This window comes from Harpia harpyja, chromosome 12, assembly GCF_026419915.1.
Source record: "Harpia harpyja isolate bHarHar1 chromosome 12, bHarHar1 primary haplotype, whole genome shotgun sequence".
In the NCBI taxonomy this organism is placed as follows: Eukaryota; Metazoa; Chordata; class Aves; order Accipitriformes; family Accipitridae; genus Harpia; species Harpia harpyja.
This window is the reverse complement of record NC_068951.1, coordinates 38580394-38686136: the sequence shown is the minus strand read 5'-3', so window position 1 is coordinate 38686136 and position 105743 is coordinate 38580394. Positions and strand designations below refer to the sequence as shown.

The 105743-nt window shown below is 41.3% G+C and overlaps 1 protein-coding gene across 1 annotated transcript; it reads right to left on the bottom strand.

Moving 5' to 3' along the window:
• Window positions 1-6692: 6692 nt before the first annotated feature.
• Window positions 6693-105092, bottom strand: SPATA16 (spermatogenesis associated 16). The gene is given in 12 exon segments (XM_052803984.1): window positions 6693-7343; window positions 20618-20698; window positions 25177-25341; window positions 32424-32536; window positions 32777-32923; window positions 36127-36274; window positions 49418-49502; window positions 61133-61222; window positions 72907-73052; window positions 87109-87747; window positions 104869-104948; window positions 104951-105092. Coding segments are annotated over 12 exon segments (1953 nt in total). The 3' UTR covers window positions 6693-7226.
• Window positions 105093-105743: the final 651 nt, after the last annotated feature.

The window sequence follows — 105743 nt, the reverse complement described above, 5'->3', positions numbered from 1 at the left end:
TTTATTTTTACCCAACGTAGGGAGCCCTAGTGCGGGTACTTTACAGTAGTGGAATTAAGCAACTGAAGTTCTGATATTTCTATGAATATTGGTAGAAAGAGGAGAACCTTTACACCTCTCATTCCCCCTCTCCCTCCAGCACCTCAATTTCTTCGAGGGCTGAGGAAGAGGGTTTTGGCCTGATGCTGGAGAGCTCAGCTTTGCTGCTCAGCTTACCAGGAGCACTGTAGAGCCTGTCCTATTTTGGGGCAAGTAAAATCTTGTGCCCACCGAAGCCCAGAAGCAGGCTGCGTTCTGCCTCGCCAGCTCAGGTTTCCCTGGCACCTGTGAAGATTTGGTAAAGGATGACTTTTTGCATTTCTTTTCCACCACCTCTTTCTCCATCCAGAGATCAAGGAAAGCACAACAGCCTGGTAAGCACGCTATCAATTTATTAATGGATTCTTTAAAATAGGATTGACTGGAATATAAATTGTATTACCTGAGCTCTTGGAGATTTTGGTTTGTGTATGGTTAAAAACGGCGATGTTTATTTGTCAGTGTTTGGAGATACTAACTACCTCTCATAAATACTCAACTTCTGTCTCTACCCAAACAGTCAGCAGTTTATTGGCTGTGTGGGATTGTAAGCTCCTACTTGCTTTCTGCTGCTCCGTGATGGCGAAGATGATATTTCAGTAATTTCTCCAATGTTTCAGCCTGGAAGGGATGTAAATATAAGCATAAGTGATTTTGAAAATGTGCCTTTTTTCTGTGTTTCAATGGCTTGTGCATTAGAGTTGGTATGGCTGACAAATCAGCACTGATTGCTAATTAAAAAGCTGAATATATTAAGGAGTTTCATACTTCCATTTCTTCCTCAGATTGAAACCCTAGCTGTATGAGTGAGTGCTAGTGAAGCTCTAATGGATACAGTCTAATTACTTGCCATTTTTGCTTTGACTTAACAGTTCATGAATTACAGTAACTCTGACTGACAGATCATTGCTGATTACTAATTAAATGGCAGAATTTGGTTTTATGTACCTCCAGCTTTTAGCCCCACAAAAAGTGGCAATCCATCTCTTAACAAAAACCCCTTGCTCTCTGCTTGTTTGTTGAGATGTAAAAGCTGATGGTCTCATCCGTCTGGAAAATAAAAATTCTTAGGGCACGTTTAACAGTAGTGGTGGATAAATATATTTCAAAAATAAAGTTACTGCTGCGTTGCTTATAAAGGAGGCTTTGGAAAGAAACTGTTCAAGGCAGTATAACAGCTCAGCATGTTTCCTGGCACTCTTATTCTCTTATGGATCGCCTCAACCCTCGTTTAGTGAGTACAAAGACCAAGATGATTTTTAGTCCTTTGTCTGCGGGAGGGGACAATTCATTCACTGCCATAGGTACTCCCTAGGTCACTCAGACACTAGTACAAATGCAGCAATGGATTGTCTTTCTTTTTCTTTCTCTTCATTTGCCTTTTGTATTCAACGTACCCAGAATTTAATCTGGTTCTTGACAGGATTACTACTCTCCTAATCCGTGATATGTTTTAATTTGTGATAGTGATCTGTAGAAATGAGCTGTTGAGGTTGGGAGTCCTTCCCGTGATGATGACGTCCCTCTAGTCCTGAAAGGCGGTGGGTAGAGTTAGGGACAGCTGGTAAATGGTATAACTGCTATAACTTTTCTCACTAAATGCCCAGAAATATTCGGTTCTATTCCAGACTTTAAATCGAGGTCTGGGGCTCATTAAAATTGCTACAGATCTTTTCAAATCAACACGTTACAGATGTTGCAGCCTGATAAACTTTTCGTTGTGCTGATTTCACTGAAATTGTTACAAAAACACAGCAAAACTTTTATCCTAAAAAGAATGACTGCTCCTCTGAAAGGAAATTACGCTTCTCTAATCTCTTTGAGTTTGTGAGCATGCCCCTAAGTGTGTGAATATTTCAATACATAGTTTGTAAAAATCCATCAGAGATAATGCTCAAGAGCAAGGGTCAAAAGAAATGGTATGTTACTTGAGAACTCATATATCAAAAAGCACAATGTAAAAATCCTTGGCATATAGGTGATCTTAATGGTCCCTTCTGGACTTAAAATGTATTACAGACAGAAACCATGAAGTCATTTTTATAATTTAAAGCTTTATCTTTTCTTTGTTAGTAATTCTTCCTGCCTGAATATCACTGTTCACCTTAAGCAAAATAGAGATTATATTATTACTGTGAGATAATAAAAAAGACTCTGCATTACTGCGGTCAATACCCTAATAAATGTAAAATCTGGCGTTCTAATGGGTAGCGGAAAGGTCCCTTTCTCTTTGCCACTGCTTCTTCCATCTAAAGTAAGTATTTCATATCATTGCTATTAACAGCAACTCAGAGTAACACGTTTGTACAAAGACAAGAATACGGCAGTGTCTGAAAAACAAACTATCCCAGGTCATCGTAACTGAACCAGCAGAGTAACGTTCAGAAAATCTTTACGAGCAAAAGAAGCTCATGTGAAGTCTTGAGATGAGGTCTTTTGACTACAATTCTTCAGAAAACATTTTCTGATGCTTGCTTGTATAACTCTGTGTCATTCGTGACAGTGTGATCTTTCAAAAAAGAAATTGGAAGATTTTACAAAGACGTGTGGAAACCCAGGGAAAAGGCCAGTTGCTTTCACCAGGCACTTCTGAAATTCCGCTGAGACCTACTGTGCCTCATTTTCTACATGTGCCAGAGACATGTGAGATGTGCCTCCCTGGTAGTCTTGACGAATACCGAGATAAAGCTTTCTGCAGCTGACGGCCCACAGGATGTGAAAATTCCATCATTTCCTCTCTTTGACTAGGAAATGACTGGAATGACTCAGCCGGTGTAGTTAGCGTAGCGTGTGTGACCTTTTTAAAGATGACTGCCGTATGGAGCTTTTTCGCCTCTACTTTCTCCAATTTTCCTTTACTCAAGAATGACCAGCTTCAAAGAAAAAGTTCACCGCTCTAATTGAATACTCTCCATATTGAGAGGGGTAAAAATAAACATTCTTCTCCGTTTATTCACGCATAAACTAGAATCATCCAAGTGTGACATCTGAAAGGAACTACATGATTATAATCTGAAATGAGAACAAAGTTCATCTTGTGCGATTTCTTATTTTTTTCCCTGCAGACTTTGAAAGAGGTTGCAGAATCTTAATACCCATTAAAGCTCAAGAAAGCCAGGGCTGTGCGTTCCTGTGTTAACCTTTTTAGTATTCTGCTGGCTAATTGTCTGTCCGTTCCACCTTCTCCTCCCAGGTTAATGGGGTGGTTAACAGGGGAGGACAGGAATGGTTGGCCAATCACACTACAAAGCAAACTGAAAAGGTCAAAGTAATGCGCTGTATTATTCATGGACTATGCCTTGCCGAGGTATCTTAGATCTCATGTCTTCTCGTGATGAATTGCAACAAGGACAAGAAACAGCCCAACGTGAAATTGGCTCTTGTGACAATGATTGTAGTTCAAATGGGGAAATGTAAAACTGTGGCTTGCTGTTGCTCTGTTTTTTGAGATTAAAGATGTGTGATCACATCTAGCCACTGAATAAGCAACAGGTTACATTTGTACGACTTCTCAGCTGGGTTGTTAGTATAATACAGTGTATATGTATATAGATCTTTCTAATTTTAGCCACGGACTTTGTTTTGGAAGTACTGTCTGGTGCCTAATATCCCTCCGAAGTCTTCTGTGTCAGTAAACTCACGATTATTTTATGGATTTCTTAATATGAGAGTCCTTTTGAAGTCGCATTTTGTTTAGAAGTATTAATACGCTAATTCCTAAGATGCCACCTAGAGAGGACCTTAAGACAGTTCTTGTTCTCAGGAGTTTGCAATCTGTATAGTCAAAGTCGAAGGAAAGCTTGATGTAACTATTCTTTTCTGCTTCACCTTTGATGTGAAACAGAGGTAGAGGGAGATACTTGCAGAGGCAGGAGTGTGACTGAGGTGCTCCAAATTATTTTCTGAGTACTGTCCTTCTCATTGACTACAGAGGGAGATCACCAATAGCAGACTACTGATTTAATCCCTAGCAGTGGATGCCATTAGTGCGTGTCCTCATTTAGTCCCTACCACTGGATGTCACAACTGCATCTCATCTTCTTCTTCTGGTGATGTGTTTAATTTGGTACTTTAGCTGTAGACCCATTCTCTATATCAGTTTGACTCAACCTTGTATTTTTCAAGTGTTTGTTACCATACCCCTTTGACAGAAGAGCCTTCACAAATAGTGAAAGTGAAAAATGTTTTTTTAAGACCAACCACTGTCTGGTCTGCCTTCTCTGAGCTGTAATTAGTGTTGTAACCCAACAGTAAACATATACCTAACACCTGAAGGAGCTGACTCTGCTTGTGCTCATTGTCCCTTCCAGGGATTAGTGCAGACGTTCTGGCATTTTCAAGGAAGCAAGGATTGCAACAGCAAGCAGAAGAGTTACGAGGCAGTCTTAGGGGAGAGGGTATTTATATCTTCCCCCCCCCCCCCCCCCCTTTAAATTGGTGTAGTGTTCTTTGCTTTTCATTGAGTTGTTTCAACTGACATCAGTTGCCTGGGGCCAGTGAACCTAGCTGTCAACAGATAGATCATTTTTGTGACAAAAAACTTCTGTAATGGAGAGAAACAAACCCCCATCATTCATTTGGAAACAAGTCTTTGAAGGAGAAGTGACCTGAAAGTGGAACTCTTGGGGAGTGGTCTCAGATGTGTCCTTGTGTACGGGACTAAAATAGCCACAGCGACCATGGGCCAGACTGTTTTTAATGTGCCCTTAACAAAAAGGAGGATGAGGAATGACGTCCAACTTGTAATAATATTTCCTGAATGAGAAGAGCCATGGTATATGTCATCACCCTACAGAAATCGCCAGCTACAAGGCCAGAGAATCATTATAACACAGCCTGCAATTTCTTCAAAAGGCAAGTTAATTATTAGTATGTGTTTTAATTTTTGTAGGTGATCCTAGTGAATCTCATGCTTTAGAAACTATACTGCATGCAGCAAGCATCGGAAATCCCCCCCCGCCACTTCTTCCACCTTGTCGAGCCAAAATGTGGTATATTCATGGAGTAAAGTTGACTCTCAAAGAGTCCTGAATAAAATACTATGCAGATCTGGGCCTGGGAGTCTGTGCATTACAGATGGGTATTTTTGGAAAATAGCAATGCCCTTCTCCATGACAGAAGCTCCTTTCATGTTTGCTTTGTGTTGTTTCATGGCTGACTTCATCTCCTGACAACTGCTTTAGTCTGGGGCTTTCTGGAGGCTAAAGGGCACCGTAGCCAGGTGTTGGCCTAGATGTTTCCGACACCTTACAGATTGATTTGGGCTATGGCCCCTCTCTTTCTCTCTCTGTGATGTATTGATCTGCAGCGTAACACAGGTTTTCCGCCCTACCTGATTTCTGAAAAGTGAAATGTCACATCTTATCTCGGATCTGGGTCTCTCGCAAAGCTCCGCGATGAGACTGGTACATCTTTCTCAGTGCGCTCGGCTCAACTTGTTCATGTTGCACAGACAACTGTTTTTCACTGGCAGTGTTGCTTTTTTGTTCCCAAAGATCACCCGGTTTCAGTGCACTTTATTCTTTTTCATCATTCTGGGTAAAAATACCCAATTTTGCATTAAATATTGCAGAATTGTAAGCCACCTTGCATCAAATCAAGAGTATTTGCTTAAGAGCCTCATGATTTACCAAACTGTGTGTTGTCTGGGACTTGATGATCCGTGGGGAGCAGTCTTTCTGATTTAGTGTGTGTCTGCTCATCAAAGATGGATGATTGCCACTATGTGTCATAAAACTTCATCTGACAAAACCAACTCCATAGCAAAATAATGCCATCTCCGAAGGGCAATAATTCTTCGTTTCTCTGTCCCACATGTTTAAGGAGCTCAGGCTAGCTTAGATTTTCTCAAAAAGATTTCTTTATACTTACTCTGTTAACAATGAACAAAGGACCATCAAAGCTTTTGCCAGTTCTTTCTTAGTTTTCAAAAATCTTTTATGAGAGCCTAGGAAGATGGTCTCTAGAAGCTAAAAATCTGTAGGATTTAGGCTTCTATCTGTGATAAATAGATGATGGGAATTAAGTGGCTAAATACCTTTGAGGTCCTGGATTTTTAATTAAATCTTAGGGCTGGGGAGTGGATTTTTCCTTTCTTTCGATCTTTTTGTTTTCAAGTCACCCTTGAATGAGAAAACATCATGAACTGAATGCTGTTTTCATAGGGTGAGGTTATTTTCTTATAAAGAAAACACAGCGAACAAAAAGGAAATGCCAGCCTTAGAAGAGACTGTGCACGTCAGCTGGGGATGCCTGTCAAACATCATCTGATAAGGTGATCTCTATTGAAAAGTAGGTGCGTTGCTTTGCTCACTGATGACAGCTTTCTGGGGATTTGGGAACCCGTGCTCCCTTGAAGACCAAAGCGACGTAAGATGCGCCTACACGACAGACTGCTGCCGTGGGAGTGCAAGACGTGTCACTGATCCTTAACCAAGGGATTTGCACTGGGGAAGGCAGGTGCAGTTATCCTCTTCCCTGGAGTGTCTGTGCATTTTTAAAAAAACAATTACCATCCAATGGGGGGGAAAAAAATCATCCTTAGGGCACAGACAAGAGTGAAGGACTTCACATTCTTAACCACAGGGCAACAGCTGGGCTCGCTCTCTTTTTTTTTTTTTTTTTTTTTTTTCCCTTCTCTTTTCACAGTGTTGTGTTTCTTGCACTTGTAGTTGTCGCAGCCATAAGGTGCATGATGCCACTTTGCACCTATAGATCGTACCAATATCTGTACTGTAAGGCATTAATCTGGAAAGAAGGCAATGTGAGGCTGAATTCTTCTGAGGATGGAGGGATCCTTGTTTTCAGTGCTTCTTGGGTGATAATCAAGCCAGCAGGATTTTATAGGCTTTGGATGCAGAATATTCTCAGAGCAGAAGATACAGGCCCCTTTTTGGCGGGATGTTACTATTTAAATAAACAAGACAATTTAAAATAAGCCTTTCACAAGGCATTTATTCCATCCGGTTAAGACTAATGAAGTGCAGGAGTGTCTTGCTAAAGTCAACCCATAGTGAGGGGAAGGCTCGTTAAGTGGAAAGGTGGCTTTTGTTGACCTATCTATCAAATATCTACAGTGTTAATTTTCTTGTTTGCTGTGTGGCCATGTCTTTAGGGCTGGTAAGGGACAGTTTTGTATCTCCTGGTCTCTAATGTTGCTGTGTACTTTGAGTCCTCTTCATTTTTTCCCTCCTAGCTGTTCTCAGCCTTTTGTTCTTTAAGTAATTGTCTTCTACTTGGTATAAGTAGTCTTCAATTAGTCCAATCTGCAATTATAAAGAAGTGGTGTCAGAAGCATGTCCCTTACCCTCTATAAAAACTTCAAAAGCTTTTGTAGTTAGTTTATTTCAAAACTAATTGTCATCAGAAAGAAAAATACATGAAGGCACCTCTCATACAATTGGCTGGAGTAGCAGTACCTGATTGCATAATTTTTTTTTTTTTTTGTCCTTTTCTATTTGGATTCAGTTACTTTACTGCCGTGCGATAGACTCTTTCATTGAAATCTGTACATTGAAAATGGGAATTTATCACAACTCTGTCTTTAAATGGCATTGAGAAACAGCCACTTTAAAAGGAAGGGATGATGAGGAAATTAATCTCAGGCAAGTTTTTCTTGATAAGGAAAGAGAACAGAGGCTCCTGGCATTTATATGCCGAAAATCAACACATGGAGAAAAATGAGTATTCCACACTGCTGTGGCAAGAACCATTTTTCTATTAAATCAAAATGAAGTTCTGAATAAATATGTTTTCCCATGAATATAATACACTAGAGAATACAGTAAAAGAATAGATGACCTCAGTGTCCCCCTAGAATAAAAACGTAATTATTCTAATAAAGAGTACATTCAGATAGACACATCTTCCTTGAAGGGGTGATGTCAAAGCAACCAAAAATATAAATTAATAGTGCTGTGTGCAGGTATTCTGTAAATACCAGGCATTCATAATTTTATGGCTATCTCTCCCCATACCTTACCTTTATTCATACCCTTTGTCAGCTTTTGCGATACGCAGCGTTTCTGTAAGGTGAAGAAGAGAATCATCTCCCTTCGCAATGAGTTATACTCAGGACCTAGACCCTATATAATGCGAGGATCTAAAGAATCAATCTTCCAATTGCATTTTAAGCCGAAATATTTAGAAAAAAAAAAAAAAAAAAAGGTCTGAATCTATCATCCTGACACGCATTCAGTGGAGCGTTGCTTCTTTAGGCACAACACAGAACAACTGACTGTGAATTAATCTGAGCGTGGCTTCCTATTGTATTTATTCATCTATTGAGCTGTTACTAAAGTGCTCCTCAGCCCTGAGCTTGAAGCTGGGCCGTGCGCTCTGGCCATGGTTTGTGTTGGTAGGGGTGTGCGTGTGTGTGAGAGAGGGAAAGAGGCAAGCAGAAAAGTTTACGGGCAATTACATCTGCCTCTCTGCGGTGCCGAGGGCTCAAGAACGTTTTTGGGAGAGGAGCTCTGCCTCCTCCTCCCCCGCGAAGCTTGCAGGGGTGACGTTTTCAGCGGATCGGCTTTGCGTAGCACCGTGCACGATGCCACGGGAAAGAGTTTTCTACCGCGCTGGTGAACGTTGATGGGCGCCTGCTCTTGGCTTTTGCCGAGAGATCCATCGCAAGAGGAGCGCGGGGAGGTTGGGGGTCTTTGAAGGCAGCCTCGCAGGCTGGCTCCGCTGTGACGTGCTCACCATATAAACATGCGGAGGATTAGAGAAAGGAATCGTTATGCTAGCCTCATTTTTAAGAAGCTGAAATAAAAGCTTAGGAAATCATTGATCTGGCCAAAAGCACACGGGAAGTCTCAGAAAGACTAATCACCTAGTGCCAAGCTCCAGTCCAGGGGCTTAGCCATATTAAAAACCATCACCAAACCCGCAAGACTCTTCTGCAACAGACCAAATTAAAATGTCTACGTAAGTTTCTTCTGCAGATAAAAGGAATCTTTTCTATTTTGGGGGTAGTGCTTGGATTTGAGTGAGTACAAAGGGTGGTAAGAGGAAGGGAAACGGGTCCCGGGAGATGGGTAGGGTGTGGGGTGAGGGCAAAGGGCGCACCAGAAAAGCCACAATTTTTACAGCGGCTCCTTTCGGACCATCCAGCGGTGCCCGCACTGCTGGTGATGCCACCAGAAGGCCCCAGTGGAATGATGTTCCTATCTCAAACCATGGCTCGGCTGCTGTTGTGTGCTTTTCATATTTATGGAATACCTGTCAGCTCCAGCCCCCAAAATAAGTTCTAATATGGCATATCAGGGGTGGAAATAATAGTTGCTTACATAATTGCAATGTTACTGACACAGCTGATGAGTTGATGAAGTTATTTGTGCAGCAGTGATGGCATTCAAACCCTAGCCGACTTACAATTACACTGTATGCTCTGAGCCCTAGCATGATTTAAATTACCATACGAACACAATGAAAATACAGTCTCTTGACAAGATAAAGGAGTGGGAGGGGGGGAATGGCTTAAAAATCTCTTTTTCGTGGCTGCAGTGTTCAGTAGTGCTTATTCATGGCTTTTTAGCTTGAACATTTCATTTTAAGAAAGTAAATTGGAAGCGTTATGTTCTGCCTTTTGGACTTGATTTAAAACCTCCCTGTGCCCGCTCTTCTGCTGTCAGACTGCGGTAAGCCACCTTTGGGGCTCTCATTGGGAAATGCAAATTTTTTAAATCAATAGCTTCATTTTTTTTCTCCCCCCAATAACATTAAATAAGAATCCGTGTGGATGGGAGTAGGTAGAAGGATGTCGTTTGTAGCCAGCCCAAACGTGATTAGTGCTACAGCAACAGCTGTTGTAGGAAAACGGATTTTGGAAAAGACTTGTGACTTATTCCCAAGCAGAGCTATAGCTGGCTACAGACTGATGCTGAGACCGAATCCCAGGGTTATATAGCTGAACTCTGCAGCGACTATATAGGCTAAAGCAGCCCTGAAGCCCAAGCGAAGAGCTCTGCAGGACTTGGCTCACAGCAGACCATTTGCTACTGGTGTTGCCCGTGATTCACGTGAGGCTCATTTTGGGCCCGATCCCAACCCACGCAGCGACCGACAACGTTGGGTCAGTCCTTCGCGCTAGTTGGACGTGGGTTATGTTTCCCCACCTCTGATTCCCTGGCGCACTGATGTCCACGCGTGCCACGGTCTGCGCTTGGGAGCTGTTCGGCAGCGTCGCGTCCCATCTGCAGGGGCTGTGCTCAGCTCTCGGTAGCTGAACTTGCTGCTTGACATCCTTGGAGTGAAGTCCCTTAAATGCTCTCCTGAGCATATGAAACCACTCTTCTTCCATCTACCCAGCTCTACAGTGTCTTTAAGGTCTTTTTCTCAAGTGCCTGGTGACCTGAGAACTTACGAAGACAAATTGGGCTTCAACCTATTTTTAATCCTCTGCTGCTATGACATCTTACTTTCAAGATATCCTGAGTATTTGCCCCCACAGTTACTCCCAGCAGTGCAGTGGCAGCATTTCTACTTTGAATCAATGTCTACAGCCCTGGCCCAGCTAGAGGCTCCTCGGTGCACGACTGCCCATCTCTTCAAGTTCCTCCTGTTTCTTCCTCATTAGCTCCCAATTTCAGGCTGCTCCTGACCCTATTTCTTTCGCTGGATTTTTGTCTCCGTCTTTAGTCTGGCCCCTGTGATCAGCTGGAGGGAGCAGGAAAAAAAGGGAATGGACAGAATGAAGACCAAATGGAAAGAGGGAAGAAATAGAAACAAAAGATACCTTTAAAGCAAATTACACGCTTAGTCCACAGCACATACGAGTGGTACCTATAGGTGCTTTGGGAACAAGCTAAGCGGAGAAGTGTAGGGGTCTGAGGACAAAAATTTGAAAATGAACCAGGTACTCAGTAGAGTTTATTCTGTGCTCTTTACGTTCATATTGCATTTATTTTGCATTGCCCCAAAATTCTCCTTTGTGCTTCAAATTCTTGAATCGATAATATGTTGTGGCAGGTATCAATGGTGGAAATTGTTGATTTGGGGAGGGGCAGAACAAAAAGCAAGGGAATTAATACCAAGAAAACACCTGGGCTTCTGCAAGAGTACAGATATATAGTGTTGGCGTTTCAACTGTCCGCCTTCAGTTTCATACCCATGAGCCCACGAAGGTACCTGGGGAATCAAAGCAATGGGCTGATGCTGGGTCTGCATGCCTAATGCTTAGGGGAAATAAGTTAGGACAGAGAGCTCTCTAGGCTGGTGGCTGAAAGAAAACGAGAAACAGGATAAGAAGAATAAACTTGTTTGGCCCACCTGAAGGAAATGACGCTATTTTTTAAGCCAGGGGAATGAATAGGAAGGACAAAACCTCCGTGTGTGTCCTCGGAACAAGAAGCTGCTGGCCTCGATGGCACAGCCTTTTTTGTGTTGCTGAGACATCAGCACAGAGCTGCAGCACTGACAGGCCATGTCTCAAAAGTATTTCCATTCTTTTATTCCTGGGGAAAATCAGCGGAATGAGCGAGGTTGTGTCTGCCTTTCCTCAGTGCCACACATCAAGGCATATTTATTCTGACGTGGAGTGAGAAGGTGAAAAGCATAATTAGTGCACCAGAAGTACCTGGATGGACTATACGTCAATTAGTCTGCTCTGAATTCCAGTTCTGAGTTTGCTGCGAGAAGAAAACAATCTGTGGTCCATGCGAATACTGAGGTCATCAGCCGTTCTTAACTGAAATGGTTTTACATCGTTCTCTACGGTTGGGCAGAATCTGTAAATACTTATGGTTTTGGTACGCTTATCTAATGCAGTTTGTCTGCAATGAAAACACAGAGCTCTTTGCATAACTGGCAACGCAACAGGATTAGCTGGAGGGATGAACTGCGGAGGGTCTAATCAGGTAAGGCAATATATGGTTTCCCTTTGGCTTAGGATTTGATTTGGACCTACGGGAGTTTTTGAAAATGACATTATATGGATCCACACAAAGATGAGCAACAATACAGGTCTTGTTTGGAGCATATAAAAATATTTCTAATCCTGCCCTTTTGTACATGTTGTCCGGTGATGGATAAAGGGGAGAGACTTGCTGCTGTGAGCATTCTGCCCTGCTCTCTGGATGCCATCCTGATTGATTTGCTCGCGGTGTGGAGGGATATGTAAGCAGCACTTGCTGGCTGCAGCTGAATTACAATCATCGAAAGATTTCAGTGTAAGGGGCCTCTGGGGGTCATCCAGACCAACCTCCTTTTCAAAGCAGGGCTTTATGGGAAGTTCATATCTCCTTTTCTGAAAAATTTACTGCGTTTCTGGTAATGCCCTATCAGTCGCTTCTGAACTTGCCTGGATGTGTCTGGTTTTGCCCTGAAACACCACAAGGCAAGTATATTCTTTGCCCTTCCTATGCACTCATTGGGATAAGAATTCCCACATACGGTTCCTAATTCCACGATATGTACCAACTACGATGAGGGAACACTGCGGTACTATCCATCATTCAGCACGGTTTTGTCCAAGTCCTGATGGGCCACAGATGCCACGAAACTTGTCAACCTTTGCTGCAAGGGGGCCGTTCCAAGGAACAGATGTCCGCGTTTGATGGCTTACTGACTGTCCAAAGGAAGCTTCGTGGCTTATCCAACAATGGGGGAGCTATTCCCGTCACAAGCTAACTTGAAAGCACACATGTCTTTTAAAAGATCGGCATGAATTTGAATACAAATGTAAAATATCAGCTATAGTACCTGCTAAAGAGTTTAGAATCAAAAGAGAAAGAGCCAGGATCCTACAAGGACAAACTCCTGTAGGAAAATAACTTTGTTTAGAAAAAAATATAGATGGCTAAGCAGCAGACTCTGTAAACTGTAAAATGGTAAAAGTATGTCTCGCATGGATGCGCGTGTATGCATTCTTTATATGCCTAAATGTCTGAACTTCCTAAATCTCAGTACAAATTGGGGGAGTCACTCTCAAATAAGAAACAGGGTCTTTTGAAAATATAGGCAGGAGCTATAAATAACAAGTAATGGCAAAAAGGATCTTCTGGCATACACAATCTATTTTTATTACTTGGGAGCTAGTAGTAAAAGAAGGCAAATGAGCGGCCTTTAAACACGAAGTACCTCTCAACATTTTCCTTTTTCTCCCAGAGCTACTGGCTAAAGCAGACTTTGGAGTGAATATGACCAAAGAAACAGTACTTGAAGGGCCTGCGAGTAAGTAGGGATGGCTGTATACAGTGTGGAGGAAAAGCTGAGCGTATGCTTGAAAAAACTACCGGTATTTTAATAAGAATGAAACCTCAGTCTGTACCTTCCATTAAGGTCAGTTAGAACAAAGGTTGCTCAGTATCTGGCAAAAAAAATAATCATGATTCTACTGTTTGTGTGTTAAGTGAAGTGCATTTGAGCTTCTATGGTTGCTTTTGGAAGGGAGTGGGTTTGCACAGTAGCAAATGATCTGAACTGCCACGGGCAGGCCAAAGTCACTTCCCTACATTTGTTTGGCAATGTAACCCGACTGACTGCGCAACTCTTGCCTTGGACCTGCTTCTAGAAACGTTCATAGCTTCAGATGCCGATGCCAGAGATAAATATGTTGTCCCTCATGCTCCATTTCTGTATTTTCACATGCCTCGTTTGTATGCATTGCCTTTCTTTAAAGAAAGAAGTCTGACAGACAGCTCTGTTGCACATTTCTATCGTAAAGGAATGAGTTCAGTGAAACACTGAAAAACGGTGTTTGCCAGTAGGTTCTTAGCACACTAGCGAAGCTCCAATGCTAAAAGCAGATGGAGGAAAGAGTGACTCATGCTATTTTTCACAGCAGTAACAATACCTGGTAGCAAGTGTTTATAGGGCTGGAGACCCTCTCTGGTAGAGGGCAGCAGGTAAGCAGACTGCTCATTTATAACTGACAGCATGATTAGCAAGGGCTGGGAAAATGTTGATCTAAATCCTTACGTGGGGATTCTTAATGCCCGGAATTGCCTGCGATTTAACTGTCAGGCAGCTACAACCAGCTATGTTATTCCAATGTTTAGGACACTTACTGCTCAATTGCTAGATTTGCTGCTATTTAAAATTATTCCAGTGACTTATCGCACCCTATAGCTTGGTAGAATAGATCAAAGCCTTTTTCATCACAAAACACTCCTTCCCAATAGCATTAGCAGTGTTTTGTTGTAGCTGATGGCCTAAGCATTACGGGTATAGATGATACTTGTTATTAGACCAACCGATTTAGCTGTGAAAAACCATGCTTTTAAGTACAGAAACTTTCCTTCTGTACATAGAAGGAAACAGCAAACTTAAAACTTCCTGCATCTGCTTCAGGCTTGAGTAAAACCTTGTATGCCCGAAAGCTCGCTGTTTCTTAGTAGTCATAGCCTCTGTTTTTATATTGCAATGCTGGTCTAGCTGTGATCAGGAGGTATAGCTGTTTAGTGTGTGGTCACTAAATAGCTCAGCTTTATATTACATACTGGTGTCTGGAGCGTGAGTAATAGGCAGGATACAGTTGCTTCTTCCAGTGAGGCTGAGGGCCAGGTAGGCATCTTGCTGGGGCATTTTTTTCTTTTGTATGCAAGACACAAAGAACCAGAGACTCACAAGGGCAGGAGTTGATTTTAGGGACCAGGAGTATTGATAACTGCCAAAATCCCATTGTCGCCTCTCTCTTACACAAAGAGCTCTGCGAATGCTGTCACACTTTTATTGTCCCTGCAGCGGGGCTGAATTTATTAATGGGACTTTTTGCTTGCCTATGTTTCTTTTATATCACCTCAGATTCAATGGGGCAGATCTCATTTTCTGCTCACACACTCTCCTAACTTCCTCTGCCTGGTCTGAAAACTTCGCTCAGTGCCGGGTTAGAAACCTCTGCCACAGTTACTTCTTGTCCCTCTCGAGGCTATCGCCGATTCAGAGTTAGTCCTTTCCAGAATGTCTTAATACGTTTTCTCTAATCTTAGCACGAAGCCAATCTTTGGTCAACTCTAACAAAAATTTTTGCATTTCTATCTGGTTGCTCTGCTTTTAGTTTCCTTCACCCTCAGTCTACCTGAATCAGTGCCACTGACATTATTTTGCTTTTGCATTTGCCCTTTTCTGACTTCATTACACATAAGGCATTACACATTAGACTTCCACTCCTGTTCCAGAAAATGCACTTTTCCTCAACTTTCCCATCCTTTGTTTTCCCTTTTCACAACGGGTCCATGCGTTCATGAAACACGCGGCTGCATCGCAGCCCCGAGAAGCGAACAAACCAGGAACGAATTTCCTTCTATTAATTCAGGAATAGCCAAGTTTGAGTGGAGAGAGCGCACCAAACCGCAACAACTTTTGAAGCCCGCGTGCTCTGAGAACAAGCGCAGTTCCCAGTGGCTGTGGCATGGGCTTGGATGACTTTACAAGACGTTACAAAGTCATATACATCAAATAACTGTTGTAGTAGCCAGCACAACACTATTCAGCAACACGTCCCCTTTCCATCAGCATACTATGAATCTCCCTCGTTGCTCCTCTGGCTGACCGAAAGCCTAGCAAGTCTATGGCCCTTTTCCATGGCTTGATTTTCAATTAAGAGATAATGTCAGTGGAAGAGCACAGTTCATCAGATAGTGTTCCCCTGCTGTTGCAGAAGGCAGAGATGTAGTAAGCAGAGGTCAACTACTGAAAATCTGTGTGCCTGGCTAAAAGATTATATAATATGTCAGGCTAATTTTACTTCATTTCATATTCACATATATTAGTGCAGCTTTTGTTATATACTTATCCTTATGTAAGTTACATCTGTTCTTTTATTCACTCATCCATGTTTGCTCTGCTTTCAGATTTATGAAACAGGCATTCCACTGAGCTCAGCAAATGATGGGCATAATAACTTATCTAAATTGCAAAGTATGTGATGCCCTTGAGGTAAACTCAGATGTGAAGGTTTTATGAAGTGTCTCACATGTGGAAGTGTAGGAAAGTGTTTATTTGCCAACTCCTGTCTCTCCTTTGGCTGTTCAGATGATGTTAAGAGGATCCTATGAAACTGCTATGAAAGCCTAGGGGCTAAATGGAGGAGAAAAGTAGAACTACATTATTAACTTCATAGGAGAAGCAGAGCCATACTGGCACTTGCACTTATATGGCTCTTCCTCTCTTTGGATGTCAAAAGTTTCTGGTTGATAGGCTCTAAAGTATCTATTTATTTAATGAAATGCCTCTCACTGTAACAATATTGTGAGGCTTTATTAATGAAGTTACTCTTATGAGGTAGGAAAGTAATCTCTTTTTATTTCTTTATTTTTTCTCTTACGAGACTGCGGGGAAGCAAAGGCCCTAGAGAGGAAATGGGGAGCCTTCCTGCCGTTTTCTGTATCTGAGATACTCTAAACCCCTCTGCCTGTCTGTAGCTGCTATGAAGTCCTGCAACGGCCACGCAGAGACCTGGTTCCTTGAGTTACTCAAGACCAAGCTCTACCACTAGTCCCAGCATTCGTGTTCACGTCAGCCGTCGCTTCCATTGTATGGGACTCTGTCGGCAAAGCACCTAGTCGATAATGGCCAGACCTGGCTGTCCCCATCTGCTTAAGACCCAGTGGTTAGACCGAGCTTTGTGGGGCCGAGCTGAATTACCAGATTAGTTCTCCTCAATCTCTCTTGGAAGTTTCCTGTTCGTCGCTGCTGACCCTTGTGCATCAGAGGTCATTGCTTAAACAACTGGGCTAAATCAGTCTTGTTAAAATAATAAATTCAAATGTAATTTGAATTAAGGGGAGAATTTGCACTTTAAAATCCAGTAAGCAAAAATACATTTCTACCTCTGTTCACTGGTGAAGACTTAAGCCTCTTTGAAAGAGAGGGTTTGATGCTCTTTCCCATAACATTTCCTATAGACTACTTTAGGTGGGCTTCCCATTCATAAGGCTGGCTTCAGAGAAATCCATTCTCATGTAATGCTGACGGTGTGATATTTAAGTACCTTTGCAACTCAACCTATAACACAATTTGGACAGAGCCAGTAACTAAAAAAAAAAAAGGAAGGTGGTAAAAAATTTTTTTAGGAATGCCCGTGATCCTGAAGTAGACTGGGACTCAGTCCCTCCGTTACTTGCTTGAAAGGTCTTAGACCCAGGTGTCTGTTTCCCCAAATCGCTAATACAAAGTTCACATTTCAGCCAGGGGACTGCAAGGAAAAGTGTCGGTAAAATCCTGGAGAATAGGGATTTTGGGAGACTGACCCAGCCCGTTTTTCCTGCCTCCAAGGCATTCTCCAGGGATATCTAGTACGTGGGTAAAGCCTCTGTATGAGGACGGTTCTTAATCTCCCAACATAATCTAGGATCCCCTTGTGGCTGGAATGTCCATAGCCCGGTAATACCGAGAAAGGCATCTTCTGTGCAGTAATGTTCCCTTTTCTCCAGCTAATTACAAGGTCATTTTTCACTTCTTTGTATTTAAAGTTTCCCAAAATAATTAGCCCATTTGATAAATTAGATCGCTTAAAAACATAAATTTGTCAGTGAATTGGATGAGCAGCACAGCACCCAAACCACTTGAAGCTAAACATATATTACTACTTTGTCAGTCCTGTAAATTCAAAATTGCCTAGATTAATTTCAAACTAATTTGATAAGCCCTCCACTGTGACAAAAGGAAAAGTGTTTGGGTGTCAGGCTTTGTACCCTTCTGTGTCAGATTTCAGCCTGAATGAATTTTTTACGGCTGACTCTAGAATATAAAACTCTGAAAACAGTGGTTTGTAATGGCAATTCTGACAGACCCTTTAACCATTTGGAAAATAGGCACTGCTATAATTCTGCTGCATTAGAGAAAAATTTTGAGTGCTTTCATTAGGTGCAACAGCTGTTTCTATTGCAAGAGCCAAACTTCATTGGTGGTAGCGTAGCTGTTCAGCCTTCCAGAGTTTTGCATTTATAGCTGATTGTATAAACTCTTTTATGTTCTTTTTCACTTTCCAATATATGTAAATGAATTCAATAGCAAAAATACAAATAACTACCTTGTAACTAGATCAGTGTGAAGGTTCTTTGTAGGCTCCTACAATCAGCATCATGTGATGAGCGAACTGAGAAATACTGAGTTTTCTGAAATGGTTCTAGCACAAGTGACATGCGGTAATCCACACCACATCAATTTTTAATCATCAGATTTAATCCTCCTTCCTAGTAATGTGTTAGAGTTCTTTAATCTAGCGTAACATTCTTAATTAGAGCTGATTTAAAAAAACACAACCCAAACCAACAAAAAAACCCCAAGCTCCCTGAGTGTTTTCCTGTCTCCTCTATTTAAAGAGAATTTTTTCCTACGAACATGCTGAATATGCTGAAATGAAATTTTGAAAAAAAGTAAAGTAGAAAAATATTTGATGAAGCTTTTCATTTCTTTGTTCTGATATAATATAGAAAAATATTTTTGTATTATGAAACAAACAGTGGGTTCTGCTTGGAACAAGATGCCTCAAATCGGTTATCTGAGTTGTCAAAAATGAAATGCAAGACTATGTTTAGAATGCAAACAAATTTTGAAGCACAAAAATTTTAAAATTGCAGAGAGCAGATTTTCATGGATTCAGTAAATTTTATTCCCGAATATTGAATTATGCACAGACTCGTGTGGCATAATGTGGGACACCAGTCCAATTTTAAATGTTAGCTTGGTTTCCGTTAAGATTATACTGAAAGTAAAAGTATCCAGAGAAATATAAAGGGTATACATACATATATATGAATACACCGAAAGAATATACTTTGTTTTACAATGAAATATTAGCCACTGTATGTTGAAATATGTGGGAATCTTTTTGGTACCACCAACAAACTTTTAATGAGCCTTTAATAAATATTTAGATACCTGTGTACTTGGTCTAACTTACAGCCGCGATCCTTTCTCAACAGCCTCTGAACTGTGGTTGTTCAGAGTTGTGAAAATCGGGCTGGCTATTCAAACACCTAATTGTGGATTAAAATCCTGACTTTGGGAAAAACTTTGGAAAACTGTTTTTTATATTGAAGCCTATTGTCTGAAAATGGGAAGGATAAGTGCTTGAGAAGTACAGGGACTAGGCTATTTGTAAATATGTCATTGACTCTTTGCATTCATCTAGTAATCAATGTTTATTATGTATGGCAGGAAATACATATGTAATTGTATAAATATATATAATTCATATCATATGTAGTGTTTGTGTTGCAAAAGATTCTCATATGATCTGTAGGCAGGTGTGAGAGTTTTAGAGACTATCCTGGCGCAATGTAAAAGCGGTATGAATATTTATCCTTTGTTTTGCCTCACGAGCGTTTGAAAGAGATGAAACCCAGCCTGTCTATAATTTTGGGCATCTAGGGTTTGGTTCCTTTCTGAAAACATTCTGTACTTGGAAAACTTTATTAAGAGCGCTGATCTGACAGCTAACCGAGGCAATACACCTACTCGGATTTTCTCTCGGAGGAGATGCCTTCTGAAATTTTAATTCAAATCACTTGGAAATACGGACTCTGGAAATACGGACTCTGAAAATACCTTGACCCGCCACCCCTGTGATTTCTGTCAGACATCTCTGTCTTACTTCCTTATCCTGGTTACGCTGACTCAGTGCAGCCAGGGTTTGGGTTTTCAGTATCTTCCCTGGGATCTGTCTGTAAACCCTAAATCCCAAAGAGGGAGAATTTCAAGTCCCGCCAGTGCAGAATTTCAACCCCTCTGTTCTCCTGCCTCCCACCGCAGCCACAACCCAGCGCGAGCGTGCGTCCGTCTGGGATCTGGCGGAGCCGTAAGACACGGGATAAGACCAATGCTTTGAACCGTTAGTACCATTTTCCCTTCCTGGTGATGCGTTGCTATCCTATTGCTCCGAAGTGGCTGAATGTCGATGGTGTTGAATGCCCAGAGCTGTGATTTGCTCTGGTTGGAAAGACTTTGTAAAAATGTAAGATACTCCTATTACATCCCAGCCTGACCGATTAGTCATTACATTGGGTCAGATTCATCTGTACAGAGAACCAACACAAGACTCTCTGCATTTCACAAATCCTTCAAGAATTAAATTGTCCGGTTGCTGTGCAGAGACTCCAGAAAGGCATTTACATGTCTTTTACCTCTCACATCACCAAAGCCTTATTTGAGCTCCACTAAGGGACCTAATTTGTTGGGCTAAATTTTATTCCCTAACAGCTCCCCTCCACACCCAATTAGCACAGCATCTCATATGACAAAGATGGAAAAGAAGTAAAATTATCAGCCAAAAATAAGCTATTTGTTTTGTTGGTTTTTTTTTTTTTGGGGGGGGGGTGGTGGTGTTGGTTTTGGGTTTTTTTTGTTTTTTTGGTTTTTTTTTTTGTATTAGATAACCACATGAGACTATTAACATGGACAAAGATCAACCATAGGGGCTAAAGCAAATAATAAATACGTATTTGTGGTTAGTGCCTAAGCACTAACGGAGTTCAAGGCATGCAGTCAGATTTCAGATGGCACCTACTTTCTTTTCTACCTTTTGAACAGACATGACTCAGGTGGACATTTACTCCCCAAGGAACAGTATACTCTCTTGCCCTTTGCTGCAGGTTTTTACCTTCTGAATTTTATTCCACACACGTCCTTTATCACTTCTTCCTTCAAGGGTGTCCATGGCATCTGCCATTAGCGACTGCAGCTGTGGCACCAAGATAAAAATTATCAGTGTGGAATTCACACAGAAATAACTTCTCTAAATACACAGATTAAAACCTAATTAAAAAATCATTTGTACGCTGATGATTTTATTACTCATCTTTCACACAATGAACACTGCCACCTCATCTTTGCTTCAGCCATTACACTGTATTATTGTGGGTATAAAATACTTAACAATGGGAAAAAATCCACTGGAAAATTTGTATTTAAGCCTATACGTTTTAATGCAGTAAATGTTTATACTTAGTAAAGGAAGACTTGGGTTGTAAAGAATAAAGGCTCCATATTTCATTCTTTAGTTGTCTGGGATATTCTGTGTTGTACATGAATGCTTTTTAGTAGTTTCTCCCAAGGCTAATGTATCATAATTTAAAGCAGCATGTAAAACCTCACAAGAGGACAACACTAAAGCTGAGATGCTTTTACTGTAGCTGGAAGTATCTAGCTCATTTTCCCTGCTTTTACTATCCTTTTTCTTTGGCAAACCCTCCCTTCTCCCCATCATTCAGCATAACAGAGCATAAAAACAAGGCTGACAATTTCTAGTGTAAACTATAAAAAGAAGCTGTAAGAAAATACTTGCTAATCAGTCCTTACTGTTAGAGGGAAGGCTAAAATTCAGGTCAGTTGTAGTATTGCCTCGCTCCAGACCCTTCCAGGTTACTCATAGCTTTGCCTCGCTGTGGGCCCTTCCCAAACACTTGAAAATGTTTCAGTTGCTCTTAATTCAGTAACAGAGAGACAAGGGTCGGATCCAGGGTGTCCTTCCATGAGCAGCCGTTGGCAGTGGCATTTAGGAACAAACTGGGAGAAACTTGTATTTAATATCTGTGATATTGCTGTGCTCTATTAGGTCTATTCCAGGATGTTTAGTTGGTGAAAGTGAATGCAAACAATAGGTTTTGATGCCTCTTCCCAAATTTGTTACTCATTACGAGTAATTGGACAGTATAAGAGTAAGCATTCATATTGTGTCTTCTTTCTGTACCTAGATGGGCAGCAGTTTCATCATCTTATGTACTTATATTAAACTTAAAACATCAGTGTTTAGGCTCATCTGCGCAAGACATAAAAATGCTGCCTTGAGATTCAAGGAGCAGATCTGTATTTCCTCAAGTTTACCTTTGCATTCAGGTTTTTGAAGTTAAAATTCTTTGTCTGTGTCCCAACACTGGATAAAGGATGCAGGAATCTTCTTTTGAATCTCTAAATAAATTTGCTGTGGTCGGTTCCAGCCTGCTTTCTCTGTGCTTGTGCAGCCATTAAGTTGAATCTTATTGGGCCAAACATTTGATGAAAAGCTTTTTCTTTTTTTTTTTTTTTTTTTTTGGTCATGCATCAGTATTCATGAAAAACAAAACTGCAAATTTCTGCCTCTGACTTTAATGCAAAAGGAGTCAAGAACCTGTCAGAAATTTTCCATCACAATACTTCTATGACAGATAATCTCCTTCTATGAATCCGGAATAGACACAGCCCAGAGATTAAGGGTATTAAGGGCAGAATGGGCAAAGCACAGATCCTGTGTCAAACCAGGCAGAGGAGGAACCGGTCAGGGGAAGGGAAGGATTTCTCCATCGCTTTTCTTGGAGTGATTCTGTCTGAAGAACTGGTCGAAGAGCACCCAGCGGGGCAGGGACCAGGACATCAGTCTGTCACCCCTAAGGGGCCGCTTCAACAGCCCAACCAGGCTGGAGATTTCACTGCTTTGGGCAAGAAGTGAAAACAAGAAACCTTTCCAATTAAAATTTCATTGATATTGATACACACCAGTGAAAAGTGCCCAGCATATGTGCTCTGGTGTTAATTTTTATCACCCAAAGTTTTTCACCAGCTCTATTGGCAGACAAAATGTGCATGCTACAAGAGTGGGCAGTTGGCAAACCACAGTAATTCTCCCAAAGCTGATCTTTTTTGGAAAATCCCCTCCAAGGAAAAATGCTGCATTTTTAAAAATATCTTGTCCTCATTTGATTTTAAATTGAAAGAGATTTCTGCCTTTTTAACAAGCTTTCATCTTGATTTATGATGTACAAATATGGTGACATTGAAATCATAAACCTTGAAAAGATTTTCTTCAGAGTTTTTCCCCACTTATATTCAACTCTTCAAGCTAACGGAAATCTTTATTTTCCCAGGGTCTATGAATAAATACTGATCTAAAAAGGCCTCAGCTGAAGTTCTCTGTGCCATAGATTAGGACTCCATCTATTTAGTTACAGGAAGACATTTACACAGAAGAGTTTATAACTGAAATGCCTTTGGGATCCTTGCTGTATCAGTGCAAATTGCCCTATTATGAATTCAGTGTGTTTTAAACTTTATACAACTTCTACTGTATGTGATAATAAACATTTGGCATCTTTAGCATTTTCTAACTCACACAATTTAACTGCCTTGCTCGGTCATAAAGTCTTATCTCAGTTTTACCAATGTAAAGTCAGAATGACCTCAGAGGAATTACTTTAAATTTTTATTAGTACGTGTGAGATTAGAATTTGGCCAGCTCAGTTTTCTTCGCGGAAAAATTTAGATATCTCTTAGAAATGTTGCTGAAGAGTGAGAAGCACGTGGAGTCAGCATGGGTGCTGCGGTTCTGACCCCATGGACGTGGTGGGGCTGCCTCTGTAGCATCCATTGAGAGCCACTGAATCACACCAGTTACAGCCCAGTCCTGCAAATGTGTCATCCCGCCTGGACCCCGGTGAAATGAGGAGGGTGACAGGTAGGCTGAGTAAGCGAGGATCTTTCGCTCGCTCCCTGGATGGTTTGGGCGTGCAGACCCAACGACGGGCAGCAATGTTCTGTGCTTGATGCAGTTGTGATGTGGTAGGGAAATGGTCCCTACTGGCATAAAAGGAGCCTGTGCCATGTGGGCTGGTGCCATCGGGAAAGGTAAATCCCATTAATCAGTCCCCCTGCAAGTTCTTGCTTGCAGTCCTGTGCCTTAACACCGTGGTGCCTGAAGTTTACTAAAATATTCTAGCTACAAAGCATCTGAGCCTCCATTTGCACACACAGGCTAAAGATATATTTTACAGCAGGATGACAGGACAAAGAAAAAGAAATGAATGCTGAATTAATACATTTTAATGCTCTGGACAGGGTAGCTGGTAGAGATTTTCTGCCTTTATTCTTTTAAAAAACATTTTCATCTTGGGCTCAGTAAACAAATCGTATGTGTTTCGTTGAAAGATTTACAATCTGTCACTTAAATCTCCCAGCACAGACCCTTGTTCTGCCCAGTCCTACCCCTAAGAGACTGAAGACCTTTGCCTTGGGTGGCCTAGAGCCTCCCCCAAAAAGCTTTCCAGGGAGGTCAGGCTTATGATTACTACATGACAAGATCCAGGCAACAGTGTAATAGCCTGTGCCTAATGTGTGATGTACTGAAAATATTGTACCCGAGAGAAAAACCTATCACTGAAACGCATACCAATAACTCAAGACCCTTTAGTCAGCCTTGAAATGTGGTCCTGCTGAAGTTTAATACTAGAAAACTTGCATCAAAAGGAGAATGTCTTTTAATAACACAGTTTCTTTGCAATGTCGTTTCCCTTATCTCGAGCCCAGACTTCAAAGTCTGGCAACCACCTCCTGCAGTTGCAGGCCGCTGCTCGTCTTCCCTAAAGCAAGCTGCTGTGAAGTTTTAATTCTACAGAGCTTAGGAGCTTTGCAGGACTGCAAACAAATGTCAACGGGACTGGCTTTGGGAAAACCAGGAGCTTTTACTGAACCAAAGTTGGATCATCAAAATTGGACTGCATTTAAATGCAGGGACTGGGGAGGGACTTTTTTTTTTTTTTCCTAGAATGAAATACTTGAAATTTGCACGTACGTGAGCTTCCTCCCCCATCAGAGAACCTGACAGCCTCGTGGAAGAATAGCCATACGGTACTTTCTGATTGCAGCTTATTGATATGTTATCAAGCTATTAATGACTCTGGTCTTGCAACAGCCCTGCTAACATCACTGCCCTCATTTTACAAAGGGAAAACAAAAGCATAGCAGGTAGACGGGTTTATTCAGAGGCAGGGAGCGAGTTGTAGATGGAGCCAGGAAAGAAAATCCTTTCTCTCCTTTCCCCCCTCTCCTCAGCTTTAACTAGATTCGGCCTGTTTTGCTGCAGGTGGCTTCTGGTGTTAGATATCTTAAAGTAGCACGATCTGAATAATTGCAATCATTTTCCCAGACTGATTTGGGGAGGTTTGGGGGAAAAGAAGAGGTTTTAAAAATATGCCTACAGATGAGTCATGCTGGTTCTATAAAAGTCATCCTTGCAGGTGATTAGCACCTCCTCTGACAAGGCACTGCAGTAGGATTTTAAAACTACTTCAGGTCCACACACACGAAAAATGACTTCCAGAGCAAATTGCAGCACAGTGCTCTGCCCCAGCCCTTCCCTCCCTGGCTCCCTGCCTCTAAAGGCCAAAACAAGTATTAGAAATAAATACTTACCAGTTCGGCATCCTGCTGACTGATGTCCTGCAGGTAGGGAATGGTTGCTAGCTCAGCCATCGCTTGATTAATCACTTGGGACTGTTCCTCGACTCTCTGCAAACGGCCGAGGAAGCTGGCGTAATGCAACTTCTCTATCCCACGTGAACACGCGCAGAGATTGTCCTGTTTTCTCAGCAAAAGCAAGTAGGTTAGAGGAGAGTTGCAGAAAACACACTTATCCTTTGAGTCCTGTGCCTTGAGGCTTATCATCATACATATTTGTGCTGGTAATACTATAAGCACTACGGCATTCAGCACCTTTAAGATAATGCTGCTGACAATCTTTATAGAAGGGAAAAAAGAAGACTTTGTTGCCACAATCTCTCTAGTAGTACTAGAAAAATAAATATGCAGTCGTAATATATGTGAAGGGGAGACAGCAGATAACAAACATGAATGCAATTTTCTCATTTGGAAGTGGCTTTTCCATAATCCCCTCTGTTAAATATTACCTGACTTTTATGGATTGCTTTTAAATTTTCAGTGAAGTGGTTGAGGAAACCGTGCAGTGTGTCAGCTTATGGCTTGTTTGCAGACTAGGCAAATCCATAGTTTCCAAATATATAACCTTGAGGGACTAAAACCTGCAGAGGTGGTCTCTGATCCTCCAGGCAGCTAGGCACGTGGTAAATTTTAAGCGTGTGAATACAGAAACTCAGCCAAGTGCTTGCATAAAATCTCAGCACCTGCTGAAGTACTTGATGGATGCCAGCCTTACCACCATATTTTCAAAAGTATTCTGGTGCCAAAAATGCAAATAAGCACCCTACTGAGATTTTCAAAAGCAATTTGGCCTAGATTCCTGACGAGATGTAGCCATTGCATATCTGAATGCTCAGCCCTTCCGAGTGAAATTTCCATTCATCTAATCAGGGTTTTGAATGTATTTAAGTGCCTGAAATTCCAAGAATTGGCATCAATTTTCAAAACCACTTCCAGTATTTTTAGCAGACCTTTGTTCTAGCAGTTACATATGGTGGCACACTGACGCTGCCATTTACATACGCTTCCAGGTAGGTGATTCTAGGTCCAATCGTATACTGAACGGGGTAAAAGGAAAGTTTTGAATGACATTTATTTTTCAATAAATGGTGTCCTGTTTTTAAAATGAACTTCTCTTGGCAAAGAATCTCGATCACTTGTTTTGATCTTGATCTTGGTTTTGCAGAAATTTGCACTAGGCAAGCACCAAGTGTTATCAAAATGACTATCAACATAGTTCTTGTACCAAGTCTAAGAATTTAATAACAATGCTGTTCTTGCTTTCTATACATCTTACAAGAATAACAATGGAAAAAAGCTTAGTTTTCTTTTAACTCCAGAAAAATACAACTAATCCTGGCATAGTTAATTTCACCCCTTTTAATATAAAACCTAATATAGTTGTAAAGTAGTATGAAGTGAAAAACCATGCACTGGAGACCAATGGCAGGAATGCAGCTATAACCTGGGAGCTCCAGATATGAAAACAACTGAAAGAGAAAGAGCTGAGCCAATGAACTGGTATTTCCATTAGCTGAAGGAGAGAATCAGGCACTGCACAGGGAAAAGGAGCTCTGGTCAGCAGTTCTCTGGAGTATTGCAGATAGCTCCACTCAGCTGTGTTTGGAGAGGTTAATTTAAACGCAAGCATCATGGAGCAGAGAAGCCAGCATGGTAGGAGATACCTCTTTTGAGAGAAGTATGGTTTGATTAGTCTATTAATGAAAATGCCAAGAGCTTATTATTCTTCTCAATAAACGTAATGCAGGGCTAAATTCCAAAGAGAGCAAACAACAGAAAAGGGAAGGAGAGATAAAAGACAATGATAACAGAAGGACCATTGTGTATAAATAGGTACAAATAAGACTGGGATGGCAATCTAGCTGCTTATAATTCAGGTTGAAGGTCTGCAGTGTGTTTCACCAAGAGCAGATAAGGCGGAAAACCTAACTAGTTCTTAGATGGATTTTACTCAATTTATGAATAAGATATTAGGTGACACAAAGGTGTATAATAGCAGGTGATTTGACTTGAGGAGCCAGGAGAGCCCTTCCAGGCCTACCTTCTCATGAACTCCTGTTGACCCACCTCTAAGAAGGGAGAGCAGGACAACTTTCTTAAAAACTGTTTTTATCATTTGATCAGTCCTTTTCTGAGGACCTGACCTAGTATTGGTAGGAGACATCAGCAGGAAAAAAGATTTCCGTGATCTATAATATGTGACACAGTCTAGTCAGCACGGCACTAAAGCAAGGAACAAGATGGAGCCTCGTCTCCACCTGATTGTGGGTGTTTGAAAGCCAGATAGCTGTGTCCCCAGGTAGAGCTGTGTGCATTAAAATAAGGAGAAGCAATCAGTTAATGAGAGAGAAAGAGAGCTCTTATCAACATGAAATAGTCTCACAACATTTTAGATGCAGCAAAAGGTTTTTCCCTGCTATTCTTGAAATCCGCCCAAAACCTTTTTGTGTAAGCACTAAGAAATGAGTATATTGAGTCATCAGCTAAGAAAGCAGGTAAAAAAATCCCCCCTCATCATGCTGTGTCTGTTGGGGGCTTCTTCAATGATTAAGAAAGTAAAGGCAAAAAGAAAACAATTTTTTCTCTGCTTGACTTTCCAGAAAAATAAGAGAGCATGCCACGTAGCGATGGGAAACAAATTGGGCATTTGTGCCAACATGCACTCTGTGGACATAGCAATGCTATTTAAGTTTATAGGAGGTTGGAAGTAAATAAATAAATAACCGACAGTGGGGTTTTTTTTGAAGGGATTAGAGGAGGTTGAACATTGTCAGAGGTGGCGTTTCAGTGACAATGAAAAATGCTGAAAGAGAAAGTAAATAACTGCTGCTGGCAGGAGAAAAAATTCCACGGGGAGCTGAACCACATGATGAGAATTACATGAACTATAGCAGAATTCAAGGGGCTACTAGGCTGCAGTAAAAGACATAATAAAGTGGCCAAGCAATCAGATGAAGATGAAACCAGCTCAGGTAGGCACAGTGAAGGTTAAGTAAAGAGCAAACTTAAATGGAGACTTCAGTGGAAAAGAGTTGGCTCCTTTAACAAAGAGAAGAGATACACATTTGAGGAATCGGGTAGCAAAGGAACCAACAAATGCAGTATAAGGAGTCGCAGTTGCATCCCGGTTAGAAATGCAGTAACATATTAAGACAATAAATGATTAAATTATGATGCTGTTACTTTCTGGATGGGCCTCACCCCTATTGTCTAGTATTCCAAGGAGAATTTAAAGAAAAAAGTATAAAACGAGCAATTGATGGACTTTCTCTTGATGCCTTTATTTATAATGGGCAATCTCACCTGAGGGGGGGATCCTCCCAAAAGAGAGCTTTCCCCAGAAAACTTTTTGCTGCACAAATTCCCTTTGAACTAAAAAAAAAAAAAACAAAACCAAAAAGGTGTTTACCCCCAGAGGCATCTTTGAAAACCTTCCTTCTAGGAGAGAAATAAGGTCTTGATGCCCAAGGATCAGCCCTGTCACATCCTCATTCCTCTGACCTTGGGATGAAAAAGCACCTACAAAGAGCAGATCAGCCTGTCCTGGGTGGAGCTTACTTGCTACTGCTAAATACCCAGAACTATCAACCAGAGCAAAGATAGGACAGGCTTTCATTGCAAAAAGCAGCTGGAGAGCATGTGAGAGGAGTGAATCATGTGTCCTTTCAGTATTGAGAATTTTGGGATCATACCCCCACTTTTTGCTTTTCTATATACTCAGGAAAGGAGTCATCCCTTATGCCACTTCTATTTATAAATAAAGTTTAATTGCTGAGTGCTAAAGAAAAAGAAAAGTGAAGTGGCTGGTCAGCCTGGATTTAAAGCAGGATCTGTCATATCCAATACTGTGGCACGTTTAACTGTCAGCTTTAAGAGCACCACTTTGCAAAAGTCTAGAATGCTCCCCAGTAGTTCTTCTTTTCTATTGTAGACTCTTTACCACTATTTTCCAGCTCAAAATCTGAATGAAGTTGTGCCTTGCAAGCAGCTCTGTAGTGTATTGCAACAACAAGCGGAAAAAAATCCATCATAATGTTTCTTTAATGCCCTTGGTATCCTCCAGAAAAATGTGTATGCTGAAATCCGTATGTAGTAAACACTTTCCCTCTACTTAAAAAATAGACAACAAAACAGCGAGATCTGTAAATGTAAGCATCGTGCTGTGAATCATAGGGTAGGTTTTGTTCACCTTTATAAGATGAGCAGTCTAATAAGACCCTCTGGCCACTGTTTCTCCTGTTAAGTATCATCATGTGCCAATGACATGGGACTCTGGCAGGAGAAAGGCAAACTTGCTGTGTACAAAGCAGCAGAAATTACCCCAGTGAAACCACTTGATAGAATAACCACTTGTCAGCGCTGGTAATCTTGACCGGAATACGAGTAGCTAAAGGTCTGACCGATATGTATTTTTTAAGGCAAATAAAATAAACTTTGTGTCATGGCATGTGTTTCTGGGTAGATGAGGTTTATGGCGTTTCCCTACCAGCAGCAGATGATGCCGCGCGGGGACCAGACTGCGACGTTCTTTCTCAAATGCTGCTTGCTTTACAATACGCAAATGTCCCCTTGATTTAAATGGGACTGGCTGTTCTTTCTGAAGAAGGGGGGCCAATAGAAAATGCTCAGCTTTTTTAACTTTAACTTCATGTCTTACCAACAGTGGTGTGTGTATAAATCACATTATTAACTCTAGGTTGTATAGCTGCAAAGCTGAGGTGGCAGAATTGACTAAGTGTTGCCATAGCTTATTAAGCTCCGCTTCAGCACTGAGATGTTTTTGTCAAAAAAATTCTGATTAGGACAAGCATTTTGGATTGTATGTTTTCATCTGCAAATGGAGAAGAGGGCGGAAAGGAATGTTTGTTCTGTTAAAAAACAGATATATTCTTTTATCTTCTTAAAGGAAGTTGTAAAGCTAGAGTCTTTGTATCTCTGTATCTGAAGTTTGTCTTGCAAAAGTTTTTAATTTAGTTTGTGTGTGACAGAAATACAATGAAATCGTATTTCTAGCTTGAAGAAAATTTTGGAATACTTTCAAGGAAGCAAAAGTGGCCAAATCTCTGCCAGGCCTATAAAGAGATTTTAATCACCAGTAGCAGAGCAGTTCTGACTCTGTGCTTATCTGTATTATCAGGTATAATTGGCTTTGTCATTTGCGCTTTGGGTCAGAGGTTCTGTCTTGCCTGGATCATGCGACGCTATGAAAACTGAAGGGAAAGTGAATGTGTTTCCACCGATAATGGATGTGGAACGGGCAGCTGTTTGTTCTAACTCAGTGATAATTTCTTCTGCCTCGGGGCTTTCCTCCTCTCCATTAAAGCTCCCATACTGCCCCCCCGGTGGCTGGTTATAAATCTATAGGCCCATGGTTCAGACCTGTTAGCCCATTCTTGTTGCTGCTGGAGGTGGCACTGGGGTAGACCTTGCCTGAACCACGGGGATGCTATGCTGACCTCGCTGAAAAAAAAGGCAAGTTTGCTGCTGCCTTCAGTGGTGCTGGGATTTCACCCTGTATTTTTGGGAGCCCTCCTCTCTTTCAGCAAGAATATTTAAATGTATGAGGTGAGGTCTAGAGCTGGTAGAAAATAATACTGTGTAGGAGCAGTGTAAATTCATACAGCTAGTGGGGACTGGCTTGAGCAATCCTAACACACCGCTCTGCTCTCGTCTCTTACACGAGGAGTTTGTTTTCTTTTCCCTATACCATGGATACCAGATACCACATATCCCTGCTTGGACCACGTGGTCCTGTTCCTCCAAATTCATTTACAGAATAGGGTAGTTATGGAGAATCCAAAAGATAGCTGATTTCAAAACTTTTCTCTTCCTGATACTCTTTAGAGACTGAATAACTGCAATAGAAGACTCCTACCTCTAAAAGCTCTATGTTATACCCAAAGAGAGAATTGTGGGGTCAAAGAAATTTTTTAAAAACTGGAGTGTTACTGGGGCTTTTAGAAAGACCCAGGGTTTTATTCTGTATCCAGTTCCCAAGCCACTGTCTGTTCATACTTCTAGCTTCTTAAATGTTCGAGGTGCAATGCACCCAGCAGTAACAGATACTTCACTTTCCCAAAGATGCCACTTCTGTTAGTCTGCACATCAATAACTTGGGCTTTTGGTCATCCAAAGCCAATAGCACATGGCTTCAGGAAAGAACTGGAAAGAAGGGGCTGTGTGTTTCCTTGGGGATGTCTGCCCTCAGCCTGCTCCACCTGCCTCCCACCGATGCAGATGCTTTATGAGCGCCCATTTTGGCGAAGCGCTAAGCACCTTTACCTCCCACTAAGCATGCGAGTTCAAGCACTTACTGTTGTTTCAGCAGCTGCTCTCTGAGAATAAAGGAGATATAGCTTCCCCAAATATCTAGCTAATGTTTCTTCCTTGCTAGGGGTTGCTAAGTAGCAGTTTTTGTCAACCTTCTCTCTGGTATCAAAACCTAAGAATATAAATCCTGTGATTTGCTAAGACACCCCTGACGAGGGAATGGCTCTGATTCCTTCAACATACAGAAAACTGAAAAACTGTTATTGCTAGGGAAAAAGCGTTAACATTAGCATTTACAATCTGGGGAGGAGAGGCTTCTTCCACTTATTTTCAGGAGAATAATTTAAGAATTGCATTAAAACAGTCTAGTCTACATGCAAATTTGATTTTTGACCTTTTGTGCTAATCAAAAGCCATGGTGCTAAAAAGCTGTGTACATTACTGCAGAAAGTATGGAGTAGAATTAACTAATATACCTTCAATATGGTTGTAACAGATTTGAAGGTTATTTCACATACTTCACTACATAGGGATCAGGATCTAAATCACTAGAAATGCTTCAAGTACCAATTATTAACTCTTGATGGAGATCCTGGTGATATGTGTAGTATACTACGGGTATTAAATGTAGCAAGTAGTTTTGGTGGTTATGTGAAGTAGGGACATAATATAATAGGCCATAAAGATTTGAGAAAATTGCATGCAAAGTGATTTTAAATAAACTGGGTACGCTGTTAAATAATTAGGGCTACTTTTTAAAAGTACCTAAACCCCATCTGAACTCTGTCCCTAATGCAATTCACCGAGCATTTCTGGACACAGGGGGAGCATGTGCAGAATGAATTACCCACCAAAAAGCACACGTCATTCACAGACACGCAGACTTCTGCCGCCATACATGCTACACACCAGAAAGTGAATTTTATACTCACAGTTAATTTGGTGCTTCTTATAAAATCCATTACTGGCACGATCTTTTTCCCAGTGTTATCCCAATATCTTTTTGTTTCTTCTTTCGTGAGAGGACTGAAAGGTGCTTTCTGGTCTAGAAAATGAAATTAAAAAAACCATATAATGTGTTTATTCATATACATTTTCCACAGAGGATCTAGCAAGATGACAGGTAAACTGGAGGAGGAGAGAGGAGGATGAGGAGAGCTGTTTGGACTGTCAGGGCTGCCAGTACAGAGAAATGGGTCCCGAGAAGCTCCCCAACCCCCCTCCTTTAGCAAGGATCATGGAGGTCACCCCTGAACTATCCCAGCTGTTTAGCAAGTTGGCGTACCTGAAAAGATTGGCAGTTTTTTACTTGACCACCTTTCCAAGATTTTTCCAATACGTTTGTTTCTGAAACCCAGAGTCAGTAAGTACCGCTGGGGAGGCAGAGACGGCCACTCAGCCGTCTGTGGCAAGAAGTGAAATCCATGAGGATCTAGAATAGGGAAATGAAAATAATTTCCACTGTCACATTTCTTCTCAGTTGTAAGATAAGTTACTTTTTTTGGAGGAAAAAAACACAAAGTCTAAGAGGGAGTGACAAGTAGTCCAGGAAGCTTGCCCAAACAAAGGCGGCCAAACCAACCCATCCAGCTATAACTGGGTGTTGAAATTCCAGACACTGCAAACTTTTGCATCAACAGCTTAAATTTTGCTGATGTGTAAGATGAAGCACGTTCTTTTCATTTATGTACTTTTTGATGCTGCTCCTCCAAAGCATTAATAACTCAGCACTTCGGTAACATAACATCCTGATCTTTTAACTGCAAAAGGAGCTGTTTTGTTGTTCCCTGAATTTGTGAGGTTTGATTTCCTGCAGATTTGTGCTTTCACCAGCACCACCACCATAATCCCAGGCTTCCTGCATGTTCTTGCTGATCCACCCAGCCGGCATGTGAGAGCCTGTGCTGTGGCTTGTCCAGAGTTTGTGACTGCCGCTGCCAAACTCCCAGTGTATCAGCTGGGTCGGTCTGCCCTGACCTCGGCCAGGACAGATGCTCAGAGCAATTGTATAAACCACCTTTGCTTAGGGAGCCAGACCAGCCCTTTCCTCCCTCCCCTTCCCCTGCAAAAAATAAACCTAGATTGAATGTCAGTGTCACTTTTCACAAAGGAGTGCTCTGTTTTCAGTGAGCTCTGCTTTTAAGATGCCAGGCTGTGCGATCACAGTGACAAATGGAGAACCCCACTCAGAGCTCTCCGGACTTACCCCTATATAAATCAAAGCGAGTGGACCTGATATTTCCCTTGCAGCATATTCTGCTTCTGAATGCATTCTCAATTTTGCAACAAACTGCATTGTACACTTGGATTTAAATGTGTATCTGCTCCTTTTCCTTGGCAATAAGGAAAACTTTGAAATTAATTCAGTCCTTACACTCTAGCAGAACTTGGGCTAAAATTGGACAGATGATTGTTACAGAATAGGAAGGTTATTTAAAATAACATGTTCATGAGACGTCTGGTATTTCACACCCACTGTTAAAATGGGGCTTAGATCATATTTTTAATTTCACCTATGATGTGAAATGTGAGATACAGACCCGCAGGTTGAATGCTCAGTGGTATCACACCGACAAAGAGCTAAACTTGTTGCTTGTGATGGTTTTTTTTGGTGGGCAGTGTGATTTTAGGCCAGATCTGAATAGTTGAGAAACCCCTGCTGCTTTGGCTGACTTCACCTAACGCTGTTGTGAGTTATCTCAGCATCAAGTCTAGGAAAAGGAGCTGCATCTGCTCTGTCCGAGAGGGTTTCCAGGACAGAAAGGAGGGAGGTCGGGAGACGTCCCGCCTGCGTGACACCTCTCACACCACTGCACTCTCAAAACCCCGATACCCATATTGTTTGTTCTTGGCTATCGATCCCATTTAATTCCTAGAAACTTCAGTGATCCCAGAACCTGCCCTCAGAGAACCTTGTGTAAAATTGAAGCAATTCTTTTAACCGATAGATTTTTTTCGTAGACAAACATATTTGAAGGCAGAACTGGCTCTATTCAATCTATTTTATAACTGGCTAAAGTACTGTAGGACTGGGATCTTTTACCTCTTCTTTTTTTTTTTTCTTTCCCCCTCCTTCTTCCTTTTCCTTATTGGGAGGAGTAAGAAAATGACTGGTGACACTTTCCGAGTCATTCAGTGATTTATGAACACAAACTGAGTTTCAGTGCAACACTTGCACACTTCTGCTGCTTATGTGCTCCTGAAAGTCTCATCCTTGCTGTAAATTGAGGGGGTTATGTGAAATATGAATTTATCTTTTTTAAAATCAGATTCAGGGAGTTTTATTTTATGCTCCTTTAAATGCCAATACTTTTGTCCCAGGAAATTCTCCACAAAGTCACATCAGCAAGTAAACGGTAGACAGGGATTTTAGAACCTCCGTGATAGGCAAGTCCTCATTCTCCCTCTGCGAACAACCCCAAAGCTACTGCCAGAAACCCAATACATGGGTAGTCTGCAACTTGCAAAACACAATCTAGTTTTGCACTGGTTTCCTAAAGCAAAACAAAAATGAAAAAACCAAGTTTACTTGCGTTAAATATTTGCACAGTTTTGTGGTAAACACTCGGTCTCCTAATTCCTATTTGTGCTTTTCAAATAGATTTTCTTTTCCTCCCCAAAGACGCAATGTGTAATCCTTTTGGAAGCCTTATTTATCTGCAGAGTGCTGGAGCTCAGTGGTGGTGGAAGGACTAAGCCATCATCTCTGACCTGGGTGTAACTCTTGCAGGGAGTGGGCAGCACCTCAGCCTTTCAGACCACCTTGCTGGAAGCAGCAGTGAGCGGTGAGCTACACATCTAGTTTGTGTGACGAAGATAAAGGCTTTCCAGAATTTGACCTGAGAAATGTATTTTTCCCTTTATGTGTCTCAATCATCAGCTCGAAGCCAAGCGTTATCAGGGTCGACTATGTTCCAAGTCACCAGGATAATGATAGTTAGAAATGCCTTTTGTCCCCCTGCCTCCCTTTTTGCCAAAATGTCATGACCACTCCTCTTGAAATAAGGCTGTGGTCATCAGAATTTAAACATCTGTTTACTCCAGGAGATGCTATTTGAGTTCACTCTGCCAGGAGATGACAACGGGCTCTGCAAAGCCCTTGTTCACTCTGGAACCTACTTGTCTTCAACAGGCTAAAGGAAACCTGGCTATCTATTCCCATCCCCGCAGTTAAGATGCTCTCAAAGGTGGTGATCAGTCCATTAGTGCTCATAAAAGGGAGGATGTTTTTGGAAAGCGAAGGCTCTGCTGTGGGGATGACCATCGGCGACCGATGGATATCCATGGAGATGGGAATGAACTTGGGTCTCGCTGTCACCACAATACATGGAAAATCTACCTTTGAACAAAAGATTAGTTGCAGTAATGAAATTCAACAATGGAAACATGGGGCTTCATGGGTAAAAATCATCTTTATGGGGATTTTCAGTGTAAAGTCTGTACTTCGCCTAAGTACTGATTTGATTACCTAAATCATGTATAATCATAGAGCAAACCTCAGAAGTTAATTTTCCCCCTGCAGAAGTGTAGAAATGTCTGGAGCTCAAGCTCCAGCCTCTCTCAAACACTTTTTGAGTCAGACACACACACGCAAACAGTATACAGTGCTTAAGAGCATGTGAAATCTGCTGTTACCTGTATATATGTGCTCCACGTAATCAGGGTGCTTTTTAGCAAACAAGTCCTTTATCTTGTTTATTTTGTCAGCCTTGACTTCTGTCACACATGGTGTGTACATAACTGAAAAGGATACTTCTCTAGCGATAGCTTCTTCAATCATAGCCTAAAAAAGGCAAAGAAATGATACATTTCATGTTGGTTAATGGCTAGTTAAAAAAAAAAAAAGAAAAATAATTACTTTCACAGATGATATTTTCCCTTTAATAATTGCACAGTCATGCAAAGATAACATATTTTAGTCTTGAATATTAATTAGAGGGGAATTTAAATTAGTTCCAGAAAACACTGCCTACTATACTCAGAAAATCAATTTAATGGAGAAAGAACATTTGTAAACAGTTTTCAGTGCAGCGAGCCTATGTCTTCAATGAGGAGAAAAGTATTAGATAAATTATCTTTTAGATGAAAAGAAAAAGTGATTCCATGCTCTCTGAAGGTCACATCTTTTATCTGAGGCTTTTATTCAGTCCTTGGGAGCTGGTTAAACAATACTAAGCATTTGTATTACCCCTTGGGTTGGCGTGAATCAGACACTGTGCCTATACGGAATATTAGTCTTAAAATATTGCGTTTAAACACCATTTGCATTAAGAGTAAAATTCACTCCTGTGCAGAGGGCAACACGAAGCTTATGAACCTTGTCATCCCTTAAAAATGACTCAGATGATGCATTGCGCTGATCTGACGCGGAGAGGTGGATTTCACACTCAGTGGACCCCAATGAACTGGTGCTGGAACTGCCAGGAGGAGCTACCAGCCTGGAAACAGCCTTGCTCGGTACTCTTATCGATCAGTGCGAGGGAGGTTGAGCTGCAGTCCCTCCTGGGTTGGGGTTTGGGTAAGATCACGTTCGGCGCTGCTTTGGCCGCATCTGTTGCTAACAAAGGTTTTTGTCTTCTTGACATGGGCCGTCCTTTCTGGAAACTGGGGGAACTGCAAGGCTTCATTAATGTATCTTGGCAAAAGCGTAAACAAGGTTAATAGTGACACTACTAACACAAAGTTAATAGAGATGGTCAGAAAAGCATGAGAAGAAAAGATGTATATTTTTTAACAGGGTGTATGAATCTCCCAGATCACCTTACACACTGCAGTGATTCACAGAAGGTATCATTGTGGGACTAGCTTGGTGTTTTATCGACAAGTCCTCACTTTTGTTCTCCAGTCTATCCTCCACCTATGTAAAATTATCCAAGACATAGTGTGCCTCTGTGAGTCATTTGTTTAGCTGATGACTGCTCCCACCAACCCAGAATGGAAGGCTGAGAGTGCCAACTAGTTAAGTATCCTTGTCCTTCTCTTTAATGGCTTTAGACAAGAGGTCCTCTGGTACAGTCTTATGCCAGTTTATTTCCATCCTGTTTATTGGTATGGGGTGTGCAGAAATACCATAGAAATGCTATAATTGTTTTGAGCAGATATTGGGATAGGCTGCAGTACGTGCACCCTGAGTGCTCTTACACTGAATACTCTGCCTGGATGTCAAGGGTATCACTGGGGATCTCTTTATGTTTTAGATTACTGTATTAGTCAACCCATTATCCTGCATTTACTGGAATGGAAGCAGTCTGGAGTGGCCTGTACTTAGGCCTGAAAAATTAAAAAGCTTCAAATGTGTGTAATAGTATCATGACCACCTGGGGCAGTAATAACGTTCCCCCCTGGTGAGGAGGAGTTCCAGCTTTCCACGGGCACAGCCGTGTTATCCGTGGTTAATGCCACAGATCTGGAGGTATCAGACCAGAAAATAGCAAGTGTGTCCTCCTGCCAAGAGCTCGGGGGCCCATGAATGGATCCGCACCCGTTCCTCCCTGCAGGAATACTTACCAGTCTGCACTGATTTATAGGAAAGTGATTTTAGGATTTCATATTTCTATGGACTTTAATTATCTTGTCATTCAGGGCCCTTAGAGGATCAGTAGCAAAACAATGGTACCAATCTAGCTTTCCAAGGTACATTTTTAAAAAGGCAGAGGCCTACTTGTTCAAGTTTTACTGAATTTCGTGTGTAAATATAGGCACAGAATTAGGTCGGCCTGATTTTGTGTGAGATGTTGGGTATTCTGTTTATTTTCTATAGTTTGGCAGCCATTTCCTAATGTGGATGAATATGAGCATGTGAATGTGGTTTTGGGTGTATCCATACGCTTCAGATTTAAAGTACATAGAGTGAGGCAGCGAGATGAAAATGTGAGCGGCTGGACCAGACGAGCTCTGTATTCTGCCTGCAAAGTTCACTTTTGGCTTTATCATCCTCAAGAACGGTTCAAAGTCAGGCCTATAATACCTCTGCATTGCCATGTACCCATGGCTACTCTGCACAGCACGCAGATAGTGACTAGCTCAGAGGGCAATAATGGTAAAATGTCAGCCAACGGGGAAAAGAATAGATCTGTAGTTTCTGGTCAATACTGCTACTGAAGGTATTATTATTACCCAAGAGCATTTTTTTTCCCCAAGCTACTGACCCTGGACATAGATGCTATTTGTTTTATTATCCTCTTGGATTTTTATGGGGTAAAGTCTTTAAGGATATAAAACTTCAGCCCATAAAAACTTTGGAGGAGAAAACTTTATACGATGAAATCCCTAAGGATTTTTCTGCTTAAGCCTTTATGCACTGAAGTCCGTACCCATAGATGAGTATCTGGCAATCTGTCCAGGAAACTGGGATGCTACAGAACATCATCTGTTGTGCCGTACACCGTGCAGCTACTCAAGATATAGTGACACTGTGGAGAGGATTGCAAGGGCTCCAATGGACTTTCTTGAAAGTCCTTGCAGAGAGGACAGGACAATTGTTTTTTCCCACTTGCATGCGTTTTGGTGTCTTTGCATCTAGAGGGTCCTTTCTGCAATGTCCTCTCAGATACACCAGGGAGGATGTTGCTGTTCTGGCCTCAGAGTGGAAGAAGCATCAGGCTCTTTCAGGAGTATGGGGGTAGCTGCTAAACTGATAAAGATGATAAAGAAAGATTTTTTTTTTTTTTTTTTTTTGCGTATGTTGCGAGCGAGGTCTGCAGTGATATCTCATCACATGGTGCTACGCTCCAGCCTTCAATTCCAGCAGAGTTAGAAAAAGTGAAGTCCTTGAGATGACCTTAAACTGTAAGAAAGAGCTCCTCTAGCAATGTAAAATAACGTAAGGACTATGATTGACAGGAGCCCACTGAATTTGGTGGTTTACCTCAGCAGTGGACAAAATCTATTGCTTCGGCAAAGATGCAAGAACTCGCTTGAGAAGAGGCTGCAGAGTAATCTGATTATGGGGAAGATTTCTTTTTGTAGTTATGGGACTGACTCATGCTCTGCTATGTGAGGAGGTTTATATCCCTGTTTTGGAAGTGTGGGGAATCAGAGAAAGTCTGCAGAGAAACCATCTGGAGACAAAGTGTCTCAAGGAGTATTTATATTGTCAGCACTTCTATTAAAATACCAATTAATTCCTTCATGAAACACAAGCGTTCCCAAGGTTTGAGGGATGTACTTTGCTATCATGACAATTAAAAAGCCAAAAGACATTCCTAAATAACAAACTTTGTCTTGATCGAGGGTTTAAACATGTATTTGACTCAACGCCACATACTCCTCTTCTCTGAGCACCTTGGCTCTGCAGCATCCTTACATTCTGCCCTATCTAGTAATGTTACATTTCACAGACCTTTTAATAAAACCTAAACTTTAGCCTAAACAATCTTATATTGTCCCTTCAACACCCACTAAAATTCTGTTAAGAGCTCATAAAATGAATAGGTAGATGCACAAGAAACAAAGCTTTCCTGTGCCAACTTTTGATGGCAAATGATAGAACTACTTCAATATTTTTATGAAGCTCTTGCCATTTTGCCTGCTTAGAGCAGACATAGAAGAAGAAAAATGGCACTGTAGCAAAAAATTCTTCATAACAGTGACAGTAGCTTTCCCTGCTACAGTCCCTAACCTTAATCCTCTTTAACTACAGAAAGGTTTAATTTGGAAAATCCAATTATCTTGACATCTAGAATTAGCCAAAAATTTAGATATCTTTCTAGTACCTTATCTTGCAGCTGCAGTGCACACTCAGCCACTGTCTCATTTACAGTACAGCAGGAATTGATGCTTTTATTGATGATTTTTATTAATGCAATGATATCAGTCAGAGTAAAGCCATTAGCCTCTTCTATGAACTGCTTCCGCTCTTAGGCTGGTAGTTAGAATTATGGGTGCACTGCGGTGCAACCTATGCGCTTTTCTCTATATCTTTCCAACCATAAAGAAGTATCTGGCAGTCTAAGTCTGCTGCTGTTGTGATATGAGTATCTTCTCACCAGCATGATCTTCTTACATCATTTTTATTTTTTTTTCTGCGGGAAAAATAAGTAGACAGAATGCCAGAGCATATCCTTTTCTCAATATGTTTGTGGTATGAATAAATCATGTATTATACAATAGATGAGAACTTTCTGCTTATCTGCCATGTAATGCCTCCCCATTAATGTAGGTCACACCAAATATCAGCTTATTTAGGTTCTTAAGTTATTAACGTATTTAAGTCTCTGCGAGTTATTTTGTACGCGGGGTATTTTGAAAGCGGATTTGCACAGCGCCACAGCAATAGAGCCGTGTGTTCTGCTGACTTCTGAAAGGCAGAGGTATTGCAGATGGGTTACCTTAGGCTTCAAGATCTGTTTGATACTCTAATAAGTATATTCTTATGTTTTAGGAGAAAAGAAATCCACGCTTTATATCCTTCCAAAGACATTGCTATTCATTAAAGAAAAACCCCAGAATACATAGAGAATGGAAAAGGCTGGAGGCTGCTCTTGAAGCTCCCTGTCCGTGATGCCGGCAGGTGGGAAAGCGGGGACTGAGCACAAAGGTGGAAAAGCAATTCTGGTTCAGGCAAGCTCTCTGCCCGCAAGCCCATCCTCCGGTCTCACAAACTCACGTGCACGGAGAGTGCCGCGGGAGTCCTCAGCTCTTATATCGCTTGCTACCGACCGAGGACCTTAGCCTTTCGTCTCAGCACAGGGAAAAATGTTGAGGATTTCAGTGTTTCTTTGCTATGGTGGAGCGACTCTGAGACCAAGGAAACAGAGGCTATATTTGCTTTGCAAGGTCGATTCTACGGTCCGGAGCATCGACAAGGCGAGCCCCTCTTACCGCTCAGATCACGGGTTGCTGCCATCGGTATCCGCCGTGCGTATCCGTACCAGGCGGCAGCTCCAGCTCCAAGCATCCCTGCGGAGGTGGCTCCTAGCCTGGGCCACCTACCCCTGCCCCGGCCGGGACCTTGCGACTCCCTGGGACGCTGCGACGGGAGCAGCGCCGGTCCAGCGGAGCGAGCCGAGCTCCCTCGGACGGTCAGCGTGACTGCCGTGCCGTGCTGGCAGGCTCTCGCCCACCCAGCTAGCTACGGGGCAGACACGCTCCCTTGGTGTGGTAACAGAGGCAGGCGTAAATCCGCAATGGGGCAGTGGGGTAGCGGGTCCAAGAACCGCTCCCCGTGAACGGGCCGGTTATCCTCTATGTGAGGCTATTGGCCAAACCCGCAGCTTTTAACCGGTTTTGTTAATATTGCCCCTTTCTTAAGGAGAAGGGAGTTTTCGTGGTGAGAAATATCCTAATTCAAGTAAGGCAATTCACCGTGACTGCTCCGAGCAGTGGGACTGCCCTTCCAGCGCTGGGAGAAGCCTTTCTCCATCACAAGTCCTCGGCAGGTGTTGGGTCAGCTCTGCACGGCTCCTGCTATGTCGGGAATGGGTCACAGTTTAAACGGCAGGGTTTTTTTGTGAAAGGGGATTATAAACTGTGCTGAGTTGAACAGCTTTGGTAGCCTGGGCTCAGAGAGACATCTTAACTCAGACAGGCAGAGCTAAAGGTTGAGCATCGCTGAGTGCTTTATGTGGATGTAGTCGGAGCCACCGGCCAACGCATGGATGCTGCATCCATCTGGCGATTCAGGCAAGTGCTTGCGAGACAGGGAGTGACCCTGGCTAGGAAATGCTCCTGGCAGAAGTGTGGGATACTTGCTGTAGGGGGGTTTCAGGGCTTTTAGCCCAAAAAGAGAAAAAAAAAGGAAAAAAAAAAAAGGAAAGAAAACTAAAATGCAGAAACTAACTGAAGGAGATGTCAGTCCTTCCTAGCACTGAGCTCAACATCTTTTGGGAACTTGACTTAAATGTGAAGAGATGAATCAGACAGCCAGAGATGGTGACTGATGTGGTTAGCCTGCAAAATGGACAGCACTGTTCAAAGGGGCAGCGAAAAATCATGCCGGAGTCATTCCGATAGCAAACTACTTTATGTGGCTGAATGGCTGCTAATTTAGTAGAAGACAAGTTGACTGTATATAGAGATGTTTCTGAAAAGTGACTTTATCTCTTTTTGTGTGATGTCCTCTGTAGTTCTTCAAGAGCAGATGTGCAGATGGAAAGCCACATAACCAGTAATGATCCTGGGAACAGCACAAACTCCTGCCGGTAGCTTCATCTCCCCTAAGAAAGGAGATGGTATACAAAGAAAGGGAAGACGATAATGAATGTTTAACTTCTTAAGTACCTTTGCAACTCGAGGGAACAATAAGGGCCTGAGAACAGTGCAAAGTGGCTGGTTTTCTATGCTGATTTCTCAGGTTGCTTTTGTAAATCTTAAAGCTCTGTTTTGAGACCCAGTAAAAGCCAGAATGAATTGAAAATTCCACCTGTGAAATATGCACATTACTTTTGAGCTGCCCTGTAGGGTTTTTTAAATGGTCTGGAGCTTTGTTGGCCAGGTTATTCCTGTAGAACATCTTTGAGACATGATTTATGGGCCTCTGTTAACAGTTAAAACCCTAATTGGGTTGGTATTTTGCTTCATATCGGGATTTCAACAGCTACCAACTACGGTAAGGTATGTGTTCCCTATTACATTTAGCTGGTATTAAATAAATCCATCTTTCCTGAAATTAGAGACAATTAATTCATCTGTTTTAATAATTGTGACATTTAAACTAATAACTTCTCTTAGCATGTAAATATAAGTAGGATTCAAACAACAATTATTCTACCATGAATGATCTGGTACCAAAAAAATAGAAGTACGTAGAAAATATGTGGAGGTAGGTATTATTAAAGAAGAAAGAATACAAGAAAAATGTTAAATTCCTTGGTTTTGTACATGTAGAATTGTTTCTGGAATGGAAATACCAGCAATAACAACAGCAATAAACAGGTCCCAAATCAGTATAAACATGATAGAAACTCTCTGTTATGTTATTTTATTTGCCTTCTCAATCCAGTTTTCAATTACTCCATATTTTTACTAGTGTACCTGAGAGCGGAATGAAGCTGTTTTTTTGCAACTGAGAGTTATGTCTTACAAATAGTGTATTCCAAAGCCAGACAGGTCTGAATCCCTAAAATGGCATACACAGGGAGAGGCCCATTCTGCCCTGAAAAAATGTTAACAGTTTTAATTTTAACAAGTTGCTTCAGCCGTGATGCAATGAGAACATAGGAAACCCATGAACTGGTCAGAAGCTGCACTGGGATCATCTGGGTACCAGTGCAGTGTCTTAAGAATGAACTGATTTTCCTGCTTACGGGCCAAAATCTTTTTGTTCTTCTAATGTGCAGGATGAGGAAAATCATTACATCCCGATTTTCCACGAGAAAATGAAAAGTTCAGTGCTTCAAGGCAAGTGTTGTCCTTCAAAATGGCCATAGATACAGAAGAAGGAGGATTAGCTATTGGTTTTTATGAAGGGGGATAAGAGAAATGTTATCTCTTTTCTGCCATGAGAAAATTCCAAAGTAATTCTTAAAGCAGCAACAAGCTCCACAGACCTCTGAGACAATACCGACTTAGGCATATTAGGCACTTACTTCTGCCTCTACACCCAACAGTCATTGACCTCAATGGGATTTTCCCCCAGATTTGATTAAAGAAGGGACTTTTCTGCAGTGAAGTGTGGCACAGCATGATCTGCTAAAATAGCCTCAAGAATTAATGAGAAATACATTTTCTCAGTGATATGATGGCCAGGCTGCCCAGAGAGGCTGCCTGTCAGCTCCTATCAGTCATTCCATTAGGAGGATTGCAAAACATCCCTGCTGTTGCCAGCTTGGAAACCTCCGGCTCCATAGCAGGACACGGGTCAAGCGTGAGCACACAGGATTGGTGACGGGCCTCGTCACCGGCTGAGACCGCGGAACAGGTTTTGGCTACCAAGAGCTTTTTCCTTTTAACTTTCTTGCCTTGGATCGTCACCCCGCAAGGCGTGAGATAAAGCTGAGCTCTAAAGGAGTTGACAGTGTTCATCGCTGCACCGTAGGTGTTCAGCCACCTCGCAGGGCTGGGTTATCATTTGCTTTATTGTGTGATGTGCGTATTGCTCTGTGCTTGCAGCAGCCCAGATTTTTGAATTGGAAGCACCTGATGTTCATAACGGCAACGAGAGCGCAAAGCAAATGTCTGAATACCCAAACCTCCATGTCAGCCAATGCATGTGCTACTGGAAGCTTTCTCTGTGACGCTGAGTTTAGCTGACAGAAGTATTCTCAGGAACACAAGTTTGTGAGCTCCATGTGCCGCAGCCACAGAGCCAATATTTTCAATGTGCTGAGAGCAGCTCTGCGATGGCTGCAATCTTGGCCAAAACACTGGGGTTGAACTGGAACTAAAGCTAAAAGCCCAGTTGACTCCAGCGCAAATTAGAGGTCTTCATTTGAGCTGTAGCAAACACAAATTGGCTACGTTATGGAATCAAGGCTTTTAATATAGGCGGTTATGGAAGCATACAGATATGAACCTGCAAGCTTTGAAATGCCTTCCTGGGGTTCTGTTAGTTCCTGCAATGTAAGCGTTGCTGGTGCAATGGCACTTAGTGTAAGACTTTGCCTAGATGGGATTGACTTTGGAGATAAGTGCATGACGGATGCTAGAGCCGAACCTTTAGTATAAAATAGGCTACATGGTTTTCACAATGGAATAATAAAAGCAATTAAATTTGTAGTGTGCTAATGAGTTAAGCCTGAGATGTTTATAAATTAGGTAGTAAAGGCGCTTTATACTAAGATGTCTGTGCCAGGTATTGGTGAAATCAGGCTGTGACTTTCAAGATATTTGCAAAGTTCATGTTCAACAACGTTGGGCGTTTTTCACATTGTAGTATAGGTGTGATATATTTTTGCTCATGGAATGAAACATCCAGCTTATATTGCACAGTTTTTAGCCAGCGGATACAGTTTACAAAGGCGTGAGTAAAACTGGACAGTTTGGAGAGGGAGTCCTTTTATGGGTTGAAATGTCTCGGCTATTGTTTGTTTTGCTATTGCCAGCTGAGAAATTGCATTGCTGACAACAAATGCTAGGGAGCTTACCTGATTATAGTAACAAGTAAGTTTAAACTTTGTCTTGCTGCTACCACTCTGAAGATATCTACCATAATACATTTAATAACTTTCACATTATTATTTATTGTGATGAACTCTATTTAACTCGCCTATTTTTAATCTAACAGCCAATACACAAATCATCCAGTGCATATTCTATAGTGGGTTATGAAAAAAACCCCATCCATTTAATTATATGTTAACTTGGAATGTATATTTTCAGTCCGTGGCATAAAATATTTGAACAGAGAAAAAGGCCCCACTTACTGAATAGTATTATCCATTGCAAATTACTTTTTCACCTCTCATCAGCATTATACCTTTATCTCAGAGTGGAATGGAAGGTGGGTATTAATATTCAAAACCAACACAGGGCATTAGATATTACATAGCGCTGTACAGAAGATCCAGAAATAGATGATTTACTTTAAAGGGGATAATCAAAGAAAGCTAATCAAAAAGCTAATCAAAAAGAATATTTAAAGTTGCCTTGATCATGATCCATAGGTACATATACAGGGAGAAGATAACAAGTACTGAAGGATCTTTAAGCTTTCAGAGATGAATGCATAATATAAATTGCTGAAAGTTTGGACTGGACAAGTGAGATCCCAGTTTGTAAATTGGGGGAGAAACAGGGGACAACCACGCAATAAATCATCTATTAGATGGATTATGGTAAATATTCTATTATTAAACTATTTAAATGGGGATTGGGTAACTTTCTCAAAACCAGTCTCTGCTTTCCTCTTTTGGCACCAATGTAGGGAGGTAAAGGTGCAATTATGTGGTGTTTTTATGGAGGAATTCAGATAATTCATCAATATGAGCCCATCTGGCCTTAAAAACCTGGCAGTAGAAACCTTGCAGTGTGCCTAAGAGGAGGTACACAGTCACATGGAACAGATTACTGCTGAAGAAGAAGAAATATGTAAAAGTTAATAATGACGAGGGAGCGATTTGAAGATGTTTTAAGAAGAGTGTTGAAGAAAGAGGACTTCTGGCAGTTCATGTCAGGGATGGAAGAAGTTCAAAGGAAAGTATAAAACCAAAATCAGGAGAAGAAAACCGAAGGAGATACAAGATAAAGCCTGCTCTGAGCATGAGGAATAGATCAGGAGAGAAAAACCCCGTGATTTAGAAGTAGGATAAATAATAAAGAGCTTTGCAGATATGAATTAAGGGCCCGATTTTTTTACAGTAAAGACGTCAGCTGAAGGATTCGAGTGGTCTATACAATGTTTTGAAGCCATGAAAGAAGTAGAAGACAGGCTGTGAGGAGGAAAAGCCTTTTCCAGCGGTTAAAAGAACCATGAACAGAAGAAACAAAAGTAGTCAATGACACACCGGAAGATTATATACATGACCCGCTGATCAAAGCAAAGAGTGAGATATCTAATCTAAAAATCTTTCTTCACAGAAGTAAAAAAAAAAAAACCATCCTGTTCACCATCTATTCCCTTCCTCCTCACAAAATTTTGCTCACGGTTGTGAGCCAACGCTAGCGAGTTCTGGGGCAGAGGAGTTAGCAAGAAAAGCGTGCATCAATAGCTGTTGCTTTGGTTACAAAGGCACATGAGCATGTATAGTCGTGACAAGTTATTTTCAGCTTTACACCGTGAAATAGAGAGAATATTAATAAAAAAGATTATGCCACCTCGGCTTGGTCTCTCTGTGGTGGAAAGTCCCAGTGCAGTGTCACACGCTACATCATCCTGCATAATTGTTGCTGTGTGCTCTAATGACATTGAAGTCACCCCCGATGCTGAGTGCACAGAACTCATCAGCTCGGAAGGAAAAGGTTGTTATTGGTGCTGAGGATATATCTTCATGAACAGCGTTTCTTAAGTGCTAGCTATTAACTTGAGTGGGAGCGGTACTGGGCACCCAGCTGCCTCTACTGCGTGTGTGTCAGCATATAGATACCGCTGAATCCTTAGCCTAGCCCACGCTAAGGCATACGCACAAAAGGCACAAAATTGCAGAGCAATCGCTGTCTCCCAGTGAAAATCAAGCACGGTGGGGGATCAAACAAATGGTTAGATCTCTACTGACATTTCAAAGCTTCTGCAGACAAAGATGACAGCAACTCAGGTTCAGGAGAAAGGCAGAGAAGAAGTGGGAATGGGGCACAAGCAGCATGGTGGTGCCTCTTGGTACTACGGGGGTCCAAGGAGGCCCACGCGTGACCTTTCCTTCAGGAAGAGAAATGAGCTGTGAGCCCTGGAGCGAAGCAGAGGTGAACCAGAGTCCTACCACTGCCAAAATCTTTTGGCCCTTGCTATCTAGAAGGTGATGGTAATGGCTGGAAGCGATTCAGTAGCCCCACTTCTGTTCTGGTTCATTCCCACCGTAGCCCAAGCACAGCTCCTGGTTTAGACGCTATGAGGAGGCACCATGATGAATCTTGTCCTTCAGGCCACTTTTTCGGCCCTGTTACATAGCAGGGCAGTCTGAACCCCTGGGGGAGAGGACAGCTATGACAGCTCCTCCTTTAAAGGTTTATTCTTTGAAGCTTCCTGTCCATGACATCAAGAAAGGAAGTCAATGGATACCAGTGTTAAGAGACAAAAAAAGACATTCCATTCGAAGAAATGACCCCTTCATAAAACCTGTTTGTGAACTCAAGATTTTAAATGAATCTGACCCAGTGGGGAAAAAAAAAATCAAACTGTTCTGTACAGAAGAAATTCTCTGCTGGAAAGCATATAAGAAAGTTCACAGGCACTGCAAACACTAGCCCAGTGGGTAATTCTCTGAATGAGATGCACTTTGCACTCACAGCAGTACTGAAATTCAGCAGCTCCCAGGACTGAGATTTATTCCATTTTACCAATAAGAATGCAACTAATAATAGTTTTAAAAAGGAAGAATTTACCATGTGAGCGAAGATAAAAGACCAGATTCTGATCTTTATTACGCCGGCTTATGTCAGACATATTTTGCACCACTTCACATAAAGTACAGGCGTCACAGATGTTCTCACAGAATAATCCCAAAACAAATGGGATCAGAATCAGACCCTGAAATTTTATCGCAAGGGCCACGTGTTGTTCCTAGTATCATGAAATTCCTTGTACGGACAAGGAGGACCTGAGGGCCAGGTCTGTTCTGGGAGGCAGAAGGGTCTTCCAGCGCCGGAGGCCCAAATGCCGTACTCCCTCTGAAATGCACTTTGGTCGCATTGAAACCGAGGGGGTGAAGGCTGGGACACCACTGGCAGTGAGAAGCTCCTGTAGCAATAGGCCTCTGCCAGCAAAGGATGTAGCAAAGCATCCATTCACCTCCAAGTTTATGTGAGAGCTCTCCTCGGAGCAGAAGGGGGTACCCTTAAACTTAAATCTGTGCTGATGTGGCTGAACAGCCATCTCAAATAAGTATCACTCAAAGAGACGAGTCTCATTGAAGTCAACGGTCTACTCCCCACATAAGTAATCTTTGTAGACTGGGGTCTTACCTAGCCATCCTTCACAGAGCACTTTAGGTTCCTCTGAGACCATTCGTTACAGTCATTTTTTCCTCCCCTTCCGGTTGAAGAGTTTGGAACGGTGTCAGAGGATTAGTATCATGCAAATTGCAAAAGGGAAGTGTCACTAAGGTAGGAAGACTTCACAAAAAATAGCTTAGGGGACTATGCAGTATCCAGAATTAAATTTTACAGCAGTCCATAAAATTGAAGTATGAGCCAAGGGTTAACAACCTTGAATTTTGCCCTTAAAATTAGTCCAAGAAAATCTGCTTCATTATAAATACGGTAGTACTATATAGTGTCCTGTTGATTGATATGCCCAAGAGCTACCTTTGTCGGCAGTCTTTTAAGCTATAATCCTTCATTTTGGTCTTAATAGTGAGATAGGCACCTCCTTCCTCATTGGGCTATCAATTTTTACCTGCCAATACAGTTTGATGAGCTTGCTTGTATGCTGCTCAGTGCCTCCTGTCAGCCAGTACATATAGTCAGCAATCATGGTGCTCCTGATGACAAAAGCAAAATAAATGAGTGTACAGGGAGAGAAGGATGTATATAGCAATATTTAAAGGAGGTAATATTAAAAGAGTGCAACACGAAGTTTGTATCAAAAGATTACACATAAGTCTCAGTCTTTGCCCAACTTCAAGACAAGCATTAGTAAACATTTTTTTAGCCAGCTAAACTATCTGCAAGCAAACAAGCCTACATTTTCTTTTAGTAGCTTTTCCATATTTTACTCTGAGCAAATATTTAATGACTGCCATGCAATATTTTAGTCTGGCTTTTCTTTTTTGCTTTAAAGTATTTGTGGGTGAAATATGTGTAAGTACATTTCTTCTAGGACAGCGTCAACTTGTATAACAGCCTGTAGCTTGGCAGTCTGAGAATATCACTTGTCTATGGCAAATTCAGACGCAGTTCACCTTTGATTAACTGTATCTTAAAAAAACCAACCCCAAACTAAAAGTAATCAGCTATCTTGCTACCTAATTGAGTATGCTTTAGTACTCTCACTGTCTGGGACAATCATTGCATTACTCTTTCTAGAGTGAGGGATATTAAAAAACTATTGTGCAATGGATATTAATGCAGAGTCTTAACAGACTTTAGAAAATCAGTTTGCTTTTATGGCTGCCTCTCCACACTGCTCTCCGTTTCCTTTCCTCTAGAGATTCCAAATCCAATTAAATGTGACTAGATGTAATTCCAAATTGTCACTTTAGTCAATTAAACATATAATAATCTTGTGTACCTAATTACTAGCGCCAAAAGTTTATTTGTTGATGCACTGCTATCAATGTGTACTTCTGCATGTTCCCCTTATCGTTGCCTATATATTAATTGTGCTTTGACATTACTGTAAATTGAATTTGAAATTTCCCCCTAGTTAAAAGTGTCTCACAAACAGGAATCCCAATCCTGTTGTAATACCCTTTCAGAATGTACTTTCCAAGGATGTATTATGTTCTTAATGAGATATAACGAAAAATACAGGGATTTAACAATAAACATTTCAAAGCAGGCCCAGTATCAGGGGGTAACATATTGTTACAAACAGGAACTAAATCTTCCCTTAGATGTTCTCATACAGCTCCCATTAATTTCACTGGGAGAAAAGCAATTCAGTAGGATCCATGGATTTCTGCATAAGGACTGGATTTAGCCATAAGCTTTATCCAATGCTCATTCACATCATTGGCAAAAATCCTCTTGACTGCACTAGAACAAAGAGCAGTTTCTAATTGAACATCGTTAGCCCAGCCGGCACAGAATGAACAAAGGATGAAATCCTCATTGCCTTGAAAATCACTGGCAAAACTCTCATTGACTCCAAATGGTGCCAGGGTTTAATCCCAGGAATGACATATGGATCCTGTGGCTGAAGCGAAGAAGGAGAGCAAAGCATCCAGCTTTGCCTGCTTGACCTGCCGACGGTTTTGAGGAAAGACCTTCGCTGTGTTCTGAGGTGCAAAAGGGAAATAACCAGGCGGCACAAAATTGAGGGAAGACTTGGAATGAATCTGTCGTGTTATTCTGTACCTTTGGTCTACTGGAGGCGGTCTACAAAGCTTCCAGCCCCCGTGGCAATGGCAATAGCTAGTCCCTAGCAGCGTATGTGAGCGGTGGTGGCCTCCTGCGGCCACCTCGTCGGAAAGAAGGGGCTTTCCATCTGAATTTAGAGCACTTCTCAAGCACTCAAGCCTTGTCTTTTTTGGAGTCAAAGGACATTTGCAAGTGGTCATTTACAATTTGGGATCCTATAGATATTCGCCCCCCAACTGCTGTCATTTCAAGGATTAAAACCGGCAAATCCTTAACCCCGAGCGTCACCCTGTCGCTGCCTGCCGCTGCAGGAGCACTGCCATGGGTGGAATGCAATCAGTCGATGCAGAGACACCCGCAGTGCGCTTTGCCATCCCTACTGCAGGCTGCGGACTGGCGAAGCGAGGATCCATCCCACCGGCAGCACAACACGACATCCAATTTGTGACCTCCCGCTCCTCGGTGGTAGCCAACGCTTTCTTCTCCCAGCGTGGCACTGCTTTCAAAGGTGGAGATGTGCGCAGAGCCCTGAGCAAATCTGGAATCGGTTCTCGGACGAGTCGCTTCAATTTTCTCTGTTTCTCAAGCATCAGCTGTAAAACGCAGATGATTGTATTTGACTGATTGACTTATTTGGTGTGCGAATCCTCCTGGCGCAATCTTTTGCTAATTCTTTGCAGCGTGCTGAGCGCAATGTCGCGCTGAACGTGGCAGAGGTCTCCAGGCATCGCTGCGCTCCAGACAAACACTTTCCTCTTTATTCTTCCTTCTTTATTTGTTCTTATTTAAATAATCAGAAGCACACTTACACTTCCAGCATTTGTGTTCAGGTTTTCAATAGCTGCTTTTATCCCTGCTAGATTTCTCCCATGCTGCCGTGCATTACATCGGGAATAGCGAGGCACATACATAAAGCTCCTCCAAGCCTTTTGAGTGCCTCCATCCCAGTTTTACTCCTCAGGTCCTTGGCCATCAGGGAGCACACACAGGTCAGGACCGACGCTTGCTACTGTGACACCAGGGCTTACGAGGGACTTTTACTTACTTAAAAACTTCCACTTTCAGAAGAAACACGAGCATTAAGGCTCTATGTGTATGGTCTGTGTCCAACCCCAAATGTGCCCAAGTCAGGGAGTTTTCTTTGAAGGCCTCCGAGGCTCAATTCACAGATCCAGAGTGACACATGCAGTCGGGAACTATGAATTTCCAGACGCAGGGACACGGGTGAAATTACGCTGCCTGAATATGGTTACAGGGCTGGGCACTGAAAAATATTTGGGGACCTAAGCACTCAGAAACCAAAGGACCGACTGAGATATTTAGGCATGTTAAAAGCCTGGCTCCCTCTGAAATACATGAAGGCATAAAGCACTGAGCAGGGTTCCTCTCAGTGAGCACCTATCCCTGTGGCCCATAGAAATCCAGGTAACGAAGACTTTCAGTAGGAGACTGATGAGCCTGTGAGACACTCTGAAATGAGACTTAAGTAAAATATTATTTAAGGAAATACTATTTATGAAATTATTATTCAAGGTCCTCAGCCAGTGACCCAACTCATTAACATCTTTTTCTCCCTCCTTCATCAGAGTGAAAGCCTGTCGCATGCACGTATCTCAAGACACTATACTTGCTTCTGTTTCTTTTTTGATGGCTTCATGTCTAACAGTATTTCAGCGAAGCTGACCAACCTTCCTTCAATGATATGGCTAATCTGGAGGTTTTCTTCTTTATTTGGTGGGCCCTTCTTTATTTTAAAATAGACTCATTTGCGATAATTTTTTACACTGTACAATGCGATGCTTCCATTTCCTTCAATGCACTAATGAAGAAGAGAGACATTTGCTTTCCCCAAACCGAGACAAAAACATAAAAAAATGAGGGATGTAATTCAAACTGTCTGACTCTGAAGCTTCCCTTCTTATGTCTGATGAAATTGGCCAGGGAACAGGTAAAGAAGTTAGAAGGAATAGTCACTCTTACAGGTAACTCAGCAATTCAGATTATTCTTGCCATTTCTGTTTGTGTGTATGCATTAATCTCTTCTTGTTTGGGTTAGCCCAGTAGTACTCACCCTTTCACCTATACTAAATACACGCTGTTTGGAAAAAAGTTTGAAAATTAGTTACAGAACCAGCTGTAACCTTCTTTTCTACTTGCACATCGAAAACATTGGCCCAATCTGCAGACCGATAAATACCAAATACAGATCAACAAGGGAATCTGTAATGACTAAATTAGCCATCCGTTGGGAATTATAGTCAATTTTATACATAACATTATAAGTGGAATGAAGCATACAAAAGTCTAGGCCATACTGTAGGACTGCATTTTTATTAAAGGTTTATGGCGATAATATATATCTTGAGAATGAAGCTGAGTTGCTTTGTTGTTCACTGGAACTCCATAGATGAAAAGAAGCTTTCTGGTGAGTGCAGGAGGGATGGGTGGGATTAATTCCCCTCCCCAACAGGGATTTGGGAAGAGCAGAAAGCAGAAGTCCTTGAAAGAAGAGATTTCCTGATACTGATATTCCCAGAAACAGAATAAGGGACCACTCCCTGCCCTGCTACAATATCAATACTGTATATTAAATGCGATATGCAATATTATCAGTTGGGATCAGCTGTTACATCATGTGGAGATTTTGGACAAGTAATGCTGGCCAGCAACAGACCTCGCTCTGATTTGTACCTCTAGAGTGACTACGTAAGAGTTCAACTTTGAAACTTCCTGAGCACAAGGAATGTAAGGTACAAAAGAATGGGAAAATAGCTCCCATTTAGACCATGTAATGCATTTTTCTGGATGAGATGCCATCTTTTTTTTTTACAGTTTTTAAAGATAGTGGGATTAAACTCACTAAATGGTGAAGAACAAAGATACGTGCATTCTCTTTCTACTTCTGAGACAACCACTTCACTGATTTTCAGAAATATTGGCCTCACGTTTACAGAACCATCCACCAGTAATTTGAAATACTTAAAACATGCCCGAGTTTCAGGTGCGCAGCCCACCAAAGAGCTCTGTCTGATATGAGAACTGAAGTAGTTCTGACAATACACCTTCAGAAACACCTTAGGGCACAGGTGTCGGAGAAAAATGTGACACTTCCTTCTTTCAAAACATGAGGCTTTATATTCAAATGTTTTTTTTTCCTAGTTGCTAGTTTGGGCCAGTATGGACTTCCGTAACATAACCAAACCCACCTGGGTTAATGTAGTAAGCCTGGATCCAAAGGTGTCTCGCAATATCTGCTCAATCTGGCCACTTGGTGGTGCAGAATAATAAGATATATTTCTATACATGCAAGGGAAGAGCACGCCCCGGATCCTAAACTGTCTCCCTCAGCCCATCTCCAGACATGCACAGGACTTGTAATAAAAGAGTCAAAGGTAGCTTTTGCTGCATGACAGCTGCTGACACTAACAGCCAGTGTACAGCCAAATCCTTCGCGGCAGCCACGCAAGTCTGTGACAAGAAAATGGATGGTACAGGTATAAGAAATATGCAGAGTTTTCTGGAATGCACCAAAGTGTTACCTTTCCAAAGAAGACAAGAAATTAGCATGGTTGCTAAGTACTTATGTGTTCATTTACCACTGTAAATACTGGAAAATACAGGAGGGTGAGACTCAAGGTCAGCTCCTTAAGCCCTGGCTGCTCCCCTTGAGCTGCACAGAAAGGCAAGAAGCCCTGAAGGGGAGAGGAGGATTTCTCTGCAGATGGCAGAGCTTTAGGAATAATCACAGCCTATGCACATTAGAGTAACTTTCACTCTTCTGTGCTGTTCAGCCCCAATTGCTGCTAAGATCAGGAGGCTGATAAGTGGCAGAAGATTACCTTTGCTCCCCACTTCAAGTGGTCTCACCTGGATCTGCAGTAAGTGGTACTAATAGAAGGCCTCGGCCCCTGCCCTGTGATGTTAGTCCTGTGCAGACCTACGGTTTGGGAAGGGTGAGTATATTTCTATTTTTTCAGTTTAGCAGGAACTTTAATATTCTGATTTAGATCAGCTCTGATGCAGACACCTGGGTATTTGAGATCTCTAATGCAATAGTACTGAGATACAAGATGCAAAATAAACCACTGCTCTCTTCTGGATGACCTTTCTTATTTTCTTCTGAGGTTAGAAAAGGAAAGTGATGTTTGTAACTGGAATAAGTAGGAGGTAGTCATTTTCATGCAATTATCCTATTTGAAAAGTGAACAAAATAACGACAGTTAATTTTTAAACCTCTCCATATATACTAAATAAATGTAAACCCATTACTTTGTTATGGAGATCCTTGGAAACCATTAGATGATGAGAGAAAAACAGAACTCTGGCATATTGAGCAGAAATGAAATTACTAATGTCAGGATTTGCCTGTATATAGACTAGCCCTAAAATGGGGCAAAGAGTTAAATTATCTATGTATAACACTTTGATGTTGCTAATTCCTGCAGGGACTGGCTAAAACTTCCTTTTAAACATTTCAGCAGTGAACTGGGAAGCTGCTATGAAACTCTTCTGTCCTGCCAAACCCTTCCAGTTTGGTGATGGGGTACGCTTGCTGTCTTTGCTGAAGTCTCTGGGTCATTGGCCTATTGCTGGAAAGCAGAAATAAGTTTCCCGCAAGGAAAATGGCACCTGTGTTCAGAATACATTTATTATTATCTGTCCCATGGTTGCATGCAGGTAACAGCTTTCTGCGTTGTATTGAGATTGCTATGCAGTGATAACAAATGTTTCTCATTTAATGGCAACTGCCATGTAAGGACATAGAAATTGTTTTGCAAATGTGAGCTGAGCAATGCATGGGGAAATGGCAAGTCTTTTAAAACGATGGGGGATGTTCAAGAAAACAGGTCGCGAAGCCCAGCGAGATCTTGGGCTCTCCATGACCTGGTATGAAACAAGCAGTAGTCAAGATGGATGTGCCGTACAAATCCCAGGAGGCATGGAGCCCCAATGCCTCCGTTAGCTTCACAGTTGAGCGAGACGTTTGGAGAATGGATGGGATAGCCGGGATGAACTCTCTGTAGCAGTGATGCAACGAAACTTTCGGAGGTACGCGGCCCGTGCTTGTTCTGCACTCTAGCTGGTGCTCGCTCTGCTCTCTTGTACCTGGTTGTACGTCGTGCTCCCTGGGTTAGGGATGTGCCTTGTACTGTCAGTGTTTGGATTTACTTTTGGTGGGGGGGGAGAAAAAAAACTAGTATTGAAAGCTGCCTGCCTCTTGCCTCTGATGTGACCCTCTGAGGGAGCTCTTGTCTGACACCTGGACAATCTCAAGTGATAAAGAGTAAAGCGTGTGGCACAGAAATAACAGCACGTAATTTTAAATGCAGACTAACATCGTATGTTGGTGTCAAATTAAATATCGGGCTGGGTGGACTTCCCTTTGGTCTTTGACTGATCCCAGCCCTCGTCAGAGCTGCTTTCCTAGATCCAAGTTACAAATCGCCCCTTTGCCAGCATTACCCCAGGGCTCCCAAAACCAGCAGAAGCTCTGCGATTCCTTTGTGGGCGGGGGGAACCAGATCCAGATTTTTTCCTAGTCCTGGGCAGCGTGTTCTCCCCCTGCAAATGCACTTGCCCACGGGGCTCAGCAGTCACGCTGTGGGCCGGGGGGGCTGCACCCCGGGGCAGCCGCTGGGCTCTCACCCTCCCCTCAGCTCTCGAAGTCCCGGTATAAAAAGAACCCTCCGTGGCTGTGGTGAATCGCAGGGGACTCTCCGTGTTGATGGGTGTGGGGGGGCTCTGTTGCTATGGCAATGGAATTTTTTTTTTTTTCCTTTTTATAGAATTGGATTTTTTTTGTTGTTTATTTCGGTTTAGGAAAGCGGAAACAACTAGGACAGAGAAAGACTATAAACTTCCCTCTGTTTTTCCAAGAGAAAATTTTGGCAGGATGCAAAGGCAAGGTAGCACAGCTGCAGGTGCATGCAGGAGGACGCAGTCGGCTGGTGGCTCCTTGAGCAGATATTCCCAACCCCAATTATCTGTAGCTCTTTCCTTAGTACCAAACTAGCCCGAATTATTCACCTAGCTTTCTCGCGCTACGTTTTCAAGTCTGACTAAAAGGGGACGCTGACCTGAACTCTTGCTGAGGGCTGAGGTTTACCACTTGCAGACCTAGTTTGCTTTTCAGCTGGTGGGATTATCTAGATTAATTTTTTTTTTTAATAGGAATGTCAAAAAGCTGAGTCAGCCATACCAGAGCTATTAAGATCCTAAAACTTCTTCCTCCTTAAGGATTGCTTACCCCTACTCTATGCAGTCAGATGAATATGAGCTGTTTGTTCTGGCAGAGGGACAGACAGTCTGTTTTCCCCTACATGTATACAACTAATTTCAAGTCACTACTGTTCTAACTGGTGATAAAAGAGCTATCTTAAGCTTTTCACAGAACACAGTGACACTGTTAAATCAGCACAGCATTTGGATTAGCAGAAAGATGAGAGCTACACAGCTTAATGACAAAAAGGGGCAAAATCCCTTCTGTACTTGGAACTCCAGTTTCAAAGCAAATGGGTGGCCATTATTTTTCTTGAAGTTACAGATTTTCACCTTACTACTGATTCGAGGCTATTCAGTGTCAGCAATAGGCTGTTCTATTTGAGTAAAGAAGAAAAATTACTTTCATGCCTTATTGCTCATCTGGTTAGACCTTCTCCTGCGGATGCGTAACAGGCAGCTGTGGGGTCACAGCCCCTGGGCTTGGTGACTTGAAGGACGCGCAGGCTCTGATAACTCTTCTTTCAGGAGCTTTCAGGCTCACACTTAGATGCATGTTCCCTTTCTCGCACTCTTGTCCTTGAAAGCAGGGGCCGGTGGTTTGTCTGCTCTGTCCTTATAGTATGGACCTCTGTGGTTCTTTTGCAGCTTACGCATCCCCTTGTGCATACGTGTCCCTTATCTCACCCTTCCCTAAGGTAGCAGTCATTATATTGCCTGGCAGGTTGGGTTCTCCTAGGTCTTCTCCAAGACCGTTTTCTTAGTTTTGGGACAAAAGTGAGCCCAGGACCCTTTCCTGATCTTTCCATTCTGGTTATTAAGTGATCCTTCCTCAGCTGTGACCCTGTGTCCTTTGGCAGCATACTTCCAGTAGCTGCTATTGGAGGCTGATTCTAAGTCTAAATGCCTTCTAATGCCTAAAACTTCCCGGTAACGTCCAGACTAAATTTATATATAAATGCATTTGTGCCCACTTGTTCAAGGGCCAAGATGGTCTTTCAACTGAAATAGCTTTTCTCCCTTCTGAGGTTTAAATCTCTACTGTGTTTGTCAAGAGTGTTCTTCTAACATCAGAGATACCAATAGAGGAGAAATATATTTACTAGCTGACGTCCTAGTGAAAGTGGTTGCAGCACTTTGGAATTCATCATTTGCAGATGCTGTGACCCCACAGTGGTGTTTCTAGGATTGCTTTACAATGCCAGATGGCCTTAGGCTGCACTCTACGTGGTGGCATCCTACCGCAGTGCTATCCCGAAGGAATCGCTGTGCAGCTGACAGAATTCAGAAGTGATGCAGATATGGGCATATCAGACTTAATGCATTAATTCAGATGTCCTTGCATTTAGACTGCTTCGTACGCTTATTCTCCTGATACTGGGCTGCACTAGTGAAAACTGCACACAGAGGAACTTGAGAGATGTTTAAATTGCAGTTGACCCCACTCTAACCTATGACTTTCTCCGAACCAAAGAATTCGGTCTGGTACGTCCTCAGAGACAAGATCTTAGGGGATCTCAGCTTGATAGGTAGGCTGGGTTAAATGTGATTATCCGTGCTGCTTGTGCCAAGCAGAACTGTTCACAACCAGCCACTCCTGTTCACGTACCCATACAGTGTTCTGGGTGTATTTAATGGACTATGCAATAACTTAAAAATCACACGAGGGGGTGGGAAAGCGAGGGATACTTAAAAGCAGAAAAAGGAATAGAGTGACCTTGTTCTTGCGCAAAAAGCAAGCAGAAATAAATGACGGCTTATGCTAACAAACCCCAAGTTTGTATTTCCAGAAACTGCAACTGAATATCCGTATGCCATGGACTGTCTGTAACGAGCAGAGTACATTCTGTACCATTAGTGGGGTTCGACTAAGACCAGTGACTCCAGTGAGATGACGGAAGTAGTGCTAAGCTTAGTTTAACACAATCTGCAGAAGCAGCTCTGCACAGTTGCTATAACACTATGTTAAACTAGGCTAAACTCTGAATACTGCTATAGTCACTGCTTTTGGAACCACTCTGGATTCAGTCTGTCAGAATGTTCCTCTCCTTTACAAAATACATAATCTCATTTAAAATCATCTAGTTGCCTGAAAGCTACTCAATGTGGGGAAAAAAGGCTGACAGAGTTCCCTCCTGCCTGCTGATGTAGTAAACTTGCTGATTGCTTATCTGCAGTAACACCAACCACAGTTTTTTTTATTTTTGAAATCGTATTTATGAACACCTTCCTGGTTCATACTGTCTTCTAAAATATGGGCGTTTATATGTACTGCTTCTTAGGAAAGATCAGTTTCTGAAAGTGTATTTTTTTAAACTTTTATTATTGTTGATATTTTTAAAAATCTTCAACCTGACTTCAAGGGGAAAGCCCTCCTTTCCCTGTCCCCCCCAGCACCCCAAACAATTCCCCTTTTACCACTTCACCTGTTGGGATACCACTGAATTTTTGGGTTTGAAAATATCCCGGGCAGGATTGCCCACCTGTCACAAAGTAACGCACTCTCCTAACGCAGCTCTAAAATGTCTGGCTGATCAGTGGACCTCAACTGTTGATGATTCAGTAGATGACAATTTCTCTCTGAATCAACACCCCAACAAGATTTTAGGGAGAAGAGACTGTTATCAGTGAGATATAAAAGGAGATCTGGGAACTATCACAACACTTCATTGTTTTTCAGCAAAATGTTTCACTTCCTTAGTTTGAAACAGCTTTGTTTGAAAACTGAGCTGTGTTTTCAGGAAAAAAAAAAAAAAAAAAAGGGCGTGGGTGGGTTTATGGTCAAGTGAAATATTCCAGGTTTATCTGAAATGATATTTCTGAAGAAATTTGGAAAAAACTGTTTCCTTGCCTTGGGGAACCAATTTCTTCTCCCTGACCTGATGTGTGAAGGAAAAGTGCTCGTCCTGGAGTTTTTGGCTCAAGTCCAACACAGAAAATTGAATTTCATCTTCCCAAATCCTTTCTGCAACTCTGTTTGGATAAAGTCTTCTTCCACTCCCTGTACAAACTGTTTTGCTGCTATTTTAATAGCTTCAGAGCTCTGCCACTGGCATCCATCTTAAATGATGAGCAAAGTGACCCTTTCAGTCTCTTGCCTAATTCGCACTGACTGTTCTGCCATTAGTTAGCTAATGATTTGTGAAATATTTTGTGATATACCTTGTGGTCTTCAGCTGAACAGTCCTCTGTAAGTGTCTAATATTAGTAGTAATGGTGATACATACCAAGTCACCATTGCGTTTCCTCAAGCATTTCTTTCATTTAAGCAAGTTAAGTGGTTAAAAACTTCTGCCGCGTGTTGAAACTTTTAGGTTTTGGCAGTGTTAATGCAAGCATACAAGCAGAGCTTCCTCTTGCAGGCTTTCCTCCTGCCAGCAGTTCCCGTTCACACCAGCACACAGGCTAAATTTTGCAGCATACCACAATGTACCCTGAGATCTTGATGAATTTTTTTTTTCCTTTTTCTTTTTTTTTTTTTTTTCTTCCCCCCCCTCCATCCACTTGGAGCACACCTGAGCCTCTGCCCAGGGTTATGGGGAAACCAGGGAGTGGAAGATGTTTGTGTGCACGTAGCTTTTGCCCCAGCATGGCACTGGGACCTGATCAGGGCTCACCCCTGCAGCCAAGAATGAGTAAATGCTCCTACGCACATTAGTCTAACTGCAACTAGGGACGTAATTGGGATTATTCATGTTACGCCAACTGGGAGGATTGGAGCTCTGCTGCATGTGAGATCATATACACAAAGCCAACGCAAAGCTCCCACTGATTTTGGAAAAGCCTGGATATAAGATGATATCCTTACTACTGAGAGCTGGAATGAAAGCGCTATAGAGAAACCATTAGAAATCCATGAGCACCAGAGTACCTTGCAGCTTCAGAGTATCTCTCTAAACACCTAAACGCAGCAGCTTGGCGCAGGTGGTTCCGGAAATAAGCTGGATTCAGGATAATGCTCCTTAAAAAGATGAGAGATGCACAAGTTAAGATTTCTAGTTTTTAAATCATTAAAAGCTGCTAATAATCAAACCGTGACTGACGCATACTGTATACGCTTATTCTATAAAACTCAACGCTGTACGTCTCATGTAATATGAACCATCGCTTTCTCTCTTGACAGCTGTGATATATGAACAAGCATTATTAATGTTTTTATTGAGGCTATATCATAAATGCAGTTTGATTAGGGTTTTGTGTATTGTTCTAGAAAAAAAATTCCTGTGGTAATATTCTATATTGCCTTTAGCTTGCAGATAACATAAGCAAAGATGCTACAGTACAACTTCTTGTTAACCCTTACTTCCACAAACGTGAGTGACAGTTGTCTGACCCATCTCCTTGGAAAAACTGCATCTAGAATGTATTTTAATGTTAACTTGCAAGATTTTGAAATACTTTCTGTACAAGTGATAGGTTCTACGTGGGTGGACCTTGGCATGTTTCTTAGACTCATAATTTAACAGATGCAATTCCAGGTGTAACAAATTACGGGCTTTAAGTCAATATCAGGAAAAGATGGAAAGGTAAAAATAGCATAAGCTAAACAGTTAGATTGGCAGGCCAGGGTAGCCTTCTGATGTGAGCAGGGGGATGGCAACGTTGACAGCTTCTTCTACAGCTAATTAGTTCCACTTGTGAGATCTCCAACAAATGACTGGCTTCTCTGGTCAGCACTTCTCCCAGTGTTTGGAGAAAAGGTACATATAGCATGTTTTAGGATGCAAAGTTTAATATTTATCATTACATGCATGTTTTATGAACTATTTAACGGTAGCTTACAACATCAACAAAGACATTAACAGTACATTCTATTACAAAGAAAATTAGCAAACTGGCTTCTGTTCCCTTTGTTTTGAAAAAAAAAAAGTTTGAAAAACTTTGTTTTGAAAGTTTTGAATATCATGTTAAGATTAAAACTACTGCTTTTGTGATTTCAGTCTACTAATAACCACAGAACTAATCCTCTTCATAACCAGATAATTTATTAAAGTTTATTCATAGTCTTGAAACTATGACATAAATATTTATGTAAACCCATTCAGCTATAAATTCACATTTATGGAAACACCCAGTGCATTTTAGAAGGCCAATGACTATCTTTTCTGTGTGTATTCAACGCTCATGGACTGTATGTCTGTGGCCTTCAGAAGGAGCTTTCAAAACAAGTTAAAACCTAAAGGTATCTCCAAGATGCTGTAGACTTGTGAATCAAGTTCACTCCGGAGGCACTTTCTCCAAGGCATGCAGAAGAAGACCTAAAGCTCTGAATGGTTACATCTACATTTGCAAGTAATTAGATACATAAGGAGTGGATCAGTAGATCAGAGAAGCTAATGTTGATGCCCCTACTTCTATATTGTAGATAGTTGGGGCTTTTATTTCAGACTAGACTTAGTCTGTTCCCTTAAACAAATGTCCCCGTACATGTTGCTCAAAGCTGTCTTGAAGGTCAGCCGATGGTTTGGATTCCTGTGCCTTCATTAGGCGGTGTTTGTATTTTGTGCGCAGCTCATGCGGAACGTACAGGTAGTTTTTCTCTGAAATTAATCTATTTCGTGAGTGCCAAAATTGGTCTGTGAATAATCTAGTGTGCGTGGAAAATGGAGAAAACTGGGTAAAGTGCATCACAATGCTCCTATTGCACCAAACCAAAATGCTAAGGTAGCTGTAACCAGTGATGTTTCTGTTCTGGCAGAGTAAAGTTTTGCTCTGTCTGAGCAGAGCTGCGTTGTGCTCTGGAGATGCAGCTCTGCTGAAGACCAGCCTAAGGTGGTATAGGAACTAGGAAGCATCTCAGAACTATGCTTTCCCAGTCCAACATTGGAAAAATGCTCAGAAAACCGTATGGAGAGAAAGCATTACCCTGCAGGAACTACCTCTCTGGGGAGAAGGTGTGGGGGGAAAGCCAGTGACAAATGATGTCATGTAACTTAAAGGCATTAGTGGAGGAGGTGCAGACCTTAGTGACTGGGGGCACATCTAAATACTGAACTAAAATACAATGTACGAAACGGCATGGGATGCTAAAAATTAGTTGCTTTTAATGAGGGGAACAAATCACTCTTATTAGTAACAAAAAGGTAACGCCAACAGCAAACATGGTTCAGATCTGAAGTTTAGACAATACTGATGGTCACCAAAACTTAATTTAACCCCCCCAAAAAAGTCATCAAAACATCAAATACTATCAGCATTTAATGATTTGACCAAAACAGTAACACTTTACAGAGATGGCAACTGGTACTTCTGCAAGCTATTTCAAAGGAGATTATTGCTGCTGTAAACTGTAGTCAACCGTTGATAATAGTAATATTGATTATTTTTCTCTCTCTCTTCCCCCCCCCCCCCCCCCCCAAGTTATTGGTTCTACCACAGCCAAGCAATAGCGTTATGAGGGGAAAAAATTAAAAAAATCAATAATTCCTTGGTAGTTAGCAACACATTTTCTGTAAGTCTTTGAGCAGGATGTGCTGTGATAGGCTTATAATAAATATAGAACTGTGGCAGATTTTCATAAAATTAGATATCAGTTCTCCGTTTTCCATCTTGAGTTTTTACTAGTCTCAAAAAGATCAACTGCTTCTCTCGATCTATAAATTCTATACTGAAAAATATTATAGCATGCCCTAACAGCTTGAGCAAACATCAGAAAGCTACCTTTGACTCCTGGCAGTTTGGTTTGATGTTGCTAGGCTCTCTGTAGCCTATATACTAGAAATAATTTCTGCTCTATTACTGCTCTACCCAAAAGTAGCCCTTTGCCATACTGATGGAGCTCCAGTTTAGCAGCCTTTGTGCAGAGCAGTGCTAACTTAATGCCAGGTGTGCTCTAAAACTGTGTAGAGCTGTTTCTTCGGTTTTTAAATCTGCCTCTGAGCTGTTTCAGGTGATTTTGGTGAAAAGGAAAAAAAAAAAAAACCTGAATGAAAATAGGAAGCAAAGGAATCATACAAACAAAGGTTAAGAGGAAAACCCTAATTCCAGGAAGTTCTCCTTCAAATAGGAGCAGATGGGGGACCCATCTGGCCAGGCAGAGATGTGCCAGGCTGTGCACACTGAGAACAAGTCCATGCTCCAAGATCCACCTCCAGCCATGAGCAGTCTTGATACTAGGCTGGTTAACCCAGTAATTAATTAGGAGGGATGGGTTTCGGGAGGGAGGCTTGAAAGAAGAATTAGGAAGGGAAGGTGGCGGACACGCCGGCTGCAACGTGCTTGGGACAATCTCTGTATGTGGGGATTTGTGCTGTGAGCGGAGGCGTCGGTCCTTTCGTCTTTTTACTCATGTGCCTCTCGTGGGAGCTTCGGGTAGAAAAAGTAGTTTCGACAGGAAACGTCTGAAAATGGATAGCTCTTATTTTGCACAGAGAAAACTTCTAATCCGCAAAACTGCAAATAAAGTCACTACATCTGAAGATTAAAACTTGTGTTCTTGCCAGGTTTTGCCCTCATCTGTCAAGTGACTAGGCTAAAGTAAACTTGAAATAGATTTTCATTTATTTTTCATCTTCACTGTAATCCAAAGACTGCCCTGTTAAAAGCCTTTCGTAAATCATTTGGTCAGTTTTTCTCAACAAAACAGTCCTTAAGTAATGCCGTATATCAGCCTCTTTTTTGACGTTTCCGTTTTTTCATCTTGACATCTTCTCTTAAAAATAATACAGTGTTTGTCCTATTATCTTTTTTTCAGACTGTGAGGAGGGGGGAAGAAGGCATCAACTCTCTCCTCATCATAGCAATTGGAGTATGCGAATCAAAGATGCACACGTTAGTCTGTGGTTTTCTCTCCAAGTTTTTCTTTCAGTCGTGCTGCCTGGTGTTAAGAAAACAGGTGTGGCAAGAAACTGGGATTGCTCCATCAAAACTGGCTGCTAGAAATCACATTGCCTTTTCTCTGAGGTGTGCATTCTCTATCAAATTCCTTCCCAAATGCAACGGGGATTTAACTCTAATCTGACTGACGTGAAAAAGTGCCTCTGCTACTATCCACCACATCATTTGTGTTTTGGCCTTTAAAGGCCAAGAAAAGTCCAAGAGATGATTCTGTAGATGAAACAAGTGAAAAAATACATTTTACCACTAAAGCAGATAAACTCATTCTTCTTGCTAGTACTGTGAGTAAAAGCTAGCTTGTTGGTAGAGGTGCATGCAGGTATTCTTTAATTAGAGTGGCAGAAGCTTTTTCTTGGTTGCCCATGCTTTCCTGTGATACAGTGTGGTCTTCTGTACAAATGCACTTTAATAGTCTATTATAATTGACTATTAGAGAGGAATTAGGTGGTTTGGCAGAAGGAAAAATTCAGTGCTAAAGCAATATGTGCCTCTATGCAGAGAGATGTAAAGCCAGCACGGATCGGTATGGCAGGGCGCTGTGCTGGCACGTCCATACGTTGCTGGTGCTGAGTGAGCGTACAGTTGTAGTTGCTGAGGCGTTCTTCCGCACGACATTAAATACAACGTCAGTGCAAGTAATGTGTCAACTAGTATTCTGCAGAACCATGTATTCGGTTGCTGTGGACTAATACAATGCTTTTATCTTCAGTGAACACTGTCAATCAGCGCAGCTGATGATCTAGCCCCAATATACTTACAGACGAACCTGACAAATCCTGTACAATTACACTGAACCTCGACTTTCTTTTTCCCTTGTTTCATCTATATGGCAGGTAGCTTATTCTCTGCAGTGTAGTACTAGTCTTACATCTGTTTGAGTCTGCCGTGCTTCGTTTTGTGATCCCAAGGGCTGGTTTAAGAGTTCAACTCTACTAGAGGCACTCAAATTCCTGAAACTCAAATTCCTGAACCCTCTGGTAGCCAGGAATCAACCTCATCATATTTTCCTGCAATTTGCCTGTGCAGCTATGTTATGATTTTATTTAAGTTTTATTTGAGGACCTCATGGTGGTACATTTGCTTGTAGCTAACTTTGTATTCTAAACCATTTCTCCTCCCGGTGCTGTTGTAGGGAACTAAGAGGGATGTGTCTTGGATACATAAAAACTTGCGGGCTTCCTTAGTCTGTGTGAGAGTTTACCAAAGCTGACATCCTGAAGAGGAAAAAAACCTCCCTGTTGCAACAAGCTGGTGGAAATATTTGGGAGGCTTGTGAAAGCAGGCGTGCAGAAGCGCGTTCTCCCAGGGGACAAGCGTGCGGTGGTTTCAGTGCTAGCTATTTAATTAATAATTAAAGGCAGGAGGAGGGTGGCTGTGGTGAGAAGATCCACCTGAAGGGATGTGTGAGGGAGGTAGGGCCTTTCTCCTGAGCTTGGTTTCAGTCTCTTGGTGGCTGGACAAGTTCAGACCCATCGGTCGGTGGGGAGTTTTCTTTCTATTGGCACCAAATGCCTGGCTGTGACTGTGCCCACCGCGCCCTGTGCTTGGGGACCTTTTACCCTTGCATGAGTGCTCTGGTCCCTGAAGAAAGGAGCACCCTTCCCTCACTGCCCTGGCCGCTCTTTTTAAAGAATTGACGTGCGAAATTAGATAACATCTGTGTTAGAGAGAAAAGAGCTTGAGGACAAAGAAGCCAGGGCCACTTGGAAGATGTAGCTACAAGAGTAGTCGTACCAAATGCTGCTTATCGAGGCAAATCTGGCAGAGTCCAGAATGGGTAATCTGATAAATCATTAGGAATCCCTTCTAATATAGTCGTCATCACTGAACCAAACAAACAGCTGCAAACAAAGGCAGAAAAACTTCTGCCAAACTTAGGTGGATCAAGGAACAGGACCAGATCCTTCTACATTGAAGGACGACACCCAACTTGTCTTTGTGCAGTTGGATTTTTTTTTTTTTATGTACAACCAATCAGAAATAAATGCAGTTATGGCTTCTATGGGTGAGGACCTTCAGTGCACAGAAGAAAGCATCTCATGAAGTTTTCATATCTAAACAGACAGGAAGGGAGGAAGTGTGGGTTCCCAAAAAAGGTTTCACACAACGCCTTTTCTCTGTCAGTAAAGTGAAATATAACTGCCATGCTAAAAGGTTTTGCAGCAGCAATTTGCTTTGAATTGCAAGCATAAGATAAATGTGCTATACAGGTCTCGATTCCTCAGCTGTGAAGGTGGTAAAAAGGAGAATGTTCTCCGGTCCAGAACAAAAAGATATTTAGAAAGATCTTGTTTCAAAGCTCCCAAAACATCTTGACGCAAGTGGAGATACTCTGCGTTCCCTGTCTTGTTTGCATAACGTACTGCCCACTCACTTTCCAGCTGTACAAGTACCACTTTCTTGACCACCAAATTTTCTGATGCCATTAGGACTGCTGTCATGTATCTCAACTCTTATAACAGTTCAGTGTTGCTAGTCTTTTTCCTTCCGTGAGGAACTGTATTTCTTCCAGGTCACTACTTCCCCCCCCCCCCCAGGATGCCTTTCCTTAATAGGATCTCACCACACGTTGTGTAGATAAAGGTTTTTGCAACATAGCATCATCAGAGTCAAGGGGAATATAGCCTTCGACCTCAATGGAGGAAGTCTCAGCCCATAAAATAGGAACTATGTCACTGATATACCGACCTGGAAATAATATATGATTCAGAGTTGAGAATCAGAATCCAGAGAAAATGCTTCTCATTTAAAAAGTAATAAAAAGCTGACGTACATAGAAAAATTTGAAATGCTGCGTGAGAAGGAATTATTTTTTAAGAGTACTTCTGGTTTATATTATCCAGAGCATCTCAATGGAATAGCTTTGTATTAATATCTCATCTATTATGTATATTGCAATATGCCTAACACAATTGCTGAAGTAATTAGGTGCTGCTAATTCTTCTCTTTCTTTTTCCTCCCTTTTCTGAGGAGGTAAAGAGATTAGAAGAGTAGTTTAGAGCAAAGTATACATTACACTACAGACTTCCCACAGATTAGCAGCATCAGCCATTATGTTTCTCATTTTTCTATTTCTACCTAAAAATCTATTCTCTTGATCTCTTCTTCTAACCTGTCTCCATTTTAATGCCCACTGACTGCACTGTATCATACCATTGTTGCATTATTTACTTTTGATTATTTAATATTTCACTAGAATTCCATTCTTCGATTTACTTTAATATAGTCCTCTTTTAAAGGTGCAGAATAAGGAAGCTAGGGAATGAAGTAGCTGAATATTGAATTTTTAGTCTCAAAGTTCTGAATTAATCTGGATTAGAGAGTCCTGACTTATCCTGTCTATAATACACTGACCAAGTTTTGAGATGCCTTTTTTCTGACAGATATTGCATAAAGCCTGATCATTAATAATTATTTTAAGCCTTTTGCGTTTGAAAAGTCACTGGGAAAAATGCAAAGGATTCGGAATTAAATCTGTGAGGCTTCAACTGTTGTAGATTTTCTTTCCCACTGTGCCTCCATAAGAGATTCCCTCTGTTAAGTCATCACTAAAGCAATCGTGTACTACTTAACAGAGGTGCTATTTTCTACTTCATGTGTCTCCCTATGAATTGTGCAAGAGGCATTAGAGGGCCCTGCCTTCCACCGAACACATAAAAAGGCATAGCAGAAAAAGCTTTACAGATTTATTACATTCTCTATGCATTGCCTTTCTGGGAGGGAGGGAGAGAATTGGCAGCAGGTCATGCTGCGGAGCAGAGTCTGCAAGGACACAGGAAAATCTTTGCTAACCCCCAAAGATTTTTGGATAGCTCCGTACAGCAGTCCTCATTATCACGAACATATTTTTCAGGTATTACTTAGAGGTAATGTTAAAGAAACATGCCGCAATGTCTGATTCCTCTTCCTCCCCTCAGCCCTTACGTCCACAATTTCCAGATCGAGGAAAGGAGGGCAGGGAGCGAAGCCCAGGGATGCTCTGGGAGGACGCAGGTCACAAACGTCTTTCCAGATGGCACTTCCCAATGCACCTCCCACCACCAGCCGCGGGCTTCTTATGGCGTGATGGCAATCCCATTGGGAAGAGGTGTGACTTTTCACCTATGCTGGGCAGCCTTGTTCCCCTGCTGAGGAGCTTATTTCCAGAGAAGTCCTACGGCACCAGCAGCCATACTACAGCTGGGCAGGGAGTGCTCAGAAGTAGGCAGAAATGAAACACAATGCTCTTCTTCACTTGCTGCCAGGTAGGTGACGTTAACCTCTTCCACATTTTCTAGTGCTTGATCCACGTACAGGATCTCCACTAACAGCAGTCTATGTTTAGGCAACCGGATCAAGCCACGTGCCTGTCATTCTTCAAATCTTGTGTGCCATGAGGACCACAGCAGCTGAGAAAGTGCAAGTGCAGCGGCAAAAAACGTATTTCTAATAGAAAGGTTCTGTGTTTATATTCCCATGTGCAAACAGCAAGTCACGTGGCGTCATTGCAGATTTATTTTGGCTTGCTTGGAGGAAAAAAGCAAAATAACCAAAGAAACTGTAGGGGGATATAGAGACTCATCGAGAAAGTTGTGTATATCATGTCTTGAAGGATCCTTCATCTTCAATTGTCATGGAGTTCAGCATTGCGCTCTCCAATTTCAAACAAAATTGAATCTTAACAGTTGCTGGGTTGTGTACGTGATGCACTGTGGGTTGTTTTTCCACATGTGCCTGCAGCTTTATGGATTTCTCTGTTGGGCCTGGCCCTCTGAAGAGCAGGCGTAATTGGGGGACTGCTCTGCTGAAATGCTATGCTCTGCTTCAAGATTGTTTTCATTTGAGGCAAAAATTCAACCACTGACATTATTAGGCTGAGCAACATAAGGCCTAAGTACTAATCTGAGGTTTCTTAGTCAGTTCTTGACTTCTCAGACCTTCACTGTTTTGCCATCTGCTATAATTGAAAATTGCCTTCTGCAACCAAAGGGAAAATCTAATTTCTCAGCAAGCCATATGGGGTTATTAAGATCATTAAACCCTGGTATGCCATAATGCCTGGGCCAAAAGGACCACAGGGCATGTAAATATTGTGTGATTCATTTTATAGCTTCAGACTGCAAGTTAGGAATTATTTCGATGGCTATCTTATGATGAAAATGGTGGTCAAGTAGGTGACTGCAGATGCTGCTTGGTCAGGTTAATCCGTGGCACGTTTGTTCAGAGCTGTGACGGATGAGAAGTGGTTTTAATAGGGTTTGATCGCAAAGGGTAAATCTTTTGTATCTGCCTGACGAATGATCAGAACCCAGCCGGTGTCCTCAATTGTGCCAGTGATGCTAAAGGCAGCCTTAAATTTTGATGTTAAGAAACCAGAGAATACAATTTCCACTTTCCAGGAGGACCCAGACATGGCTTCTCATACAGGATCTAAAGCTGGTAATATAAATTGTACTCCCTTTCCTTTATTAAGAATGGGAAAGCGATTCCCCTGAAGATGCCTGTTCTTGAACACTTTAAAACTGAACTGCTGGAATTTTTCTCTATTTCTTTAGTTGTGATACTTCCTAAGATTTCTTTCTAGCAAAACCCACTTCTATGTATTTGATACAACTATGTGTGAGAATATTAAAGCTGATTTTTGGTTAATAAGGCTTCAGAAATGAATGCAGGAGCTGTGAAATTTACATGAAATTAAAGAAAGAATAGTTCAGTAAATGCAAATAAATGCAGAAATGAATATTTTAATTTGGATTCATGATTAAAGCCAAAGGATTACCAGCAAACCATTACAATGTGGTGATGACATAAAAACTCAATGGGAATAAAAATTTCATATGCACTAGTTAACTGATGGCAGTAAGCTATTTTTAGTAGGAGAGCTCAGAGTAATTTATTTTCTCTTTTAAAAAAATATAGCTATTGATTGTATTTCAAGTTTTGTCCATGTATTAATTATGTCTCAGAACATTTTTTACTGGTATACTATTGTATCAGTTCCTGCATTTCACAATGTGACAACTATGGTCAGTAGATTTATTCCCATTCTGCAAGTTATTAGAAGAATTATATTGAAAATAGGCATTACTGACTGCCACTTTTCTTTGTGCTATGTAACTAAAGGAGTTAAGAACAAATTGTTATAATGACATATTAGAAAGAAAAGTGAAGGATTTTTCCCTGCTTCAGGTTTTCCAGTGATCTCAATCTGACTGCATTTATTTCCTCTGTAGGTCATGGGTTTCTTAGGTCATGGTTTCTGTTTTAAGACAATTGAAACCAAAGCTTGTCTCAATTGGCTTTAGGTTCTGTAGCACCGGGGTCAATACATCTTGCTATTTTGAAATCAAGATAATTTAAAGGAGGTAAAGAAAAGTATTTCCTGTTCTAGTTATATTGATACTGTCCAAATAGCTTCCTTATTTAGTGTTCTTGGAAATCAAAGTTAGAATAAGAGAGCTATCATTACCATTTTTGCAAAAGTTGGGAGTCCAGTCAAACTTTATATATATATATAATTTTTTTTTTTTTCTTTTCTAATATGGTCTTTGAGAAGCCATGAAAATATGTGGCTGGTTTTTAGTTTGCATGCGGAGTGCATTCTGGGATTTTTCTTGTTGGGTTGTTTGGTTTTTTGTGTGTGTTTTTTTGGTTTTTTTTACGGGAATCTCATAGTCTTCCCCACTTCCTATGCTTTGGCTCACCTAACAGAATACTCCACCTGAAAGGAATACAGGTTGTATCCGTGCTAGACGTGCCCTGGGAGTGCACATAATGTTCTCTAACCACTCATGAGCGTTCAGGCTGTCAACCCACAGTGGTGCTTGGAACTAGTCTGAAGGGTGCACCCCCCCAGTGTGTATAGGCTCCAGGTAGGCATAGCTTTACAGACAAAAAATGCTTGGGAAAGGTGTGGGGATGAGTAGGGACAGGAGACAAAGACCTCCTCATTAAGTCGGGATTCTCAGACTTCCCGCGACTTTGCTTGTAGCTAAATGAACCTTCTGCCATGACGGCATTATATTTCTATACCAACACGTTATTCTTCACCACTGTCTCCTGTGCATTATGCATAAGCATGTGCCTCCTCTTTTGTTGTAACTACTCTTTTGTAGTTACATTCGTTTGAGATGATTGTATGAAAAATCCTCACCCTGCACTAATTGCAGTGTCCATCTTAATATCTCTCATACAAGGGAAAATATGGATGGAGACCTCAATAATGAAGTGTTGCTGGCAGGACGTGCATGCGCTTAACAGAAACTATCGTTATGCCTGAGTGCTAATTAAAGGCAGCACAAACCCAGCAAAATCCTAACTCATCTGACACTAATGGGAATTTCATCTTCACCACGTGCAAGTTTTGTTTCTGGCCTCTCTATGCGTTGCTGGTGGTGCTGGTCTTTGCTGTGGATCACAAGTGAGCCCATGAGGAATTATGTAATGAAAATAATTTGAAGCCATCCCTGACCTAATCTGGCTTGAAAAAGATCAAGAGCTCTCATAATATCATTACTGTCATATAAGGCTGAGCATGTTTATATTTGTCTAGCTTCAATTTCGAGGGTGCCCTGAACTATGTATATGACTCACCTGCAATATCCTTATCTACTGCATTATCAAAGCAGTAAATGTATACATGCTTATGGCAGCTTAATGTCTCAAATTCTGAGAATTAGTCCAATCTAAATGTCAGTGCCATGCGTAAGTTGTGTTTTACTGATTCCTCTTATTATTAGACTGATTCTTCCTGCACAGGATTTATTCATAGTCTTTGTTTAATTTTTGATTTCAGTCTTAGCAGTGTATCTAATCAATATTTATTTTTACCTGTGTGAATGATTCAGAGCATCATCAAGCTTCCTCAGTTTTAAGTAGCAGGTTACAAGCTTTGTCTCAATAAAACTGGCGATACTGGAAATATCTTCTGGAGATGACTCAAGGGTATCATCTGTAGCAGCACCTTTACTGAAAAGCTGTACAAGAAACAAAAATGTTATTTACTAATGTTATAATACACCTTTTGTTAGCTAGAAATGCTTTTTGTAACTGATAAATGGAGAAAACTGACTTCTAAGTAAAATATACCCTGACTTTAGTTAAAGTTAGCACTACAAAAATCAGTACAAATACATGTGAACGTAGTGTAAAATGCAGTGTCATCTTCCCAGAAGGGATAGCCAAGAGAGCAGATAATACTGCTAAATAAGCTAAAAACTAAAAGGCACTGTTAGGAAAGCAACTATATTTTTCCCCATTTTCAAAAATAAAGGCTCAACTTCAGGCTCCCCAAATCCATGGCTGTCTTGAGATCGAAGTCAGAGGAGGAGTCTCAGACAGCTGTTTACTTATTTCAGTAAGCCAGTGGTGAACTCTGCCTTAGGCTCTGCTGCCTTTGTCCTGTGGGAAGGACAGCAGAGAGTGATACAAAGCAAGGAAACCAGAAACTCTCCCCCTCATTTAAGGGGAGGACTTGTCCTTCCAGAAAACTCCTATAGAAAGTGAAAAGGATGAGATCAACCATCTTTCCCATCTTCTTGAGCCGTATAGAATTTAGCAGAGAGAAACATATTTTCTGTTTAAAAAAAATACTCTTCCTGATAGATAAATTGCCTGCTGTTCATCACGGCCAGTGACTTTCTCATTAAATAATGTTCTGGTTAATAACGTGCATCGTTAGAATTAGATAACCCACAAGTCCTTAAAGTTTCAGACAGTCTCAGCACTGGCAGAGCGGCAATACTGGGCAGGACCACCATCGGTCCTCAAAGATTTCTTTTTTTAATCTACAGGCAACCTGATGTTGTAATGCCAAAGAGTAGTAGAAATTAGCTTTTAGTTCTTAAGAAAATTGAACTGTAAGCAAATAGATTAAGTTTAAGAGCCTTGCCTTTAAGGACAATAACCATATAGTGCTACTAATGAAAATGCAATTGAATGTCCTTTGCTTGGATAAACATCCCTAACAGGATTGTTTAGTATGCAATGATTTCATCTGACTAAGTGACTTCACTGCGAATCAGCTTTAAAAGTAGATTTCTAATAAAGATTAAAAAATTAATATTTATCTAGGTTGTGTGCTTAAACTCTTGGGTCACACGGAGACCAGCGCTCAGGAGCCTGCAGCCTAACGCGGACGAACGCAGCCTCTGCTTTCAATGGGGTATAACCAAGGGACTCTCGTTGAGTCCAGTTCTGCCAGTCACCAAAGCTTTAAAATGGGAGGAGAATCTGGCCTGTTTGTCTAGTCCTCATCACTAATGGGTTTAGTTATAATAATCAGTTTCTTGTGTCTAGGTAGTTAAAATCCAGTGGTTAATCTTTAGGAGGTGCAATGTCAATTTAGCAGTTTGAGATCTCTTTAGATTAAATCTGTCAAGACAAAAAAAGCTCTTCTATATAAGCATCTTTCTTCCTGCATGTGATCCTTAAAAGCAAGAAGGATTATAGACCCACATCGACACTTAGCACCTACAAAGCTAACCCTGTCTTTAAGATTTTTGTGTGTTTGTTAGAGATCAGCTCGATTCTTTACAGGCAACAAGGGTCATTCAAGGAAGTGTCCCCCTAGTTCAGGTGTGATAAATATTTTTTCTTTCACATCCTTTCTCTGCTGAGCAAAGTTACACAGTGTATATAATAACTCCATACATTTAAGATTTTCTATCATCTTGTTATCAGTAGAAGTTATAAATCAGAGAATTCATCACTTTTAACTTTGCTCATGGTACCGTATATATCTGCTGAAGTGTCTCTATGGATAAGACATGCTATATGTAGCTAAAAGACCCAGAGAATTATGTTCACATCAGTGAACATAAAAGTATCATCAAGTTTTTCTGTAATAACACTTTTCAGCTGAATTGGCCATGCTGTGACCTCTGTTAAATTTATGGGAATGAGAGACTTGAGGCTACTCTCTGGACTTTCAAGTCCTTGAGTGATTGTGAGAAGAAAAGAATCATTTAGGGATCCTTTCAGTATAAAGTGCTGCAATTCAGAGTTTCCTCGAGTCTTACTGCTGATATGAAGAGTTATGTTTAGACCCGTGTAACCCCTCAGTTATCTTTGACAAAAACCAAGACATGAGTCTCCGTAAACCGTATCTGAACAGATAAGGATTCAGAAAATATCTTTAAATACAGTGAAGATTGGGTTCTGCCAGGTCTGCTCTAAGACATCTCAGAGTAAGAGTTCAAAGAAACAAATAACTCTATCTTTAATCTCACAAAATCAGAGTAATATTTTAAAGGGATGTGCCTGTGTTTGGGACCATCTAGGTTGTATACTTTTTAGGTCCCAAACTCTCTCCTGATTTTTTGTGTAGCATTTCTGCAGTGGATCAACGTGTTTTGAGATAAACCCCTCCACACTAGTTCCATACAAACAACAGCAACGCATGCACCAAAAGTAAGATTCAACTTAATTTTACAGAAATGTCTCCTTCTGTCCTAAGCAGAATAGTTTATGAATATACAAAATAGCCCTCGTGTCTGGTATTAGTGAGATGCACAATTAAATTTATCCACTGGCTTAAGGGACATTTTGGAAACAATATAGACACCACTGGGAAAGGTTTCTGTTGGGCGAACCATCTCAGTGCAGCCCGAAAAGCACATCGTTTTCCAAGTTCTGACGGAGATGATACCTTTTGTGTGTGATTCTCCACCCTTTATGGTATTTTGCTGGCCTTTCTCGTAGAAGGACTTGGCTGTGCAGCTGGAGGAGGACTGTTTCCTTGCGTTGTCCTGTCTGCCACTGAATATTGAGTCTGACTGTGTGATTTTGGGGGGTGAGGGAAAGACAGTGCCAGAAAGCACCTGAGAAAGCTCATTTGGGGAAGTTTCCAGGGGAGTTAGGCAGGAAGGAGACACTGAGCTGGGATTTTGCAGCACAGGTGGGGATGTGGAGAAGAGTTGTAGAAAGACTCACATCTGAGTTTCAAAGGGGAAGAGAAAAAGGAAAATTTCCTAGGGATCCAGAGGAGCCTCTGTAGCTACAGATTGTCGTAACTTTGGGAAATCCTGCTGGACTGAGAGCAAGGGAAGAAGAAAGGCTGTGCCATGCACAGACATAATGAGCGGGGAGGAGATTTGTTTGCAATTTTCTTGTTTCACCTAGCAGAAGTAAGTGTTCTCTATCTTGCTGCAGTCTGGTAACACTACCTCTGAAGAACAAAAGGGCCGTTGGTGTTTGTGGAGTGCTTTCAGTAAAAGGTAAAAGCAGCTCCATCTCGCTCCTCTGAATACCTTAAGGTCTTGCCCCAAGGACATTCAAATACAGATTTGGGCCTGGAGAGGCAGTTACATTTTGTACCATTGAGGGTTTCTTTTTCCAGAGCTATGTTACAGAATTTTATTTTAATTCCAAACTGGGAAATTTGGGAGTACATCTTACTTATGACTTTGGTGAGCTTTTGGTCTGCAGAAATCTTGCCAATATTTTAAAGGTTATAGAGGCTATGAAACAAACAACTTAAACTTTTGAAGCTTTACAGCCAATCTGGGGTTAAAAACCTGCAATGTACCATTTTATGTCCTTTACCGTAGCTAGCAAACCTAACAGTGTTTTTTACTTTCAGACTTAGTCTACCTGAGAGTACTCCCGTCAGTAGATAGGAATATTTTTCCAGAAATAATGTTTAATTAAAAAAAAATCCTGCCAAAGGGTATATTTTCATAGGGGCCCTTGTTACAACTGGAGACCATCGTACAGGTTTTGTGTATGTGCATCCTTTAGAAGACAGTAGAGTTATCCCATTCAAAGAGTTAACAAGTAAGGAATGAAACGTAAGAAACGAAAGTGTTACCTGCATTTTTTGTATTAGTAGTCAACTGACACTAATGATGTTATACTTTCACTGATAAAGGAGGTTTCTCTTGCAACGTGCAGGACCCTATAAATATATTGCTGAAACCACAGTCGTATAAATGCTTGTGATAAAGTACTTTGTCAGAGGTCACAGAACAAGTCTGTGACACCGTGAACTTAGCATAGATCTTGTTGTGGTATTAAGGCTTTAATTTTGGCAGTAGCAAGCAAGGAAATTTTGAGTAAAGGCCTCCCAGGCGTTAGCAAATAAGAAGGAGAGGAAAAGATCCCCTCAAACCCACCATGGCTTTGGTAAGAGACTGGTGGAAATGCTGATCATTAAGGTAGCCTCCTAGTTGACATATTTGTAATTTGGAAGAATAAAATTAGAGCTCTGGTGACCTGTACGTTAGTGCGTTGGAACTGCTTTCGCTGAAAACAAGGTGAAAGGTTCAGGGGTAAGAAACTGGCAATGGTAACAGTTTACTAATCACTGCTATGGGTTTGGTGTATGTTAAATTCAGGAATATGGTTTGCCTTAAAGAAGACGCCCAATAGATATCCACCTATGTGTGTGGATATAGATAAATATTTGGTAGCAAATTTAGCTCGGGCAAACAAGAAAATTTGGTCAAATGGTGTGTGGCAATGAGATTCTTTGGCAAATTCCATGAGATCGCTTGTGCTTTCCTCTGCCAGACTGAAAGGGTTAAGAGTTAGTTTGAATACAGCAATAACCTGCTAGCCTTGCTAGAGCTGACTGCTTTTCTTTTTCTTTTTTTTTTTTTTTTTTTTTGTTTTCTTATTAGCAGAGGAATGTTTAATCACGCCTCTCCGTTTTAAAGATAACTTCATGGTTTTCCCTGGAGTGACTTTTAGAGTGGTTAATCAGAGGGACAAACCTGAAAAGGCAAGAAATATTTAATTAGTGCCTTTTCTTCTGACTAGCCAACAGTCCTAACCAGACACCTTCATTTCAGAGCCATCCAAGTAATCAGCCTGGTAATGTCACTGCATTGCACATCAGGCACCTGGCAAGTTGAACACTAACTGCATCCCAGAAAATGTCTGCTAAGGAAGGCTACTTCTGAAAATAACTTTCAAAACCTGATAGCAAGCCTCACACAGGACTGAAAACAAACTGCGTTTTGTATATTGCACTGTAATCCAGTCCTTACAACTATTAGGCACTATGAAAAATACTGCAGGAAACCAGCATAACAAAGAACCAGTTAATGGTGGTTTTGTCTCAGCAGAGAGAAAAAAAAAAAAGTCAGTATAGAGAATAAAAAGAGAGAGGATTTTCTCTCAATGACATGATTTCATGCAGCATAACTTTCTAGCTTCTATTCAAAGTCATACTGACATCTTGGTATGCAATTTCAGTCAGCAGAGCAGGAATTGTATATAAAACCTCTGTCTTTATTGTTAATGAGATTTGTGTAAATAACTTGCTAGAAAACATATTGAAAATATATAATTCACTACTAAATATGAATGCAGATGTCAGATTAGAAGAACTAGATTTACTAGGCTTCCTGCAATGTGCTCTGCAATGGATAATTCAAATAATACGTACGTATGATATTTTTGGCGTGTTAGCTGCTCTATGCAGAGTTAGCACTGGATTCTGTAATAGTAATGTGTGTGCAGGGCACATTTGCTATCTTGGGCTTATTATTGGTTACACAGCACCGACTGAGAGGCAAATATACCTCAGCTATGCTAAGTTATGAGAAATGGTCCCTATTTCTATTCAGAAGACCACTGTTTGCCAGAAAAGCACAGATCTGGTGAGTATTGACTTTACCAGATGAACTTAGCAGGCTGCTTGCCCTCGCCGTGGGGTCTTGTGGGGTGGGATTCAGCCTGCTCTCCCCGCAGTTCCACTGGGTTTATCTTAAACGCTGCCTATGTCTAGGCTTAAATTTCTTCTTCAGCTAGAACCAACCTTTCTGCAGGAGCCAGCGGTACATGGAAAGGATTTGGTGACCAGGTGGGCCAGAATGTTAGAGAAGTTCAAACCTAAATTTTATGTTCCCCAAAGGCTGACGTGGAGATAGGGTTTGCACCTCTGTCACTGTTTTGGCCTTTTTTGGAGACAAGAGCTCTCGGCAAAAATAAGATTTCAGGTGCCCACCAAATTCAGAGGATATAGCGTTTTAGTTTGTGCTCATTTCTAGGTGGATGCTGCTTTATAAAAACAAACTTGACGTGAATCTTTCCCTCCCACAGAAACTAACGATGTTCCCTGCAGCAGTCCTAAGCCAAAGTCATTCCTGTTTATTGGCCCAACTTCAGATAAAGGCTTTACCTCCCCCCAGTGCAAACTTAAGGGTCTTTCTCATATTGCAAATAATTTGCTTCGGAAGCATTAGATCAGGAACAAAGGTTTTAGGAAAATATCATCCGTTTGACTTCGGCTTAATCTGTGTGCTGCGTTATAAATCTGTGCCTCTCATTACCAATCCCTGTTTTATGGAGTGTTCCTGTTATCAGTACTGCCAGGGTGAGAGGAGTAGTCACAGAAGCAAAAAGAAAAAAACCAACCCCAAAGCTCTCTAATGAAACATATATTGTGGAATCAATATACTACAATAGTTTCCAAGGAACTTTATATTCTGTACAACATAGGGATTTATAGATTGCTTTTGTAATACAAAATTTGTCAGTCCTCCACTGTGAGTCCATCTAAGATCAAACCAAACCGAGGATGGTGTAAATATTCCATGTGAAAACCAAACAATCAGACAAAAGTCAGAACTGATACCAGTACCCCCCTCTTGACAGGCTTGTAGTTCAAGATGCCTATTGGACTTTGAAGCAGGAGCATCAGTCTGTTGATAGTGTTCACAGGAGGAGCTGGCCAAAATGAATGGTTTTTTTTGGAGGCAACTGTCAGCTGGTGTGATGTGACTATATTGTAGCAAGATTGAGAGCTGTCATGATTGCTTGGAAAAAGCAATATAATTTCAGGCCAACTAATTTAATCCCTTTGATGCCAAGAGATTTGCTACTGCTAAGTCCAAACACAGAGATATCTCACCGGCACTTTTATTAAGGCAAACTATGTGAAAGGTTCACTCCATTTTGACGGACAGGATTATTAGGGAAAAGCAATAATTTGCTGAAGCCTTATTTTCATGCCATTTCTGGATATGACATTAAAGCTAGCCGCAAGGCCAGCACTCCCCCCTCTCCCCACCTCAGGATGCTGTGGATTTAGTAAACTCCACCAAGAATCCTCTCAACAGTATTGTCAGCATTAGAAACACAACACATATCCATGCCTCAGGAATAAACAGAAATAAAGCTCTTCCCTAAAGTAACCTAACCAGAATTCATTCCCCCCTACTTTTTATTGTTTGGTTCACCTCTGTAAAGCTTTTCAGCATTTATATTCATTTTACACTGTCAAAAGCTGAACAGGAGTAAGATAACAAATGGTTCTGGTAGCAGCTGTCACCACCTACTGTCTGTGTATGCCTGTGTGAATCTCTAAATGGAAATAAAGTACTTTAATAACACATTTTCTCTAAACTGTCCTCATGGATAAAGTTACTCTCAAATCAGTCCATGAACACTTTCCAATTCGGTGCCCGCTTCAGCCTGTATCTCTCTCTCCTCTGCAGAGTCTATGTAGGTATGCAGCAGTATGATTTAAAGACATTTCAGAGAGAAAATACTTTAACAGCACACCTTCTGTGACCGCCGCTTGCCTGTATTAGCTGCCTTTGGTGCTTGAACCTTCTCTTAACTTGCCTAATTTTCTTGCTATAAATTAAGCCAATTGTCCATCGCATTGTTGCGCTGGCTCTAGCCAGGAAGCGCCCAGAGCCACAAATTAAACACGAATTGCTCTGCCCTCCCTGTTCCTGTACGATACCTTCCAGGAGCAGATGGCAGCTGGGAGGATAAATACCTCCAATTTCTTAGGGCCCTGAACATGAAGGAAACTCCACTTTGAGATGGGCTCTAAGGCACTGCTTTATCTTGAGAGGTGAGGTAGCATCGCACCTGTGCCTTTATCTGTCATTGGGTACCACGGTGCCTATGGTACGTACGGGGAGCTGTGGGGTTCAGGCACCTAAAGATTTTTAGCAGCCCAGCTTTCAGAGAAGCCCTTTATGGATCCAGCCGGCAGTGAGATGCCCTGAGCCACGCACCATGTTGACAGTTGAGCAGAAGTCTGAGCCCATGTTTTTCAAGATGGGCTAGTGCCTTCTCCAAGGCTGTCCTAAGTCTTTTTTTTTTTTTTTTAACTCTCTTTCTCTCTTCCCCCCCCCCCCCCCCCCCCCCTTTGTGTTACCTACTGAGGAATCTACCACACGGACCTTGTCTCCGTTTTTCAGTGACTGTAAAACATGTGGTTTGCTTGTGTTTAGGTCAATGAGGCTTTTGATTGTAAGTGACAAGTGGTAGGTGATTATTTTTAATCAAATATACTGCTCAACATTTACAAAGTAAGGAGAAAATATTTGGTGCTTTTGAGCACCTGTCACCTCCAGGTAAATAATTTAATAGCATGTGAGGAAGCCAATTAGAGTTAATTAGAAATTGACTGATCTGCTTTGGCACCAAAATGATTGGAAAATATGGCCTGTCCTTTCTGGAATAGGGATTTTGCTCTTGTACTCACACGAGTGAGGAAATATATTGTTTTATGGTCAACACATAGTATTCCTTTGAGGAAAAAAGTACTTTATAAGCCAGATATGTAACAGCAGTTCAGGCAAGAAGAACAGGGGCACGAATCCTTATAGACAAATAGCTGTGCAGTTCCTCAGCTTTATTTCATGGTGATGGCCATGCTGGAAATGTCTAGAAGATTAATAGATTCAAATTCAGTGATCAAAAAATGGGAGCATGTACAAATGGATCATTATAACAGATTCCCACTCTATCCCACAAACCAGATTTGAACCATCTGTAAGCTTCACATTCCTGGTCTAAAAATCTTCTGCAGCCGTAAAAGACTGTAAGTATCAGTAGGGAAAAAAAAAAAAAAAAAAAAAAATCAATTTCTTGGCTTTGCAGCCTAAAAATATAGCGATGGGACTACAGGGAGAGAAAAACTGCTGATTATCAGGGCTTTTTTTTTTTTTTTCCTAAAGCAAGTTAAATGAGTAGGCTGTATTTAGGAAAATACTTTGTTATTAGAGGTTAAAAGAATATTTCTAGAGTGTAAAGTCAGCATCTCATGCTCAGGCTTTGGGGGATCAGTGACTGTCATCTTTGATGTTCTCTGTCCAAGACCTAGTGTACTCCCAGGAAGTTTCTAGAGGAGCTGTGCTGGTGATAAGGATAGATAAATTATGAGTCTGATTTTTAGCTCCAGAAAGTTGGTGCTAAAAAAAAAATATTTAGCCTTTCGCATGCTTTCCCTTGAGGACTTTCATGGCGTTAAACTGTTTCTAGTCCTTGCACAGCTCTTGTTGGTGAGAGGGGATAGGGAAAACTCTATCAAGTCCCATTTTTCTAGCCCTTTCATTCTAGTGGATGACCAGGAATTCCAGTCTCCATGCTCCATAAAGCAAGGGATTACACATTGTTATACATCGATGGCTTCTTGGACCTCTACACCCACCTGCAAAAGGAGACAATGTTGGGGGAGGCAGGGTGGGCAGAAATGTGGCTGTGCCCCAGTCTTTCTGCAGCAGCTAGCCCTGACCCCATGGTCACAAGAGAGAGCGCATCCAAAGATCCTAATCCTACAGCGCTCCACCAGTGGACAGACTACTTAAGATGAACCTCTTTTCATGTAGGTATTTATATAGGAAATACTAATTTTTGGCTTCTCATATAGCGAAATTGATGGGAGGCTTGGTTGAACCATGCCGCCTAGCTCTATACTGGTACGTAATTATGCCCACGAGGCACCGGTGCCACAGCCGCTTTCAAAATATTAGCTTTTTGCAGATACTGTTGCCTGGAAGAGGGAGCGTGGTCTTGACAAAGCCTTCTCCGCAAGCAGTGAATCACAAGGCGACGAGCCACAGGAAAGGTTAATCTAAAAACTCAAGGTGCGCAAAAAAGATGGCACTAATGTTTATCTCCCTGCCATAGGAACGGTGCCCATAATAGCCATCTGTGGAAAATGGAGATATTCCAGCTCGTGGAAGGCACCACAACAGCACTCTGGTGAATTAATCACATGCTGTTTGAGGCCTTCACCTCACACACGGGATGCATTTCATGTCTCTGAGATATTCTATGCCGAAAGCTGTGTGCTGAGATACTGTGGACTTCTTTCTGTGCACAGCAGTTGTGAACCTTTCTCATTTATTTTTTAATCGCAGGGGAGGATTATTTTCAGAACAACAGGGTCTGAAATTTAAATGTGTGCAGGTTTTAAATAGGCTGATGTTTCTGAAGTCTTTTATGCTCTCTGATATTAGGAGATTAGTTTGAGACAAGATCTTTCGATCCTCATAAAGGTTTAATGTTATTTTGTAGCTAAGCTGTTAATAATTGGCTAGAGATTTTATAGATATACGAATATGGTTTCCACTGAGGTTTTAAGCTAAAGAGTGATTTCTCATACCCTTCATATCCCAGCCCAGATGTTCAAGTCCTATTTCCCTACATTCCAACAGATGGATGTCAAAAATTTAGGGAAATTTACAGTGTTTCTCAATGTAGTATATATAATATACTGTATTACTGAGCTAGGAGGTAGGAGAGCAAAGGCTATTGCCCCAATTTCTTCAGCTATTTTGCTCGCTAGCAACAGAAAGTACTTAATTCTTAAGCTCTAATGGTGAGGCTTCTCCAAGGGAGCATTATTTTTTCCTCTCCCAGGCCAACTGTAATGCAGTTGACTAACGCTAAGTCCCTCCTGATTAATTTAATGGTAGCTAAATAGTGCAGAAATAGCGAGAAGCCACCAATTCTTCTCCTGATAATACTGCCTTCCCGATGTCTGCGGTAATCAGCAGCATGCTGTCCAACATATAAAAGTCTCTAAATTAAACAAGCATTTCAGTTTTCCTTTCTGACTAATAATTTTCCCTTTTTTTTCCCCAAATCCAATAATTTCAGTGCCAGACTTTCAGAACTGCCTGTTATTTGCATATCTGAAAAACAACATGATCTAAAGAATGATAATATGATGTGAATATATAGATGGATCTAGAAAAGATATTTCGGCTTAAAGAAGAGCCAAGAAATGGATGATATTTGCAATGTGTAAGGTAACTTTAGTGATACTATTCAAATTTAACGCTATGCACACGCTTTTCTGCATCAGGGTGTCTAACTCAAAACGTTGTAATGTCAGACTAAAGCATTAATTTCCTTAAACCTGAAAAATGTCTGTAAACATTTTGCACCAGAAACTCTAACTTTGAATTTCTGTGACCTTTGAGCTTATTACATATCATGGCTCTCTTCACCCACGTGAAATGCAGAGGAATTTTTTGTTCATTTCTTCAAAAAGCGATGGGCAAAACAACCACAGTTCCAGTCTCAGCAGCTTAAGTTTTCTGGTTTTCTCTGCACCATCTCCAATTTGTCTATATCCGAACAAATAGACAAATTGGAGATGATGCAAAGAAAAGCAACAAAAACAACACAGAGGTTTAGAAAATGAGACCTGGGAGGAAATACTAAGAGGGCCGAATTTATTTCATTTAGAGAAGACTGAAAAGAGAGATGCTAAGAGGTTGCAAGTACAGAGAGAGTAGGGTAGTTAATTGCTCTTCATGTCAAATGAGGATACAAAAAAAAAAAAAGTTATGGGCTATTTTGCAGCATGGAAGATGTGGAAAAACTTTCTATCAGCTTGCTGATATAGATGAGAAGTCCCTCTTGCTGGAGATTTTTAGAAATAGAGTACAAAAGTGTCTTTCAGGGGTATTCTGGTTTTTGCTTCTGAGAAGAGCTGGATTAAGAGGCTGCTGAGAAGCCCCAGCCCTACAATTCTGTGATTTTTCCAGTCACTCTGTCCACAATCCCAGGAAGGAATTCTTTAATCTCTATTTATTCTTTCACCAGGATGTCTATTAGCTAGCCTTTCCATTTCACCTTAGGAGCAGAAAAGTACTCCTTTCCTCTCAAGTGACAAGTGTTTTTGTCCCCATCACAGCTCATTTCTGAATGTATGGGGGGAAAAAAAGCCTAAAAAGGATGGCACTCTCTAATTTCACTCACTCACTCCTATAATATTTATTGTTTTTAAATAAAACGTCTTCAGTATTGTGGAGAAAAACAGGAGTAGGCTATTTGCTTGTCAGCTGCAAACCTCTAATGTTTTACAAATGCTTTTGAATGAAGTTTGGCAGTACAGTGCTGAAACAAGTACAGTTGGACCCTTTTTCAGGATGTCAAGTGTATAGCTGAAGTGATTGGGGTCAGAGTGGAGATAAAACGTTAGAGAGTCCAGAGAGTCCAGCTTGCAAGTCCTCTATTCTAATCACCAACCATATTCCTGTAAAGAATAAAGTGTCTCTTTTCTTGTTTTTTTATTTTTTAATTTTATTTGCAACGCAGACACTAGCCTTTAAAATCCTTACAGCTACTAAGAGCGGTTTTTTGCATCACGTATCATGGAAAAAGTCAAGCTCTCATCTGCACAGTAAATGTTAGCAGCTGGGTTAATTGTGAGGATATGGGGTGTCTTTCAAGGTTTACAAGACAGCTATGCTCTTGGAGATACTGTTTTCAAAATGCTCTAATGCTACCTCTTTGAAAGCAGCCTTTGGCTGTAGAGTGCTACTATTTAACAGGTTTAACATTACTAAAAATTGAGAGGCTGATGCCATTATTAAATTTCATTCTGCACACAAGCAAACAGTTTATCATAGTCTGTTCCCAGCAATTGTAATCCAATTTTTGTTATCTTACATTGTTTAAAAAAGAGAGAGAAAGATACTGTACATCAATCTGATAAAAATTTTTAAATAACTGGTGCTTTTTTGTGATTATGTTGGTTTTATAGCAGCATTATGGAAACACGACAGGGTAACTAAAATCTGATTACGTCTAAGTCCTTGCCCATTATGTGATTATTATGAACCATGACTTCTACTGGCACATTATGAATTACATGGTCATAATACAAGGGATTTCCAATATAATTAACTGAGATTAGCAGCACTAGAGAAATCTGGGAATAATGATACAACTCTGAACAATCAGTTTTACTGTAAATGCTGCTAGCTCTGGCTTCCAGGAAACAGGACGCTGGTGGATGTAACCGTGACCTACCTGCTGGGCTTTCCTACACCTCCTTTCTCTTCCCTCCCCCTGTGACATTAATTGCAACCTTGCCAGAGTGTTCGGAACTCTCCCTTTTACTCTTTTCTTCTTATATTTTAGTGATAAAACGCAAGGCTGGCTAAGATATTAATAAACGTCAAAGGTCTTTAGATACCTCCTTTTGGGGGGGCTCAGCCTGGAACTTGGGAAGGGCTCTGCTTTTGAAAACATAGAAATAACTACTTATCAAAGAACAGATCCGTTTAAGACAGCTCAAGTTTGAGCACTTAAAGGCAGAAAGTCATGAAAATCACAGATTAGCTTCAAAGATCATAGCCAAGGTCATATTATTGCTTTAGTATCTCAGGCAGGCAAGAAGTCTTTGTTTCCACAAAAAACCCCAGCTTTTGGACTCTTAGCTGCTGAAGAGAAAGCCATCTGTGTCCAGAGGGGGTTGCTCGCTTCTAGACCTGTCCTTTCTCATGCAGAAAGAAAGGGATTTCTACACAGATCCAGTGGCCATCTTCTGGCTTTAGAGAAAAAAGGGAAACAGTGCATGATGGAAATGCTGTAGGGAAAAAGAGAGACTAAACCGGACCTTTTGTTTAACCAAAGGATTAAACATTTCACCCAGTAGTGCCTGGACAGCTGGGGTAGAGTGGGAACTCCCCTGATTATTGAGATATCATTGCCCCTGATTGAGCTGGGATTAAAAAGAGGAGCAATTTTTTCACTCCGTGGGGCTTAAATTTCCTCCATACATAAATACAGTTGAAGGCTTAGAGAAAAATACAAAATCACCTGAGAATTTTTTGGTTCAGTCCAGTGCCCCCCTCCTTCTATGATTTATTTATAGCTCTTAATTTTCAGATTTCACATGAAATTGCATCTCAGGATTTTTATTAAACCATACACATCCCGGGTTTGTGCTCCTTGTTCACTTTGATGTTATTACACCCAGTCAGTACAATGACAGACTTTAATTTACTTTGCTATGGTGATCGTAATTCTTTAACCCCATACCTCCAGTGCTGTTGAGAACTGCTCCACTGCTGCTTCGTAGTTCTTCTCCCTGTAGGAAGTGCTGGCTTCCCGGAGGGTCGTCTGAAGCTGTTCGTCAATGTAGGGCAAAGCACTGCTATTAGGTGCGCTCAGAGCATCTGCTTTTTCAGAATCACGACACGCTGATTGTGTGCTTGTAGATGCCACAGGCTTGGCAAACTCGAAGGAAATCTCCTCCTCGTCAGTGTAGACCAACTCCATTTCTATGTCCATTAGGTCTTTCAGAGGAATATGAGACAGAGGTGTCGGGATTAACTGATTGCCAGTCTCTAACATTGTTTCTTCTTTTTCCACAGCTACTTTATCATTGTTTTCTGATTTCCTTTTACAGCTTGCTCTGTCTACATTATTATTTTGTTTTTCCTTCTTTTTCTCTGCCATTTGTGTTCTCTCCGTTATATTTTCTGCTGCTCCGTCCCCAAGGTGGTTTTTGACCTCTTGCAGTGCTTCTGGAATATCTTTCAACTTGTTTGCTGCTACATTTGACTCTCTACTTCTATGCATTTGCTGAGAGGTTTCATTCTTGCCATCCATGCTTATGAGATTTTTTTGGAAGTCAGTGTTGCTTTCTGATGCCGTAACTTGAGCAAAGAAAGAGTACTAGGAGAAAATGTAGAAAAGTTAAGAACACTCAAACGTTGCAAAGCCAAAAAAAGCATGCAAATGCTTTCTCCGCTATGCATATTGTAGGCATGACTATGAGAGAAAACTCTTCAGTAGTTAGTACCTAGAATATCAGACTCACTGTAATTATTTTCTCTTTCTTGTGTAAAAGTTTAAGGCCCCTTAAATATTTTTGATAGCTTTTGATAACGGATGTTTGTTTATGTAAAGTAATGCCAGTGTACCAGTTTGTTATATCTGCAACAAGGAGGGAAAATCTGGCTTTTAATCAAAAGAAAAACAACCAAAACCCTGTGACTGATTGACTCACGTTGTATGTTGTTACGGAGCACGAAAAATCACCGTGGCCTGATTTTTGAGAGCTGGTAAGCACAGTGACCAAAGTCAGAGAGGGGTGTTCAAAAATCAGGCAGACTGGATGTATTCCAGAGGGGCATGAGCTCCAAGTGGGGTCCCAGCTTCTGCTGCATTTGAGCCAAATTCAGACCCGGATTTGGGTTTCAAAGCTATTTCTTACTGAACTGTCTGTAAAGGACACTGGAGTGTTGCAGCTAAGCAGCAACCCTCTGCTAGTGGTTAACAGCCTAACTCTCAGTTCAGGGAACCAGTAGGGGATTCAAACTGGTACAACAAGGTGCAGAATCAAGTTCATAAGCCTCTTCTCGACACCAGTTCCCGTACAATAGGAAAGGTGACTTGATCTGCATTGTAAACTCATAATCGTGCTCCGATTCAAAGGAAATGTTGATTTTCATCTGCCTCTGCTGACCTCAGAGTGAAAAGGTGGAAGGCACAGGTAATTCTTTTCTCAGTTTTTCCATCAATTATGAAAAGTTTAATTGTGAATAGCTTTAATGGTGATTGTATTTCAGAATGGTTTGTTAAGCATAAGCACTCAGCCTTTGACCTTGTGTTATTGTTCAACAGACCTCCATATGTTTAGCACCAGTTTAATGGACTTAACTACAGGTACAGATTGTACACTGGAAAGATAGATAATAAATGCATTTCTGTTCAGCCAGAAACAGATTTTAAACAGTAAGCAACGTGTTGATTTTTAGTAAGGGCCCTACAGTATGCACTACTGCACTGGTAAAAGCTGCCGGAATATGTCCTGAATGCTGTGGTACGGTGAACCTTTATTGTTTAGGGCAATGGGCACTAGGCAATGGGCAGAAATTTATAGAAAGGGGTAAAGGGAAGAGGCGAAGGCATTTTAGGCCATAGGAGAAGTTGATACTGGATTCTACTGTAAATAGGGTTTCAAATCTTTGTCATGTTCCCCCCGCCCTCCCCTGGCTAAGCTGAATTGCAGCCAGGACCATCACCAGCCCTGAAGCAGGGAACTCGTTGATTTTGACATTTGTTCACTACCTCCAGGCTGAAAACTTTACTGTAGCAGAACTGCCTGTGGAGAAACTTATTCCTCCTTCCACGACTGCAAGAGAAGGAGCGAGAGGTGAGGGGATAATTGTGTGATTTAAGGTAATTTCAGCAGACTTTTTTCAGCAATGTGCTGAGCAATCACAACTCCTACTGAGTTCAATGGGGATGGAAAACCACTGGCCCTTCCCAGATAGTGCTCTGCACTTGTCAGAATAGAGCTCAAAGGAATCATATTTATAGCAAGCTATTTTGAATGGCAGCAGTAAAGCAGCTGGAAAAGGCGAATGTACTTGCATCTGGCAGCAATTTTACCTGTTTGTAAGACATTCAATTCCTTTTTAAAACAAACCATAGCATAGCCTAAAGATTGGAAGCCGTGTTTTTGAGTGCTGGCTTCAGCACTAGCTAATTTAGGAAATTATGATTTATCTTTGCTGTGCAGCAGAGCAGAGAGACTCCAGCCAGTCTCAGCACCGGCTGAGGGGATGAGCCTGACGATCTTGGTGCCATGTCGTGCCAACATAACTGTCACATACGGGACCTGCGATGGACCTCCCTGTGGCCCCGCAGTATATGGCTATACCATGTTCTGGAGGGGGAACACAGGACTTTCACAGCCTCTTGGGTGGGCTGTTCACCGAAGGTCCTATAGAACTCTAGAAAATGAGATTTAAGTGTCTACATGAGATACAAGTTTTCAGGAATTTTCCTCTGAGCAGCCATAGAGTACTGAGGAGCCCTCAAGGAGAATTAGTGGACTCTTCTCCTCACCAGAAAGCTAAAACAAAGGCAAAGCCCTATATCTGATGGGGGCTGATATCAGCGTGAATGGGAAATTGGCTGGACCTAACTGTTTGCCGTGAAACTGTCTTAAGAATTTTAAATTAATTTACCATGGAATAAAAAAAAGCAGAGCACAAACTGTGAAATACACACCAGTAATTCTTTAATCACTTATGGATATTTCTCTGGTAGGACCAGCACCTGAAATGAACTTTGCTATATCAAGTGGATTTATACTGTTCCTATTGTATTTTTAGGTATTCAGGCTGATTAACATGACTTTGGGTTGTGCAATGGAAGCACGTTATAACTCAGGCAGGCTCATTTTAATCACTGCCTCAATAAAAAAAACCCACTTCCATGGAAAAGCTTTTAGAAAATCATTATCTTTGTCAGTTAAGTATTTTCCCAAGACTTTGGTTAAAATGTCTGGTTTTTATTTTGGAAGCGTTTACTGTGAAATGCTTCTAATGAATCACTGTGCGAGGGAATATAGATAGACAATTTAGCGCTATCGTCAGAAGGAAACTACTCTAAATTTGTGAGCTCTCAGGAATGATCTTCCTGATCAGTCATAAGCAAGCTCAGCTTTCTGCATATTTGAGGGTTAATCTTTGCTAAGAGATGTCTGTCCATGGCACTACCAGCTGCTACAGCTAAGTATTTTGTTGGCTCTGTTGGTAAGGAAACTACATCTCTTCAAATGGAGAGGCTTATGTGAAAAAAAAAAAAAGGCAAAAGGAACGTAAGATCATTTATCTTGCAATATTTTCTGGTTTTGTCTGTTGATTTCCCAATATATCTAAGAAAACCTTCTTGGGGAGAGTGGCCTGCCTACTAGGTAATGTAAACTTCTTTATGTGTATAATCTTATGAACCCTATTACTTATGCTTTTTGTTCTGTATCTAGTTTGATTCTGCTTTCAACACCTTCTCCTATTATCTCACATCAGATTAGAGAAGAACCTGCTGATAAATCACACTGGCCCTTTAGCTGGCACCTAGTTGTTAAATTCTTTGCCAGTTCTTTGATGAGCCCTTTTTTCTTCAGAATTTAAACTTTGATTTCAACCAAAAAAGCTTTTGCCCTTACAGTTGTGAAGTAAAACCTTTTTAAACACCAAAGACCGCAGTGCTATCTTCCTGAATCTACATATAGCAAGGTAGAACCACTGGGCTACATTCAGCATTGATTTAAGTGGAGTGACAGGAGAGAGGAATTTCTTCTAGTAGTTCCCAGAGGGGATTAAGCTGCCTTGAAACTGGACCATTACATTGCTGTTACCAGCTCTTTGGGATGTGAATTCTGTGGGGCTGCGCTTCAGAAAAAGGTCTGTTTCCCAATTTTGGCGAACTCTTTCAGTAGACAGCACGAGTCGCTGTTTCTGAGGATCACAGTTGCCTTTTACAGCACAGGCTATGGAGGAAGAAGGCAATTTAAGGAGAGATTCCCCAGTGTTGGCCTGCTGGATGATACCCTCGCATGGTTTGGAAGGCTAGGGGAAGATATGGCAGCTGGGAGGCAGAAAGGGGACTCGACAGTTACATTTCTTACTCTGAAGCAGGTTCCTTACACTGACCACGCAACAGCAGTCCGAGTGGACCCATGCTCTGACGTGGAACATGCCCCATAAACGCCTTGCTAAAGCTCAGGGAAAAATCAGGCGTCAGATCTGGAGACAGCAATAATTATCCCTCCCCCCACCCTGATTAGAACTGGCAGAGATTTCTGTTGTCACTGTTTTGTTTTGTTTTCACTTCCTCTGCAGCATAAGGTACAAGCTGCCTCGCTCAGGATGGTCTGGCTGTACCTCATCTGCTGTCCCAGAAGCTCTAGTCATTAGTGGTCCATCTGTATTTTGTGCTCTCTGCTGTGAATGTTCAACGCTGCACGGTTTCTAGAGGATAACAGCGCAACGTTTTTCAGCCAGAGCATGACTGTATCTGCAACACACGTGTATTTTGTGCAAAGATAGCCCATCTGTCTTTCGGTGAGCTCACTTGTGTACCAGCAGCCATGTAGTTGTCTTAGCCTGATACCCCACCATGGCTAATTCACCCTGCTAGAAGATACATATAATGACAACTGCCGTATTGGTATACTACTTAGACAGTGATGCAACTTTTCCAGAAAGTTATAGGAACCGAAGTCTTTCATCTATAATAGTCTTTTTCTCCCAGAAGACCATTTGAAACCACAGGGCAGTCATCTGCCACAGTTCATTTCAGTGCAAATGTTGGAACAGGCAAAACTGCATCCAAAACTATGGAGCAAGTGTAAGAAAATTATACCACTGGTACCTGTACAAGTGTTATCCCACTCCTTCAATGTCGTCTAGTACAGACAGAGAAATATAGTACTATAACAAAACACATCCAAAGCCCCACAACAGACAGGTCATTAGCTGCCCTCCTCTACAATAATTTCACTTATATTGAATTCCAGATATCCTGATCCATCTCTAAGGTGAGGATGCTCCAGTTTTATCACTTAAAAATGAAGAAAGATTTATCTGTATTAGATTTACAGACAGACTTTCTGAATGAGCATGTGCACCGACAACAGCTATGCTGAGATCTGAACTGGAGATTTTTCCAGTCCATCTTTCAGCCGGATGACTTTTTAAGCACTTCCTTTACTGCTGAATACCACAAAGGCTCAGACAATCTATTGATGACGAAGGTCAGCACCTTCTTAGCAGCCCATAAAGTGAGTCTCTCACAATCAGGTTTCAGACTTTTTAAGGTTCTAGCCATTTCTTTAGGCAATGAAGCAGCCTAGTTCTTTTATCTTGCTATTTTTATTGTTTGAAAGCCTCAGTCACATCTGATCTTCTTTATTTTTAGTTTTCTTTGGGGGGAAAAAAACCCCCCACCTTAATGTGTCTTTTTTTTGTTCACTACTCTTATTTCTTTGTGATAGACATAAGTAATGGCTCATTCAGTGCAAAATCAGAACTCCTTACATTTTTCTTGCTGTGAATAAGGGCACACTTGCCATTATTACAGCTGCATTGTCCACATTGCTGCAGTAAAGGTTTTGTCAGCACTTCCACTCTAAACACTATTTTCACCCACTGTATTTAACCTGTTTATAAAAATAATAATAATAAATTGGGCTCTGGGCTGAAATTTGGCAAGTTTTTTTCGTAGTAGTTTGCAGGTATTTAACCATATTATCCTAATTGCTCTTTGAGGCTGAAACTCACATATTAATTGTTTATGTGGTGCTGAGTACAAAAAGCACTAATCTCATTAGGCTATGGACATAAGAGAAATATTAAACTGTATTAATACTTGCTGTTTACAGCTATCAGATAGTTCACTAAGCACTATTCTGCAAAGACAGTAAGCTTAAGCTTACCGTCGTTCAAAGTAACGCAACTCCAATTCTTTCTATTGCTCACAACAGCTTATGGAAGTTAACTAAAGTTGAAGGTAAATACGACAGAAACAGAATGTAAGAAACAAATCCTGGGTAAAATACTTAATGTGTCTTTAAGGATAATGTGCAAAAAGAAATAGGAATTACAATTAAAATAATCAAGAGAAGTTTTCACAAGATAGGTTGCCATTCCTATGTGGTTGCCATTCCTTTCTTGAATAGTGCTTAAATGCAGGAAAGAAAGGACGGCATGAAGATCACTGTCACGCGTCCAGGAACCCAGGAGTCTTCTGTGAAATAGTTGGGCATTGACTGGGCAAAAAAGGAAAATAGATAAATCCCTACTCCCACCAGCTTATGATAGTGTTGAATAGTAATGGGATCTGCTTTCTCTCCCTCCTGAATCTTTTCCCTTCTTCGCTCTATGTTTTGTCTGTTTTACCATTCCTGCTTGCCTTTCTTGAAGTAAGGATATAGACACCCACGGTCCTATGGAGCTAGCTTGAGTGGTTTGAGAGGCTGCTTCTCCCAGCTGGTCAATACCACCCTTCTCTTCTACTGCTGCAGCTCCTAGGGCATTTCTGTGCAAATTAAAACAGCTTAGGGTAAACAGATTCACAGAGGTACCTGGGATCTGAGCTAATCCATTTCATTAGGCACTGAAGCAGGCTGGAAATATATACCATGAGCTAGGAGTGCCCAATATGTCAGCCATGGGAGAGGGGAGAAAGAGAGGGGGATAGGCAGAACTGGGAAATTTCCGCTCTTTCTGTCTTCTCCAGCGAAAGCCCATCGTACGTATTTATTTGGTTTGTTGGCTTAGCCGAGACTGCACGCTTTGGCACGTGACTGCCAATCTATAACCAGCACTAAGGCAATTTTTTTAAGCTTTAAGGTAGCATCTTCAAAGGTTATAGTGCTCACCGAAATGGGTAAGCCAATCTCACAAGACAGCTAAAACGAAGCTCTTAATATTTTCCACTTCTTTGGGGCTTCTTCCCCTCCATGTATTCTTTGAATTATTATTTTAAAACTTTATGTTGTTGAGTATCACAGCAAAAGTTGACTGCCAACAATTTAACACAAAATTAAGCACCTCAGTTAACTATTTATTGCTATAGAGATGCACAAGGATCTTATTAACAAGTTGTTTGAATAAAATTAGAGCTGTAAAAGGACAGTAGGCTAACAACTACAATTATAATTCAAGATCAGGAAGGAACCATTATCTCCCTAGCAGCATATCTGAGGACAGTGAGGCAAAGCAAATATAGAAAAGCATTGGTGATCATAACCTGGAAGAAGGAAAAGGGAGATTCAGTGCATAGTGAGGGCTCAGGATATGTGGTTGGTAACTAGTGCGAGTAAGGAAAAATTGGAGAGAGAGAAATTGAGGATGTTTTCTGCATATGCTTTTTAGGCACTGTGTAACTGTCTTCCTTACGCTCCCTCCTAGTGAAATACTTCCTCTAAAAGTGTGGGAGAAAAATACTGAGAGACAAAAGAGACAGCAGGGAAAGCATTTCAGCTCTGCGTAATGATGTCATCCTATTAGCACAAAGCCCTGCATTGTCAATTAGGAAAAAAAGGTCAACGCTGTGTCTGACGGGGATGTGAAGCCTGGCCAGCCTTCCTCGATTGGATTCAGCAGCTCAGCACTGCGGGAGCAGAGCAGTTCATTTTCATAGCTAAAGGGCTACTGAGAGGAAAGAGGGAGAGAAAACGGAAATTTTAAAATGGTAAAGGTTTCTACAGCAGGCTCCTGAAAGTGGAGTTGTGAGAACAAATAATTCCTCTGTGTGAGGAACAAGGATGTATGTGTGTGCCTAAGGTATAAACAGAGCAGTGAGCTTAGGGTAATCCCTAAATGAAAAGGAATGCAAAGATTGGTCCTACAACTGAGACGTTGTGCTGAAAAAGCTTGAGATTTTTTCTTTTTTTTTTTTTGGTACTGCAATATTTCCTAATTCTGTTGGGAAGACAAGAAAGCAATTTTTGAAGAGATTACAAAGCAAACGTCCAAGTGTCCTACTTGCTCTCATTCTGAAGGAGATGAAGAACTATTGATTTTCTGAAAAGATTGCTTTGAAATGGTGGGAGCTGAGTACTTGTAAAGAACGAGTGCAGAGGGGCAAAGTTTGGTTTAGGAAGGTTGCCACAGACTGTGCTATGGGCTTGATTAGGTCTGCCACCATGCTATTAAGAGGTCTGCATCTCAGAACTGCTCTGGGCAGCCCTGCCTGCACGATGAGGTAGGAATTCAATGAGAGCTCACAGTACAGAGAGAACTCTCTTTCACTTCACAGAATAATCACATTCCTATGGGACCAGGCCCTAGGAAAGCCCCAACCTAAAGGAGACATTAGCAGACCTCTAACGACTTCCATTACCTATTGTGCAGTACACAAAACATATCAGCTGTCAGATCCCCAGCAAAGAAGGTGCCTGACACCTTGCAGGGCACTTAGATCAAACACGTAGCGAGAGAGATGTGGCTGAGGATACAGATCCTTTTCTTGCTCTAGTTATACCAGACAAACAGGTTACCATGATTGAACCCAACCCTAGTTGCTGGTCACCACCCCAAGGCGGGTGTCTCCTTACAGTCCCCTCAATTCTGCTCATTAACTCATGTTAATCGAAAAGAGATGGGTTAGATGAGAGCTACCATTTCATCTGTTGGTGTTTCTCTTCACCAAATGCAAAGCCCCACTGCTACCTCTTGTGATATTTTATATGGTAAAGAGTTAGCTGCAACATCCAAGCTCCTGACTAGGACCACCCCATTTGAACAAAGACAACTTTGGTAGTGGTCCTTGCTTTCGGTTACGCTACATAACTAGCATGCAGTTGGGGTGTTCAGAAACTTGGCAAATCAGTGCTAGAGCTTCCTAAGTCACTAATTTTATTGCACACTTAGTAAAAAATCTAATATCTTTCTTTCTTTCTTTGCCTAATTCTTTGCTCTAGTAATAACACAAAAACCCTCCCCAAATCAAAGTTAACCCAAAGGAGCAACAGGGAGAAAAGGAAGTCAGCAAGTAGGGCTCTGAGAAACTAAGAAAAGGTTTAAAAAGGTCATCACATCAAGATGCAAAGTGAATTTTAGTGGGCTGAGGGGCTGTCTTCCTTCTGAATGTCCTTCCATATTGCTCCACTTCCCCGTAGAGGGAATCTCCCTATATAGATGTCATTAACTGAAATTCCTTTTTCTCATCTTTTATTGTTGTGGCTTTTATTTCTTTGGTGCTGTTGTTCTTTATGACTGTTGTATCTGACTTCCAATGTAAGAGTAATAAATGGAAGAAAAAGTGTAAAAACAGTAGAGTACAATGCAGGGTGAGGGAACAAGGGAGCAGAGAGCGGGTGCTGGCAAGTCCCTCCTGCTCTTCTCATAATAAGGTTGCTCTTGCAGTAGGGGTCTGTGGAGACCACAGTCGAAATGGGCAATCTTAAAGACCTAGTCCACATCTCCCACTGGTATAAATTAATATTGATCTGTCCCAAAGATTTGAGCAAGTCTGGAAAGATGGAAGCTGATGAACCTTTTGACTACAAATGGGTTCCTACCATCAGAAATTCATCTTTGTGAGGAAGACTGTGCAAATGATATACCTCTATGTCTCAGCAAACAAAACTAAGTTCTCTTTTGCCAAGTTAGCTACCGCATTTCTATGGCCCCAGCAGTACAATTTGTCTTGAAGCTTCTGCTCAAGTGACCCTTAAAGGCAGTTTTGAAATTCTTCTGCTTGGGTTATGGAGGCTAATAAAGAGTCTGATAACTGGTGGGAGGGCACTGAAGCATTCATGCATACGAAATCATATGCACGTCTATAACCTGAGATTTTTCTGATGCCATGAAAAGAAATGCAGAACTACTGGTGCTTAATTAGCTCAAACTTTCAAAGCTGTTTCTAGACTCGGGTATCCCTGCAGTGAGTGATGGTTAAACAGGATGTTTATAAAAAACCCAAACGAGGTGGAGAGGTTTGTTTCCAAACCAACAAGGCTTTTTATTTACCTTCAACAAGCTGTCTTAACAATTACTGTTTACTGAAGGTAAGGGCTAACCTGAAACCTAGTGCTGGCTTTATTGAGTGGATTATACATAGAGCAGTGAAAACTGTGGCGTGCACAGGAGCAAAAAGAGGGAGAAAGTTTTCTGGTGGCAATAAAACCTGTTGAAATAGCCAAAGCATCATCATCAGGGACTAATCTGGTTTGGAGTCTGCTTGATTAAAAATAAGAGGCAATAATTTTCTTATGGCTCCATAATTCAATTGAATAAGTTGGTTTGTTATCTAATACTACTCTGTCATACAGAATGATCTGTATGTTGAAAGCCCTGTTCAGGCATAACCTAATTAGTTTTTCATGGCATAACCAGTCCTGTGAAGTGCTGTGCTTCTACAGTGTAAGAGAAATTGAGGAAACACAATAATCCACAGGGTGAGTCTGAATTTCCCATTAGATATGTAATTAAATATTATGAGTTGCACTGGGACGCAGAGATATTAAACGAGTTAGCCATAGATGTGCATCGTTCCCTCTTTGGCTCCTAATTCAGAGCACAGTGGTGGCAGCTATCGTTGACCCATCCTCTAGACTCCTCTTCATACCACCACTACAGTTGCCTTATATTAATGGTATACCTCCAAGGGATTCATCTTAGGTACAGTATTTCTGCAGTAACGCTAGACAGAATGAAGCAAAATTCAGGGGTCAGAATATATGATAAAGCATTTGGATAGTTTATCGATCCACCTCCTTATTTCACTAGCTGCTCAAGTTATGCTTATTCCATTTCTCACAGTGTGGAATAGTGAACTTTAAATATTCCTAGGCAAAAAAAAGCCTGGGAGGAAAGAAAAAGAGAGAGGTGGAAAGATAAAAAATTTACATGACACCAGGTGAAGCACATGTCAGTAATCGGGGGATTATATTAATTAAAAAGATATCTTAATACTTTCCAAAGTCATCATTACAAACCTAGAAAATTTAGAGTTAGGATTTCTGGAGGTTTTTTAACCTGTGTATTATAACTATGCATTTCACCCTAATTGCTTTGTAATTTGACATGCAACGGTTTAATAGTGGCAGCTGAAGCCAATCCACTAACAACTGAGAGCTAAAGCATGCACAGATGAGAGCTCCTGACAGGCAGAGCTTCAATTCAGCAACTCTGTACGGGCAATGGAGCTGTAACATAAAAGTTAGCAGGAGAGAAAAGGTTGTGAAAAAGGACTGGCTGAAATAGCTCAGATTAACATTCAAGGCAGTTCTTTTACTTTGACAGGTTTTAGTTTCTTAGGACGGCTTTTGGTTTTAATTTCTTCTTTTAGCTTGGTGTCTTCATTTACGGGTGAAGAAATTGCCTTTTGTGCAATTATTTTAATCTCTGTGAATGTTTATTACCTCTGCTGCATTATTTTTGTCAATATGAATTTTAACCTTGAAGTGCTACAGGAACAGCAGGGAAATTTTTCTTCCTTCCCTTGATGAATAGAAAGGTACATGGCACAAGTTCTAAAGGTACAAATTTCCCATTCAGGATGCGCGAGCGAACCTGGTCTTTTGACATGCTTATATGTAATGACACAAAGCTGTAAGAGCAGTGACAGCCAAGGGAAATCCAGTGGCGGTTGTGAGCCCCTGAAAAAACAGCAAAAAAATCAGATCCAGCGGTTGATTCTAACATGTTTTTGTTCATTTCATTAAATGTGTGTTTGGTTCTTGCCTTTATTTCCTATAAACTACGCTGGGACTGGAGCCAATGCTGTCACAGACTAATGCTGATTCTGTAGCCCATGCTTTTGTAACCTTTAAGTTATACTACTCTAATGTTTTATTTTATGACCTTCCTGAGGAAATTCTGCAAAGCTCCAATGGATGCAAGATATTGCAACCTGAATATTAACTTGTAATAAGGTGACCGAACGTGTTACATCAGTTGAAAGGGAATTATATCAGTTCCTTTTATCCAGTTGATTTTGCCAGGAGAAACTTGAAGCGTTTGGCATGGTTACACCTGGGATGCAAACATCATGTTACGAACTTTGCCGTTAGTAGAGATCTTCCAAGGTGTTCTCTTAGCTCTGAAATTGAGATGTAAAGAGGAGCAGGGGTTTACAATTGCTTTTGTGTCCTGAGTACAGGTCACTTTCAGCCAGTAACCGAATCTATTGAATTAACAGGCTATTGTACATTCAGATTTGGGAGGTGAATGATGATGCTTTGCTGCTTTGTATCATCTGTTATTGTAAATCTCCCTGGGAACTGTTCTTCTGAAGGTCTTACAAGGTGGCTATGAAAGACTGAGTGATGTGACTTATTCACGCTGGGTTTAAGTTACGTGTAAAGCTTTGTTTCAAAATTATTTAAAATTGTTTTTACCTAATATCAACCTGTCCATGAAGGAACTGACAAGAACCAAGGTGTCAGTTATCCTCCCCAGACTTGAAGGTTAGGATACGGGGTGAGGATGGTGGCAAATCCCTTTGGGATTACCAAAATCTGGGTTTAGCCAGGGCCCAGCACTCTGCTGCTGCGATTCATTCCTGTCACCCTCAGTCTGTCATGAAAAAGGAAGCATAAGGGTGGGTGCTGGACTTGCACCTTCCTCCAAACCTACCTGCAAACCACATGACAGACGAACATTTCAAGGTGGCAGCCCATGAGTTCCTCAGCTCCTGCACAGGGGCGTAAATATCTTTTTAAATACCAGAAGCACGAAGATGCTTTTGTACACCCGTATACCTAACTGTGAAGTGTCCTTCCTCCTTTCTGACGCTGTGTTTTCTTCTTGACTGTTACCGCCTTAATGTTGACCAACCTTGAACCGTTCATTTTGAAAAAAAACAATATTTCCTGCTGTCAGAGTGACTCTGGTTTGCAGAAGGCAGTAAATTCCAGGTTTTTCATTTGTGAGGCTAAGTAAAGCCATTAAAGCTTTAACCCTCAGTTATTGCTAGCAAGGCATCATTTCAGAGGATGCTGGAATTAAGCTAATAAATAAGTAAGGGGAAAAAAACCCACAACAGAAAGCTAAAGGCAGGGACTTTGAGAAGGGCCTGCTTTGCATCCTGGCTTCTGTGAATTCTTGCTGCAGCTGCTCTTGCAGCTGCATTATTTTCAACATCAATCTGGGCGATGCTATGTAATAGCCTCGTTACAGAGGGACTAAAGAGCTAAGGGAATCCTAAAATCTTCAGACTTTTTATAAAATTTACATTCTGAAATACCATATTTAAGCTATTTTTCAATGTTTGAATTTAAATGGGCACAATTAGAGTTGATTTTTATTTTGTTTTTCAACTGGTAGTTATTACATTGAGCAAGTATTCCTCGCGGTCACGGTCCTGCAAACACACACATGCAGCATCTTAATTTTATAGGAGTCGCATAACATTAGACATGCAAACAAGCAGTTACAGAACTAGGGCTTATATTTATGATGAAGAAATGTGGAATACAGCAAAACATTTTACATTGAATTTTCTACATATTCTTTCAAAACAGTAACGATATGTGGAGTTTCCTCATTGTTGGCCTTACCATTTCAATCAGTTGGTAAATGCCCTAATGACTTTGTTAGAGCAAAGACGAATCAATGCAAAACACTTTATAAAGGACTCACTTTTACACGTGTCTGGAGATTGCCCAGAAAATGTGTCAGTAGTCACATTTGAATACTATTACCACAGTATCTCATCTATATTTCCTAAATAGCTTTGCAAGCTTGGGTAAGGATATCCTGGCAATATCACCAATTTGCAGAGATATAACTAAGGAGCTTTTAAGGAGTAGGCACCCTAAAGGGAACATATCTAATAAAATACATTTTGTATTATTGATTCTATTGTGATTTATTAGAATTTATTAGATTAATTAGATTTATTAGAATAAATTAGAATTTATTGATTCTAATGTAATGCATTACAGTATTATAATTCCTAAAACCAGTGCAAGTACAAAATGAGCAGTATGGCCGCCTGAAATACAACAGACCTCATCTTATTTAGCAGGCTGCTTACAACTCGGCTTCTAGAAGGTGTGCAATTAGATGACAATCTCAGTGTTACTTTAAAAAAATTTCTCTAGCCCTCATGGCTGCAGGAAAAAGCTTGCAAATATAATTCAAGTATCATGTAAAGGCTCAGGAAATAAAAGGAAAGAAGTCAAAGAATGTATTTGTTAAAAAAAAAAAAAAAGTACCATTTTTATCTAGCTAGATGTTCCTGGTTGCCTGCCTGAGGATGTATAATGTTTAAGGTTAGCAATACTGAATGACAGAGGGAGGTTTTTATTGGTTAGGTACTGTAATAAGAGCAACTTTTTTTTTTTTTTCCCCCATTCTAATTATACTTTACATGCATCTTTCTGGTAAGTGTGGGCAGATCATGTGATTTCTGTGCTTCATGGAGCTAATAAGACTTCACTTCTTTTCAGTGCCGCATGGATCAATTTACTAATACTTGTGAAACACAAAGGAATTAGAACGATGAACGTCCTATAAATAAATAAATGTATCTCCATTCATTAGCCAGGAAAGCTCTGTTTTGTTTCAAGAAGTGATTACTGAAAACGCTTTACCATGTATTTTATCAGCAAACAAGATGACATTAAGTGGCAATATGTTAAAATTAGTTGCCTGCCATTCTTTTAACTTTACTGGAAAAAAGTTACATTTTCTTTTCAGATTGTATTTCCCCAAGTATAAAACAGATGCATTTGGATAAATAGATTTGGAAGATATTATTAAATTAAATGAAGAAAAGGAAACATAATGCAATAAAATCCAAGTATCTGAAAAAAAAAAAATTCTTTTCACAGGCCTGGAGTGGAAATTTAATGTTCCTTCTCTACTTTATCCTAGTATGAGGATGACAGGTATTCTATCATATTCCAAAGTACCATCTGAGATGCCACTTCTGATCTGAACAAAAATGGGTGTCCATTCATGGAGAACCGATTTCAAAATCCAGTTAAATGTATTAAATCTGTTTCTACACTGAGCACATTGTTTGTGCTTAGTACATTTATTACTATTACTACAATAAAATTAAATGGTGCCATGTGAGGTCAGGTTCCTATTACACTTCTACATATCCATTGTAAAAGACTTTTTTAAATAGACCAGGCAGAGGAAAGAAATATCCTTTGTGGTAAAATGGGGATACAGAAATGAGGCACAGAGAAGTGAATCCTACGCAGAGACAGACATATAGGGGACCCGTGGCAGATCAGCTTCTCACTTTCAGGGTTCCTGCAGTTGCCTTCCCTAAGTCCCATTTAAAACTGGTACTGAGCCAGCTCAGCACAATTGTACTTGCCTCGGGGGCTCTTGAGGACCATCCCTGTTGGGGAAATGCTGGGGAAGTGAAGCACTGGCTCGGTCCAAGCCCGTGAGCACGCTGGAAGACAAGCACGAGCACACTATGGGATTGCACGGCTGTCCCTGATGAAGTTGGTCCTAAATACTTTACAGGATGCCCCAGCTTAGTAATTCCAGCTCAGCTCTTCCTCACGTCCTTGTGAATACTTTCAGCCCAAAAGTTTGAAAATGGAAGAAACTGAACCTGCTGGAAGGTGTCTTACTTGTACATAATACCAGAAGGGAAATCTATATCCCCACAACCCTTCTTCTACCGCTTGCATCTCAAACCATTGAGTGTAAGCAGAGGTTTCTTCCCACCTTGGACCACTGGAGGAGGTATATTCATGCTCCTCAGGACCTGAGCTCCACTGATGTACATGATTAAAAAAAAAGCTACAACAGGTTTAGAAAAGGGTTTTAAGTAAGGTCCTTATTCATTCGTCAAGAGACTAAATTGCTGAACACACTTAAATCAGAGTAACTTGTTAACCTTACTTTCTAAAGAAATTCTGCAAATGTACTTAAAAAATGCAGTAAAATATGAAATCTCCGCTGCTTCTAACCCAGACAAATAAACCTTGTAACTGCAGGCCACAAAACAGAGCTGATGGAGGAAGACGCACAGGAGTTATGTTCACAACTTGCAACACTGCAAGGGTTCAACAAGCATTTTGGAATAGAGTTGGAAATGGCATAAACCCCACAGAGAACAGTCTCATCCCAGTGCCAAGCTATCCTCTTAGGCGCCGAGGACTAAAGAATCCCATGACCAGAGGGAGAGAAGTGAGTAAGAAACACAAAGTAAAATCAGCACAATTAATTAAGTAACTATGATACAAAATCTCAAAACAGAACAAATGTGCCATGTTGCTAAAAAATGTTGTTTTGCAGATAAATGAATAAATTTACTTTCAAGCCAGGCTTTTTTTTTTTTTTTTCCAAGTAACTTCAGCCCTGTTGCTTCCTCTGCACATTTGCTCCCCCGGGTACAACTTAGATATGGCATCTAAATTTCCTCACTTTAGCTATGCAGTTGAGGTGAAACCTAGACAAATGAATCACTGCATCCTATCCGCGCTTACTGATCTTTTGGCTCAAAAGTGCAGAGCAGAACAAAACGATTATGGCGAAAAGTGCGGCAGGGCTAAAGCAACAAAAGGGGGAAAAAATAAAATAGAAATTCCTAGGGATTCAGTAAGAGGGGAGAAGCATTGAAGATCTGAGGAGGGAATAGAGAAATAAAGGAAGATGATAGGAGCGTGAAACATGTAGTTGGATGATGAGTAGGACTAATGAAACCGAGTTTGCTGGGCCTTTGTAGCGGCCTCTCTGGTGTCTAACAACGTGCAAGCTCTGATTGAAGCTTTCCCTGCGGTTGGAGTAGTCACAGTGTCTCTCCCTCGTGTGAATTTTCCTAGTGTCTATTTAGGGGGTTGTTGATGATGCAGTAATTTGGAAATAGGATCCAGGGAGATCCAGATAAACAATAATTAGGCCTTTTTCCTCAAAAGAAAAAAAAAAAAAAGCTGTAGTCATAATGAAATGGGACTGGAAGGAAGATGCAAAATGGAAACAAAATTGAAATAAAAAAGGAGAAGGCCCTTCTCCACCTGAAGGCTTCAAGGCTGATTTTTTTAAAACTTAAATGACTAATGGGAGAGGAAAATAACTCCAGACGGAGAGAGACTGGAGAGGGGTTGAGATGAGTGCCAAAAAAGATCCGTATTGCCAGATGATATCCCTGAGTGGAGATGGCTGAGACGTAAAGAGGTTGATTTTAGGTGGTAGAAAGAAACAAGGGATTTTGGGTAGGTGGGAGAGGAGATGATTGGAAGAAACCCATTGCTCTCTCTGGAAAGTCCTGAGGCTGGACCGTAAATTTGGGTGAGGCGAATTAAAAGAAAAGCTGCTCCCTCGTTAGTCCCACCCCGTTAAGCATGAAGGCAATAGAGGAAGAGGTGTGGGTTTCCTCTGCCGTGGCCAGGAGCCCTCTGCTCCCTCACGGGACTATCCCCTCTGCAAGCACCAAAGCTACAGCCAGCTCAGGAAAAGCAAAACTATTAATACCCTGTTATTCCTCAAAGGGAAACGTTCCACATGTGATAACCCAGGCCCCACCTAGACCCCTTCTGTGCGTGGCGCAGAGACAGGCAGCTTTCTCACTTACCGGCCAGGCTTCTGTCTGCTGCTGGCAGCTCCAGCGCCGGGCGGAATGTGGCAGGGTTCGAAAGACAACATTCCAGGTGTCCTTGGAGACCCCACCACCTGGTGTCCCACACTCCCCCATGTCCTAGCTGCCTGCTGTCCCTGCCATCCCTGCATCTTCACCGCCCTGTGTCCCCCTGCATCCTCGGTGTTCTCCACGTCCTTACCACCTCACGTCCCCAGCATCAATGTGTCTCCACCACCCTGTGCCCTGCCTCTGTCCCCACCACCCGGTGTCCCCTACATCCCTGGCATTCCCCCCCTGGCCACCACCCGGTGTCCCCCATGTCGTCAACATGTCCACATGCCCACCACCCCTCGTCCGCGGCCACCGCGCTGCCTGCTGCCACCCCTCCACCTGCACGGTGAGCCCCCAGGCTTGGCCGTGACTCAGTGACTAAAAATAAAGGTGACAAATCTGTGCTGTAAATGAGTCCTCCAAGAATAAGTGGCAAGTCCAGCCCACCCAACTTGCACTATTTATGATGGGTGGTGGCTCTGTATGGGGTAACAAATTTGAAGCTCGTCATAAACTCGGTTGAAGTTACTACTCTAAACTTCCTAGTTGGCAACCAAGATCTGATCCATTTTTTAAAACACTTGAACAATGTGCATCTTAGTATAACAGAAACGTGAAACAAAAAAGAAGCAAGAATTACAAAAGGTGAAGTAATCAGCAGGCTTATTATAGACACTGTCAGGTTGCTCATGTCCCCTGATTTAAGTTAAAAAAAGAAAAAAAGTACTAGTGCAGATGGATTGCTCATAAGATGTATTCAAAGTTGCTAGTCCAAACAGCATAATTTTTAAGGCTAAGCATTCCCTATACAGCAATGT